At 43.5% G+C, this 144,179-nt stretch overlaps 1 long non-coding RNA gene across 1 annotated transcript; it reads right to left on the minus strand.

Annotated features, from left to right (window-relative positions):
* Nucleotides 1–32,961: 32,961 nt before the first annotated feature.
* Nucleotides 32,962–57,454, minus strand: LOC117507965. The gene is made up of 5 exons (XR_004559912.1): nt 57,442–57,454; nt 57,060–57,068; nt 54,175–54,184; nt 53,965–53,966; nt 32,962–33,099 (listed from the first exon to the last, which is right to left on the minus strand). It is a non-coding gene; the product is annotated as an uncharacterized LOC117507965 (long non-coding RNA).
* Nucleotides 57,455–144,179: the final 86,725 nt, after the last annotated feature.

Genomic DNA, 144,179 nt, shown 5'->3' on the forward strand with positions numbered 1-144,179 from the left:
CCAGCTCTCCACAAGTTCTTTTATACTCACTCGACTGGTAAGCACTGAAAGCCGAGATAGACATGTCCCAACTTGTCCTCTAACACTCCGAAACGGAGGTGTTCCTTTGTCTCGCTTCATCAGCGAATCGGTCGTGATGCGCGAAGCCTCCGCGCGGCTTTCCATGACAAAATCTCTTGTTAAAAGTGAAATCTGCCGGAAAATGGCTGATGTCCAGGTCTTGTGATAACCAGAGAAAGAGCACACAACGGTCTCGTATCCACAGAGCCATCAGCTTAGAAATGATCCAGTGGTTTGTGCCGCATCGTCGCAGCTCGCAGCGCGGCGCACCGACCGTCATTAAAGGGGTCCTTAAACCTGTAGTTAAAGTCCTTATTCTCTGTGAAGCCCGTAAAATTTTCACTGAAAGCCAGATAAATTTTTTGAATGGTTTCTGGGTGCCAGTCTCTAACAGCTTCTGAAAAAGTTCTGATGGAAAAAAGTCCTTTTCATTCCGCCATTTCCAGACAATGAAAATCCGATGAGGGGGCGGGACCACTCCTTCCACAAGGCGTGCTTACAGGTGAATGACGTCACCGACAGGCATGGAAAAACTCACGCATGCGCACAAGGGTTCAAGCATGTCTGACGTAAAAACATATGAATGAAATCCATATAGTTTTTGAAAAAAATAAAAAGGTACGATACTTTATGGACAGACTTCGTATAATGCAAAATGTGCAGCTAATGCGCTTTTCAATATAAAATTCAAATGTCCACAAAATCCATAATCCAAATCAGATCCTGCCTAAACTTTGTCAGGCAATAGTGAGTGCCAGTCTGCACCTCACGTTCAAATATGAAAGTGAATGGGGCATGCTTAAGATATAATGCAAAATATACATTAATATTCCATGTTAAAATTCAATGGCCACAAAATCTGTAATCTTGATCAGATTAGGATCAGATCCTTTGTCAGTCAATAAAAGATAACATACTTCTTAATGCTATCAAATATTAAAGAAATTTGATCTTTTTTGACAGTTATGATTTTTTAAAAACTTGTTCAGTGTTAAAGATAGTGATTTTTCCAAGATTTTTTTCTGACTTTGACCTATGTATTACCTTGAACATTGAATCAGTTATTGCCTATCAGGATATGAATCTTCAGGAAAAATTTCATAACAATATATGAAAAGTGGGGTCCAGGCTGTTCACATCAATCAGACAAACAGGGGCAAAAACATAACCTCCTCCAATTTCATTGGGAGAGGTAATTACACAATCAAAGTACCTGGCTTCCTCGCCACATTTGTTATCACTGTCATTTTTTTGGTCCGATTCCTTGTCTGAATTTTCTCATTTTGACCATTCTGGCTCAAACCTGTGAGGCTGTACACCACCTGGGGTATCCACTCTCAAAATCTCTTCAATTTGGTCCATTTCATCATCATTATCATTCAGAGAAATATCAGACAAAAAACTTTCCAATTTGCTGTTTGAATCCTCTGCTACTGTGAACGAAAACCCATAAAGAACCTTCCTTGCTCTGACATCACACAGTAGCACACAGTCTCACCAGAACTGGATTTCAGGAGCAGTGCCTGACCAAATAAGTCTAACCGAATGACATCTCTTTGTGGTCCCAGCAGGATTCTAACATCAGATTGCTCATACAAATGGGCATGAAGAAACAGACTTGCTGTAGGAGGATAACTAAAAGCCGCAAACACACACAACGCAAAACTAACCCAAGGGACACCTGCCCACTGCGCCACGCGTCCACAGGAACAAAAGCCACATAAGAACAATAACTGACAGCCAGCCAGAATCACAGGAGATGTAACAGACCGCCGTGAATACCGAGAGGTGTGACGGGAACAGAGCGGCAGAACAAAAGATACAAACAGGAGGGAGAAATAAGTGACAAGAGCCCATAAGCTGACATTAAAAGACACATCTGTTCACTGCCCTTCCCACACCAGGAAGAGGTACATGCAGGACAACCTGTAGGGACACCACATGGCTGTTCTGTGTGCAAAAGGTGTGTGGACAATGCTGGGGTGAAATACACGCAAGTACAAAGCGAAGCCCTGAGAGAATAAACAGTAAAAACACAGAAAAACACTGTACCACTCCATGCACCTACAGGCTCATGACAATATCTGCTGGTGGAGCAAATGAAAATTCACTTAAGATTCCTTGAAATAAGCTTTGACAAGTATTTTGAAGACATCTTTTACAAATAAAACATCATCTTAAAAATCTTATAAGTCAAAAAAGCTGGTTTGGTTTCAGATTCAGATAGGGGAGGTGATGGTCTAGTGCAGGGGTGGCCAAGTTCGGTCCTCGAGAGCCACATTCCTGACACTCTTAGTCGTCTCCCTGCTCCAACACACCTGAATCCAATGAAAGGCTCATTAAAAGTCTGCTAACGAGTCTTTCATTGGATTCAGGTGTGTTGGAGCAGGGAGACGACTAAGAGTGTCAGGAATGTGGCTCTCGAGGACTGAACTTGGCCACCCCTGGTCTAGTGGTTAAGGCGTTGGGCTTGAGACCAGAAGATTCTCGGTTCAAATCCCAGCCTGACTGGAAAATCACTAAGGGCACTTGGGCAAGGTCTTTAATCCCCTGTTGCTCCCGGTGTGTAGTGAGCGCCTTGTATGGCAGCACTCTTACATCGGGGTGAATGTGAGGCATTATTGTAAAGCTCTTTGAGGGTCTGATGTAGATGGAAAAGCGCTATATAAATGCAGTCCATTTATATGATTCAAAACAGATGTTTGACATACGAGGTCTGTCAATAAAGTATAGGTCCTTTTTATTTTTTTCAAAAACTATATGGATTTCATTCATATGTTTTTACGTCAGACATGCTTGAACCCTCGTGCGCATGCGTGAGTTTTCCACGCCTGTCGGTGATGTCATTCGCCTGTGAGCACTCCTTGTGGGAGGAGTCGTCCAGCCCCTCGTCGGAATTCCTTTGTCTGAGAAGTTGCTGAGAGACTGGCGCGTTGTTTGATCAAAATTTTTTCTAAACCTGTGAGACACATCGAAGTGGACACGGTTCGAAAAATTAAGCTGGTTTTCAGTGAAAATTTTAACGGCTGATGAGAGATTTTGAGGTGAGACTGTCGCTTTAAGGACTTTTCACGGTGCGAGACGTCGCGCAGCGCTCTCAGGCGGCATCATCAGCCTGTTCAAGCTGAAAACCTCCACATTTCAGGCTCTATTGATCCAGGACGTCGTGAGAGAACAGAGAAGTTTCAGAAGAAGTCGGTTTCAGCATTTTATCCGGATATTCCACTGTTAAAGGAGATTTTTTTAATGAAAGACATGCGGACGGGTCCGCGACGCTCCGCCACTGGAAAAACACCTCCGTTGGAAGCCTTAAGGACAAGTTGGAACATGTCCAGCTGTTAAACAATTTCTCATATACTCACTCCACTGAAAGCCATCAAAAGCCACCTGGATTTTACAAATGGTTATCAACACGGAGGTGTTTTTCCTGTGCCGCCGCACCGCGTGTGTCTCACAGGTTTAGAAAAAATTTTGATCAAACAACGCGCCAGTCTCTCTGCAACTTCTCAGACAAAGGAATTCCGACGAGGAGATGGACGACTCCTCCCACAAGGAGTGCTCACAGGCGAATGACGTCACCGACAGGTGTGGAAAAACTCACACATGCGCACGAGGGTTCAAGCATGTCTGACGTAAAAACATATGAATGAAATCCATATAGTTTTTGAAAAAAATAAAAAGGACCTATACTTTATTGACAGCCCTCGTATATGATTTAAAATTTGGATCTTTAAGATGTATTATCATAATACAAGATCTTATTGAAATTTTGCTTAACTGATTGTCTTATACAACCCCTGGGAATAATTATGGAATCACCGGCCTCGGAGGATGTTCATTCAGTTGTTTAATTTTGTAGAAAAAAAGCAGAACAGACATGACACAAAACTAAAGTCATTTCAAATGGCAACTTTCTGGCTTTAAGAAACACTATAAGAAATCAGGAAAAATAATTGTGGCAGTCAGTAATGGTTACTTTTTTAGACCAAGCAGAGGGAAAAAAATATGGACTCACTCAATTCTGAGGAATAAATTATGGAATCACCCTGTAAATTTTCATCCCCAAAACTAACACCTGCATCAAATCAGATCTGCTCATTAGTCTGCATCTAAAAAGGAGTGATCACACCTTGGAGATCTGTTGCACCAAGTGGACTGACATGAATCATAGCTCCAACACGAGAGATGTCAATTGAAACAAAAGGAGAGGATTATCAAACTCTTAAAAGAGGGTAAATCATCACGCAATGTTGCAAAAGATATTGGTTGTTCACAGTCAGCTGTGTCTAAACTCTGGACCAAATACAAACAACATGGGAAGGTTGTTAAAGGCAAACATACTGGTAGACCAAGGAAGACATCAAAGCATCAAGACAGAAAACTTAAAGCAATATGTCTCAAAAATCAAAAATGCACAACAAAACAAATGAGGAACGAATGGGAGGAAACTGGAGTCAATGTCTATGACCGAACTGTAAGAAACCGCCTAAAGGAAATGGGATTTACATACAGAAAAGCTAAACAAAAGCCATCATTAACACCTAAACAGAAAAAAAAAACAAGGTTACAATGGGCTAAGGAAAAACAATCGTGGACTGTGGATGACTGGATGAAAGTCATATTCAAGTCATGAATCTCGAATCTGCATTGGGCAAGGTGATGATGCTGGAACTTTTGTTTGGTGTTGTTCCAATGAGATTTATAAAGATGACTGCCTGAAGAGAACATGTAAATTTCCACAGTCATTGATGATATGGGGCTGCATGTCAGGTAAAGGCACTGGGGAGATGGTTGTTATTACATCATCAATAAATGCACAAGTTTACATTGATATTTTGAACACTTATCCCATCAATTGAAAGGATGTTTGGGGATGATGACATCATTTTTCAAGATGATAATGCATCTTGCCATAGAGCAAAAACTGTGAAAACATTCCTTGTAAAAAGACACATAGGGTCAATGTCATGGCCTGCAAATAGTCCGGATCTTAATCCAATTGAAAATCTTTGGTGGAAGTTGAAGAAAATGGTCCATGACAAGGCTCCAACCTGCAAAGCTGATCTGGCAACAGCAATCAGAGAAAGTTGGAGCCAGATTGATGAAGAGTACTGTTTGTCACTCATTAAGTCCATGCCTCAGAGACTGCAAGCTGTTATAAGAGCCAGAGGTGGTGCAACAAAATACTAGTGATGTGTTGGAGCGTTCTTTTGTTTTTCATGATTCCATAATTTTTTCCTCAGAATTGAGTGAGTCCATATTTTTTTCCCTCTGCTTGGTCTAAAAAAGTAACCGTTACTGACTGCCACAATTTTTTTTCCTGATTTCTTATAGTGTTTCTTAAAGCCAGAAAGTTGCCATTTGAAATGACTTTAGGTTTGTGTCATGTCTGTGATCTGCTTTTTTCTACAAAATTAAACAACTGAATGAACATCCTCCGAGGCCGGTGATTCCATAATGTTTGCCAGGGGTTGTATAAAATGTAGATTAGATATTTTGACTAGAAATTAGACAAAAATACTTGGTGAAATTTTACATTTTTATAGTGCAAGCTAGTCAACTGTAACAGATGACTTTATAAATGAGATTTTAAACATTAATATAAAAGCTATCAGCTATTTTCTGCATGATGTGGCATAATGCTGTCCTGTGCAGAGAAAGAAACAACCCTCCCTCTGTGTGCTGTTATCTGAGCTTTTCTTTTCCTTGCTTAAGCCCTGTTTACACATAGACGGTTTTGTCGGCGGGTAGTACGTAGACGTTCGTGGTAGTTCCGGCTGTTTTCGCGGTGGAAAGGGGCGGAGCATTTCGCCTGCGTTTTGACCGCCGTACTAGCTGCAAATACGTGGATAAAACGCAGCTAATTCCGCCGAATAAAGCGGCATTTTGATGCCGTAGCATCCGGCACACGTCAGGCAACGGGGGTTAATACCCAGTTCTATCCTTTACAATCGCAGGTTAAGACGCACGTGAGAACGGCGGTGTTCTGCTGCCGCCAATAATGCCCTGTGTACCGCTGGTTTTATCCAGGCAAATCCTGCGTTACTCCAGGAACTTTTGCATATAGGCACCGCCCCCAGAGTATAATAGGCTGAAGCAGCAGGAATACATGCCTCTGTCACTGCAGGGGGAGGGAGATCATACTCAGCCTTTTCTTCTCCTTCCTTTTTCTCTCCTCAACGTGTTGCTCCGTCTCCACCACAGGGCTACCCTCTGCTTCTGAACCAGACCTCTTGGTAAGTCCTTGCCGCTGCCAATCTTCTTTTAGGAGGCATACTGGAGCTTCTCTGCAAAAATATCTGGAACTGACCGCGAGTGAGAGGTCTGCATGCAGCGCGCTAGCATTTTTATACTGACCGCCACCTATCGGCCGTTTGGAACACCGTTAACTGTCCGCTAGCACCACCATTTTGTCTGCCTCTGTAGCCGGTTAAAATGCCTTTGAGGATGCCGATGTGGGCTCTATCGCCGTTTTACATGCCGTTGATTAGGGATACAACGTCGGCCGCCAATTATGGCGGTGTAAACTGCGGCACTACAGGAAGGGGCAGGATGAAACGGCGATTAAAAAGTATGAAACGCCGTTGTTCGCGTTGTCTCCGTCGTCACACGAATTCTCCGGGAGCGCTCCCGGAATTATTTGACATGTTGAATAATTTTTTCGACGATTCCCGGTAAAGCCGGAACTAAGCCATGCCCATAGTGCCGGTGTTAACAACGGCGTTTGATCCTTAAGACGGCCAAAAACTCTTCCGGGACGCTTCCGGGAGCTCTTACCATCTATGTGTAACCGGGACTTTACATTGTTGGCTGTGTGTGTATATCCAGTGCATGTGAGTCCCACCCTGCATCTCCCCATGCTTATAAAGAGACAGTAGTGACCACCCACATAACAAGTAGTGACTTTCCAGAAATTCATCATCACATGAACCCACATTCAAAGGTAAAAAAAAAAAAAATTTTAAATTAAAAAAAAAAAAAAAATGAAAAGAAGGCCTCTGACCAAGAACATAGTTGGTCTAGAATCAACATATGTCTGGCTTTAACCAGATGGAGGTGGGGGAGTGGCCAAAGGAAAGCCAGCATTTGACTGAAATGCCGCTGCTTATATGATCTTTAATGCAGGTTTGATGATTATGAAAGCAATAGCGGCTGTAACATGGTACCAGCAAGGTGTGTCTAATGAAGTGACCACTGAGTGTATAAATCCTGTTTTACCTCAGTTAGACATAGATCTGCAAATTATACTTATTCATGTGCCAGGGGAACTGTACAGAACTCCTAAAAGGTTAGCAGACACTGATTTACACCATATCAATAACATAAGTACAAAATGTATATATGTGGGTGGGGGAACACGTTATTATGAGATAAATCTTGCTTATTCAGAAGGCTAAGATTTTTTGGGGGGCTCAGACAGGATTAGTGGGATTTTGAGGCCAAATTTGAATTTTAGTCCGAAGTACACAGTAATCCAATCACTCTTCAATCTCCACTGAACTAACTGATCTGGGACAGCCAGCCCTTCACATTTTTAAGAATATGCACAATCAGAAAGTTAAAAGTGAGAAGTTCACTTTGGTTTTTTTTTTGGCACTTTCTGACTACTGATGTCAGCCAGTACAGTAGTGTTCAGAATAATAGTAGTGCTATGTGACTAAAAAGATTAATCCAGGTTTTGAGTATATTTCTTATTGTTACATGGGAAACAAGGTACCAGTAGATTCAGTAGATTCTCACAAATCCAACAAGACCAAGCAGTCATGATATGCACACTCTTAAGGCTATGAAATTGGGCTATTAGTAAAAAAAAAAAAAGTAGAAAGGGGGTGGTCACAATAATAGTAGCATCTGCTGTTGATGCTACAAAGTCAAAACTGTTATGTTCAAACTGCTTTTTTAGCAATCTTGTGAATCACTAAACTAGTATTTAGTTGTATAAGCACAGTTATTCATGGTTTCTTCACATCTGCAAGGCATGGCGTCAACCAACTTGTGGCACCTTTCAGCTGTTATTCCACTCCAAGATTCTTTAACAACATTCCACAATTCATTCACATTTTTTGGTTTTGCTTCAGAAACAGCTTTTTTGATGTCACCCCACAAGTTCCCAATTGGATTTAGGTCCGGGGATTGTGCAGGCCACTAAAAAACATTAATTTTGTTGGTTTGGAACCAAGATTTTGCTCGTTTACTAGTGTGCTTGGGGTCATTGTCTTGTTGAAACACCCATTTGAAGGGCATGTCCTCTTCAGCATAAGGCAACTTGATCTCTTCAAGTATTTTGATACCTGGTATGCGATATATACGCCCAACACCATAGTAGGAGAAACATGCCCATATCATGATGCTTGCACCACCATGCTTCACTGTCTTCACTGTGAACTGTGGCTTGAATTCAGAGTTTGGGGGTCATCTCACAAACTGTCTGTGGCCCTTGGACCCAAAAACAACAATTTTACTCTCATCAGTCCACAAAATATTCCTCCATTTCTCTTTAGGCCAGTTGATGTGTTCTTTGGCAAATTGTAACCTCTTCTGCACGTCTTTTATTTAACAGAGGGACTTTGCGGGGGATTCTTGCAAATAAATTAGCTTCACACAGGCGTCTTCTGTCACAGCACATACAGGTAACTCCAGTCTGTCTTTGATCATCCTGGAGCTGATCAATGGGTGAGCCTTTGCCATTCTGGTTATTCTTCTATCCATTTTGATGGTTGTTTTCCATTTTTTTTTTCCATGCGTCTCTGGTTTTTTGTCCATTTTAAAGTATTAGAGATCATTGTAGATGAACAGCCTATAATTTTTTGCACTTGCGTATGTTTTCCCCTCTCCAATCAACTTTTTAATCAAACTACACTGTTCTTCTGAACAATGTCTTGAACGTCCCATTTTCCTCAGGCTTTCAAAGATAAAAGCATGTTCAACAGGTGCTGGCTTCATCCTTACATAGGGATTCACACCTGTTTGAACTCACTGACTGAATGCCACACTACTATTATTGTGAACACCCCCTTTTCTACTTTTTTTTACTAATAGCCCGATTTCATAGCCTTAAGAGTGTGCATATCATGAATGCTTGGTCTTGTTGGATTCATGAGAATCTACTGAATCTACTGGTACCTTGTTTCCCATGTAACAATAAGAAATATACTCAAAACCTGGATTAATCTTTCTAGTCACATAGCACTACTATTATTCTGAACACTACTGTATATGTTCTTCAGTAATTACTTCATTCGCAGATGACTGCGCCCTCGTCGCCCATACGGAGCATACGGAGCAAGCCTTGCAGCACATTGTCAACTGTTTAGCTGAAGCAGCAAGAGCCTTCGGCCTCACCATCAGCCTGAGAAAGACAGAAGTGCTATATCAACCGGTCCCCCATACAGCATATACCCCACCGCAAATCAACATCGAAGGTACCAGCCTGAATGCAGTAGAGCACTTCACGTATCTCGGTAGTGTTATCTCAAACGACGCATCTGTTGCCAAGGACCTAGACAGTCGCCTTGCCAAGGCCAGCAGTTCTTTTGGTCGACTCTCAAAGAAAGTCTGGCAGAATCATGCACTGCGCCTTTCCACAAAAGTGCAGGTCTACAGAGCCATTGTGGTCCCTACCCTCCTGTATGGAGCTGAAACCTGGGTTCTGTATCGCCAGCAGATCAGATTACTGGAACGCTTTCATCAGCGTTGTCTCCGAAACATCTTCGGGATCAAGTGGCAGGACTACGTCTCAAATGAGGACATCCTTACCAGAGCCAAATTGCCCAGCATGGAGTCTATTATACTCAAACAACAGCTTCGTTGGGCAGGCCACATAGCCAGGATGGATGATACACGCATGCCGAAATTAATTCTCTTTAGCGAGCTCAAGGAAGGGAGACGAAACCAAGGGGCCCCCAAAAAGCGCTATAAGGACCAGCTGAAGAAACAGCTGTCCCTTGCAGGCATTCAGCATCAGTCATGGCAGCATCTAGCTACAGATAGACTCAGCTGGCGTTCTAGCATCAAATCCACCAGCCTGAAGTTTGAGGCAGAAAGAAGTGAGGCCTCACGCCAGAAGCGTCAAAGACAGAAAGAGCAGGCAGCAGCACAAGCCCAGCCTACTCAAGTGTTCATTTGCCCCAAGTATAACAGGTCTTGTGCATCCCGCATCAGACTTTTCAGCCACCAGAGGGCTTGTAGAAAATAAACTTAAAAAAAAAAAAAAAGGCCTTCCCACTATCCTCGCAAGCCAGGAAACTGCCAACAACACCAACAATTACTTCATGTTTTAATTTTGGTCTGTGACATTCACAAACATGTTTCCCTCTGTACCCAAAGGGTAAAAAACATCATCCAATGTGGGACAGAAGCATCCTCAGAAAACTGATACCAACAAATGATGTTTTTGCTTCTCCGTCTGTTTGTCACATGATTGAATGCTACAGTGTGTAGGATTTAGGGGTGTTTCTTAACAGACATAGAATGTGGCATTGACAGCAATCTGGTCATTAGTATACACTACAATTAAGTTTAGACTCAGTCCTTCATATGTAGATGGGAGTGGGTGCCTCATGGAGGCCACCATGTTGCAGCACCATGTTAATACAGTAGCCCAAAAGGGACATACTAACTCCAGCTTCTGCAATTACAGCACGGCTGGAACACTGAAGAAAAAAGAAGAGGAATCACTGGTTGCTCCCTGTTACACTGTCTGCTGGTTGTTAGTACAGACTAACATTTTATTTACCTCCTTTTTTTTTTAGCCACGTTAGCCCCATTGAGATTGAGATCTCTTCTGCAAGGGAGACCTGGACAGTTATAAAGTTTACACCTAACCGGCATGTCTTTAAATGTGGGAGGTGTTGTGTGGGCCGCCAGAAGAGGAGGTACTGCTGGCCCACCACCAGTGGGCGCCCTGCCTGAAGTGCGGGCTTCAGGCACGAGAGGGCGCTGCCGCCACGGACACAGCCAGGGGTGACAGCTGTCACTCATTATCTCTTGACAGCTGTCACCCATCTACTCTACAGCATCTCACTCCATAAAGACCAGACGTCATCTCCACCTCGTTGCCGAGATATCGTACTTCTATGGAGGTAACTGTCTCTGCCTGTATTAATTGATTCTAAGAGCTATTGTTTTTGCAGCTGTCAACCAGAGGACCGGCGTGGGTCGCGACTGTTTCGTCCTACGTCCATCAGATAAGTGGTTAAACAGACGCTGCACGAGTGTGTGTTAGAGGTGGAGGTGGCATTCCCACCGTTGTTGTTACGGGGTGTACACACACCCACACTTGACTGTCTTTGTTCTTCGCCAGCAGTACCAGATCCGACAGTCGAGGACGGTGATCACCTGGGAATTTGGGACTTGGCGGCTCCAGTATTCACCAGGTTCGGTGGCGGCGGAAATCGTGTGGTTCTGGCTCTTCTCAGGACAGACGTCTTCTATCCTCGAGCCTGCCCACACGTCACCTTTGTGGATTGACTGTTATCAGATTCTGAGATTGTCTGTGTATTCGTTGTGCACCTTCACAACATTAAATTGTTACTTTTTGGCTCATCTATTGACCGTTCATGTGCGCCCCCTGTTGTGGGTCCGTGTCACTACACTTTCACAACAGGAGGAAACCAGAGCACCCAGAGGAAACCCACAGAAACACATGGAGAACATGCAAACTCCACACAGAAAACAAGTTTGATAACCTTCATTTTTGTAAAATAGGGGATCATACATGTTGCTTATCACAAGAGAAGGCAAGGTAACATGAATACCCATCACCAAAGAAGAAAAAAACATGAAGGGAACAAAATTGTGACTGATGATGACATAATGCAATCTGCACCCGCAACACTAGATGACACTATATCCTGCACACTGTTGCTTTAAGACAAATTTTCAACTTTTCTTTTTAAACATGAAATCAGTTTGCGTTATAGAGTCTGCTGCTGTTCAACAATACACACCATAAGTAAGTCCCTTCGGCTGCTCCCTTGTTTTGTACTCGAGGTCGCCACAGCAAATCCCAGGTGGATCTGCATGTTGAATTGGCACAAATTTTACGCCAGATGCCCTTCCTGATGCAACTCCACATTACATGGAGAAATGTGGTAGGGGTGGGATTTGAACCGGGAACACACCAATAACACCAATTCAATAATACTAGTAATAATAGTAATTCAATAACACCATTGATGGTGTTATTGAATTACTATATTTAGTGTGTGTGTGTGTGTGTGTGTGTGTGTGTGTGTGTGTGTGTATGGGTGGGTGGGTGGGTTGAGGGGGGCGGGCTGAGATGTAGTCATAATGAAGCAATGATCCTCAGCAGAGTGTTTCGACCTTGACCCTCAAATGACCCCATTTCTGTTTTACTGCTCAGAATGCTGCCACCAGCTCCTGCCATCAGTGCAGCACACACGCCACACAGTACATGTTAGTCTTCTACTTTCATTTCACCAGTAAGTACACATATATTTATTTTAGTATATACTGAATTATTTTTTAATATCATCTGCTATCAGTCAGTGTGCAGTTGTGACATTTTTGCATGATGCTGGTGTAAACTGACAGTCATAATATTTGGTGTATTTTACATTAATGTACTGAATTGATTAAAGGAATTGTATCTTTTCATCAAGCTAATGCAGGTTTATTAAAACAGATATTAGAGCTACAGTATGTCACAGACACTGAGATGATGCTTCTTTTAAAATACTCATTTTCAGCCCCCTGTTTTCTCACAAGTGCTGCAAAAATGATGCCACAGTTTATATGAAACACGCATTATTAATCCTGTACTGTACTGATGACAGTACAGCAGTTTGTATTTGTGGTGAATGCGATATCCTACTTTTGTTGTTGGTTTTGTTTCTTGTCTGCCTTTACTACCGACAATTTGCAGCATCTGTCTTGCAGTTAACCTGCAAATACTTTGTCATTTATAACTTTTTTTAACATTTCCAAATCTCTGCGATAATCCTGCACCCGTTGCGACTGCTTTGCGATGTAAATGATTACCTGTGACATGCAATTTCTGGTTAACAAGTTTATCCCAAATTAATAGAGGTTATAAGTAAATGTTTTTGTTGCTTTCATTGAACTAACACCACCCTCTTACTCTGGAGAGAGGCCATTGCTCCACCCTCTCCTTCAATTCATGGGGTCAGACCCACATTGAATTCTGAGCATCAGAGGCCACGTAATGATAATGATGAGGTTGCTTTGCTGACCATGATTGCAAACCCCAAATGGAACCAGTCAGGTATCACTTTTACTCTTGGGTGAGCAGGAGGGAAACATCAGGTGTCAATCCCAGCTGGGGTTCAAAGTATTCCACATAGAAGGCCAAGGCTCCAACCACCAAACACATAGTTCATGTGGATGAGTGGCAAAGAGCCCAAACCTGCTGAGTTTATATGTCTTACAGAAACAGTAGAAGCACAGATATCCACTTTTGTTTCATACATCAAAGAAGCCTAAAACCAGCCATTTCAGGCCTAAATGTTATTCATAACAGGACACTTTCCTCATGAACAGCCACAAGGACTGTGGCGATATTTAAGCTGAATGCAGCCACACTGTAATTACATACACAAGCTAAAGAAAACCTGTTTACCCAGGACTACCCCCTTCGTAATTCCAAATTCAGCACATACATGAGACAAGTTCTTAAGATAAAATTTGCTGCATACAAATCTATATGTAGCACAAATCTAAATCTTCACATTTTTCATGCATTCAGTTTAATTCAGCCTATGTTGCTTTGCATCTTTGCTGGCATATTTCTGAACAACTTATGTCATCAATGGCCACTGAGACAAATTTGAACATTTGTATCGCCTGTAGGCCTGACAGAGAAGTGCTGAAATCATTCTCTTGTTGCATGAACAATGGTTACCTCCAAAGAAACTTGTGCAGCCATCATCGCTTTGCATCAAAATGGCTTTAAGTGCAAGGAAATTGTTGCTAAAAATACTACAACTGAAAGAAACCAGGAGTACTCAGGCTTTAGATTTCCTTCACATTCCCAAATTAATAACACCTGCATATCTGATCTCGGCCTGAAACGATTAATCGAGTAACTTGAAGAATTTGATTACAAAAAATGTTCGAGGCAAATTCTGTGCTTTGAAGCTTCATTTAACATTGTAGTACATATGCCAAGTCTGTGTGTGGCGCTGTAACGTCCCCAGAAAAAAAACACAGAAGAAGACTAGAGCATGCACGCAGGCAGTGTAACAGCTAATCCATTTAGCACAAAGGCTACACCTTTCCAACATGACATACAGAGTAAATTAAAGTCTTCTGGGAAAAAGACGGTGCATGTTGATCATCTGAAATAGCTTACTGTGCATTTAAAGTGAAGTAGTGTGTTTGTCTGTTTTTTAAAAAAACACGTTTCATCCGCTGGCTGATCTATGCGCGGCGGCCGGCTGCTGTCTCTCTCTCTGCCTGGTGTGAGGGGTTCAGCATTCCCAGACGAGACACAGCTCCATCCCCGGACTCACTGACAGTCTCTGGAAGAAGTCCAGTCTTTCGTCTGTGGTTTGCTCAGACTCGCACTGAGTTTTTTACTTTTTAATTTTCACTTTTTTAGATCCAAAACTTGTAAAGATGTGAAAAAATGCAGAATTACCCAGGAAAACAGAAAGGGATACACTAAATTTGACAAGCTGCGTGATGGAGCATTGACGTGCCATTGCTTAGGGAGAGCCCTGGACTGTTGATGTTGTTTAAAAACTCAAAAGTACTTTTTATCAGATTACTCGATTAATTGCCAGAATAATCGACAGAATAATCAATTACTAAAATAATCGATAGCTGCAGCCCTTAACTGATCAGAAGCAGCTGGCCATAGTTTGTCATCAATAGCAACCAGTAAGAAACCTCAAAGCCATTTAAAGCTGTAAATTCTCACCTCTTGGCTGTTTGCACCAGTCTGCTTCCTGGTTAGTTCGTGTTGCACCTCCGCTGCCTCCCGTTGGTCCCAGTCTATTGCTGGCCTCTCCTCTGCATCCTCCTCTTGTTGCCTTTGCTTGGTTCCTGTGTGTATCCTGGTCACTGTCCTGCACCGTGCTGTCCTCTGCCCCACTGCCCCCAGTTGGTCCCTGTCCAGCCAGGGAGTAGGCTCTGCCCCCACCTTCTTCCGACAGCAGGATTTGAGTACAATGTACCTCAACGCCACCAGGAATGGGGACCAGCCCCAAAACAAAGACTATCTTTTATTTGTAAAAATTTAATCTATGGAATAAATATTCAAGTCTCTTATCTCCTGAGTCTTAGTGGTAGAACCACTTAGAGGATCATCAATAACTTCAAGGAGAGAGGCTCAACTGCACTGAAAAAGGCTTTAGGACATCCAAGAGTGCCCAGCAAGCTCCAAGACCATCTCCTTTTGAGGAGTCAGCTATGGTATCATGTTGCCACCAGTGCAGCGCTTGATGAAGGATGGCAGTGCGTGTGTATATTTTTGTTGTTTATAAGATGCGTTCTCATGTAGGAAATAAAATGCATATGTACCAGCTACCTGCAGGCAAAGCCCATCGGAGAGATTTGCAGCAGCAGCAGGTTTTAAGCCCAGGTTACACATAGACGGTTTTGTCGGCGGGTAGTACGTAGACCGAAGTTCGCAGTAGTTCTGTTAGTGCTGTTTTCGCGGTGGAAAGGGGCGGAGCATTTCGCCGGCGTTTTGAGCGCCGTACTAGCCACAAATACGTGGATAAAACGCCGCTAAATCCGCCGAATAAAGCGGAGTTTTGACGCCGTAGCATCCGGCACACGTCAGGCAACAGGGGTTAATACCCAGTTCTATCCTTTACAATCGCAGCTTAAGACGCGCGTGAGAATGGTGATGTTCTGCTGCCGCCGATAATGCCCTGTGTACCGCTGGATTTATCCAGGTAAATCCTGCGTTCCTCCAGGAACTTTTGCATATAGGCACCGCCCCCAGAGTATAATAGGCTGAAGCAGCAGGAATACATGCCTGCACTGCAGGGGGAGGGAGCTCATCTCTCAGCCTTTTCTTTTCTCTCCTTTTCCCCTCCTCAATGTGTTGCTCCGTTTCCACCACAGGGCTACCTATCTGCTTCTGAACCAGACCTCTTGGTAAGTCCTTGCCGCTGCCAGTTTTCTTTTAGGAGGCATACTGGAGCTTCTCTGCAAAAATATCTGGAGCTGGCCGCGAGTGAGAGGCCTGCATGCAGCGCGCTAGTGTTTTTATACTGACCGCCGCCTATCGGCCGTTTGGAACGCCATTAACCAGGAGGTGGCATTTAGAACAGTGTACTGTCCGCTAGCGCTGCCGTTTTGTCTGCCTCTGTCGCCGGTTAAAACGCCTTTGAGGACGGCAATGTGGGCTCTATCGCTGTTTTACATGCCGTTGGTTAGGGATACAACGCCGGCCGCCAATTACGGCGGTGTAAACTGCGGCACTACAGGAAGGGGCGGGATGACACGGCGATTAAAAAGTATCAAACGCCGTTGTTCGCATTGTCTCCGTCGTCAGGCCACTTCTCCGGGAGCGCTCCCGGAATTATTTGCATGTTGAATAATTTTTTCAACGATTCCCGGTGAAGCCGGAACCAAACCACGCCCCCGTGCACCGGCGTTAACTACGGCGTTTGATTCCTAAAATGGCCCGGAGGGGGCAAAATCTCTGCCGGGACGCTTCCAGGAGAGTTTACCGTCTATGTGTAAACGGGGCTTTAGGTGTACAACAGAGAAAAATGTTGGTGTGCAGTGAGTCATGGCAGTGGTTCCTCTCTGTGTATTGGAATGCAGCCTGTGTGCTTTGACTGTTCCCTTCTCCCCAGGGACTCCTTCCTCTCAGGCTGCAGGGGAAATTGACTTGTGAGTAAAAGGGGCATTTTGGGGGAAGAATAGTTATTTATTGAGCTGTTTGAGACGTGACGCCTCACTGACAGCTTCCAGTCACACACGCACAAATGTTTCTCCTCTGAGAGACATTTTATAAAAAGATTTGAAGTATAAAGGTAAGTTCAACTGACAAATGTGGCACAGTCATACTCTCCCCCACCCCCACCTGTATGTGTGTGTGTCACAGTCAAGTGCATTTTCTTTTCTCCTGTTTTCATTGTTTAACTCACAATAGGACCCACTGGAGCTACAATATGATCTAGCCTAGTCAGACGAGCCACTTCTCAGGTCTCTGTAATATGATTTTGCTATGCTTTCATTCACTTAACTTCATTTTGTTGCTGTTGGTGAAACCCTTGGATCCCCCAGAAGCTACCAAATGCATTATTCCCAGCATGATACTTAGATGAGCTTTCATCAATCAAAGGATTGACTTTTTCCCCGCACCAACATAATACAATGGTTCAAGAAAAAAAAAAACAAAATGGAAGTTTTCTCTAAAATGGATTGTATTTTGGATTGTACCTTTACAGCAACCTAGTATAGTCAGTCAGATACTAAAGCCTGTAGAGAAAAAAACCCTCAGACACTTCAAGTTAAGTGTTATTTTGACTTCGCCAAACATACATGTGTACATATGCACATACACACCATCTGCACCTAAAGCACCTTTCAGACCCGGCTTGCATACAGTTGTGTTGTAATGCGTATGGAGTACGCTGGAAAACTGCACAGATTTTGCATTTGCATTGCGAATGGTTCCTGTGTAGGCTGGCGCATGGTTGCATTCCTAGTCTTGCTTACAGTTGCATATGGTTGCATACTGTATCCTTACTGCCACGTATGTAACCCTCACCACTATTATTTTGCCTCTCACAGTCCACTCCTGCCTACTTTTTTTTTTTGGCATTGTGGAAATGCGCTCCGTTCTCAAAACAGTACATGACAGTACATAGCACTCACGTTTCCAGATGTACAGCGGGACACAAGCTGCTGCCTCATCACAGCTGCATATTTGCATGCAGAGAGAGAGAGAGAGAGAGAGAGAGAACCTTGAGCACAGAGGGGAGAAGCTTGGCTCCATGACACTACAGACTACCTGCACATGCAGATGGATTTGAGACATTGGAAAAAGTCAGAATACATTATTTCCAGGAGTTAATGGACTTTATTAACGTGCCACAGTCATGAAAGAACTTAAGAAGGCGAAAGTACCAGCAATCACGTGCACATTCCGTCCATGAGGATTGGACGGTGGACATGTCCTATCGCTGGCAATCAGTCCGTGAGCAGGAATTAATGGGTTTTATTTAACTTGCCACAATCTTGAGAGAACTTGGATGTGAAAGAAAGGTGCAGCGCTGCCGCGACAATGGCACACACGATCCGTCTATGAGGAGTGCACGTGGACATGTCCTCTTGCTGGCGATCTGTCCATGAGGAGTGGACATGGAATGTGGAAGCTTGGCCCGCCTCTTCTTCTTCTGTGGTTTTCAAGCTTCACTGTCAGCAACATCCAGCAGGTTAGATAAAATCTATCAATGTGGTATGTACTGATAAAAAAAACCTAAAAGGATTTTTCGCCCTGGTGTAGGGTTGTGTAGAATTGCGGAGACTTGGTATACAGTAGCACAGTGTTGTGTAGATTTACATACAGTATCTGTCTCCCCATCCATGTTGAAGAACATGGATGTTCACAGACATCTTCAACACCTTACTGGAGACATGCCAGGTGCTAGCATGCTTCAAAGCCTCCACTATCATGCACATCCCCAAACAACAAAGAACCTCAGCACTTAATGACTACAGACCCATCGCACTGACCTCTGTGGTGATGAAGACCTTCAAGCACCTTGTCCTCACACACCTCAAGGCCATCTCTGACCCCCACCTGGATCCCCTCCAGTTCACCGACAGAACCAACAAGTCGGTAGACAACACAGTCAACACGGCACTCCACCTTATCCTCCAGCATCTGGACTTCCCAGGTCCCTACACTAGAATCCTGTTTGTGGACTTCAGGTCTGCTTTCAGTACGATCATCCCGACCTTGCTGCAGGACAAGTTCTCTCAGCTTGGCGTGCCCAACCCCACCTGCAGGTGGATTACTGACTTCCTGTCCAACAGAAGGCAGTACATGAAGTTGGGGGGGGCCATCTCCAACACACGGTCCATTAGTACTGGATCCCCCCAAGGCTGCATTCTTTCCCCACTACTCTTTTCCCTGTATACCAACAGCTGCACCTCTAGCCATCAGTCTGTAAAGCTCCTGAAGTTTGCGGACAATACAAACCTCATCAAGCTCATCTCTGATGGGGATGAGTGTGCCTACAGATGGGAGATCGATCATCTGGTGTCCTGGTGCAAGCAGAACAATCTGGAGCTCAATGCCCTCAAGACACTGAGATGGTTGTTGATTTCAGGAAGAACTTAGTCCCGGCCAACCCTATCACCCTGTGTGACTCCCCAGTCACCATTGTAGAGTCCTTCCGCTACCTGGGTATCACCATCACCCAAGACCTCAAGTGGGAGCTGAATGTCAGCTCTCTCACCAAGAGAGCACAACAGAGGATGTACTTTCTGCAGCAGCTAAGGAAATTCAACCTGCTAAAAATCTATGATGGTGAACTTCTAAACTGCCATCACTGAGTCCATCATCTCCTCCTCCATCACCTTTAGATATGCTGCTGCCACTGCTAAGGACAGGAGCAGACTGCAGTGTTTCATCTACGCAGCAGAGAAGGTGATCAACTGCAAACTGCCATCCCTTCAGGACCTGTACACCTCCAGGCCCCTGAGGTGAGCAAGGAAGATTGTGTTGTTTTTTTTGTTTTGTTTTTGTTTTTGTTACCCTCCCCTCTGGCAGATGGCTGAGGTCCATCAGGATTAAAACCTCAATACACAAAAACAGCATCTTTTTGTCCCCAGCTAGACTCATAAATAATGTCAGAGACCCCCATGTACCCTGTCCCCCACCCCCACAAAGTACAGACTGACCATCCCTGTACTGTTCAACTGCATGCCTGCACAGCCCCATTCCACCATTCCACTATATCTATTTGACAGTAAACTTAGCTTTGTCTAGTTGGCTCCTTTACTTCTTACAGAAGTCTTATGATGATTTCACCCATGACCCTGTAAGAAGTATATGCATACCTGACGAGATAGTTGTAGATGTCCAGTTACTAGATATCAGAGACGGTTTTGCATGCCAACAGCTCTGAAAACATCTACAATAAAATGGGTCCTGAATGCCAGTCCACACAATCTTCGCCATATGCATATCCTTTGCTGACGTCACCACAGAGAAGGATTTTTGCAATTTGCAGGATGTGCAATTTCAGAACATTCAGCAGCTGTAAACAATTGTTTTCTTTCTGCCTTTTTCCACCCAACATGGACGTATACCTCTCTCAGGTTTGATGACCTAAATGTGTAGACCCTCTATAGACGAGGATTTTTTTGTAAAAAGAAAACTTGAAAGTTCAGCTACAATTTGCCAGAAGGCACATTAGAGATGCAAGCCTAGATTTGATCTGTTTTGTTGTTTCTCTGCTCCACTCCACTATGAAGTTATGACTGTATATCAGGAGGAGGTGCTGAGGACTGAGCTACCAGGCAGGAGGAGAAGATGGAGGCCAAAGCGATGATTTATGGATGTGCTGACTGAATAAGGACATGGAGGTTGTTGGTTTAACATAAGAAGATGCAGAGTCCAGGGTGAGATGGAGACAGGTTGATGTACGTATATATCTTCTTGTAATATTGTTGAATTGTATTTTTAGCTGATGTTACTTTATCACTCTGCTTAATGAATAATATAGTGTTTCTAGTGTTTTATAATGCCCTTTTTCCAGTACTCACCACCACACACCTTAATAAAATTGAATTTTCTGACAGTGTGATTCAGGAAAAAATATTCAGATATTTTATTTTCCTTTCATTTAATTTTGCTCTCCAGTTATTTAATCTTGTTTCAGCAGTTGACTCTTTTCTTTTGAACGTGTGCTGTCAGTTTCCCACTTCCTGTCAGTTTCTTTAGTTGCACCCCAGACTGTTGTAATTTCCTTTGTGCTGCCAATGTTTAATTTAAAAAAGGGTTTCAAATCTTCACCTAGCAATGCTCTTAAGGATCTCTCCTGTAGCAATAGTGTTCATTCTCCATGTATTCCTCTTTCCCATCCACAGTTCTGTATTTTGATATAGATCCACTGCTGCATGATGATGTTGTGAATTAAAGTGCTTTTTATAAGAAGCAAAATCTCAAATGGAATTCATGATAGTAAGAGAAAAACATATTTTCTCTTGTCAGGGTGAGTCTCCGAGTGTCTGTAAGACCTATGTCTGCTTTTACAATATGATTTGCCTCCCCAGGTTGGTCTTCAATGGAACATTTGGCCGGCTTTTGTCCAGAATGAGATCCATCACTTGGTTAAAATGAGCTGTCAATGTTATTTTCTCATCTGTGTCTCCAAGAACTTTATTTATACTTAAGAAAGAAGTGTGGTTCTCCATTGTTTGGTGTGTAAATGCTACATAATGTCACCTGTCCTCCTGTTTTCGCTTGTACAATATCATCTGTCTATCTTAAACCTCTTTTAACAACATAAAACATACATTCCTTTGACCAAAAATCATTATACCATTGTGTATGATATCAATCAATTCAATCAATTTTATTTATATAGCGCCAAATCACAACAAACAGTTGCCCCAAGGCGTTTTATATTGTAAGGCAAGGCCATACAATAATTACAGAAAAACCCCAACGGTCAAAACGACCCCCTGTGAGCAAGCACTTGGCGACAGTGGGAAGGAAAAACTCCCTTTTAACAGGAAGAAACCTCCAGCAGAACCAGGCTCAGGGAGGGGCAGTCTTCTGCTGGGACTGGTTGGGGCTGAGGGAGAGAACCAGGAAAAAGACATGCTGTGGAGGGGAGCAGAGATCAATCACTAATGATTGAATGCAGAGTGGTGCATACAGAGCAAAAAGAGAAAGAAACACTCAGTGCATCATGGGAACCCCCCAGCAGTCTATGTCTATAGCAGCATAACTAAGGGATGGTTCAGGGTCACCTGATCCAGCCCTAACTATAAGCTTTAGCAAAAAGGAAAGTTTTAAGCCTAATCTTAAAAGTAGAGAGGGTGTCTGTCTCCCTGATCCGAATTGGGAGCTGGTTCCACAGGAGAGGAGCCTGAAAGCTGAAGGCTCTGCCTCCCATTCTACTCTTACATACCCTAGGAACTACAAGTAAGCCTGCAGTCTGAGAGCGAAGCGCTCTATTGGGATGATATGGTACTATGAGGTCCCTAAGATAAGATGGGACCTGATTATTCAAAACCTTATAAGTAAGAAGAAGAATTTTAAATTCTATTCTAGAATTAACAGGAAGCCAATGAAGAGAGGCCAATATGGGTGAGATATGCTCTCTCCTTCTAGTCCCCGTTAGTACTCTAGCTGCAGCATTTTGAATTAACTGAAGGCTTTTCAGGGAACTTTTATGACAACCTGATAATAATGAATTACAATAGTCCAGCCTAGAGGAAATAAATGCATGAATTAGTTTTTCAGCATCACTCTGAGACAAGACCTTTCTAATTTTAGAGATATTGCGTAAATGCAAAAAAGCAGTCCTACATATTTGTTTAATATGCGCTTTGAATGACATATCCTGATCAAAAATGACTCCAAGATTTCTCACAGTATTACTAGAGGTCAGGGTAATGCCATCCAGAGTAAGGATCTGGTTAGACACCATGTTTCTAAGATTTGTGGGGCCAAGTACAATAACTTCAGTTTTATCTGAGTTTAAAAGCAGGAAATTAGAGGTCATCGATGTCTTTATGTCTGTAAGACAGTCCTGCAGTTTAGGTAATTGGTGTGTGTCCTCTGGCTTCATGGATAGATAAAGCTGGGTATCATCTGCGTAACAATGAAAATTTAAGCAATGCCGTCTAATAATACTGCCTAAGGGAAGCATGTATAAAGTGAATAAAATTGGTCCTAGCACAGATCCTTGTGGAACTCCATAATTAACCTTAGTCTGTGAAGAAGATTCCCCATTTACATGAACAAATTGTAATCTATTAGATAAACATGATTCAAACCACCGCAGCGCAGTGCCTTTAATGCCTATGGCATGCTCTAATCTCTGTAATAAAATTTTATGGTCAACAGTATCAAAAGCAGCACTGAGGTCTAACAGAACAAGCACAGAGATGAGTCCACTGTCTGAGGCCATAAGAAGATCATTTGTAACCTTCACTAATGCTGTTTCTGTTCTATGATGAATTCTAAAACCTGACTGAAACTCTTCAAATAGACCATTCCTCTGCAGATGATCAGTTAGCTGTTTTACAACTACCCTTTCAAGAATTTTTGAGAGAAAAGGAAGGTTGGAGATTGGCCTATAATTAGCTGATAGCTGGGACAAGTGATGGCTTTTTAAGTAATGGTTTAATTACTGCCACCTTAAAATCCTGTGGTACATAGCCAACTAATAAAGATAGATTGATCATATTTAAGATCGAAGCATTAATTAATGGTAGGGCTTCCTTGAGCAGCCTGGTAGGAATGGGGTCTAATAGACATGTTGATGGATATCACGTTAACAAACACCAAAATTAATTTGCTGCAGATATTTCCATATTACACAACCGTTATATAATAATCATTCACTGAACTTAATTGTTATCATCAAAGTACATCACTGTGATATGTTCTGTCCTATTTAACCCCTGACTGAGTTAAATAAATGCTTAAACATGTGCGGTTGTCTGTGATTTATGTTTAAAACAGGTGTTGAATCTCCTCCCGCAGAATTTATGGCTGGAAGAAAGAGACATATTATTTCCTGTTGGCTGATATTCCACGTATTAACATTATAACCTTGTTATAAACCCACAGACCAACAGGCGGTGCCCCAAATTAATTCAAGGTAAAATAAATATTAAAATTTGTTACAGTGCACATTGGAAAATGGCCCAGACAAACCAGTTTTAATTTCACTGCCTCATCTTTGTTTGTGTGAGTTTCCTGAATAAAAAAAGAACATTTGCTGTAAAACAGTTTTTTGTTTTGTTTTGTTTTGTTTTTTGGAATGCCTACAAGATGTAAAATGAAACATAAAAGGTATCTGTGGGCTGATGTATACTCTGCACGCTCTATACACCAAGATATGAATGTACACATAAATATAAGTACACCTGTTATGGTGGTGTGTTACTATGTGGTGTGGTGGTGTGTTACCTGTTACTATGCATGACGTCATCATATGACATCTGTGTGAATTCCTTATGAAGCCATTCATACCAATCAATTACATATATGTTGTTGATCAATATATGCTTCAGATCATCCATCTAGGTTTCTTGATTGTTGAACTATACAAAATGTGTTTTTCAGACCATGATTGCCTTGACCTTTGACCAGAGTACTCTAAAATCTTATCACCTCTAGATATCTCCATCCATCCATTTTCTATACCCACTTTCTCCAGTTAAGGGTCACAAGGGGGTTGGAGCCTAAACCAACAGTCACAGGACATAAGACAGGGTACACCCTCGACAGGACGCCAGTCTGTTGCAGGGCCACATATTGAAAAATACACACATTCACACACACACGGACAATTTAAAGTTTCCAATCCACCTAACCTGCATGTATTTGAATGTGGGAGGAAGCTGGAGCACCCGGAGACAACCCACGCAAACACGGGAAGAACATCCAAACTCCACATAGAAAGGCCACAGGTGGGAATCGATCCATTACCTTCTTGCTGTGAGGCAACAGTGCTAACCACTAAGCCAGTGTGCTGCCTCTCTAGATACCTATTCAAGTAATATTTCCACTAAATCTGATTCATATTCGCACCCAGTTTGAAAGAAATCAATCCAGCTGTCTTTGAGCTATGTTGTCCACACACACGCACGCGTGCACCATGTGCCAGTGAACTTAATATTCACTGCTTTGCCCATGTGCAGGGTAGTGGCATGATGTCCACAGAATTGATGTATTGCTGCCTGCCCTCATCAGCAAAGAATAGAATAGAATAAACACAGCACAACTATGTGGCAGTAACAGCACAGGACTTTGCACAGAAAAAAATTTAAATGATCCCAGCCAGATTGTGTCAACAATAACCCCAAAACAATAGATGCAAAAACCAAATGAAAACAGCCCATAATGAGGATGAAACAATGAGACAGCAGTTAACTTTGAGACATCACATACTGTGCTAAATGGGGCTTCATTCCAACACCAAACAAATGTTTGAAATTACTTTGCTTGACTTGTCCCCTCTCTGGTTTTGAAACAAAAAAGAAATAATTAAAGACAAGAATAGCTACATTTTTCTATAGGGTCTCGACGTAGGTGAGCTCAAAGCTTGTTTCTAATATATCAAGTTATGAATGCTTGCTGATTATTGAGTGAGTACGGGTACTACCATCTATACCCGCTTATTCCACTTAAAGGACATGTCTCACATTTTTTAACGTCCCAGTTAATAAGACAACATAAAAGTACTCATGACTGTAAGTTTCTCTGCACACATGTGCTAATAATTAGTGTTCTCGTGTATTTTATTCCTCTCACTCTGAGCGTTAATAGGTGCATTTCCAGAAAATCGCCAATTTTCGGCATTTTTCAGTGTGTGATGCACTTATAAGCAAAACAGAAACATCTCAATGACTGACAGAGGGAAAAGAACCTGCTCCATCCAAAAATGAAGTTTCTGAGCTGCTGTTTGATCGTGATGGCTCAGATTTACAGAGAGCAGGCGACACGCTTCACCCCGAAACTCTTAACTTTTTCAGAGTGTCAGATTTTGGAGCCTAAAGTGTGGAGACGTGCTTGTATGGATGCTGGTTTACTGAAGCTGTGTACATGGACACAGGACATCTGACACTGTTTTTAACAAACTGCCTGGACACAGAGATGGATTTGATACATTGGAAAATGTTACTACAGTTTGGAACGGAGAACCCAAGAGCTGGGAGCAGAAGCGAGAGTGAAGTGAATCAGAAAACCGGTTTATTGACAAAGGAATGTGTATGGACAATGTGGATGAGACGGTAGCCTTGCAGAGTGGAGACAGGGCCCGCACAGTGGTGGAACCAGGGAACCACATTCCGGACAGTGTTGAAACCAGAGCGAGGAGTGGATGATCAATCCGGGAGCCAGGTGGCTGCCTGCAAGCTGTCAACGTGTAATCTGGAGAGGACACACATGAGAGTGGTTTGCTGAGCACACAAACCCAGTACAGTTCCAGAAGTAATTCAAGTTCACAGTCAGGTTTATGAGTCAGTATCTTAACAGAGTCCCAAATATTGGAACGAGCTGAAAGCTAGAAAAAGTCAGACAAAAATGCTGAACTTGGAAACTCAGACAAGCTGCCGGGAAAATAACAGTGCGCAAACTAATGAGTGTGAGAGCTCAGAAAAATCACTGCGTAGGAACGCACACACAGAGAGGCCAGATACCATAGAAGGTACGCTGAGTTTCTGGAAGTGAAGACCCGGGTTATATGCAGAGACTGATGAGATGAGAAGCAGGTGTGTTGATCAGTTTGAGGCACGCCACCTGTGCAGAGGAGAGAGAGAGAGACAGAAGCAGCAGTAGGAACAGGCAGCCCACAACAGAAAAAGTCAGAATACATTATTTCCAGGAGTTCATGGATGTTATTTTACGTGCCATGATAGAGAGAGAGGCAGAGCTGCAGCTGGTGATTTCACATGCGTGCGTTTCTTTGATTGTGTGAAGTTTACATTGGAAATTAATCCACAACATGACGGTGAATGTGGCATGTTCCCCTTTTGTGTTTTGTGGCTAGATTTTTTTTTCTTTTTTTTTTTTTTACTGTGAGAGAGTGTAAATTTGGAGCTGTGTATGTGTGCTGCGAAGCTCGCTGTGTGTGTGTGTGTGTGTGTGTGTGTGTGTGTGTGTGTGTGTGTGTGTGTGTGTGTGTGTGTGTGTGTGTGTGTGTGTGTGTGTGCGCGCACGTGCATGCGGGCTGTGCAGCTGATGAGACAGTCATTTTCCGCCGGCAGCAGATGTATATTTTAGATTTTATTGATAACAACACTCATAATTAATCGTGCACAAAACTGAACATGGAGCAGAGATGGTTATTGACAAGCTGCGTTTATGACTCATGGCCATGCAGGTGCACAGAAACCTTGGAGCTGCAGATTTTATTGTGATTCCATCAAAAGTAGCAGTTATCACTTAAAAACGAGTCATCATAACACAACATCACACTTATGTCAACTTTGGAATTAATCTGTGCCTCCGTTCTTAATGTTATTAGCTGCATTCCATTTAAGCGCACGCTGTGACGCTTCTAGTAGCGACATCACTTGTCGGAAATACCCGAGTACTCATGAGTACTTTGTTTTCGGCGTCTCCGTAACCGTTTGTTGCAAATGCCATATACTTTGAAACTGGCCACAGAAGTGCACAAAGTAATCCTGGTGGATCATCGGATAGTCACTAACAGCCGAAATCGAAATTGTTATGATTTTGGTGCGGCATGTCCTTTAACAGTCACAGTGGGGGGCTATATCACCAGTATTACAATATATTTTGTAAATAATCATCAAATTCAACACATTTATAACTACACTATACAAATTTGGTTATTTACAACCCATTCAAATCAAAGGATTCATGGCTTACAATGTTTTTGTAAAAAAACAAAAAACATATTCTTTAAAATGACAGCAGAAATGCTTATAAACGTGACTCCCCCCCCACACGCACACACACACACACACACACAACTGTCAACTTAAAACTGATTGGAACCAACACAGAAACTGAGTTACCTCAAGATTATTTCATTATAGCATTTTTGAAGAAAAGCACCACAGCCAGGACAGACACTCTGCTGATCTGATGCTTCGTGACGTGACCTTCAGACTGTGCCCAGCACCATGGAAAGCCCCCGGGGTACCTTCCCTCACTTTCTGTCCTGCCCCTGCCATGCTGCCTCTTCAGGAACTGGTCTGGTCTGGCTCAGAATGTCACTTGCTCTTTGCAGACAACACAAGCGCACGGCTCTGGTGCAGCCAGGCATGATCAAAGCATGGACAAACCCATGCACAACCAAATAGTAACTAGTATGGAGAATGCTCAAGGAGTGAATGTCTGCAACAATTTGAAATATACCATTTTGCTGGTATTTACAGTGAGTTTTATCAAGAGAACATTATTGTTTATTGTGTTAGACAATAGTAAAGATAAGCTTGTGGTGATTTTCATGTATATTCTCCACAACAAGAATGAGGCAGAACCTGCTACATCCTGGATTCCAGTAGGTGTCAGGGTTGACTCATGCACGTGTAGTCAATGATTGTTATCAGCAGCGTGTAACTGTCTGATCTGAACTGGCCCCTTGCCATCATGAAGACACTCACCATGACAGCTTGTGTTATAATTCATGAGGTGGATGCTCATCTCCTCCACACACATGGAGCCACCACATTTACTTCAAACATTATTGTTATTAGATAAAGAGATCAAAGAACAGAGGCCAGCTATATAAATTATTTATTCACATATATGCACTGAAACCTCATTTCAGTTCATGCATATTGGACAAACCCTCCATGACATCACCCAAACTTTGTCTGTACCCCCATGTATACACCCGTAATGGCCCCTTCACACATAACACGAAGTTGGGCAAAAGAGGCAGAAACCAGCCAGCAAAGGCCGAAGAAAACTGAATTGGCAAACCTCAAAAAATTCCAGTCGCTGCTGCGAAGGACAGACAGTTGGACAGCTGTGTACGATCCTGTGGTGACGTTTCCGTGCACGCTCATGTGCACGTGCATGAACACAGTGTGAACACTTGAGAGGTCTGATACCACATCGTGCTCACACAGCAGCAGCAGCAATCACATGTTGGACAAATGCACATAAGTTGACGAAAATGTGTAAGGAGAAAATAATGAGAGACCACAGAACATCATAAGAACAATGAATGTACTGTTTAAATGAAAGACAATCATTCTAATGGTGATGATGCCTGATGACTTGATGGTCTGTGTTGGAAATGACCCAAAAAAAGGATTTTGTTTTGTCTTGTTAAAATCTTTAATTCCTGTCATAAACAACAGACAATTCATGTTCCTTCATGCTCATGAACCATGTGCATGGACGTAAACATGGCTGGCTGATGGTGTCTAGTGTGCACTGAGGTGCTGCTGCACACATTGCAAAGGTGATATGTGTTTTTATTTATTACCATGTGAGGACAGCATGCCGATACATGGGCATCGCAGTGGCGTGTTGAGAGGTGGTGTTCTTCATGGCATGATAAGGTGTTCTCCAGCTATAAGTAGCTAGTAGTAGTAGAGTCAGCTGCTGTGGCTCACTGCCAGCATGCCATAGCTGAGTTGCTATGGACAGGTGGAGCGGAACAGAGGTACAATCGGGGTCAGGCAAAAACACACTCATATTCAGGCAGGGTTCGATGGCACAAGCAAACACTGTTTTCACGGATCAGGCAAAAGGCATGGTTGAGGAGAACAGAGCAAGGTATGGTACATGGCTAGGCAAAAACAGGACTGTCGACAAGAGGCTGGAATGTGTGCAAAGACGACAAACTGGCAGGGAAGTGAGGGACTGTGAGGGCTTAAATGCTGGCAGGCTAATTAGGTGAGCAAGGTGCATGTGTGGAACAATCTAGAAAAGGTGCGTGGCTGGAGGGCAAAGATTATACATAGGGCAAGATAGTGAGGGAAAGAGTGCACAAAGTGGAGTGATGTAAGACACAAAGATGTGTGAACAGGTGCCAAGAGCGTGAGTGAATAAAGACACAAAGCAGACAGAAACAAATTGAGAGACAAAGACACAATGGCAGGTGCAGTGATGTGGAGTGAGAACATAATCAGATGGGCATGAGGGAAAGAGGACAAAGGTCAAATGGAAACAGAGGACTATGAGCAGAGCATGAACAAGAGAACAAAAAGCGAACCATCACATAATAAACATAGAAGATAAATTACATAATGACTGAATAGGAAAATAAACACAAAGATAAAACAAAACTGGAACTGACTTATGAGTGAAGAATACAACCAGATGACAAAACAAACAAAGACTAATAATCCACAGAAAACAAAACCCAATAGTACAGCATAACTGATAACACAAATGAGAGGAACAAAATAAACGAGTGATAAACTAATGATCAAAAACACAAACCGCCTGAACAAACCGGCTGACTAAAACTAGAACGGAACTGAACAATGGCTAAAGTATGAAAAGTAACAAAGAAACAAAGTGGCAACATAAAACATAGCAGAGAATAAACACAAAATGAAAATAAACAAGTAATGAAACAAAGCTGGGGCAGATGGTGAGCAAAAGAAAGGAGGAAAAATGAAATCAAAGCCCTAATCAGGGCCAAATCGTGACAATGTATACTCAACAAAAATATAAACGCAACACTTTTGGTTTTGCTCCCATTTTGTATGAGATGAACTCAAAGATCTAAAACTTTTTCCACATACACAATATCACCATTTCCCTCAAATATTGTTCACAAACCAGTCTAAATCTGTGATAGTGAGCACTTCTCCTTTGCTGAGATAATCCATCCCACCTCACAGGTGTGCCATATCAAGATGCTGATTAGACACCATGATTAGTGCACAGGTGTGCCTTAGACTGCCCACAATAAAAGGCCACTCTGAAAGGTGCAGTTTTGTTTTATTGGGGGGGGGATACCAGTCAGTATCTGGTGTGACCACCATTTGCCTCATGCAGTGCAACACATCTCCGCACACCTCCGTTGGAAGCCTTAAGGACAAGTTGGAACATGTCCAGCTGTTAAACAATTTCTCATATACTCACTCCACTGAAAGCCATCAAAAGCCGCCTGGATTTTACAAATGGTTATCAACACGGAGGTGTTTTTCCTGTGGCGCCGCACCGCGCCGGCTGCGTCCCAACGCGCGGACCCGTCCGCACGTCTTTCATTAAAAAAATCTCCTTTAACAGTGGAATATCCGGATAAAATGCTGAAACCGACTTCTTCTGAAACTTCTCTGTTCTCTCACAACGTCCTGGATCAATAGAGCCTGAAATGTGGAGGTTTTCAGCTTGAAACAGGCTGACGACGACGCCTGGGAGCGCTGCACGACGTCTCGCTCCGTGGGAAGTCCTTAAAGCGACAGTATCACCTCAAAATCTCTCATCAGCCGTTAAAATTTTCACCGAAAACCAGCTTAATTTTTCGAACCGTGTCCACTTCGATGTGTCTCACAGGTTTAGAAAAAATTTTGATCAAACAAAGCGCCAGTCTCTCAGCAACTTCTCAGACAAAGGAATTCCGACGAGGGGCTGGACGACTCCTCCCACAAGGAGTGCTCACAGGCGAATGACGTCACCGACAGGCATGGAAAAACTCACGCATACACACGAGGGTTCAAGCATGTCTGATGTAAAAACATATGAATGAAATCCATATAGTTTTTGAAAAAAATAAAAAGGACCTATACTTTATGGACAGACCTCGTACATAGTTTGAAAAATAAGTATTTGACCCCCTGTCAGTTTTGCAGGTTTTCCCACCTACAAAGAATGTAGAGGTCTGTAATTTTTATCGTAGGTACACTTCAACTTTGAGACAGAATCTAAAAAAAAAAAAAAAATCCAGAAAATCACATTGTATAATTTTTAAATAATTAATTTGCATTTTATTGCATGGAATAAGTATTTGATCCCCTAGAAAAACAGAGGTTAACAATTGGTACAGAAACATTTGTCTGCCATTACAGAGGTCAGACGTTTCCTGTAGTTCTTGACCAAGTTTTCACAGACTGCAAAAGGGATTTTGCTCCACTCCTCCATACAGATCATCTCCAAATCTTTCAAGTTTGGAGTTTCAGCTCCCTCCAAAGATTTTCTATTGAGTTCAGGTCTGGAGACTGGCCAGGCCACTCCAGGACCTTGAAATGCTTCTTACAGAGCCCCTCCTTAGTTGCCCTGGCTGTGTGTTTGGGGTCATTGTCATGCTGGAAGACCCAGCCATGACCCATCTTCAGTGCTCTTACTGAGGGAAGGAGGTTGTTTGCCAAAATCTCACAATACATGACCCCATCCATCCTCCCTTCAATACGGTGCAGTCGTCCTGTCTCCTTTGCAGAAGAGCACCCCCAGAGTATGATGTTTCCACCCCCATGCTTCACGGTTGGGATGGTTTTCTTGGGGTTGTTCTCATCCTCTAAACATAGTAAGTGGAGTTGATTCCAAAAAGCTCTATTCTGGTCTCATCTGACCACATGACCTTCTCCCATGCCTCCTCTAGATCATCCAGATGGTCACTGGTGAACTTCAAACGGGCCTGGATATGTGCTGGCTTGAGCAGGGGGACCTTGCTGCCCTGCAGGATTTTAAACCATGACAGCATCATGTGTTACTAATGTAATCTTTGTGACTGTGGTCCCAGCTCTCTTCAGGTCATTGATCAGGTCCTCCTGTGTAGTTCTGAGCTTTCTCAGAATCATCCTTACCCCACAAACTGAGCTCTTGCATGGAATCCCAGACTGAGGGAGACTGACAGTCATCTTGTGTTTCTTCCACTTTCTAATAAATAATCATAACAGTTGTTGTCTTCTACCAAGCTGCTTGCCTGTTGTCCTGTAGTCGATCCCAGCCTTGTGCAGGTCTACAGTTTTGTCCCTGGTGTCCTTAGACAGCTCTTCGGTCTTGGCTCTGGTGGACAGGTTGGAGTGTGATTGATTGAGTGTGTGAACAGGTGTCTTTTATACAGGTAACAAGTTCAAACAGGTGCAATTAATACAGGTAAAGAGTGCAGAATAAGAGGGCTTCTTAAAGAAAAATTAACAGGTCTGTGTGAGCCAGAATTCTTGCTGGTTGGTAGGTGTTCAAATACTTAGGGCAAATGCAAATTAATTATTTAAAAATCATACAATGTGATTTTCTGGATTTTCTTTTTAGATTCTGTCTCTCACAGTTGAAGTAGTCCTGTGCCCTGAGAATGCAAAGCCCGGGTCAGAACGTAGGGCTTGACTAGGTCAGCTAAGTAGGCAGGTGCTAGTCCTTGAAGAATTTTATAAGTTAACAGCAGAACCTTAAAATCTGATCTCACAGAGACAGGAAGCCAGTGAAAAGATGCCAAAATGGGTGTAAGGTTTTCAAACTTTCTGCTTCGTGTCACAAGTCTGGCAGCAGCATTTTGAAACAATTGGAGACCCCTAATGCTGGACTGTGGTGAGGGAGTGGTGGCCAAGTGGTTAGTTTGTTTCAGTGCAGAAGGTTTCGGGTTCAAATCCCACCCCAGCCACATTTCTCCATGTAATGTGGAGTTGCGTCAGGAAGGGCATCCGGCGTAAAACCTATGCCAATTCAACATGCAGATCCACCTTGGATTTGCTGTGGCGACCCCGAGTGCAAACAAGGGAGCAGCCGAAGGGACTTACTTACAATGCTGGACTGTGGTAAACCAGAAAACAGAACATTGCAGTAGTCCAATCTAGAAGAAATAAATGCATGAATCAGGGTCTCAGCATCATCCATAGACAGGATGGGACGAATCTTTGCTATATTTTGCAGGTGAAAGAAAGCAGTCCTCGTAATATCCCTAATGTGTCGGTCAAAGAACAATGTAGGATCAAAAATCACCCCAGGGTTCCTCACTTTGTCAGTGTGATGTATGACACACAAGGCTAGGCTAAGCATTAGCTGGTCAAATTGATGCCAATGTTTTGCTGGACCAAGAACCATCATTTCAATCTTGTCTGAGTTCAAAAGTAGGAAGTTTCTAGACATCCAGCTTTTCACTGATGCAAGGCAATCTTCCATGGCTTTTCACCTGTGTATGTGATTACCAACAGGTATTGGCATATATAACTGAGTGAAGTCACTTCAGTTAGTATTGTGAACGCAGCTCAAGTTCTAAACTTACCTTATGTCCTTTCTGCAAACTTTTTTCCACGAGTGGGCAGTTTGTCCTCTCCGGTGAGATTCAAACCTATTCTTACAACTTGTTTGTCCTCTTTCAAATGCCTTTTTATTTCATAAATTGGCTGCCTGCCTTGTTCTTCCTTTATTTTGGCACTGGATGGTCTGCAGACAAATGTGGCAGTTCTGGTTCTGTGCTGCATCCTAAGTGGACTTTGCCCTGCCAGAGGAGACGCTGTGGAGCCGGACAGCAGGATTCCGCTGAGCGGAGCAGGATGCTCTATCCGGAGCCAAAGCAGAGCAGAGTGCACAGGATAGTGCCTGTCCATGGGGACAATGCAGGAGACAACCGTGGAGCGTCTCACATACTGCTTGTGTTCTGTGGACCTCAGCAAGCGGGGACGCCTGCAGCCACAGGGAGCACCAATTTGCCAAATTCCAACACAGTGATATAATAACCGCTTTGCGGCGCAAATCATTTGTTTTTTAAGTGCTGCTCCCCCCAGCAATGTGTCATGAAAAAATGCTGCTCTGTGAGTATGAAATAAGGAAAGAGACATAATCTTGTGCAATACTGATGCTGTTTAGTCTGTTAGATAGCTGAGTGTGTGTAAAGCCATTTTCACCCCGGGCTGCATACAGCTGCATTGTGCTGCATCTTGAGTCATACATGTCAACCTATACGGATTGTCCGTATATTATACGGATTTTTCCAAGTTTCAGTGTCATGCGGATGTACAAATAAAGTCTTATGGATATTCAGGGTTTGGTCTGCAGCGCCTCTGTAATCAGCCGTTTCTGCAGCGCGACTCCACTTTGATGCGTGAACCAAATGAAACAATGCTTCGATCCACTAGTTCGCTGGTTCTTTGATTCACTGCTCTTCAGAAACGGCAAGTCCGCTTCTTAAGCCCTCTTAAAGCCATTAAAATATCGTGAGTCACTTTTGTGTGGATTAAAGTCACTAACTGGGACTCATGTCTTGTTGTAGTCAAGAAGCGAGAATTGTCCTCCATTCCGTTGTCTGCTGAGACAGAGTCCGGCCGGAATTAATAACTTCAAAACGAATTGCCGCTTTAAATAAAATTACACCTCCTTAAAACGTTGTAATACAGACACGAAACTACAATCGACTAAAATGTTTTTTTTCTTCCCAAAATGAGACGTGCTGTATTCTTTATGAATTAAACTGAAGCTGATGTGAAGTACAGCAAGCTCAGATGTATGGAAAGACATTTATACCAATAGTGTCTGAAAGGAAATGCTTTTGACAAAAACTACAGATTTTGTTTATTCCTGTTTATGTCCAGAGATCAAGGATCCACTATGTAGAGTTTATTATGTCCAAAGTTTAAGGATCCAGTGACCAATTTCATATTTATTTACTTTATTCAATTTATTTTTCATGATTTTATTATTGTATTTCCATTAGTGACAGACAGTTCTTGTTTCTGTAAAAAATAACTAAATTTGACACACTCAGTTCGATAAAATTCAGCTTGATGTATGAATACTAGATCGCTATTGTTTGAAATTCAACTGTGGAGGAAATACTAATGATCCTGACTTTAATATCATTGCGGCAACTCATAATTTGTGGACAAAAACCCAGTTATGTGACACCGCTATGCGGTTGTGTGTACTGTGATAAAACTGATTATGGTGCGATTTGGAGGTTATAAGGATTTTGTGTTGATTTCATGGATTTTCTCACTTGATTATACAGGTGGACCCTCAAAGGGGTTGACATGTATGTGAGTATGCTGGAACATTGCGCACATTTGCCGTAGTCCTGTGTAAGCTGGTGTGTGATGGCGCATGGTTGTGTTCCTAGCCTGGCTTATAGTAGCATATGGTGGCTTTAGGCCCTGTCAAACCATTTATTAAAAACGCTGGCATAAATTAATGCAGCTGTCACACCTTGATGACCAGAGTATGCCGACAGCCCCGATTTCACTGAGTGGTTCAGGTCGGTACTGCACGGTGTGGTGCGGGTCAGAAACAGAGTGATTTAACATTATTTTATTTTATTTTATTTTTATTTTTTTGTCTTGGTGGATCATTTTCATTGTGTACAGAATGCTGATGAGTCTGGCTGTGGTAAATGCTGCCGTGAAGGAAGTGCTGTGACTCTTTAAACTTTTAAAGCACCGGTTGCTTCCTGATCAGACCTGATCAGGTCTGTGATGATCTGAACATTGAAGCGCTGTGATGATTTAAAGCCCCAGTCAACCGTGATCAGACCTGATCACACCGTCAGCGACAGAGCTTTAGTTTTAAAGAGTCACAACGCTTACTGAAGTTTGATCGGACCTGATCGCAGTCAACTGGTGCTTTAAAAGTTTAAACCATCACAGTGCATCTGCCTGATCTGGTGTGATCATAGCGTGACACTGGCATACTCTGAGAAAACGCACCTGGAGCAGAAAAACCACAGAGGGACTTGCTTTAAAATACTACATTTCCAGCTAAGAAAAGGAATTAAAAGTATTTTCAGACTTCGTTTTCCAAAATCAGACTTTATGCCGATACTTTGTTCATCAGACTGTGATGTTTGTCAGCGTTCTAAAGAGAGCAACAGAGAGAGAGAGAGAGAGAGCAAGCAAGCGAAACAGAGAGCGAGCACTGTGTCTCTGCTCTTTTTTTCCAAGACCTGCTGTTTCTGTTGTTTGGATTTCTGGATTTATGAGTTGAGGTTAGATCACCTGTTCTGAGCACACAGAGGCACTGCTGGCTAAATGGATCATGCAGCCACACACACGCTACACCTGTTCTCCAGCTGATTTACTCTGGATGCACGCACTCAGTTTTTGGGTGTGTACAGTAGCGTCGTGTTACACAGACTTGCATGCAGTGACGCCATGTTGCACAGAGCTACTTAAAAAGCGTGTGCTTTGTGCATCCAGCGCTCAATGCAGAAAAAATTAAACAGGTTTAATTTTTTGTGTCCTCCTTGAGTAGACCTCAGTGTACTGCTGTGTAGGGAGCAAAAACTCGGTGGAGAACTACATAACTCAGCGTAGACAGTACGCCACAATACGCAATTCTACATTGGCCCCGGTGTGAAAGGGGCTTAAGATATCACAGTTTGATCAACTAGTGATTCCCGTGGGAATCTATTTAACTTTATTTTAATAACTAATGTGGATTTGTTTTGTTTATTATTTGGATGACATTTTTCATTATATCGTTTCATGAAGAAGATTGTAACTTCAGTGGCAGAACCAGATATATTTTCTTGGTGGGCCCAGGTGGTGGAATGTTTAGTGAAACGATGGCAGAATTTTTTACAAATATGCATTTCTGTGTAAATTTTAAAAGCTTAATTCAGTCATGTCTGTTCATTCACACATGCATGCACATGTACAATTGACAGCATCCATCCATTCATTTTCTAAACCAGTTAAGGGTAATGGTGGCACTGGCACCTATCCCACGGGTCACAACCATCTAGCTTTTGATTTGAGGTGACATGGAAGAATTTGGACATTGTCCTCCTTCTTCATTATTCCACCCACTTTGTGTAATGCACCAGTACCACTTGCAGAAAAACAGCCCCACAGTGTTCAAAGGTATAAAAACCTCACCTTTACTCCTCCAAACATATTTCTTGTCACTGTGGCCAAATAGCTCAATCCTTGACTCCTTTGACCCAGAGCGGGCTCTTGGCATAGGTCACATAGTGAGTTGCCAATGGCACCACCTGCTGGGGGGGGTACTGTTGCATATTTAAAACAATACAGCTGAGATTAATGCTTGTCTGATTGTCCGGAACAAGTAAAAAATGTGTTTGTGTAGCGGCTGCACTCTGCGTTGTGTTGTTATGATTCTGCCCATTCGCTCCCCTCGGGACGTGAACTCACGAGCTCTGGCATGGGAGTCAGACTCTCTAACCAGAAGGCTAAAACCCAGGGAGGGCTCTGGCCTTGTGACCAGAGAATCCTTTTGAGCTGTTGGGAGTGAGGTTTACTAACTACATCTGCACAGCGACACCTGCTGGCCTCCGTTACATTTGGACAGCACAGATCCTTTATAACCTTGCCCAAATCAGACAAGCAGGGGCCCAGGGTGCCAATAGGCAGGGCAGGCAATTGCTTGGGGCCTCCAGCCCCCCAGGGGGCCCCAGATGGCAGGCAAATTTTGAACCAATTCAGAACCACAACAGCAGGAGACAGGAAAAGGTTTGCCTTCACAGCATGGTTGGTTGTCTCACAGTCTCTGATGGGGCCCATATGGGTGGTCCTTAACCTGGCTTGAGTCAGTGTCTATGTGAGCTGGCTGCAGTGGTGGAAAAATGGGCAGTGCCTGTTCACGGTGTGTTCATGGTTGTTATGTAAAAATCTTATAGTGTGTGTTTATGTATGTAGTGTAGTTACGCAATAAAAACAGAGTGATCCATCATGCTGATTTTTTTTCAAAATAGACATGAATACCTTAGTTTTATCAATTAAACATATATAAGACAATCAGATGGCTTTATCAATTACACAGCTGTATAAGGATCTGATAGTTTTGCCAAATACACAGACATTTTGTGCGTCAGCCATTTTGAAAGGCAGTTAGGTTAAGGTCAGATACATTTTGGATGTGCGTCATCATCATGGAACACTCTGACACCCTCACCTCCCCACCCCACCCGTCACAGAAAGTGCCTGTTCTTAAGCAAACATACATGATTACCCTGCTGCATTGGCGGACAGCAGCGTCAATGCCGTCAAAATGAAAAGAAGTTATCTCCCTCTAAGTGAAACAAGAAAGGAAAAAGGAAGAAGAGAAAAGTCAACAAGACAGTGGTGACAATTATTCAAGACAAGACAGACAATTCCACTCTGGCAAAAGAACAGTTCAAAGACATCATTAAAAGCCCCAAATTACCATGATATTCATGCCCATGGTGTGTGTGTGTGTGTAAATGTCAAACCACAACTGTGCATGTAACTTCAAAATCACATGTATGCTGAGAGAAAGAAAAAGTGTCTGCTTTGTCTAAATTTATACAAAGTCCTTTCAATCAGGTGAGTTATTTGTAATATATTTTTTATTTGTGATGAAATGAAATACTCGTATGTTATTAAAATTGCCATTTAGACATACATGATACTGGCCATGCTCGTGCATCGGTCCACTCGTCTTCATGCAGAACGTTGCATGGAGAGCCCTGAGCCTTCTGATGGGAGAACGGTGTGTGTGTGTGTGTGTGTGTGTGTGTGTGTGTGTGTGTGTGTGTGTGTGTGTGTGTGTGTGTGTGTGTGTGTGTGTGTGTGTGTGTGTGTGTGTGTGTGTGTGTGTATATATGTATGTGTGTGTGTGTGTGTGTGTATAGATAGCGAGAGAGATTGGGTGTTTCGGGTGGTTCTTGGAAAATGTGTGCATGCTGATGAGCCCCTTCCAATGTTATCCTGAACATAAATATCAAATAAATATCAAGAGATTCAAAGATTGACAGATTACCATGAGGAGGAGAATTAATTGGAGTTAAATGTTAATGAAACTACAGAGATGGATATTGATTTCTAGATAAACCCAACCAGAGGTGTGTCCTGTGTGGATTAATGGTGCTGGTGTTGAACGTGCTAATCATTAGAAATACAGTATCATGGTGTGGTTTCTGATGTCGGTCTGAGCCACAATGACCACATAAATCAGTAAATAAATCATTGAGTAAGCGCTAGTTGTGTAAAATTAAGCAGGAAGACCATTCAAATCGAACATTTTGACACAGATTAGGCAAGTTCTTGTGTTAATGGCAATGTGGCATATTTTTGTTTTAATTAAAATTGCCATAAGTCTTCACAGAAATCAATCAGTTTCATATAACTCATGAAACCGCACAAGCATAATGTTTTTCTACAACTCACATAACAAGCCACCTCCCAGACAACTATCTGAACCAATATTATACAGTGGGGTAAAAAAGTATTTAGTCAGTCCCTGATTGTGCAAGTTCTCCTACTTAGAAAGATGAGAGAGGTCTGTAAATTCAACATTGGTACACTTCAACTATGAGAGACAAAATGAGAAAAAAAAAAAATCCAGGGTCACCCACAAACAAGCAAGATTTCTGACTCTCACAGACTTGTAACTTCTTCTTTAAGAAGCTCTTCTGTCCTCCACCTGTTACCTGTATTAATGGCACCTATTGGAACTCATTTTCTGTATAAAAGACACCTGTCCACAGCCTCAATCAGACTCCAAACTCAACCATGGCCAAGACCAAAGAGCTGTCGAAGGACACCAGGAAGAAAATTGTAGATGTGCACCAGGCTGGGAAGAGTAAATCTACAATGGTCAAGCAGGCTGGTGTAAATAAATCAACTGTGAGGGCAATTGTATGAAAATGAAATTCATACAAGACCACTGATAATTTCCCTCGATCTGGGGCTCCACACAAGATCTCATCCCGTGGGGTCAAAATGATCATGAGAATGGCAAACAAAAATCCCAGAACTTCATGGAGCGACCTGATGAATGACCTGCAGAGAGCTGGGACCAAAGTAACAAAGGCTACACACTGCACAGAGAGGGACTCAAATCCTGCAGTGCCAGGCGTGTCCCCCTGCTTAAACCAGTATGTGTCTAGGTCCGTCTGAAGTTTGCCAGAGAGCATATGAATGATCCAGAAGAGGATTGGGAGAATATCATGTGGTCAGATGAAACCAAAATAGAACAATTTGGTAAAAACTCAACTTGTCGTGTTTGGAGGAAGAAGAATGTTGAGTTGCATCCCAAGAACACCATATCAACTATGAAGCATGGGGGTGGAAACATCATGCTTTGGGGCTTTTTTCTGCAAAGGGGACAGGACAACTGACCCATGTTAAGGGAAGAATGAACGGGGCCGTGTGTCGTGTGATTTTAAGCCAAAACCTCCTCCCTTCCTTCAGTGAGAGCACTGAAGATGCAACGTGGCTATGTCTTCCAGCATGACAATGATCCCAAACACACCACTCGGGCAAAGAAGAAGTGGCTGTGTAAAAAGCATTTCAAGGTCCTGGAGTGGCTGAGCCATTCTCCAGACCTCAGCCCCATAGAAAATTTGTTGAGGGAGTTGAAAGCCATGTTGCCCAGCGACAGCCCCAAAACATCACTGCTCTAGAGGAAATCTGCATGGAGGAATGGGCCAAAATACCAGCTACAGTGTGTGAATTTTTGTTATTGACAAAATACTTATTTTCCACCATAATTTATAAATAAATTCTTTAAAAATCCTACAATGTGATTTCCTGGATTTTTTTTTTTTTTTCCCTCATTTTGTCTCTCATAGTTGAAGTGTACCTATGATGAAAATTACAGACCTCTCTCATCTTTCTAAGTAGGAGAACTTGCACAATCAGGGACTGACTAAATACTTTTTGGCCCCACTGTAGTCTTAGCGTTGGTGCATACAAAACCGTTGACTGCCTGCTTTACATCACCATAGGTTGAAAGAGCCTACCGTGATTTTTTTTTGTTTGTTTTTTACATTCTGTTAGGAATCTTTCAGTGGAACAGTTTTACTTACTTACTAAAATATAGCAAGGGGTAAGCGTAATGATCCAAACAAACACTTTGGGTCTTTTTCAGGAAAAATTCATTAATTTTTATCATTTTATGCCCCTTATTGGGGTCCAAGTTGCAGTGTCACTGAGTCACAATCATGTAAGTAATTTAAGACCAAAATCTGCACTGTGGTATCAGTGGTGACTGGGATGGCAGTAGTCAGTACATTTTTTTGGTTTTGGTTGTCACCATGGTATTGATCCTGTTTCTGATAGTGTTGTATTAGTGCATATTGAAACTGATATCTTCCAGATTACAATCTGTAGTTCCTGAAATATGACACAATATCCACAGTATCATGTACAGACAGATGAAACATGGTGCACTTTGATTTTATTTTTTTTTTTTAATTAGGTGGATTGTGTGCTGTCATGGTGTGCTGTACAAACCTTATCTTTTAAGATCTCAGATGTTAAGCAGACAATGTTCTGATTAGTGTTTGGCTGATAAACCACTCAGGAACACCAGGAGCTGCATACGTTTCTCCATGTTGAACTGGAGTTGTGTCAAGAAAGGCATCTGATGTAACACTTGAGCCAAATCCCGTGGTGCTCTACCAGATTTATTGTGGTGATGCCAAAGTTGGGATAACCAATGGGGAGGAGGCACAATTTCTCCAATCACAGCCACATAAGCCTATAACCTCTGGGTTGTCTGGGTGTCTTGGTGGCTTCCCTCACTCTTCTCCTTGTTGCACAGTCACTCAGTTTTTGAATACTATCTACCCCATGCAGATTTACCACAGAGTGCCGTACTGTTTGTATTTCTTCGTAACTGATGTAAATAAAGTCCAAGACATATTCAGTGGCAGTTTTACCATCAGAGAGCCTCGTTCACAACTACCACAAAAGACTCCAAGCTGTCATTGAAGTTAAAGGGGGCAACACACAGTATTACGAGCATGGGTATGTAAACTATTGACCAGGGTCATTTGGGTATTTTCTGTTGTCATTATGATTTTAAAGAGTAAACACAGTTGTTTGACAATAAATGGCTTCACCCAACCACTAACCATGAGTGTAACAAAGTTTTTGTGTTATCATTCATATTCTCTGAAATATGGCCAAAAAACAAAAATTCTGCCAGGGTATGTAAATTTTGAGTACAACTGTATGTGACAAGCTACATCTGTATGAATGAGGTTGTGTCTGGGCAGCACAGTGACTTAGTGGTTAGCACTGTTGCCTCACAGCAAGAGGTCATGGAATCAGTTCCCAACTGCAGCCTTTCTGTGTGGTGTTTGCATGTTCTCCCCGTGTTTGTGTGGGTTCCCTCCGGGTGCTCCGGCTTCCTCCCGCATCCACAGAGATGCAAGTTAGGTGGACTGGAAACTTTAAATTGTCCATAGGTGTGCATGCGGGTGTGAATCTGTTTTTGTCTATATGTGGCCCTGCAACAGACTGGCATCCTGTCTAAGGTGTACCCCGCCTCACGCCCTGTGATTGCTGGGATAGGCTCCAGCTCCTCGTGACCCTTAATTGATGTAAGCGCTTGAAGGTGAGTGAGTGAGTGAGTGAGTGAGTGAGTGAGTGAGTGAGTGAGTGAGTGAGTGAGTGAGTGAGTGAGTGAGTGAGTGAGTGAGGTTCTGTCTCATACACACTCTGGAGCAGAAGGTGGCAGTAATGTGCCATTAAGCTGAATGTATGCCTTTGTAAAGAAAAAGCTAAATGAGGATGTGCTGGGCCTCAGAATTTAATTTAGTAAAATTTACAAATCATGCTCTCAAACTGAAAGAATAGTGCTGAATAAAGAGATGGAAGAAACTTCATATTACTTCGCATTCAATTTGTTTTCTCTTTGTGGGACCACAAGAAATAACAATGATGAGAATGGTTAAGCTCAGATAAGGCTAACTATGCATAGTAAGTCCCTTCAGCTTCTCCCTTTTGTCACTCAGGGTCAACACAGCAGAACCAAGATGAATCTGCATGTTGATTTTGGCACACGTTTTACACTGGATGCAAATCCTGATACAACTCCACATTATATGAAGAATTGGCAGGGGTGCTCTTGAGCCGAGAACCTTCTGCTATGGAAGCAATCAACGTAACCTTTACTTCAGACTTCAGACTTCAGACAACTTTATTGATCCCAAAAAAGGGCAATTATGTTTACACTCCAATTACCTCAGACAAGATACAGCAATTAATCCACAATTATTACTTGTTTACCGTAATAATGGCACACATCAAAATTAAAGACAACACATATACATTTGACATTGTTTATGTGCACTAAACTTGAAGCAGTCTGTCATCCGAATGGAGGCAAAGTGGGTAAAGTCGCACCGCCTTTAGAAAAGTCGCACCGCCTTTAGATCACCACCCTGTTTCAAAATGTGTAATTAATTAAAAATATATAATGTGCACGTTTAGCATCATCTTCACATTTTTATCTGTTCAGTGGTAATAAGAAGCAATTTACTGTTGAGTTATTTGTGCCTCGTACAGTGATATTAATTAGCCTGTTAGCTTCTGCTCACTAACACTGTGTTTGCAATATAAGTAAATAATGTGCTGACTAAATTAATTTTGCTTCTTGTTGCATGAAGCAATAACTGTTGTTGTTGTCCTTTCAGATGCTCCCATTATTGTTAGGGGTCGCCACAGCAGATACAGCCAGATCCACATAGGTATTTGGCACAAGTTTCACACCGGATGCCCTTCCTGACACAACTCCAGTTTCTACTGGAGAAACACACACAGCCGTTGGTGTTCCAAAGAGGTCTCCTATCAAAGCGTGAACCAGATGCTGCAGTGCATAGCTTCTGAGATCTGATGGGATCAGGCTTACACAGAGCAGACCGGATGCTGCATGAAGCAATAACAAGTTTCAAAAATAAATGCAGTTTATAGACTGATCAACTCAATCAATCAACTTTTTTCTTATATAGCGCCAAATCACAACAAACAGTTGCCCCAAGGCGCTCCATATTGCAAGGCAAGGCCATACAATAATTATGAAAAACCCCAACGGTCAAAACGACCCCCTATGAGCAAGCACTTGGCCACAGTGGGAAGGAAAAACTCCCTTTTAACAGGAAGAAACCTCCAGCAGAACCAGGCTCAGGGAGGGGCAGTCTTCTGCTGAGACTGGTTGGGGCTGAGGGAAAGAACCAGGAAAAAGACATGCCGAGAAGGGGGGCAGAGATCGATCACTAATGATTAAATGCAGAGTGATGCATACGGAGCAAAAAGAGAAAGAAACAGTGCATCATGGGAACCCCCCCACAGTCTACGTCTAAAGCAACATAACCAAGGGATGGTTCAGGGTCACCCGATCCAGCCCTAACTATAAGCCTTAGCGAAAAGGAAAGTTTTAAGCCTAATCGTAAAAGTAGAGAGGGTATCTGTCTCCCTGATCTGAATTGGGAGCTGGTTCCAGATGGAGAGGAGCCTGAAAGCTGAAGGCTCTGCCTCCCATTCTACTCTTACAAACCCTAGGAACTACAAGTAAGCCTGATGCAACCTACTGCCTTCTTCTTCAACGCACGACAACGCATTGTCGTGCGTTGCCTGTGCTGCTTCATGGCCTGTTTGGTGCCTTGATTGGGGCACTCCTTCTGCTGAATCACCTCTAAATTATTTACACATTATTCACTTTGTGTGTTTTAGGAATCCGCTAGGTTGCGTAGCTACTAGCTCTTAGCCGATTTAGCATGGCGTCTTCTCTTGTCTCTCCCGTACTTTTCTGCTCTGGTTGTGAAATGTTTAGTTATTCCTCGGCCTCCTTTAGCAGTAACGGTACTTGTAATAAGTGCAGCTTATTCGTAGCTTTGGAGGCCAGGCTGGGCGAATTGGAGACTCGGCTCCGCACCGTGGAAAATTCTACAGCTAGCCAGGCCCCTGTAGTCGGTGCAGACCAAGGTAGCTTAGCCGCCGTTAGTTCCCCCCTGGCAGATCCCGGGCAGTCGGGAAAGCAGGCTGACTGGGTGACTGTGAGGAGGAAGCGTAGCCCTAACAGAAGCCCTGTGTACACCGTCAACCCGTTCACATCTCTAACCGTTTTTCCCCACTCGTCGATACACTCGCCAAGGATCAAACTCTGGTTATTGGCGACTCTGTTTTGAGAAATGTGAAGTTAGCGACACCAGCAACCATTGTCAATTGTCTTCCGGGGGCCAGAGCAGGCGACATCGAAGGACATTTGAAATTGCTGGCTAAGGCTAAGCGTAAATTTGGTAAGATTGTAATTCACGTCGGCAGTAATGACACTCGGTTACGCCAATCGGAGGTCACTAAATTAACATTAAATCGGTGTGTAACTTTGCAAAAACAATGTCGGACTCTGTTGTTTTCTCTGGGCCCCTCCCCAATCAGACCGGGAGTGACATGTTTAGCCGCATGTTCTCCTTGAATTGCTGGCTGTCTGAGTGGTGTCCAAAAAATGAGGTGGGCTTCATTGATAATTGGCAAAGCTTCTGGGGAAAACCTGGTCTTGTTAGGAGAGACGGCATCCATCCCACTTTAGATGGAGCAGCTCTCATTTCTAGAAATCTGGCCAATTTTCTTGGATCCTCCAAACTGTGACTGTCCAGCGTTGGGACCAGGAGGCAGAGCTGTGGTCTTATACACCTCTCTGCAGCTTCTCTCCCCCTGCCATCCCCTCATTACCCCATCCCCGTAGAGACGGTGCCTGCTCCCAGACCACCAATAACCAGCAAAAATCTATTTAAGCATAAAAATTCAAAAAGAAAAAATAATATAGCACCTTCAATTGCACCACAGACTAAAACAGTTAAATGTGGTCTATTAAACATTAGGTCTCTCTCTTCTAAGTCCCTGTTGGTAAGTGATATAATAATTGATCAACGTATTGATTTATTCTGCCTAACAGAAACCTGGTTACAGCAGGATGAATATGTTAGTTTAAATGAGTCAACACCCCCGAGTCACACTAACTGTCAGAATGCTCGTAGCACGGGCCGTGGCGGAGGATTAGCAGCAATCTTCCATTCCAGCTTATTAATTAATCAAAAACCTAGACAGAGCTTTAATTCATTTGAAAGCTTGTCTCTTAGTCTTGTCCATCCAAATTGGAAGTCCCAAAAAACAGTTTTATTTGTTATTATCTATCGTCCACCTGGTCGTTACTGTGAGTTTCTCTGTGAATTTTCAGACCTTTTGTCTGACTTAGTGCTTAGCTCAGATAAGATAATTATAGTGGGCGATTTTAACATCCACACAGATGCTGAGAATGACAGCCTCAACACTGCATTTAATCTATTATTAGACTCTATCGGCTTTGCTCAAAAAGTAAATGAGTCCACCCACCACTTTAATCATATCTTAGATCTTGTTCTGACTTATGGTATGGAAATAGAAGACTTAACAGTATTCCCTGAAAACTCCCTTCTGTCTGATCATTTTTTTAATAACATTTACATTTACCCTGATGGACTACCCAGCAGTGGGGAATAAGTTTCATTACACTAGAAGTCTTTCAGAAAGCGCTGTAACTAGGTTTAAGGATATGATTCCTTCTTTATGTTCTCTAATGTCATATACCAACACAGAGCAGAGTAGCTACCTAAACTCTGTAAGTGAGATAGAGTATCTCGTCAATAGTTTTACATCCTCTTTGAAGACAACTTTGGATGCTGTAGCTCCTCTGAAAAAGAGAGCTTTAAATCAGAAGTGTCTGACTCCGTGGTATAACTCACAAACTCGTAGCTTAAAGCAGATAACCCGTAGGTTGGAGAGGAAATGGCGTCTCACTAATTTAGAAGATCTTCACTTAGCCTGGAAAAAGAGTTTGTTGCTCTATAAAAAAGCCCTCCGTAAAGCTAGGACATCTTTCTACTCATCACTAATTGAAGAAAATAAGAATAACCTCAGGTTTCTTTTCAGCACTGTAGCCAGGCTGACAAAGAGTCAGAGCTCTATTGAGCTGAGTATTCCATTAACTTTAACTAGTAATGACTTCATGACTTTCTTTGCTAACAAAATTTTGACTATTAGAGAAAAAAATTACTCATAACCATCCCAAAGATGTATCGTTATCTTTGGCTGCTTTCAGTGATGCCGGTATTTGGTTAGACTCTTTCTCTCCGATTGTTCTGTCTGAGTTATTTTCATTAGTTACTTCATCCAAACCATCAACATGTTTATTAGACCCCATTCCTGCCAGGCTGCTCAAGGAAGTCCTACCATTATTTAATGCTTCAATCTTAAATATGATCAATCTATCTTTGTTAGTTGGTTATGTACCACAGGCCTTTAAGGTGGCAGTAATTAAACCATTACTTAAAAAGCCATCACTTGACCCAGCTATCTTAGCTAATTATAGGCCAATCTCCAACCTTCCTTTTCTCTCAAAGATTCTTGAGAGGGTAGTTGTAAAACAGCTAACTGATCACCTGCAGAGGAATGGTCTATTTGAAGAGTTTCAGTCAGGTTTTAGAATTCATCATAGTACAGAAACAGCATTAGTGAAGGTTACAAATGATCTTCTTATGGCTTCGGACAGTGGACTTATCTCTGTGCTTGTTCTGTTGGACCTCAGTGCTGCTTTTGATACTGTTGACCATAAAATTTTATTACAGAGATTAGAGCATGTCATAGGTATTAAAGGCACTGCGCTGCGGTGGTTTGAATCATATTTGTCTAATAGATTACAGTTTGTTCATGTAAATGGGGAATCTTCTTCACAGACTAAAGTTAATTATGGAGTTCCACAAGGTTCTGTGCTAGGACCAATTTTATTCAGTTTATACATGCTTCCCTTAGGCAGTATTATTAGACAGTATTGCTTAAATTTTCATTGTTACGCAGATGATACCCAGCTTTATCTATCCATGAAGCCAGAGGATACACACCAATTAGCTAAACTGCAGGATTGTCTTACAGACATAAAGACATGGATGACCTCTAATTTCCTGCTTTTAAACTCAGATAAAACTGAAGTTATTGTACTTGGCCCCACAAATCTTAGAAGCATGGTGTCTAACCAGATTGTTACTCTGGATGGCATTTCCCTGATCTCTAGCAATACTGTGAGAAATCTTGGAGTCATTTTTGATCAGGATATGTCATTCAAAGCGCATATTAAACAAATATGTAGGACTGCCTTTTTGCATTTACGCAATATCTCTAAAATCAGAAAGGTCTTGTCTCAGAGTGATGCTGAAAAACTAATTCATGCATTTATTTCCTCTAGGCTGGACTATTGTAATTCATTATTATCAGGTTGTCCTAAAAGTTCCCTGAAAAGCCTTCAGTTAATTCAAAATGCTGCAGCTAGAGTACTAACGGGGACTAGAAGGAGAGAGCATATCTCACCCATATTGGCCTCTCTTCATTGGCTTCCTGTTAATTCTAGAATAGAATTTAAAATTCTTCTTCTTACTTATAAGGTTTTGAATAATCAGGTCCCATCTTATCTTAGGGACCTCGTAGTATCATATTACCCCATTAGAGCGCTTCGCTCTCAGACTGCGGGCTTACTTGTAGTTCCTAGGGTTTGTAAGAGTAGAATGGGAGGCAGAGCCTTCAGCTTTCAGGCTCCTCTCCTGTGGAACCAGCTCCCAATTCAGATCAGGGAGACAGATACCCTCTCTACTTTTAAGATTAGGCTTAAAACTTTCCTTTTCGCTAAGGCTTATAGTTAGGGCTGGATCGGGTGACCCTGGACCATCCCTTGGTTATGCTGCTTTAGACGTAGATTGTGGGGGGGTTCCCATGATGCACTGTTTCTTTCTCTTTTTGCTCCGTATGCATCACTCTGCATTTAATCATTAGTGATCGATCTCTGCCCCCCTTCACGGCATGTCTTTTTCCTGGTTTTTTCCCTCAGCCCCAACCAGTCTCAGCAGAAGACTGCCCCTCCCTGAGCCTGGTTCTGCTGGAGGTTTCTTCCTGTTAAAAGGGAGTTTTTCCTTCCCACTGTGGCCAAGTGCTTGCTCATAGGGGGTCGTTTTGACCGTTGGGATTTTTCATAATTATTGTATGGTCTTGCCTTACAATATGGAGCGCCTTGGGGCAACTGTTTGTTGTGATTTGGCGCTATATAAGAAAAAACGTTGAAGTTGAAGTTCATGGCACATTTTTTTTTCAGAGATGCAAATAATACTCTGGTACAACCATTAGCCAGGAAGTATGGTAGATTAAGTAAATATATTTTATTTCTGAGAGTGTATTGAAGATACTCAGACAGATGTTTCTCTCCATTTGTGGAGATGTATTTGTTGCTCTAAAACTGGCATGTCCGACCAGTTGATCCATCGCGGGCTGAGTTCCAGTCGATTGCATGAGGGAAAAAAAAATCTGTAATTGAACTCGAGAGGACTTAGTGCTGCTATAACAGCCTGGTGGCAGCAATGCACCAATAAGGATGCTGGCTGCTGTTAAATTCCAGAGTAGAAATAGAGCTCTTCTTCTGTGGTGGAGAAAAATTTACTGCAGTGGCAAATCCATCTGTTTTATCTGCTATGTAAATGTGGCTTTACTGAAGAAAGGGAATTTGGAGCAGTATTTCAAGACAATTAACAAGAAATATGATGCTAACTTCTAATGCTAACTGCTAACCCGGTTAAATCTCATTTGCTCGCCCGAAAAGTCCAGCAACTGACAAGTTTGCTAGCAGTACAACGGTCCATAAATATGGAAGAATGATAAATGTGGCTAACACAACTGCGTGTTTTGTTTGGGCCAGGAGACTGAGGATGCATTTATTCTGTGCGCAGCTGGAGGAGACACACTAGAGGATGACATTTTTCGGGAATTCCTGTGGGTCATGTGATTACTGCGGGATTCCCGCGGGATGGGAGTCAAAATTTTATCAATCCCGTGATTGGGATGGGACAGGAATAAAAATGAACGGGAGCGGGCAGGAGCGGGAATGCCAAAAATAGGTGATGATTTTCATCTATTTAAAACAACCAAAACGCGTTCACACTGGGCGCGATCAGACGATACAAATTTGCAGGGGTCGTGTGGCGACGGATGCGCCTCCTTCGCCTGGTGTGTCGCTCTGCTTTTGCTGCGAAAATTCTCCCCGGTGTGTCATCAAATAGGAGGAGCTTCCATTCCGCTCGCCGGCTACAGTTGTCAGCAGTGTTGCCAGATGTACGATAATTATCTTATTTGTACGATAGTTTTGCTGTCTGTACGATGTACGATCAATAATGGGAAAAAATCCAAAATGTACGGTAATTTCAGTTGGTTGCCCAAACACGCATCTCTCTCTGACACCCAAGAATCATTTCGCAGGCGTTGCACTCAGGCGGCATCAAAGACACACCACACAGGGCCGCTGCTAGCTTTGGCCGGCCAAAGCTAGTCATTTGAAAGCCCACCCAATTCTCGGCACTGCCCCTCCCTCCCTGGACCCGAGACAACTGACCTTTTTTTTTTTTTTTTAACAAAACTTTATTTCAACAAATGCAATAACAAACAAACAAAACACAAGGGCAAAAAGATATACAAGAAAAATTTAAAAAGTTCAAGTTCCTTATGGAGGTGTCAACATTTTTTCTGTGTTCAATAAAATAGTTCGTTTTCACTTCACACTTTTTTTACATTTGTAACTTTTTTTTTATGATTGAGAAGTTTTTTAAAGATTAACGATAAACACACAAAGTACAAAGGTATGCCAGGGGTCAACGAATAAAGAAAAACGTAGACTGCACATGTTGGGAAGGTGTCGTAGCACGGACCCACAACAGGGGGCGCAAATGAACGGACAATGAGTAAGCCAAAAGGTAACAATTTAATGTTGTGACAACACACAACTAAACACACAAAATTTGTAAAGTCAATTAACACCAGGTGACGTGTGGGCAGGCTCGAAGATAGAAGACCCCCGACGAGAGAGAAGCCGCGTCCCACACGGCCTCCACCACCAACGGTCTGAAGAACACCGGAGCCGCCAAGTCCCGTATCCCCAGGTGGCCTCTGTCTTCGGCTGTCGACCCTGGTACTGCTGGCAGAAAGCAGAGACAAGATGAATGAGTGTAAGTCCGCACACTCAGTGGTCCACGATCTGTACACAGTTAGGAGGGAGAACCTCCACCTCCAAATCACACACTCGTGCAGCTCCTGATTAACCACTTATCTGTTTGGAGTGTGAGGCGCAGTCGTCGCAGTCACACCAAACGCCAAAATCCCAGATAAGGGAACAACCACAGGACAACGGCTGCAAATGAGATTAGATTGTTACACAACGTGTCAGTCAGCAGAGAAATTACCTCTTGGTAGTCGATTTCTCGGCGGGGAGGTGGAGTTACAGTCCGGCTTATGTAGTGGTGTAGATGAGTGACAGCTGGTGCGATGAGTGACAGCTGTCACTTCTTCTGGGTCTGGCGCCCTCTCGTGCTTGGAGCCCGCACTCCAAGCAGGGCGCCCTCTGGTGGTGGTGTGCCAGCAGTACCTCCTCTTCAGCGGCCCACATAACAGGACCCCCCCCTTAACGGGCGCCTCCTGGCGCCCGACCAGGCTTGTCCGGGTGTCTTGCGTAGAACTCGGCCAGGAGGGCCGGGTCCAGGATGAAGCTCCTCTTCACCCAGGAGCGTTCTTCAGGTCCATACCCCTCCCAGTCCACCAGGTATTGGAACCCCCGGCCCTTACGACGGACGTCCAGGAGCCTGCGGACCGTCCAAGCAGGCTCCCCGTCGATTAGCCGGGCAGGAGGCGGCGTAGGTCCAGGTGCACAGAGGGGCGAGGTGCGGTATGGCTTGATGCGGGACACGTGGAATACAGGGTGGATCCGCAGTGAAGCCGGGAGTCGGAGCTTCACTGCGGCCGGGTTGATGATCTTGAGGATTTGAAATGGTCCAATGTATCTGTCCTTTAACTTAGGGGAGTCCACACAGAGGGGGATGTCCTTTGTTGAAAGCCACACCTCCTGCCCGGGCTGGTATGTGGGGGCCGGGGAACGTCGGCGGTCCGCATGGGTCTTAGCCCTCGTCCGGGCCTTCAATAGGGCAGAGCGGGCGGTCCGCCACACCCGGCGGCACCTCCTGAGGTGGGCCTGGACCGAGGGCACACCGACCTCTCCCTCCACCAGCGGGAACAATGGGGGCTGGTACCCCAAACATGCCTCAAAAGGGGAGAGGCCGGTAGCAGACGAAACTGGGCTGTTGTGGGCATACTCGATCCAGGCCAGATGGTGACTCCAGGCCGCCGGATGCGCGGAGGTGACACACCGAAGGGCCTGCTCCAACTCCTGGTTGGCCCGCTCTGCCTGGCCGTTGGTCTGGGGGGTGGTACCCGGACGAGAGACTCACGGTGGCCCCCAGCTCCTTGCAGAAACTCTTCCACACCTATGAAGAGAACTGGGGACCACGATCTGATACAACGTCCGATGGTATCCCAAGCAGCCGCATGACGTGGTGGACCAGGAGGTCTGCCGTCTCCTGGGCCGTCGGGAGCTTCGGGAGGGCCACGAAGTGGGCCGCCTTGGAGAACCAGTCCACTATCGTGAGAATCACGGTGTTGCCCTGGGACGGCGGGAGGCCCGTGATGAAATCCAGGCCGATGTGAGACCAGGGGCGATGAGGCACTGGCAGGGGTTGGAGGAGGCCCGTCATCCTCCGATGGTCTGCCTTGCCCCTGGCGCAGATGGTACAGGCCTGGACGTAGTCCCGGACGTCGGTTTCCAGGGACGCCCACCAGAAGCGCTGCTGGACTACTGCCACGGTCCTACACACTCCGGGATGACAGGACAGCTTGGACCCGTGACAGAAGTCCAATACGGCAGCTCTAGCCTCTGGTGGGACGTACAGTCTGTTCTTGGGGCCAGTCCCCGGGTCCGGGCTCCTTGTCAGGGCCTCCCGGACGGTCTTCTCCACGTCCCAGGTGAGGGTGGCCACGACAGTGGACTCGGGGATGATGGTCTCGGTGGGGTTCGACAGCCCCGCTTTGGCTTCTTCTTTGTGCACCCGGGACAATGCATCTGATTTTTGGTTCTTGGTCCCGGGGCGATACGTGATCTGGAAGTCAAAGCGCCCGAAGAACAGAGACCAGCGGGCTTGCCTGGGGTTCAGCCGCTTGGCGGTCCGGATGTACTCCAGGTTCCGATGGTCCGTGAAAACCGTGAAGGGCAACGATGCCCCCTCCAGCAGGTGTCTCCACTCTTCAAGAGCCTCCTTCACCGCAAGAAGTTCCCGATTGCCGATGTCATAGTTCCGTTCAGCTGGGGTCAACCTGCGGGAATAAAAGGCACAAGGATGGAGAACCTTATCAGCCTCCACGCTCTGGGACAGCACGGCTCCTATCCCTGAGTCAGAGGCGTCCACTTCTACTATGTACTGGCGATCAGGATCAGGCTGCACCAGAACTGGTGCAGTCGAGAACCGGCGTTTCAACTCCTGGAACGCGGCTTCGCACCGATCCGACCAGGCGAAGGGGACCTTGGTGGAGGTCAGGGCAGTCAGGGGGCTAACTACCTGACTGTATCCTTTAATGAACCTCCTGTAAAAATTTGCAAAGCCGAGGAACTGCTGTAGTTTCCTGCGGCTTGTTGGTTGGGGCCAATCTCTCACCGCCGCAACCTTAGCTGGATCAGGGGCGACGGAGTTGGAGGAGATGATGAACCCCAGGAAGGACAAAGAAGTGCGGTGGAACTCACACTTCTCGCCCTTCACAAACAGCCGGTTCTCCAACAACCGCTGTAGGACCTGACGTACATGCTGGACATGGGTCTCAGGGTCCGGGGAAAAGATGAGTATATCGTCCAGATATACGAAGACGAACCGATGCAGGAAGTCCCGCAAGACGTCATTTACCAAAGCTTGGAACGTCGCGGGGGCGTTAGTGAGACCGAACAGCATGACCAGGTACTCAAAATGACCTAACGGGGTGTTGAATGCCGTCTTCCATTCGTCTCCCTTCCGGATCCGAACCAGGTGGTACGCGTTTCTAAGATCCAATTTCGTAAAGATTTGGGCTCCATGCAGGGGCGTGAACACTGAATCCAACAGAGGTAACGGTATCGGTTGCGAACCGTGATTTCGTTCAGCCCTCTGTAATCAATGCATGGACGGAGTCCGCCGTCTTTTTTACCCACAAAAAAGAAACCAGCACCCATCGGGGAGGTGGAGTTCCGGATCAGCCCGGCAGCTAAGGAGTCCCGGATGTAGGTCTCCATTGATTCGCGTTCCGGACGTGAGAGGTTGTACAACCTACTGGACGGGTACTCAGCGCCCGGGACCAAATCGATGGCGCAATCATACGGTCGGTGCGGAGGAAGAGTGAGCGCCAGATCTTTGCTGAAAAAACGTCAGCAAGATCATGGTACTCCTTTGGCACCGCCGATAGATTGGGGGGAACTTTGACCTCCTCATTAGCCGTAGTGCCGGGAGGAACCGAGGATCCTAAACACTCCCGGTGGCAGGTTTCGCTCCACTGCATGACAACCCCGGACGGCCAATCTATCCGGGGATTGTGCTTCACCATCCATGGAAAGCCCAAAATCACTCGGGAGGTAGATGGTGTTACATGGAACACTATCTCCTCCCTGTGATTCCCAGACACAACCAAAGTCACTGGTTGTGTCTGATGTGTGATTAATGGAAGCAGGGTGCCATCTAGTGCTCGCACCTGCAATGGTGCCGGCAGAGCCACCAGAGGGAGCCCTACTTCCTTTACCCATCTGCTGTCCAGCAGATTCCCTTCAGACCCCGTGTCTACCAGTGCTGGGGCGTGAAGGGTTAAATCCCCACAAAGGATTGTTACTGGGATTCGTGCAGATTTGCGGGGTTTTCCCGCGTGTGTGTTATGGCCCACCCTTAGCCCAGTTTCTAAGGACGGGCGTTGTAGTTTGACCGTTTAGGGCAGTCCTTCTGCATGTGCTCGCAAGAGCTGCAGACAAAACACTCCCCGCGGGCCAGCCTCCTTTGTCTGACATTTGTTTTTACTTTGGCCCTGCTCGTGTCCATAGCCTCCTCAGCAGGGGGAGCTGTAGCCACACGGAGCTCTCTGGCAGTGTAGCGTGGGGACGACGTCACCTTGTCGGAACCGGAAGGGGGAGGGACGGCTCGTGCCCGGTCACGCCCCCCGGCCTGCTCCCGACGATGCTCGTTTAAACGGTTGTCTAAGCATATAACTAAATTGACAAGCCCGTCAAAATCCCGCGGTTCCTCCTTAGCCAGTAGGTGCTCCTTAAGGACCAGGGACAGTCCGTTTACAAAGGCGGCGCGGAGCGCAACGTTATTCCAGCCGGACCTTGCTGCCGCGATGCGGAAGTCGACTGCATACTCGGCTCCGCTACGGCGCCCCTGTCTCATCGACAGCAGCACGTTCGAAGCGGTCTCGCCTCTATTGGGATGATCAAACACTTGTTTGAACTCCCGTACAAACCCAGTATAAGACGTTAGGAGCCGTGAATTCTGCTCCCAAAGCGCCGTGGCCCAGGCGCGTGCCTCTCCTCGAAGCAGATTAATAACATAAGCCACCCGGCTAGCGTCTGATGCGTACATGACAGGGCGCTGTGAAAAGACGAGCGAACACTGCATGAGGAAGTCCGCACACGTCTCGACACAGCCCCCGTACGGTTCCGGAGGGTTTATGTATGCTTCAGGGGACGGTGGGGGGGTTCGTTGAACGACCAGTGGAACGTCTGATACAGGCCCAGGACCAGCCAGAGGAGTGGCTGCAGCAGCGCCCTGATCGTGCGCTTCCACCCTGGCGGTGAGAGCCTCCACCCTCCGATTAAGGAGGACATTCTGCTCGGTCACTAAATCTAACCGAGCCGTGAAGGCGGTTAAGATCTGCTGCAGCTCACTCAACACGCCTCCCGCTGACGCCTGCGCTCCTGGCTCTTCCATTGGCCGTTCAAGCTCGGGTTGACGCCCCTCGGAATCCATGACGATGGCCGAGAAATCCTGTTGGGAAGGTGTCGTAGCACGGACCCACAACAGGGGGCGCAAATGAACGGACAATGAGTAAGCCAAAAGGTAACAATTTAATGTTGTGACAACACACAACTAAACACACAAAATTTGTAAAGTCAATTAACACCAGGTGACGTGTGGGCAGGCTCGAAGATAGAAGACCCCCGACGAGAGAGAAGCCGCGTCCCACACGGCCTCCACCACCAACGGTCTGAAGAACACCGGAGCACGTTGTATGCGTTTTGTGTATGATAATTTCTCCAAAAATACCATAATTTTGAGGTTTTGGTACGATAGTTGCATATTTCCTATCTGGCAACAGTGGTTGTCAGTCAAGTTAACATGACGGACCTTGATCACACGGAGCGAGTTGCTGTGGAAAGCTCCCAATACAGAGAGTATCATTATTTGCTGCAGGAGCTGCGTCTGGATGACGGCTGCTCTGCCTCTGCAGGACCCAGTTTGACGACCTCCTGTCCCGCGCGCACATGTAAACAATAAAAAAAAAAAAGAAACTCTGCTGCCTGCTGTGGAACTGCAGCTTGCTCTTGTCCCAAAAACTCTGTCATAATTGTGTTTAGAAAGCAGTCACCATTTGTTTTATTACACATCTGTGTAGTTAATAAGTAAAATAATCTCCATGGACGATTCCCTAGTACGCGCGCATAAAATAAACTCCAATCCCGCTGCTGTGGTGCTGCTGCTCACTCCAAAAACTCTGTCATAATTGTGAAATTAAGGACAAAAGAGACATAAGTCCTGCTCACTTGCTGCTACCAGATACAGAACATGTTCACATCTTCAGTCAAACTCCAGACATCTCCACGTCACTACATATTCAGTCTCTGATTGATCATTACGGCGCAACAAGACGAAAAAGTTCAGATTTTTCAACTTGGGGAGGAGGGCAACGCGAGGTGATGCAACGCAATATCGCGCCACAAACGCGCCAATCGCTCAAAATCGCTTAGAGCAGAGACCATGCGTTTACCACAGATTTGTGGTTAGAAGAGAGAACCAACACGAATTACATAATGGTCACCGTGCACTACATCCACAATTGGGAGATGTCAAACCGCATCCTAGCCACAACGACATATGGGAGTGGGATGGGAGTGGGACTGATTTTGAGTGGGAGTGGGATGGGATTTATTTTTTTTACTCCAGTCCAGGACTGGGACAGGATGGGATTTTTTTTCTGGGAACGGGATGGGACGGGATATTTTTCTTTTCACCATGCACATTTACTTCTATAATGCCTTAGTATTGTTAAAACTTTATCTTTTTGCCAGAAAATTGTGTTATTATACTGGTGCACAATAAATTGTGGCTACACTATGGTGTTTGATATGGCTCGATAGATCTTGATACACTGTCAAATTTACAAGTAGATCTCGGTTCAAAAATGTTGGGCACCCCTGATCGAAAATGTTAAAAGTTAGGCACCATGTCGTTGCTTTTGATTTAGCCATATAAAGACATGCAAAGAATATCAGCTTTGTGCCACATATGGTTTGAAAATAATGTGAAATTCATAACAATCCACATATTTAGAAGCCTTGACTGATATCTGATACTGACATCTGGTACTTTGGCTGGCCTGAAAAGATCTTATAAAAATAACAAAATTGCATATTATAGTGCAGTCACTTGCCCAGTTCCGGATCATTGCCAGTTCCGGATCACTGCTGTAGTTTTTGTGCCGCCGTTTCTCATAATCAGCACAAATAAGCTAATACTTTGTACCAATGGAAACACTGATGTTTTGTCTACAAACGACCACAAGCTCGACCGGATCCAGCCATCCTTGTGATCAGCAGAGGAATCAAAACATCCCGGTGTCTGCGGTGTGCGCGCTTTTTCTGACACACTCATTCCTGCAAGTTTTAAAGTAACGATCTCTAAAACGCAGCAAAGGTGAGTTAGCCGTTCGGTGTTTTTGGTTCTAGAGTGGGAAAATACTTACTTACTTGGGTAGAAAATGTCAGTGTGTTATGTCTTGCTGTTTAATTGCTGCACGCATTTATCTCCGACGCGAGAATTTGCCAGTTGCGGATCACTGAAGCAGCAGCTTCGTGTCTGTAGTTGTGAGTCTTGTGGACTTTGGGGGTCATCTCAACATCACGAATGGACATGAATGTGGGGGCTTTTACTTTTTAATTCGGGAGAAATCACACCTCCACACTTCATTTTTTGCTCGTAAAAACGTATAACGGCGCTTTCGAAACAAAGTAAATTCTCATTTAATAAGTATTATTTCTATCATTTTGTGTTCAAAACACATTCTCGGGCACAGTGTGTATCATTCTGCCTTAGAAGGGCTCCAGCCAGATGCCAGGAATAAACCCAAAGTGACGCAGAGTGTCGTGATCCGGAACTGGCAAAAGTGATCCGTTTCTGGCAAATGTTTGCGCCACACATAATGTGGCTTCACACTTTAAGTAGAAGCGACTTTTTCAGCTAAATAACATCCAAATACCCAATACAACAATACACAATTAAAGGACATTCAGTTGCATTATGGCTCCATATAGCGGGACTTTAAAAAAGGTGACCCGGAACTGGGCAACCGTCTGTATGATACATTAGGTAAATTGTTTTTGTTTCTGTTTTTTTGTTTAATCTGTGCGTCATACTGTTAATTGTTCTGCTATGTTCAGATGTTTGGTGTATTGATTAATCTACAAAACCTTTTTGCTCGTCTTCTTGTCCTTTTCTTTTTTGTAGTTGCTGTTATGAGTGCATATATATGTGTATATGGCAACTCGTGATAGGGGTGGGCATTTATAAGCCTTTGCTTCAGCCCACACCCTTTTGGCCGCACACAACTGGGAAATTGTTGTTTTTTTTAATTGTTTGAGGTTTTGTTTGCTTTTGTTTTTCTTTGTTTGGTCTTGTGAGAGATTTTTTGTGTGTGTGTGCCAAATAAAAATAAAAAATAAAATATATATTCACTGGCAAAGGAATGTCACAAGCTACAAATGAAATCAAAAGCCAAAACTCAAATTTAGAATAGTTCTTGCTGTTTAGTCTTCCTCTTGCTGTCTGCCTTTGCATTGCTCAGTTTTTGCTACACAAAAGAATGTTGCACAACTTGTAAGGCTTAATCTTTCTGCACCACAAGATGCATTTGTGATAGTGCTACGTTTGTACAACAAAAATGCAATTTATCATTATTTCTTTTTGGTTATTAATGCTTGTGTTTCCCTGTGACACATCTGGGCTCCTTTTTTCTAAAACCACAAGATGAGTTAGACTTTACAATGGAAAGGGTTGAAATAAACAAAAACCATCTTTGCATCTTAAACTTTCTGAGGCTGTAACTTTCTAAATCTTTTCTCCAAAGCGGTTTGATTGTTCCACAGATGTGCAGCGATTCTTCAGCTGCACTCAGAATGAGGCCAATGAGAGCAAATTCTTTGGGTGTGTGCCTCACTGGGTGAGATAGTTGGATAGCTGGATAACGCTATGAATAGTCATCTCACATCTGACCTCACCCGACCCGTTGAGCGCGTTGTTCACAGACACACCCACAAGCACACAGAGTTGAACTGAGTACATGGTTGTAAAAATGTGGCCCAGTCCTTCAGGACAGAGTCCATGGATGTGTCAGACACCGCCGGCGGCCTCAGGGACAACGTCAGTGCACCTTCTTGTCTTCATCTTCAAACGTAGCTGTGTGTAGGCGAGACTGAAGAAGGCAGGCGCAACTTGGGTCTGATCCTTGGGTCTTGTCTCAGAGTGATGCTGAAAAACTAATTCATGCATTTATTTCCTCTAGGCTGGACTATTGTAATTCATTATTATCAGGTTGTCCTAAAAGTTCCCTAAAAAGCCTTCAGTTAATTCAAAATGCTGCAGCTAGAGTACTGACGGGGACTAGAAGGAGAGAGCATATCTCACCCATATTGGCCTCTCTTCATTGGCTTCCTGTTAATTCTAGAATAGAATTTAAAATTCTTCTTCTTACTTATAAGGTTTTGAATAATCAGGTCCCATCTTATCTTAGGGACCTCGTAGTACCATATTACCCCATTAGAGCGCTTCGCTCTCAGACTGCAGGCTTACTTGTAGTTCCTAGGGTTTGTAAGAGTAGAATGGGAGGCAGAGCCTTCAGCTTTCAGGCTCCTCTCCTGTGGAACCAGCTCCCAATTCAGATCAGGGAGACAGACACCCTCTCTACTTTTAAGATTAGGCTTAAAACTTTCCTTTTTGCTAAAGCTTATAGTTAGGGCTGGATCAGGTGACCCTGAACCATCCCTTAGTTATGCTGCTATAGACGTAGACTGCTGGGGGGTTCCCATGATGCACTGTTTCTTTCTCTTTTTGCTCTGTATGCACCACTCTGCATTTAATCATTAGTGATCGATCTCTGCTCCCCTCCACAGCATGTCTTTTTCCTGGTTCTCTCCCTCAGCCCCAACCAGTCCCAGCAGAAGACTGCCCCTCCCTGAGCCTGGTTCTGCTGGAGGTTTCTTCCTGTTAAAAGGGAGTTTTTCCTTCCCACTGTAGCCAAGTGCTTGCTCACAGGGGGTCGTTTTGACCGTTGGGGTTTTACATAATTATTGTATGGCCTTGCCTTACAATATAAAGTGCCTTGGGGCAACTGTTTGTTGTGATTTGGCGTTATATAAAAAAATTGATTGATTGATTGATTGATCCTGTGAGCATGCTCACAGGAAATTTATATATGTATAGAAAGTTTTTCCCTATGGTAGTATTGTTACAAAAGAATCCAACAGAGCAAGAAAAATGAGCAGTCAGACAGTAAAGTTGTTAGCAAATCTCCACTTTTACCAAAAGCATAAAAGCTGCTTTTGCTGATTTTGAAATGTATTTATTTATTTATTTATTTATTTATTTGGGCCCCATGTAGATAAACGCATGCTGATATAGCATGCATACTGTTAAAAAATTATGCATCATGCAAAATATAATGAAATATAATTAAAGTTACAGTGTGTAGAAGTTAGTGTCATCTACTGGTGAGGTTGCAGATTGTCATGCTGTCATCAATCAAAATTTTGTTGGCCTTCACAGTTTTGCTTCTTTCACGATGGGGATTCATACCGGCGGCAAGGTGGAGGATTAATGGTTAGCACTGGTGTGTCACAGCAAGAAGGTCGTGGGATCACTTCCCACCTTTTCTGTGTGGAGTTTGCATGTTCTCCCTGTGTCTGCGTGGGTTTCCTCCGGGCACTCCGGTTTCCTCCCACAATAAAAAAAAACATGCTTATTTAGGGTCTGCTCCTTTGTCTGCCGCTAACCAAGGCAGTGTCTCTACATCTGGAGTTGGTCCCCGGGAGCCAGACTGTGGCTGCTCACTGTTCCTCGTGGTTGAATTGTGTCTAACTGTAATTAGGATGGGTTAAATGCAAAGGACAGATTTCATTGTATGTTTGGTATCTATGACAATAACTGCTCTATTCTTAGCCTTCTCTTATGATGAGCAATATGTGATCCTCCAGTTCACAAAAATAAGGGCTCGTAAGCCTGCACTAACAACCACCAGGCAGTCTACAAGGGAAAAAACACTAATTCTGTCTGTCTGTACTGCAAAATGTGAAAAGAGGGGTAAGTGCTGTATGTTCCTTTTGGATTCCTGTAACAACCTGGTGCTGCAACACATCAGCCTCCATGAGGAGGGCCGCTCCCATAGAGATATGATGGACTCATTCTCGATTCGTTGTTGCACTTTTGTGAATAAATGTCTCCAAATCCTACACACTGCAACCTTAATTATAGCAGCAAATTATTTGAAGGATAAAAGTTTCTGCAGGGTCGAATGGAACACTTTAGTCACTTGTACTTTAATCCATAAATCATCTTGTGTGTTATACATGTGTATCCGCATCTGGAGTTATATGGGAATAAAAGGCAGAGTTACCGAACAGAAAAGACAGAAAAGTCACTTGATGTTGCACCCCACCCTGGAACAGTTTGGTTTATGTAACGCTCCTGTCCTGTGCACCGCCAAAATTTCCTGTATATTCATTTTGTAAATTGTTTTGTCAATTGTGTCAGTAGCATGGCCCAAGCAGAGGGTCACCCCTTTGAGTCTGGTCTGCTTGAGGTTTCACTTTCAATTTAATTTAATTTCAATTTATTAATTTTATATAGCGTCAGTCACCTCAACAGTAGTCAACAGTCACCTCAAGGCGCTTCACCCAACTAAAATAAATAAAATAAAATAAATGAAAAGACTTAAAAAAAAACACAGTAAAAGAGTAAAAAAAAAAAAAAAAAAAAAAAGTAAAAAACATAGTAACATAATAAAGGTTTCTTCCTGAAATCATCAGAGGGAGTTTTTCCTTACCATTGTCGCTTGTTTTTTCATTTATCTTTGATGTCTTTTTAGTAGAATGCAATGGGCCCCAAACCTGGGGTCTAAAGTTGCATCCTAGGTTCTATAGTTATCTTAACCAGATCTGGCATTGTATCCGAGGGCTCTCTTCAAGATGGTGATCGTTCCCTTAATCGCAGACAACTGCACCTCATGTGCACTTGGGTGACCGGGGATTGCCTCAAGGTATTTCTTCAGGTTCTTTTTCATCAGGCCTGTTGCTCCTACCACAACTGGAATGATATCAATGTCTTTCAATGACCATGTTGTTCTTAGGTCATTTTTCAGGTCTTGGTATTTTGAGATCTTTCCCCTTTCAGCTCGATTCAGGCCGTAATCATTGGGGACTGTCACATCAATGATTTTGGCTGTTTTCTCTTGCTTGTTCCAGATGACAATATCAGGTTTGATTGCACCTCCTTCTATGTGTCTTCCTGCTGGGATCTCTTTGTCGTAGAAGATCGTTATTTTTCCATTGGATGATACTGGTGTTGGCTCGTGCTCCCAGACATGTTCTTTGACTTCCAACTCCAGTTCCTTGCAGATCTTCCAGTGGAGATATTGACAGATCTTGTTATGTCTGGATGTATAATGCCCATCTGCCATGAGGATCTGGCATGCTGATGTTAGATGGTTTACACTCTCAACAGCTGTATGACAGAATCGGCATTTATCATTTTGTGAGATCCCTGCCATTTTTTTGAAGCCATTAGTTAGAAGTCCCTGATCTTGTGCTCCAATCATAATTCTTTCTCCATCAAAACCAAGTTTTCCATTTTTTAGCCACTGCATTGATCCAACTTTGTCGATGTATTCCTTTTCGAGTTCTTCTTGGAAACGTCCGGCTCTTTTGTGTTGTTTCCATCTTTCCACTCAATGTTTTCCTTCATTTTTGCAGTATTGTTCTCTGGTCTGTCTTGCAAGTTTTGTTGCAGGCATGAGACTGTTGCTTTTTCTCTCTTGTAGAAGTTCTCCGCCAAAGTTTTTTGCCAGTTTAGTGATTGAGGTCCGTTCACTTATGGCCTCGTGGTGTTGTGTGACCGTTTTTATGATTTCTTCTTCAGAGCTCTTTAAGTACTGTCCAATACTTATTATCGATGCTCTGTAGGCCTGGTTGATTACAGTAAGACCCATACCGCCTTCTCTGCGAGGTAGGTATATTCTGTCCATGCACTGATTTCTGTATGTGATTTTGTGGAGGGTGAGCATTTTTCTGGTTTTTGTGTCCAATTTGTTAAGTTCGCATTGTGGCCAGTTCACTATGCCAAACCCATAGGTCACCACTGGTATTGCAAACTGGTTTATGGCTGTGATTTTATTTTTTGGTGTCAGCTGTGTTTTGCAGATCTTTTTTAAGCGGTTTAGGTATTCTTTTGTTGTTTTTGTTCTCATTTTCTTGTGTTCAGTTGAATTACTTTGTTCAATTCCCAAGTATTTGTATGTGGAGTCTGCAGCCAGGTCTTCAATGTAGCTCCCTTCATCTAATTGTATGTTTTCGGTTTTTGTCTTTTTTCCTTTTGTCATTGTGCATTTTGAGCATTTATCCAGTCCAAATTCCATGCCAATGTCTTTTGAGAACTTATGGGCAGTTTCCACGAGTTGAGTGAGTCCGTTTTTTGTGTTGGCATAGATTTTCAAATCATCCATGAACAACAGATGGTTCACAAGTTTTTGGTTTTCCTTTCCTTTGTCTTTACTTAAGTCATATCCAATGTCTTGCTGCTTCAGGATCTTGCTGAGCGGGTCCATGATTAAGCAGAATAAGAGAGGTGAAAGGCTGTCTCCTTGAAGTATCCCTCTCTGAACTCGTACGTCTGGGATTGTTATTTGTCCCTCTGTGTGATTGAGGGTGATGGTGGTGTTCCACTTGTTCATTTGTGCTTTCAGGAAGGTTCTTATTTTCTCATTGATGTTGTAGAGTTCTAAGCACCTCAAGATCCAGGAGTGTGGTACACTGTCAAATGCCTTTTTGTAATCAATCCAAGCCATGCTGAGGTTCCTCTGCCTTGTTTTGCAGTCCTCCAGGATAGCTTTGTCTGTCAGTAACTGGTCTTTAGCTCCTAATCTTCTTTTGGAACATCCTTTCTGTTCATTTTCCAGGTAGCCACCATTGTCAAGATGTTCATAAATGGCATCAGCTATGATTCCTGTCAGCCATTTGTATGTTGTTGTTAGGCAGCAGATGGGTCTGTACTTGTTGGGAAGCTGTGTTTCCTTGGTTTTTGGAATTAGGCTTGTGTTCCCTGTCGTTAGCCAGTCTGGTGTGTCCTCTTCTCCGTTCAGTATTTTTGTGAAAGCCACAGCATAATGTTGGTGTAATGCTGTCAGTCTTTTCAGCCAAAAATTTGGGATTTTGTCGATGCCAGGTGCCTTGAAGTTACTGTATTCACTCATTTTCTTTCTGATCTCTTCTTCATTGATTACAATTGCTGGCATTTGTTGTTTGTCTTTGTTTTTCTGTTGTATTTTTTCAATCCACTCAGCCTCTTGGTGTTGTTTTGGGTCTTCAAAGAGTGGTCTCCAAAATTTTTCAATTTCCTTTCTCTCAGGTGGTTGTTGTACTTCTATTGTGTCATTTGCCAGCTTTCTGTACACTAGTCTGGGGTTTGTTGCAAATAGTTTATCTGTTTTGCTTGTATTTTCTTGTCTTTATTCCTAATTTGTGCTGCGAAAGCTTTTACTAAGGCTTGATGTTCAGCCAGCCTTCCACCTAGCAGTTTGTCTTCAACATTGTATTTTCTTTTAATGCGATTTATTTTTTTTAGAAGATTCTTTTTGTGGTTCTTGTTTCCCAAAAATGTGGCCATTTGGGAGATCTCTGCTCTTAGGCAGCTGATTTTTTGTTGTAATTTCTTTTTCCATCGTGGCATGGTATTCTTTTTCTTATTTGTGGTACTGTTTCTCTCCAAATCTTGTGGGGCTAATTTACTTTGTATGTACCATGCCGCTCCATAATTTACAGAGTTTAACTCTGTCAATGTGGCTCCTCTTGGGACCAGTTTGGTCAGTCCTATGTTAACTTTTTGAAGGATATTTTGAATTTTTATTCTCTTTTAGTTTAGTCAGCTTTGGGCGCTCTTTCATGTCCATTTTTCTTGTTTCTTCAATCTTATTTGCCAATTCCTCTTCTAGTTCCTGCTGTTCTGGGTCTGTGTGCACCTGTGAATTATTTTGTAGATGAGCTGGTGAGTTGTTCGTTTTTTCGGTGGGCAATGAGTTGCTCGTTTTTTCAGGGGGCAGTGAGTTGTTCATTTTTTCGGGAGGCAGTAAATGGTTCGGTTTTTCGTGAGGCAGTGAGTGGTTCGGTTTTTCGGGAGGCAGTGAGTTGTTCGTTTTTTCGGGAGGCATTGAGTTGTTTGTTTTTTCGGGAGGCATTGAGTTGTTCGTTTTTTTGGGAGGCATTGAGTTGTTCGTTTTTTCGGGAGGCATTGAGTTGTTTGTTTTTTTGGGAGGCATTGAGTTGTTTGTTTTTTCGGGAGGCATTGACTTTACTTGTGTGAAGCACCTTGAGGCAACTTTGTTGTGATTTGGCGCTATATAAACGAAAATAAATTAAACTTGATTTGTTTTCAGATTCAACAGCAAAAATTAAACACAAGACTCGTGATTTAAAAATGTGCAGGTGGAAGAGATAACCCCATGTCCCTTCACCAAGACATACAGCAATAACTGCAAAATAAATCATTACTGCATTATGTGTCAACACCAAACTGTGTAAATCACATGGAACATTTGGAAATCTTTGTTTTGCAACAGTTGGTGATGTCATAAGAGCCACTTTACACTCTAAAAAGTGAACCGCTGTCTCAACAAGAAAAAGTGATGTAACAATTTGCATAGATTTATTTAACTTATTTCAACTTAACTTGAGAAGACTTGTGGCATTAACTCAGTTGAAAGTTGAAATAACTCAGTTGAAGTAACGTTAAATAAATCTATGCAAACTGTTACATCAATTTTTCTTGTTGAGACAGCAGTTCATTTTTAGAGTGTAGCACAGCTTGGGGTGTCTTCCTTTTGATACATATTTCAGAACATAACAATATTGTTTTGAAACAGTGTGTTGCAAAATATTTTTGAAACATTCTGCAGCAGTGTTTTGAGTTAGCTGTCACTAATTCACAGTAACAAAGCATCATCCCCAGCCACACACTATCTATTCTTTAATTCCTGTTTTACTTTCCCATTCTGTTGAATATTTCACCCCATATTTCCCCACTTAGTGGTTATCATGTTCCTCCAAGCACTTGCGAGTTTGCTTGCTGGGTGGAACACAATGACACATCTATAGGATATTACGTATGGTAAATAAAGTTGCTCTTTCAATCAGTCTGAGGCATCAAAGTCCACCAAATGCAATAGAGTTTGTCCTCATTGTCGTATTCTTTTAATTTAGTGAGTTAAAAGATTCATTCATTTTTTATACTTGTTACACCATTCAATTGGTTGGAGTCTATCCCAGCAGTCATAGAGTGTGAGACAAGGTACACCCTGGACAGTGCACCAGTCTATCGCGGGGCCACATATCGACAGACATATTCAACACACGCACATGTACGGACATTTTAAAGTTCCCAGGAGCCACATGTACAATGATGCGTGGATTTCCTTCTGAAACATGGCATACGCCAAAACCCAGAAACTGGATGTATCCAGACGTATCAAAGTCTGCGTACTCATGTATCTAAGCATGTTCCATTTGTACATCCCAATCAACATGGAACTGAATGGACATGCACTCCACCCTGGCCATGCTCCTATTTAAATACATAAATCCATGTAAATAGGCCCAATCACATCAGACAACATGAACACAGAAAAGAATTTACAAGGTCTGTCCATAAAGTATAGGTCCTTTTTATTTTTTTCAAAAACTATATGGATTTCATTCATATGTTTGTACGTCAGACATGCTTGAACCCTCGTGCGCATGTGTGAGTTTTTCCACGCCTGTCGGTGACGTCATCCGCCTGTGAGCACACCTTGGGAAGGACTGGTCCCGCCCCCTCATCGGAATTCCTTTGTCTGAGAAGTTGTTGAGAGACTGGCGCTTTGTTTGACCAAACTTTTTCAAAACCTGTGAGGCACATCGAAGTGGACACGGTTTGAAAAATTCAGCTGGTTTTTGGTGAAAATTTTAACGGCTGATGAGAGATTTTGAAGTGATTCTGTCGCTTTAAGGACTTCCCACGGAGCGGGACGTCGCGCAGCACTCCCAGGCGCCATCGTCAGCCTGATTAATGGTGAAAACCTCCACATTTAAGCTTCTGTTGACCCGGGACGTCGTGAAAGAAACTTCTTCTGAAACAAAGAAGTTTCAGAAGAAGTCACTTTCAGCATTTTATCTGGATATTCCACTGTTAAAGGAGATTTTTTTAATGAAAGACGTGCGGGCGGATTCGCACGTCGGCTTGCACCCGCCGCGATGCGCCGCCACAGGAAAAACACCTCCGTGTTGATAACCATTTGTAAAATCCAGGCGGCTTTTGATGGCTTTCAGTGGAGTGAGTATCTGAGAAATTGTTTAACAGTTGGGCATGTTCCAACTTGTCCTTAAGGCTTCCAACGGAGGTGTTTTTCCTGTTGCGCTGTGCTGCACCGGCTGCAAGCCGACGTGCGAATCCGCCCGCACGTCTTTCATTAAAAAAATCTCCTTTAACAGTGGAATATCCGGATAAAATGCTGAAACTGACTTCTTCTGAAACTTCTCTGTTCTCTCACAACGTCCCGGGTCAACAGAGGCTTAAATGTGGAGGTTTTCAGCTTGAAACAGGCTGACGATGGCGCCTGGGAGCACTGCGCGATGTCCCGCTCCGTGGGAAGTCCTTAAAGCGACAGAATCACTTCAAAATCTCTCATCAGCCATTAAAATTTTCACCGAAAACCAGCTGAATTTTTCGAACCATGTCCACTTCGATGTGCCTCACAGGTTTTGAAAAAATTTGATCAAACAAAGCGCCAGTCTCTCAGCAACTTCTCAGACAAAGGAATTCCAACGAGGGGGCTGGACCACACCTCCCACAAGGCGTGCTCACAGGTGAATGACGTCACCGACAGGCGTGGAAAAATTCACGCATGCGCACGAGGGTTCAAGCATGTCTGACGTACAAACATATGAATGAAATCCATATAGTTTTGAAAAAAATAAAAAGGACCTATACTTTATGGACAGACCTCGTATACCGAGTGTGTGCTACAGATGACTGGAAACTACATGGCCACACGCAGGGATAGTTTATTTGGTACCCTGTTACATGGAATATTCGTGAAACTGGAAAAATGTTAGTGGGAGTGTGTGTGTGTGTGTGTGTGTGTGTGTGTGTGTGTGTGTGTGTGTGTGTGTGTGTGTGTGTGTGTGTGTGTGTGTGTGTGTGTGTGTGTGTGTGTGTGTGTGTGTGTGTGTAAGGCCGTAAATGCTGTCGGCTCAGAACAGTGCACACACACTGAAGTTAAAAACGTGAGGTGCGTCAGGGCTGACTGTGTGTGATATTCACAAGTTTGCACATGCGTTTATTGACAAAATATTGAACACAGGCAGACAATCGGTTAAGAAACGTTGCTGCTCCAGTCTCACGATCAAGAAAAAGAAAACACATTGATAATAGCAAACAACGTATTTGAATGCGCACAATCCCAAATGTGCCCACACTGGTTTTCATTCAGAACAATTACACAAATACATGATTTAACCACCAAGCAGGCACCCATTGCGCACCATTCCAGCCTCCAGCCTGATGTGCATTTGTGCATCACATATGATATGAACATCGATGGAATGAAATTGTTTCCTATTAGTAAAAACAAATTCATCATGTGATGTCGCCTTTATGTATGTAGTCAATAGCTCTGACTGCATTAGGGAAACCGGCTTTTGCTGCAAATTGCACTTTAATGTTGGAATGTGTTGTACCTGGATGACATTTAGATGACTGCGTTCCACACAGCTGGCATGACTCGGCTCAAGGTTGACTGACACACTCCTGACTGATCGACGAGCTCCCGCTGGAATACCCCTGTTTCCAGGAAGCCCAGTGTGGTCAAAGCCTGTGTCGACTCAGACAGCCCCTGGCTGCACTCTGGGCCTGGCCGCAGTTCAAATCAAATCAATTTTATTTATATAGCACCAAATCACAACAAACAGTTGCCCCAAGGCGCTCCATATTGCAAGGCCAGGCCATACAATAATTACGGAAAAACCCCAACGGTCAAAACGACCCCCTGTAAGCAAGCACTTGGTGACAGTGGGAAGGAAAAACTCCCTTTTAACAGGAAGAAACCTCCAGCAGAACCAGGCTCAGGGAGGGGCCGTCTTCTGCTGGGACTGGTTGGGGCTGAGGGAGAGAACCAGGAAAAAGACATGCTGTGGAAGACAGCAGAGATCAGAGATTAAATGCAGAGTGGTGCATAAAGAGCAAAAAGAGGTGAATAAAAAGAAACACTCAGTGCATCATGGGAACCCCCCAGCAGTCTAAGTCTATAGCAGCATAACTAAGGGATGGTTCAGGGTCACCTGATCCAGCCCTAACTATAAGCTTTAGCAAAAAGGAAAGTTTTAAGCCTAATCTTAAAAGTAGAGAGGGTGTCTGTCTCCCTGATCTGAATTGGGAGCTGGTTCCACAGGAGAGGAGCCTGAAAGCTGAAGGCTCTGCCTCCCATTCTACTCTTACAAACCCTAGGAACTACAAGTAAGCCTGCAGTCTGAGAGCGAAGTGCTCTATTGGGGTGATATGGTACTATGAGGTCCCTAAGATAAGATGGGACCTGATTATTCAAAACCTTATAAGTAAGAAGAAGAATTTTAAATTCTATTCTAGAATTAACAGGAAGCCAGTGAAGAGAGGCCAATATGGGTGAGATATGCTCTCTCCTTCTAGTCCCTGTCAGTACTCTAGCTGCAGCATTTTGAATTAACTGAAGGCTTTTCAGGGAACTTTTAGGACAACCTGATAATAATGAATTACAATAGTCCAGCCTAGAGGAAATAAATGCATGAATTAGTTTTTCAGCATCACTCTGAGACAAGACCTTTCTAATTTTAGAGATATTGCGCAAATGCAAAAAAGCAGTCCTACATATTTGTTTAATATGCGCTTTGAATGACATATCCTGATCAAAAATGACTCCAAGATTTCTCACAGTATTACTAGAGGTCAGGGTAATGCCATCCAGAGTAAGGATCTGGTTAGACACCATGTTTCTAAGATTTGTGGGCCAAGTACAATAACTTCAGTTTTATCTGAGTTTAAAAGCAGGAAATTAGAGGTCATCCATGTCTTTATGTCTGTAAGACAATCCTGCAGTTTAGCTAATTGGTGTGTGTCCTCTGGCTTCATGCATAGATAAAGCTGGGTATCATCTGCGTAACAATGAAAATTTAAGCAATGCTGTCTAATAATACTGCCTAAGGGAAACATGTATAAAGTGAATAAAATTGGTCCTAGCACAGAACCTTGTGGAACTCCATAATTAACCTTAGTCTGTGAAGAAGATTCCCCATTTACATGAACAAATTGTAATCTATTAGATAAATATGATTCAAACCACCGCAGCGCAGTGCCTTTAATACCTATGGCAGTTCTGCACGCAACTCCAGTAACACTGCCTTGGTATTGCAAATCAGCTTAAGAGCCAATTATCGTCATTTCCAGGTAAATCCTTGTGTTCCCTGAATACTCGCTCACGTCAGATTGAACCATTTGCAAGGTCCTCTATCAATGCTAATGCAACCATTGTTTGTGCCATTTTACGCATCACTTTGCACGTGCTTTTATATCCATCCATATAATTGAAAAAGCATGGGTGTGTTAATTGCTCATCAGTGTGTCTCTGGTGTGCACATCACTCTGATGACTTCTTGTTTTCACACTATTAACTGTTCCCAGCATCACATCTATGTGTTGGCAGTGGAACATTAGCTATAGAAACGAATGCTTTTAACATGAGGCGCCTGGTGGCCTTCCATGGAGGAGGCTGTTCGAGAGTTCATTGCTGCTTGCTGTGTTCAGTGTAAGATCTCAACCTAACATCTTTCTGGGCTACTTCAACCTCTTCTCATAGCCAAATGTCCTGAGTCACATATTGCATTGAATTTTGTCACTGGTCTTCCCCCATCCAAATAGTGTTATGCTCACCATCACAGACAGGTTCTCAAAGGCCGCCCATTTCACTGATCTTCCTAAACTCCCCTCTTCTAGGGAAATAGCTGATCTGCTGGTGATTCATGTGTTCTACCTACTTGGCATTCAATCTTACATAATCTCCCACAGAGGACCACGGTTCTGGAAGACTTCCTGTTCAGTCCAGGAAATCAAGGTCAGTCTTTCGTCTGGTTACCATCCCCAGACCACTGGCCAGACAAAATGGGCTTACAAAAGAGTTGGAAACTGCTCTGTGCTGTGTAACATCCGCCAAACCATGTTTTTTGGAATGTCCAGCTGCCCTGAATGGAATATGCCCACAATTCACTCAGCAATGTTTCTTCTGGTATGTCACACTGTAATCGCTTTCTTTGTTCCTCCAGTTTCCTGATCCCGACTCATCCCCTGCTAGCTCAAGTACTTTCTCCCTGCCCTGACCCAGTATCCACCTCTCTGCATCTTGTAACCCTGAACCAACTCCCTTGGCTAGCACCCTCTGGGACTTCTGTATGATCCACATTTCTAAAACCTCTGCTGCTTCATTTGTGTCTGTACTGGGGTTAATCTGTTCCTTTCACCTAACACCTTACCTTCACCATCAACAACTTTGTCATTCCACCACAACGACATTATTTATGGAACGGATTTTTGAAGTTGTCGGTTCTGCTAGAGGCATAGAAATAAAATACTCTGAGTATGGACTCCTCACATAACTGACAGAAAAGTACCTCCATCACTGAATGGGAAGTTTGAGTGCTTGTCAACGTAATGAGCACATGAGTCTATTTGAAGAGTTTCAGTCAGGTTTTAGAATTCATCATAGTACAGAAACAGCATTAGTGAAGGTTACAAATGATCTTCTTATGGCCTCGGACAGTGGACTCATCTCTGTGCTTGTTCTGTTAGACCTCAGTGCTGCTTTTGATACTGTTGACCATAAAATTTTATTACAGAGATTAGAGCATGCCATAGGTATTAAAGGCACTGCGCTGCGGTGGTTTGAATCATATTTGTCTAATAGATTACAATTTGTTCATGTAAATGGGGAATCTTCTTCACAGACTAAGGTTAATTATGGAGTTCCACAAGGTTCTGTGCTAGGACCAATTTTATTCACTTTATACATGTTTCCCTTAGGCAGTATTATTATGGACGTGGACGTGTCGCTGGGACCACAGCCTGTGGTTAAAATCCTCTCACCCAGCTGCTGTGTGCTGGAATCAATCACGCAAAAATAAATCCCACGTGATAATCCAACCATCGCAGTGTCTAGAGTTAGGCTGTGCTGCTGAAGTGAGAAAAAACACAAAAAAAGAAATTAAAGTTCACTGGAAAGGCTCTGTCTGATGCATGGGACATGGCCCACTGCCAGCAGACTTTCAGCAAAGCTGCACGTGCGCCCTGCAGGTGCTTAGTGGCTCATGCAGCTTTATGCATACACACACAAACATACAGACATACACACAGCTGAGTGATAATTTCAGCCCCACGCGCACACACACGCGTGCTGCACACTTGTGCGCACTTGGGTATGAGGAACACAGCACTCCCTCCCACTCCAGTCCCATGTTTGCCATCCAGATGTTTGGACATCGGGCAGTCTTCAGCACCTTTTATGTTATGTCTGTCTGATAGCAGTCTGTGTCATCTACCTGTTGTCTACAGGTGTTTTGGATGGCATCATGCAGGTGTGGACGAGGTAATCTGGATGCGTTCTGACACTGGTGACCACACCTCTTTCCTCCTGACTGCGACAGATTATGACAATATTTGCCGTGTCGGGCTGGTTCCTGCACATTCTTGCTATGTGTGATGGGGGCTTAACTTCTTGATCCGTCTTTGTCAATCTTGAGCAAACTTGGTATACCTAGTAGTTACGTCCATCATCGGCACCAGATTTGAAATCATGGTTAAATTTTCAAACTGTTAAAAATTCCATCCCAATTTGCAAAATAGTCATTAGTACGTGGTACCTTCCGGATGTTTTTAGTCTTAACAGCTTCAATCAAACATCTTTAAACAGGGTATTCCTCGTGAGTATGGCTTGCAACTTGTTTGAGCGTGTTCCATCCTCCATCAGGGGGTAAAAATCTGAAGCCAAAGCAACATTTGTTGCAGTTTGTCTGGCAGAGGGCACGGCTCTTTATTTTCGTTTCTTGGTATGTTGCCAGGTCTGCATGTTATAAGACAGCCTGTTAGGAGAGAAGTCAGATTAAGCGGTTTCATTCTGGTTTTGCACTTTGTTGGATGGTGATCATGGTAGAACGGTGTCCTGTGGAAAAAGAATGTCAAGATTATTATTTGAATCTTTTACATTTGGCCAAAATATTGAATATGGTGAATCTAGAAAGTATTCACAACGCTTCACGTTTTACACATTTTACTATGTTACAGTCATATTCCAAAATAGCAGTCGGCCTCTCGGTAGGAGGGGTCTGGTTAGGTTAAAAACTCCAGCTTTTGTTGGCTTCTGGTTTATTCTTCTCTACAAGAGTCAAGACAGAAGTCAGACTACCAGAGCAAGAATTTTAGCTGAGGAAGCTTCTGTGATTTGAAGCGAAACGTCCTCACGTCAAGCAACCCAGTCCAGTCGAAGATTCAAGCTTCTGTACTATGGAAACCACCTGGACAACTGAGAGCCTGCACAGAAACATTCCAAAATAGAGTAAATACATTTTTCCCTCAAAATTCTACTCACAACACCCCATAATGACAATATGAAAAAAGTTTTTTTTATTTAATTTTTGCAAATGTATTAAAAATAAAAACTAAGAATTCACATGTACACAAGTATTCACACCCTTTGCTCAATCCTTTGTTGATGTACCTTTGGCAGTAATTAGAACCTCAAGTCGTCTTGAAAATGATGCCACAAGCTTGGTGCACCTATCTTTGGGCAGTATTTCCCATTCCTCTTTGCAACACATTTCAAGCTCCATCAGGTTGGATGGTGAGCGTCGATGTACAGCCATTTTCAGATCTCTCCAGAGATGTTCAATGAGATTCAGGTCTGAGGTCTGGCTGGGCCACTCAAGGACATTCACAGAGGTGTCCTGAAGCCACTCCTTTGGTATCTTGGCTGTGTGCTTAGGGTCATTGTTCTACTGAAAGATGAACTGTCGCCCCAGTCGAGGTCGAGTGTGCTCTGGAACAGGTTTTCATCCAGGATGTCTCTGTACATTGCTGCATTCATCTTTCCCTCAATCCTGGCTAGTCTCCCAGTTCCTGCCACTGACAAAACATCCCCACAGCATGATGCTGCTACCACCATGCTTCACTGTAGGGATGGTGCCTGGTGTACTCCAAACATGACGCCTGGCAGTCACGCCAAAAAGTTCAGTCTTTGTCTCATCAGACCAGAGAATTTTGCTTCTCATGGTCTGAGAGCCCTTCAGGTGCCTTTTGGCGAACTCCAGGCAGACTGCCATGTGCCTTTTACTAGGAGTGGCTTCTGTCTGGCCACCCTACCAGACAGGCATGATTGGTGGATTGCTGCAGAGATGACTGTCTTTCTAGATGGGTTTCCTCTCTTCACGGAGGAATCCTGAGCTCTGACAGAGTGACCATCGGATACTTGGTCACCTCCCTGACTAAGGCCCTTCTCCCCCGATCGCTCAGTTTAGATGGGTGGTCAGCCCCAGGAAGAGTCCTGATGGATCCGAACCGCTTCCATTTATGAATGATGGCGGCCACTGTGCTCAATGGGATCTTCACAGCAGCAGAAATGTTTCTGTACCCTTCCCCAGATTTGTGCCTCAAGACAAACCTGTCTTGGAGGTCCACAGACAATTCCTTTGACTTTATGCTTGGTTTGTGCTCCGACATGCACTGTCAGCTGTGGGACCTTATACGTAGACAGGTGTGTGTCTTTCCACATCATGTCCAATCAACTGAATTTACCCCCAAGTGGACTCCAGTTAAACTGTAGAAACATCTCAAAGATGATCAGTGGAAACAGGATGCACCTGAGCTCAATTTTGTCAAAGGCTGTGAACATTTATGTACATGTGATTACTTAGTTTTTATTTTTCAGAAATTTGCAGAAATTATGGAGTATTGTCTGTGCAATGTTGAGGAAAAAAATTATTAAAGCCATTTTTAAATAAGGCTGTAACATAAAATGTGGGAAAAAAAATTAAGCACTGTGAATCTGTTCTCTCATCTCTCGTAATGTATTTTGAATACGTTCTGGGTGCACTATATACAAGAAAGATGCACAGAGTTTTTAAATTTGCATGTATGAATGGACTTTAAGCATGACGTTGTGATTCACTGAATGCTGTTAAGCTTATACAGTATTGTGCAGGTTAGTGACTCCAGTTCTAAGCTGTTCAATAACATTATGTCTAAATTGTTCCTTCAGGGGGAGAAAATATACTTTTTTATCAAATGCATTTGCTATAAGTACAATTATTTCATGAGTTTTGCTCAGATAAATTAATAACTGGGTTTCCTTCGGGGAGGTGATGGTCTAGTGGTTGAGTCCAGAAGATCATGGCTTCAAATCCCCGCCTGACTGGAAAATCACTAAGGGCCCTTGGGCAAGGCCTTTAATTCCCTATTGCTCCCGGTGTGTAGTGAGCACCTTGTATGGCAGCACCCTGACATCGGGGTGAATGTGAGGCATAATTGTAAAGCGCTTTGAGCGTCTGATGCAGATGGAAAAGCGCTATATAAATGCAGTCCATTTACCATTTACCATTTTACATTATTTGGAAGCATTTCTTACCCCATTCAGCAATGAGGGATGGTTCATATAGTGGCACATTTGCAATACATACACAGTATGAGGATTCCACCCTCTAGTTCTTCTATCTGGTTCTATGTTGTGCACCCAGCCGTGTAACAACTCTATGGCATCTCTCACACCAATATTGTTGTGCAAAAACAACACAGAAGCTAACTTTGAGAATCCATAAAGCCCTGTGTATGAGTGTTTGTTTCTGAAAATGACATTTCTCACCTCCTGAACAGGTCAAACATTCATTAAAACCAACAGACGTTTACGTGTCTGTAGTCTGAAAGGTCTCCGTGTGATTGATTCGTTCCAAACTGAAGTGCAATCGGGGTTCTTACATCCGCCTAAATGAACTGATTCGACTGGACAGCCGTGGTGTATAGAGCACCTTAGAGACAGGTGTGCTCATCTTACGACACACTCTCCCTCTCTCATCATTTGGGAAACCAATACATCACTTCAAGCAAACGTCTTATTAGCTGAGCGCTAACAGAGAGCCTGTGTCTGCGGGGGCTGAATACTGCCGAGACATCCTGTGGGAGAGGATCCTAGCATGACTTCGCTCTTCTTTATAACACATACACACACTGTCTGCTGGATAGCAAATACACTCACCTGCAAAAACAGAAAGTCTGACTTGTCCAGATGGGAGTTTTGCAGTGTGTGTGTGTGTGACATCTGCAGCTTGCTATCAGATCAGTATCAGTAACAGATTCTCAGTTTGGCTCTTTAGTCCACATCATCGTATACATCTACACCACAGGAATGGATCACACTTTTCTCATTAATCACAATCTCTTCAAGCTGAGGAATTTTATCTATTGTTAGTTTTTCACAAAGGGAGTAGGTATTGTTTTCTACAGTTCCAAACTGGTGGACATCTGTTCTTAATCAAACAATGGACAACGCAATCGTTCTTCAACAAAATGATCTTAACATCTGTTAAACTTTATCTCTCATAATGTATTTTTAAATGTAGGTTTGTGGAAATCCGGTAGGACAATGAAAATCAAAATCTCTTTACAGCTAGAGATTAGCTTTTGTTTTTCCAGCAGAGATGTGTGATGAGTGACTGATCATTCTGTTTCATTCATTTCAGATAGTCACAATAAAGCTCACTTCCTGGGTGGGTCACCAGCCATATGAAAGTTCACAGAAGGTCGTAGACCTTTCACAGTCATGTGGCCTGAGGTCAGCACGGTGGCTTAGTGGTTAGCACAGTTGCCTCACAGCGAGAAGGTCATGGGTTCAATTCCCGCCTGTGGCCTTTCTGTGTGGAGTTTGCATGTTCTCCCCGTGTTTGCGTGGGTTTCCTCCGGGTGCTCCGGTTTCCTCCCACATCCAAAGACATGCAGGTTAGGTGGACTGGAATTTTTAAAAAGTCCTTAGATGTGCGAGTGGGTGTGAATGTGTTTGTCTGTTTGTGGCCCTGCGACAGACTGGCGTCCTGTCCTGGGTGTACCCCGCCTCGCGCTCTGTGACTGCTGGGATAGGCTCCAGCCCCCTGCGACCCTTGATTGGACTAAGCGGTTGAAGATGAGTGAGTGAGTGAGTGAGTGAGTGAGTGAGTGAGTGAGTGAGTGGCCTGAGGTTCAAGTTGAGCATCAAACTTTCCCTCAGGGACACAGCTCTCTGTGTCCTTCACTAATTGGCGTAGTTTTTCATGTTGTTTTATTTAATTGTATTGGACAATGGACAAATAACTCGCACTCAAAAAGAAAGAAAGCTTCACTCACCTGCCATCGCTTTGGCCACAATACCATGAAAAATTATTGTGTACCTACAACCACCACTGCCTTTAGGTTCCAAGTCCAACTTCCACTTATTTTTGTCTTATTTTGTCTGTGTGCTTTTGAGATCATCATACATCACATAATTTGACAAAGAGTGTCTTTGGCGAGGTACTCTTTGGAATCTTCAAAGCCTGCTTTGAAGCAAAAGTTTTCACAAATTGAATTCAAAACAAGAAGCCAACTGTGAACTGACAGTTACGATACCTAGTTAGTAATTGGTAGTTAGACGTCAAGGTGGGATATCACATAATTTGAAGCAAAGATTATAGCCAAAGCATTCTGCAATATTTAAAGCTTTGAACTGAAACTTTGAATCTCAGCTCGTCTCGCAGGCTGAATTCAAAACAAGAAGCCAGTGGTTTGCAGCTGAAAAACCTCTTCAAATTTAACAGTTTCATCAAAGGGTGAGTTTTAAAACATTTCAATGGTTCAGATATATTAGACATACTCCTGTCTAAATTTTATATTGAACTCTTCTGTGTTAGGTGCCTTGTGACAGCTTTTGTTGTGATTTGGTGCTTTATAAGCTGATTAAAATTGAAATTGAATTGACAGAGAGATAGCACGTTTACTATATTTGACTATAAATATACACTCAGTTGCCAGTTTATTCGGAAAACCTTATGAAAATAATGTAGCCCTGCAGAAAATCCCCCATCATGAAGATGTGAAGGCACATCCTCTTAAAAATCAATAACAGTAGCTGCCACCAGAGTTGAGAGTAAGTCACCATCAAGTCATGAATCAGCAAGTCCCAAGTCAAGTCTCAAGTCATAATGACCACCAACTGTTTGCATGCTGACTTGAGACTTGTTTTGGGACATGCTGATTCATGACTTGACAGTGACTTACTCCCACCTCTGGCCGCCACTGTGCTGAGCTACCACTGAGAGAGACCAAAAGACAGTCAGGAGCTTAAAGAGAGAGAGCTACTGTGCAAGGACAGTAAAAATAAACTACCTAATATTATAATACGATTTACAAGCAGAAAATACAAAAATGAATTATTAAGACAGGAAAAGAATCTGAAAGGAACAAATGTCTATATAAATGAGCATCTAACAAAAAAAAATGCAGATGTTGCCAGAGAAGCAAGACTATTAAAAAAAACAGAAACACATTGTTGCTACATGGGTCTGGAACTGTGGGGTTTGGATTAGAGTGAAAGAAGGAACAAACGGTATACAAATCAGAGACATGGAGGACCTTACAAAGTACAGACCTGAATAGACAAATAAATATGACGTCAGTTGGTAGTATGACCAACAAAAAATCAGATCTAACATGGAAACAGACGATAAAATATATGACATAGACACCAATATTGATGAAAGTATATTTGATTTGACTACAATTGGTTGTGAGTATTATATGGAAAAACAGTTAAATAGTGAAAAAATTACTGAAGATACCCTGTCACTCATACATATAAATATCCGAAGCTTGTATTGTAAAATGTCAAAAATAAAAGATTATTTAAACCAGTTTAAAAATAGATTCAGCATTGTTGCAATCACAGAATCTTGGCTTAAAGATAACCTCATGGCTGATGTTCAAATGGAGGGATATGAGTTATATTTTGTAAATAGAAGAGATAAAAAAAAGGCGGAGGTATTGCTTTGAACATAAAAACAGATCTGACATGTAAAATTGTAGAAGAAATGCCAGTTATAGATGATGTCATAGAAATTGTAACAGTGGAAATTGTACATGAAACATCTAAAAATATTCTAATCAGTTGTGTATACAGAGCACCAGACTCTTGTGTTGTGAAATTTACAGATAAAATAATAGAATTATTCCATCAAATCAAAAACAAATGCTCTTTATGTGTGGAGACTTTAATGTTAATGTGGAAAGCTCCAGTTGCCAAAAAGTAAGTGATTTTGTGAATACAATGAATAGCTTGGGCTTATTCCCTTTGATAACAAAACCAACCAGAATTACATCGCAAAGTGCAACTGTAATTGACAATATATTCACAAATAGAACAGATGAAATTATTAAGAATGGGACATTGATGACAGATCTTAGTGAGCATTACCAGTTTTTTTTTTTCAATATTTAAATATAAAAATAGGTACAAAAAAAAACTGTTATAACTTTAAAGAGATAAGTCATTAAAAACCTTAGAGGCATTAATTATGACCTTAAAAATCAAAATTGGGAAGAAGTTTATATCGGTGACGTAAATGTAGACATATCCTTTCATTTATGAAATACTGATGAAATCATATAATAAAAATTGTAAATTAATAAAAACTAGTAAGAAAGAGTAAATAAACCATGGCTGACTAAGGGAATAAAACACTTGTGTAAAGAAAAACTATTTATATAGGTGCTTTTAAAATGCAAACAAGGAACAGAACACAGATACAAAAAATATAAAAACAAACTACGGACAAATAATTAGGAAACAAAAAAAAGATATTTATAGTGAACAACTGAATAAGAGTAAAGATACTATGAGGGCCACATGGGGGATTTATAAAAAGTGTGATGGAAGTGATGGAGTGAAATCAACTTTTCCGAATTACCTTGTCAAGGAAAATAAAGAGATATATGACATAAAAGAAGTTGTAAATTAGTTTAATGATTATTTTACAAAGGTGGGATCAAGTCTGGTGGGACATAAACTAATAGTAGAAGATAAATAAATACAATTGTAAATACGGCCAATAGTATTTTCCTTGACAAGTGGAAAAAGATGGAAATAAGGAATATGTAAAAAACTATGTAAGCAAAAGATCAACTGACTATGAAGATTAGACATGATGACTGTAAAAAGTATAATAGAAAACTATTACTGAACCTATTCACTTACATTTATAATCTGTCTCTTGTCAACAGGACTTTTCCCAAACGAAATGAAAATTGCCAAGGTAGTCCCATTATATAAAATATGGAGACAGACATACGTTTCAAATTACAGGCCAGTGTCATTGCTTCCACAGTTTTCCAAAATTATGGAAAAAAATTTTGTGACAAGGTTGGATAAATTCATTGACGAAACATCATATTTTAAATAATGCTCAGTATGGCCTTCAGACCAAAACATTCCACAGCTATGGCAATTATGGAATTAACAGAGACAATATCAACAGTAATAGATAATAAGATTATTTTGTAAGTGTTTTATTGACCTGAAAAAGCTTTTGATGTTACTCGATCATTCAAGATTGCTTCACAAGTTACAACAATATGGAATAAGAGGGATTGCACATCAGTGGGTAAAAAGTACTTAGAAAATAGAAAACAGTTTGTTAGATAAATAATACTAAATCAGAAATTGTGTAATATTATTGGTGAGTACCACAAGGGTCGGTACTTGGACCCAAACTGTTTATTTTGTATATCAATGATTTTGTGAATGTACACTCACAAAAATATAAACGCAACACTTTTGGTTTTGCTCCCATTTTGTATGAGATGAACTCAAAGATCTAAAACTTTTTCCACATACACAATATCACCATTTCCCTCAAATATTGTTCACAAACCAGTCTAAATCTGTGATAGTGAGCACTTCTCCTTTGCTGAGATAATCCATCCACCTCACAGGTGTGCCTATCAGGATGCTGATTAGACCCATGATTAGTGCACAGGTGTGCCTTAGACTGCCCACAATAAAGGCCACTCTGAAGGTGCAGTTTTGTTTTATTTTGGGGGGGGGGGGGGGGATACCAGTCAGTATCTGGTGTGACCACCATTTGCCTCATGCAGTGTAACACATCTCCTTCGCATCATCCGTGAAGAGAACACCTCTCCAACGTGCCAAACGCCAGCGAATGTGAGCATTTGCCCACTCAAGTCGGTTACGACGATGAACTGGAGTCAGGTCGAGACCCCGATGAGGACGAACGAGCATGCAGATGAGCTTCCCTGAGGACGGTTTCTGACAGTTTGTGCAAAAATTCTTTGGTTATGCAAACCGATTGTTCCAGCAGCTGTCCGAGTGGCTGGTCTCAGACGATCTTGGAGGTGAACATGCTGGATGTGGAGGTCCTGGGCTGGTGGGTTACACGTGGTCTGCGGTTGTGAGGCTGGTTGGATGTACTGCCAAATTCTCTGAAACAACTTTGGAGACGGCTTATGGTAGAGACATGAACATTCAATACACGAGCACAGCTCTGGTTGACATTCCTGCTGTCAGCATGCCAATTGCACGCTCCCTCAAATCTTGCGACATCTGTGGAATTGTGCTGTGTGATAAAACTGCACCTTTCAGAGTGGCCTTTTATTGTGGGCAGTCTAAGGCACACCTGTGCACTAATCATGGTGTTAATCAGCATCTTGGTATGGCACACCTGTGAGGTGGGATGGATTATCTCAGCAAAGGAGAAGTGCTCACTATCACAGATTTAGACTGTTTGTGAACAATATTTGAGAGAAATGGTGATATTGTGTATGTGGAAAAAGTTTTAGATCTTTGAGTTCATCTCATACAAAATGGGAGCAAAACCAAAGTGTTGCGTTTATATTTTGTTGAATGTATCTAATGTACTTGGTAGCATTTTATTTGCTGACGATACATTATTTTACTCTGGATCCGATATACAGGAAGTAGCACAAGTGATAAATACAGAGTTGGAAAAAGTTAAATACTGGTTTGATATAAACAGATGTCACTTAATCTTAATAAAACAAATTTCATATTGTTAATGACAGAGTAAAAAAATGATGTGTCATTAAATATAGATGGAACGGACATTCAAAGGGTAAAAGAAACTAAATTTTTAGGAGTTATGATTGATGAAGATTTTACATGGAAGTCACACATAAATTACATAAAAGGAAAGATAGCGAAAGCCATTGCTGTTTGCATAAAGTTAAATATTCATTAAATAGTTATGGATTATTAACATTGTACAATTCATTGATTGTTCCATATTTGACTTATTGTGTAGAAATCTGGGGATCACATGTACAACTTATACACAACCTTTATTTATTTTGCAGAAAAGAGCTTTAAAAGTGATTAGCAACAGTCGTTTTAGAGATCCATTTAGGTCCATTGTTCATTAAGTATAGGGTACTTAAATTTCATGATTTAGTTGATTGAAATTATTACAATGTACCAAGCGAATACAATACTTTACCAATAAACATTCAAATATGTTTGAAAAAAGAGTAAGTAGTTATATTTGAAGGGAATGGAAGTCTTTAAAAAAACAAGATTCAGAACCAAGAATAAAGGAACGGAGTATTGCAGTGAATGGTGTAAATTATGGAATACCTCAATAAAGAATCAAAGAAGCAAGGATGCTTAAATTATTTAAAAAAACGTATTAAACTTGATGTATTTCGTAAGTATGAAACTACAAAATAACTTCAGTGGGCCTGTGATAAAGCCAAAAATGTAATTGTTAATAAGGTTTACAATGTTTGAAGTTTAAAATGTAATCTGTTAGGGATGTAATCTTTTAAATAATGGTTAAAATTATGAGATAAGTCGGGTGGGCATGTGACAAAGTCATAGAAATGTAATCTGTTAATATTATGTTGATTAATGATGCTTGATACTGGCAAGATTGTATTGTAAAAAAGGGACACAATATATAAGACTTGTTCTTCCAGTCTGCTCCTTTTCATTCAATGATTTGTAATGTTTTGTTATTTTCTGCTTTTCTGGGGGGGTTTTTTTCTCTTAAATGAATGAAATAAATATTAAATAAAATAAATAAATAAAAAACAACAATTAATTGTTTCATTCAGTCATTCATTCATGGCTGATTCACTTTTTTTCTGTTAAGGGTCACGGGGGCCTGGATCCTTTCCCAGTGGCCACTGGGTGAAAGGCTGGGTACATGGTGGACAAGCTGCCACTCTATCGCAGATTGGCACAAAACACCAATTAGAAGGCACTCAGAGAGTGAACAACTATGCCAAGGAAATATAGTGCTTAAAACTTCTTTTGAATCCTGGATTTAAAATATGTTCTAGCTCAAATTTGAAAATCCCTAATTTTCTATGAAATTATGCATCTGCTCATCCTCTCACACCTTGAGTTGCGATTGTGACGGAGACCAGCAATAGTCGATGTGCATATGACAGTCAGAAAATCTTACTCCCCAATGCCAAAAGATGCTCTGACAACAGACGCCAAGGCCCATGGATTTTAGCCTCCTGGTCATAGCGCCACCTCCCATGCCAGAGATCATGAGTTTGCCTCCTGAGAGTGAAGCGACAGAGTAGAAAGTACATACACAACGCAGAGGTTAAACTATGTTCCTAACATTCTTCTGGATCTGCGTTACAGAATATATTCTGGATCTCCTCTAAGTTTGACATTATTTATCTGCAACTCCAAAGTTCATAAAATCTGTTTATTCCGTTTTAAGTTGTCCTGCTAACACCGATCTGCTCTGTGTCAGCCTGATCCCGTCAGATCTCAGAAGCTAAGCAGTGCAGGACCTGGTTAGTACTTGGATGGGAGACCTCTCTGGGACACCAGCGGCTGTGTGTGTTTCTCCAGGTAACACTGGAGTTGCGTCAGGAAAGGCATCCGGCGTGAAACGTGTGCCAAATGTCAGTGCGGATCTGGTTGTATCTGCTGTGGCGACCCCGAACACAAAACGGGAGCAGCCAAATGGACAATACAAGTTGTCCTGCTAACAGACAAATGCTGGTGAAAACATTACCCTCCATGGCAGAGGTAATTTCCAGTGAATAAAACTAATAATTATTGATATCATAATCCATCTCCTAACTTTTTTCTGCTGCTCCTGTTAGGGGTCGCCACATCGGATCACCCATGTCCATCCAACCACTTGCATGTCCTTCCCCATTCTGTCCATAAACACTGTCTTCTCTCTTGCCTGGTGGCTCCATCTTCCCTCCATTATATCCCATATCTCTCCTCTGCACATATCCAACCATTTCAACCACAACTCTCTCACTGTCAGTGTCTACTTGCACTGTCCCTCTAATATGCTTGTTCCTATCCTGTCCATTCTTGTGACTGAAAGGAAAACGGAGCACATTTTGCATCTCAGTGCATGATCCAGCACGTAGGCGCCTTGCTGCTGAGGACCCCAGCGGCTGGGGAATGCCAAGGGGATTACTCATGTTTCACCTGGCTGCATCAGACTGAAGGTTCCTTTCGAGAGGTGGGGGACGGATCAGTTGTCTGCTTGGGTGGGTGACATCCAGGACCTGTGGTGGTTCAGTGGTGTGGTGGATATAATGAAGCATGGCAACCAGTGCATGCTCCCAGACATGACTTTAAATCGAACCCAAATGCAGGACACAAGCCTACAGGTGAAAGGATGTTTATTTTCAGCTCAGGAATGTCTAGAGACTAACAGGGAGCAAGATGAACAGCAGTCCCCAATCCAATGGCTTCCAGAGCTGGTTCTGTTTAGCTTGCAAATCAAGCAAACACTGAGAATAAAGTCATAATGGTTGACTTTATGTGTCAAGAAAGACCACTGAGAGCATGATGTTCAGGAAGACTGACAGACTGAAAGATGAGGTGATGGGCAGGCTATTAAACAGAGAGCCCTGCTGATCTGACCAGATGATGGAAGTGGCAGCAAGAAAGGATATCTGAGCAGCCAAAAGAGTGTAGCGTTGTAGGGAAATGATGAGGCAGCCATGATCAGGAAAGCCCATCACACTCCAGATGTTTCCACAGCTTCCAAAAAAACCACGAGGAACCCAGCCAGAAGCTGTACAACTCATTAGAAATCTGTAGATACAGTAAAGGGAGGCAGTAAGCACTAATAACAGAAGTATTGGATACCATAAATGCAGTGCAGATGCAATTACAACCTTGACCATGCATTACTGATGTAGTACAAATGTGGTGCAGATGGAGAAAATGCTTGTGCTCTCGCTGGGTTCTTCTTGTGTTGGCAATGGGTTGTTACTGAGTCTTTTCTATGTTAATGCAGTACTCAAAAATATGCCAGATTAACAACAATGCAGTGGGTATTGTATGTGCATGATAATGCAGGTGCAAAAGACTAAGTCAAATTTTTCAGGATGCAGTGCACTCCTTGTGGTCTTCTTCACCTGAGGGAGACTGGGCCTGAACACTGCAGGTGGATTTACCAACAGACAGATAGACAAGGCAGATGATGTACGAAACAAGATAATAGACAATCAGATTAACTTGAAGCAGATACAATATAACGGTGGAAGCAGGGAAACAGTGGACTGGAAAATGTGGAAAATCCCACGTTCAAAATACTGCAGGGATGATGACTCAATGTGAGACAGTGAATAAATTAACATAATAAGCCAGATGTGCAGACAGAACAGAAAACCAAGACAGAGAATGAGCACCAACCCACAACAGAGACACCAGATGACAACAAACACACTGAAGGAATAACACCGTTGTCTCGGCCCTACGGGCCGAGCAGCAGTGCAGAGTACCCGACCTTCCTGGAGTCCCTGGGAGGGGTACTAGATAGCGCTCCGACTGGGGACTCCTTGTTCTCCTGGAGTATTCAACGCCCACGTAGGCGGCGACAGTGAGACCTGAGGGGGTGATCGGAAGCACGGCCGCCCAGATCTGAACCCGAGTGGGTTCAGTTGTTGGACTTCTGTGCTAGTCACAGTTTGTCCATCACGAACATCATGTTCGAGCACAGGGTTTCCATAAGTGCACGTGGCACCAGGAACACCTGAGCCGGAGGTTGATGATCGAACTTGTAATCGTATCATCTGACCTTCGGACACGTGTCTCGGACACTCGAGCTGAAGAGAGGGGCAGAGCTGTCGACTGATCACCACCAGGTGGTGAGTTGGATCCGCTGGGAGGGTAGGAAGCCGTTCAGACCTGGCAGGCCCAAACGTATCGTGAGGGTCTGCTGGGAACGACTGGCGGAACCCTCTGTCAGCGAGATCTTCAACTCCCACCTCCGGGAGACCTTCTCCCACATCTTGGGGGAGGTTGGAGACATGGAGTCCGAGTGGACCATGTTGTCCACCTCCATTGTCGAGGATCTCCGCAATCCCATCGTCACATCTTCCAAAGAGGAAGCAGAGACTGGGGACTCAGAGGCGGACTCATCCATTACCCAGGCCGAAGTCACCGAGGTGGTTAGAAAGCTCCTCGGTGACAAGGCTCCTGGGGTGGATGAAATCCGTCCTGAGTACCTTAAGTCTCTGGATGTTGTGGGGCTGTCTTGGCTGACACGCCTCTGCAACATCGCGTGGCGATCGGGGACAGTGCCTCTGGATTGGCAGACCGGGGTGGTGGTCCCTCTGTTTAACAAGGGGGACCGGAGGGTGTGTTCCAAATATAGGGGATCACACTCCTCAGTCTCCACGGTAAGGTCTATTCCAGAGTACTGGAGAGGAGAATTTGACCGATGGTCAAACCTCGGATTCAGGAGGAGCAGTGTGGTTTTCATCCTGGTTGCGGCACACTGGACCAGCTCTACACGCTCCATTGGGTGCTCGAGGGTTCATGGGAGTTTGCCCAACCAGTCTACATGTGTTTTGTGGATCTGGAGAAGGCGTTCGACCGTGTCCTTCAGGACACCCTGTGGGGAGTGCTCCAGGAGTACGGGGTCCGGGGTCCTTTGTTAAGGGCTATCCGGTCCCTGTACGACTGCAGCAGAAGCTTGGTTCGCATGGCCGGTAGTAAGTCAAACCTGTTTCCAGTGCACGTTGGCCTCCGCCAGGGCTGCCCTTTGTCACCGGTTCTGTTCATTATTTTTATGGACAGAATTTCTAGGCACAGCCAGGGTGTAGAGGGGGTCTGGTTTAGGAACCACAGAATCTCGTCTCTGCTGTTTGCGGACGATGTGGTTCTGTTGGCTTCGTCAAATCAGGACCTTCAGCGTGCACTGGGGCGGTTTGCAGCCGAGTGTGAAGCGTCCGGGATGAAAATCAGCACCTCCAAATCAGAGGCCATGGTTCTCGACCGGAAAAAGGTGCTTTGCCCTCTTCAGATCGGTGGAGTGTCCTTGCCTCAAGTGGAGGAGTTTAAGTATCTCGGGTTCTTATTCAGTGAGGGTCGGATGGAGCGTGAGATCAATAGACGGATCGGTGCAGCATCTGCAGTGATGCGGTCACTGTATTGGACCGTCGTGGTGAAGAGAGAGCTGAGTAGGGGGGCAAAGCTCTCAATTTACCGATCGATCTACGTTCCAATCCTCACCTATGGTCATGAGATTTGGCTCATGACCAAAAGAACGAGATCGCGAGTACAAGCGGCCAAGATGAGTTTCCTCCGCAGGGTGGCTGGGCGCTCCCTTAGAGATAGGGTGAGGAGCTCGGTTACTCGGAGGAGCTCGGAGTAGAGCCGCTGCTCCTCCACGTCAAAAGGAGTCAGTTGAGGTGGCTCGGGCATCTTTTCTGGATGCCCCCTGGACGCCTCGCTGGAGAGGTGTTCCGGGCACGTCCCACTGGGAGAGACCCCGGGGAAGATCCAGGACACGCTGGAGGGACTACATCTCTCGGCTGGCTTGGGAACGCCTTGGGGTTCCCCCGGAGGAGCTGGGGGAGGTGTGTGTGGATCGGGAGGTCTGGGCGGCTTTGCTTGAGCTGCTGCCTCTGCGACCCGACTCCGGATAAAGCAGAAGAAAATGGATGGATGGATGGATGGATGATAACCCCACCCCCAAACAAAAAATTCTAATAATTAAACTTAACACCTAGTAAATAAAAACTATGACTGAACTCGAAACAAGACTGCCTGAAATTTTGGCTTCAGGTTTGGAGAATGTTCAATCAGTGGATAGACTTGCAGATGGCTTGAATTCAGTGCTCAAGGCGACACTTGATAAGGTTGCACCTCCTCTTTTAAGACCACGCCTTCCCAAGGCAAAGTCACCTTGTTTCAGTGGTTACTAGCCTGACCGTAGGCAGAAGGCTAGAGGTTTGGAATGGAAATGGCATAGTTTCAAATTAGCGGTGTTCCACCCTGTGTGGCATGAGGCTCTCTTAGATTACAAGCATGCACTACTGGCTGCAAAGCGTGCCTATTATTCTGATTTGATCAGTAAAAACAAGCATAACTCAAAGTTTTTGTTTGACACAGTAGCGTTTCTCATTCATGGATGGCCACCTGTTATTCAGTCTTCCTTTTCAGCACAGGACTTCGTGGACTATTTTGAGACGCAAATTGAAGATATTAGGTTGAGCATATCTCAGCATGCCTTAGTCCAACCATCGCATCCTGCTATGGAGGTCGATGCTACCACTGAGGTGTTACCTAGATTTACAGGTTTTGATAGTACCTCTCTAGGTGCACTGATGAAGCTTGTGACGTCTACAAAAAGCACAACCTGCTTATCCCATACCAACAAAACTGTTTAAGGATCTATGGCCCATTCTTGGGCCGACTGTGCTGGAAATGATAAATCTCTCACTAATTTCCAGATCTGTTCCTAAATGTTTCAAGTCTGCAGTGATAAAACCATTACTTAAGAAATCCAATCTTGACCCGAGTGAGTTGAAAAATTACAGGCTGATATCAAATCTATCTTTTTTTTTTTTTCTAAAATCTTGGAAAAAGTGGTAGCTCGTGGACCACCTTACTGAGAATGATCTTTTTGAGCCACTGCAAATCACTCCACAGAGACAGCTCTTATTAAAGTAGTAAATGATGTTCTGCGAGCGATGGACTTGGATACCACTACAGTCTTGGTGTTGTTGGATCTCAGTGCTGCATTTGACATTGTTGATCATCATATCTTACTTGATAGGCTGGAAAATCATTTTGGGATTACTGGAACTGCCGTTGCGTGGTTGACTTCATATCTGTCCGGTCGTTTGCACTGTGTTTTGTGCAATGGCACTACCTCTGATCTCAGGGGCATGAAGTTTGGGGTTCCGCAGGGATCCGTTTTAGGCCCCCTGCTTTCTTCCCTTTATGTAGCATCCCTTGGGGCAACCTGGTCTCACGGCAAGTCGTCATTCAGCAGCACGAAATATACATTAATCTATTGGTTCGTGATATTGTGACAAAAAGCGACTCATTTTCGTCACAGCAGCAAAAATTCATTCTAATTCATTCCGTGATTTGTGTGTTATACATCATATGGACAAATGAGGAACCTCTGGGTTACGTTTGATCCTATGTTGTCCTTTGACCTCCACGTTAGAGACATTATGAAGAGTGCTTTCCTCCATCTGCGAAATTCAAGGATTCAAAGGATTCAAAAGAATTTTATTGTCATATGCACATAGGAACATGTTCCCTGCACAATGAAATGTGTTTACTGCCTTTTACCCATCCTAAATGCCAGTTAGGAGCAGAGGTCGCCTTTATGGCACCCGGGGACCAGCTCCAGATGTACATCCCTGCTTTAGGTCACAAGCAGGGCTGAGCAAACCTTGACCGGCCTCATGACAAACAGACAACACACACATAACACACACAACACATAAGCCGGCCGGCCCGGTACATGAACACATATAAAAGCACACACAAGGGAAAAATTGGGAAGAAAAACCTCCAGTGCTGCTGCGTTGAACCACGCAGCAGCCCTGAAAAAAAAAAAAAACCCATCGCACAGATAAACAATGACAATCACACAAAAACAGACGACAGCCGAGACTTGAATGTGAAGGTGAGACTTGAATGTGAGACTTGAAATATAGTGAAGGTTCATCCCATCCTGTCTATGGCTGATGCTGAGACTGATTCTGCTTTTATCTCCTCCAGATTGGACTATTGCCATGCTCTGTTTTCTGGTTTACCACAGTCCAGCATTAGGGTCTTCAACTGGTTCAAAATGCTGCTGCCAGACTTCTGACACGAAGCAGAAGATTTGACCACATTACACCCATTTTGGCATCCCTTCATTGGCTTCCAGTCTCTTTAAGATCGGACTTTAAGGTGTTGTTATTGGCCTACAAAATTGTTCACGGACTGGCACCTCCTTACCTGGCCGACCTGGTTGAGTCCTATGTACCAGCTCGGGCCCTGAGTTCACAGGGTGCAGGTCTACTGTGTGTCCCTCGGGTGAAAAAAGTTGGCAGGTTACAGAGCATTTTCTCACCATGCCCCAGCTCTGTGGAGACTTTTAAGTCTAGAATAAAGACACATTTTTTTTCCCTTGTTTTATCTTTTTGAACATATTTATTTCAAAATATGCAAATTACAATGTACATGAATAGAAACACAGAACAACTGGCTTCTCAGCAGTCGGTCTAAAAAAATTACAGTATAGAATATAAATTGTTAATGTAAATAAATTATTATAAATATAACTACAATTTACAACATGTATCCCAAAAGGGGATCTCTATACAGAAAAAAAAAACCCCAAAGAAAAACAATCCGAGTAGTATATTGGCATTGGTATAAATTTATGATTTGTTGTTTGTTATTATTTGTTCAACCACCCAAAATGTCCCACTACAGGAGCCCATATATCATAAAATTTATCTAAAGTAAGACGAAGCTGTGCTGTGATTTTCTCCATTAAATAAACTCTTTTCAGGTTTTCTTGCCATTGAACTATAGTAGGAGGTGGAGCTTTTAACCAGGACTTCGTAATTGTTTTCCTGCTACAAGTAGGAGTATCTGAGTATCTGCTTGGTCTCATATTTCTCCAGTCCATGTCCCAAAAATATTGACAGGAAGCAGTATGTGGGGTCCGTGTGGATAGTTTTGCCTGTTATGGTTCCGATCTCCGATAAAATGCCTTTCCAATATACATTTAAGACAGGGCAATCCCAAAGAATATGTGTATGGTCTCCGATGTGATAACAGTTCCTCCAACATAAATTTGAGTTGGTGTCATCAAATTTAAATATTACTGAGGGGGTTCTAAAAAAACGCATCATGACTTTCCAATTAAATTCTTTCCAAACTGGACTATTTGTTATTTTATGTACATTTTCACATGCCCGGGTCCAGTCTTTATCTTCAATAATTATATTTGCTTCTAGTTCCCATTTTCCCTTTACATCAAACGAGTTATCTGACAAATCAGATGATTCTGATATTGTTTGTCCCTAATCGACCTGGAATGAATCCAGTTTGGTCTGTTCCTATCAGAAAATTTATATGAGTTTGAATTCTTTTAGCCAGTATTGAAGATAATATTTTAATCACTACATAATAAGCTTATTGGTCTATACAATGAGCAATTAGTAGGGTCTTTCCCTTCTTTGTGAATCACCGATATGTTGCTTGGGACCAGGACTTGGGTGGATCATTTTTTGTTAATGCATAATTGAACACTCGCTGCAGTATTGGAATAAGTTCACCCCTAAAACATTTGTAAAATTCCCCAGGATATCCATCGACGCCCGGGGATTTATTCGCTTTTACATTTTTTATCACATCTTCAATTTTTTTCTGGAGATTGGTTGGTTAATGCATTGGATTGGGAATTTGTAAGTCTTGGTAGGTTAATTTTTTCAAAAAACTTTTTTATCAAGCCTTCTTTATCAGGAATATTAGAAAACAAAAAGCATTTATAATACATTGAAAGGCGTCTGCTATCTTTAGGATGGGATACTACCTTTTTGAGGCAGAATTTATGATCTTTGCTACCGTACGATTGGCTTGGGCTTTCCGTAGTTGGAATGCCAACAATCTACTAGCTCTGTTTCCCGATTCATAATACCTTTGATTAGCAAATCGTAATGAGCCTTCAGCTTTATATGTTAACAGGTCATTAAGTAACTGTCTCCGTTGTTTTAAAGAATTTAAAGTGCCCTCATCGTTAGTTCTTTATGTTCTTTTCTAGATCTAGAATATTTCTCTCCAGTCTTGCCTGTTCTTTTCCTCTTTCCTTTTTATTTTAGATGAAAGTGCAATGAGTTTGCCTCTCAATACGGCCTTCCTGAGTCCCAAAGAGTGGATGTCGATACGTCGCCATTGTCATTATTTTCCTATATTCTTTCAATTCCTATTTTATGTATTGTCGCACTTTGGTGTCATTCAGGAGGGACACATTCAGTCTCCATTGTTTCGGGCCAATGTTGTCATCTAACTTTAATTGAAGAATTATTGGGGCATGGTCTGAAATAGTTATTGAGTCTATGTGACATTTAATGACTTTATATGCATGTTTCTTTGGCACGCAAAACATGTCTATCCTGGAATAACTCTTATGGACTGGAAAAAAAAGTGTAGTCACGTTTGTTGGGGTGTGTATGGCGCCATATATCCAAGCCCATCTGATCCATTATATATCCACCAAGCCCATCTGATCCATTATATTTTGTAGTACTTTGATTTTCTTGTCATTTGTGTTGTGTGGGCCGCCAGAAGAGAGGAGGTACTGCTGGCCCACCACCAGAGGGCGCCCTGTCTGGAGTGCGGGCTCCAGGCACCAGAGGGCGCAGCCGCCTCACAGGAGTAGCCAGGGTGACAGCTGTCACGCATCACCTGCAACAGCTGTTACCAATCACCTGATCAGCAGGGGTACATCAGCAGGACGACGTCTCCACCTCTTTGCCGAGATATCGTTCTACCTGGAAGGTAACGTTCTCAGCTGACCGTGAGATCTTTTCAGTAACCTTTTGTGACTTTTGTGCATTATATAGCAGACTCTTTCCAACGAGAGGTGGAGGTAGTTTTCCTGCCGTGTGGATTGCTGGGTGTAAACGCGCCCACATTTAATTGTTTTTTTTGTTCCTCGCCAGCAGTACCAGGTCCGACACGCGGAGGCAGTGGCCACCTGGGAGTTCTTGCAAATAGTTTTATCTGTTTTGCTTGTATTTTCTTGTCTTTATTCCTAATTTGTGCTGCGAAAGCTTTTACTAAGGCTTGATGTTCAGCCAGCCTTCCACCTAGCAGTTTGTCTTCAACATTGTATTTTCTTTTAATGCGATTTATTTTTTTTAGAAGATTCTTTTGTGGTTCTTGTTTCCCAAAAATGTGGCCATTTGGGAGATCTCTGCTCTTAGGCAGCTGATTTTTTTGTAATTTCTTTTTCCATCGTGGCATGGTATTCTTTTTCTTATTTGTGGTACTGTTTCTCTCCAAATCTTGTGGGGCTAATTTACTTTGTATGTACCATGCCGCTCCATAATTTACAGAGTTTAACTCTGTCAATGTGGCTCCTCTTGGGACCAGTTTGGTCAGTCCTATGTTAACTTTTTGAAGGATATTTTGAATTTTTATTCTCTTTTAGTTTAGTCAGCTTTGGGCGCTCTTTCATGTCCATTTTTCTTGTTTCTTCAATCTTATTTGCCAATTCCTCTTCTAGTTCCTGCTGTTCTGGGTCTGTGTGCACCTGTGAATTATTTTGTAGATGAGCTGGTGAGTTGTTCGTTTTTTCGGTGGGCAATGAGTTGCTCGTTTTTCAGGGGGCAGTGAGTTGTTCATTTTTTCGGGAGGCAGTAAATGGTTCGGTTTTTCGTGAGGCAGTGAGTGGTTCGGTTTTTCGGGAGGCAGTGAGTTGTTCGTTTTTTCGGGAGGCATTGAGTTGTTTGTTTTTTGGGGAGGCATTGAGTTGTTCGTTTTTTGGGAGGCATTGAGTTGTTTGTTTTTTTTGGGAGGCATTGAGTTGTTTGTTTTTTTGGGAGGCATTGAGTTGTTTGTTTTTTCGGGAGGCATTGACTTTACTTGTGTGAAGCACCTTGAGGCAACTTTGTTGTGATTTGGCGCTATATAAACGAAAATAAATTAAACTTGATTTGTTTTCAGATTCAACAGCAAAAATTAAACACAAGACTCGTGATTTAAAAATGTGCAGGTGGAAGAGATAACCCCATGTCCCTTCACCAAGACATACAGCAATAACTGCAAAATAAATCATTACTGCATTATGTGTCAACACCAAACTGTGTAAATCACATGGAACATTTGGAAATCTTTGTTTTGCAACAGTTGGTGATGTCATAAGAGCCACTTTACACTCTAAAAATGAACTGCTGTCTCAACAAGAAAAAGTGATGTAACAATTTGCATAGATTTATTTAACTTATTTCAACTTAACTTGAGAAGACTTGTGGCATTAACTCAGTTGAAAGTTGAAATAACTCAGTTGAAGTAACGTTAAATAAATCTATGCAAACTGTTACATCAATTTTTCTTGTTGAGACAGCAGTTCATTTTTAGAGTGTAGCACAGCTTGGGGTGTCTTCCTTTTGATACATATTTCAGAACATAACAATATTGTTTTGAAACAGTGTGTTGCAAAATATTTTTGAAACATTCTGCAGCAGTGTTTTGAGTTAGCTGTCACTAATTCACAGTAACAAAGCATCATCCCCAGCCACACACTATCTATTCTTTAATTCCTGTTTTACTTTCCCATTCTGTTGAATATTTCACCCCATATTTCCCCACTTAGTGGTTATCATGTTCCTCCAAGCACTTGCGAGTTTGCTTGCTGGGTGGAACACAATGACACATCTATAGGATATTACGTATGGTAAATAAAGTTGCTCTTTCAATCAGTCTGAGGCATCAAAGTCCACCAAATGCAATAGAGTTTGTCCTCATTGTCGTATTCTTTTAATTTAGTGAGTTAAAAGATTCATTCATTTTTATACTTGTTACACCATTCAATTGGTTGGAGTCTATCCCAGCAGTCATAGTGTGAGACAAGGTACACCCTGGACAGTGCACCAGTCTATCGCGGGGCCACATATCGACAGACATATTCAACACCACCATGTACGGACATTTTAAAGTTCCCAGGAGCCACATGTACAATGATGCGTGGATTTCCTTCTGAAACATGGCATACGCCAAAACCCAGAAACTGGATGTATCCAGACGTATCAAAGTCTGCGTACTCATGTATCTAAGCATGTTCCATTTGTACATCCCAATCAACATGGAACTGAATGGACATGCACTCCACCCTGGCCATGCTCCTATTTAAATACATAAATCCATGTAAATAGGCCCAATCACATCAGACAACATGAACACAGAAAAGAATTTACAAGGTCTGTCCATAAAGTATAGGTCCTTTTTATTTTTTTCAAAAACTATATGGATTTCATTCATATGTTTGTACGTCAGACATGCTTGAACCTCGTGCGCATGTGTGAGTTTTTCCACGCCTGTCGGTGACGTCATCCGCCTGTGAGCACACCTTGGGAAGGACTGGTCCCGCCCCCTCATCGGAATTCCTTTGTCTGAGAAGTTGTTGAGAGACTGGCGCTTTGTTTGACCAAACTTTTTCAAAACCTGTGAGGCACATCGAAGTGGACACGGTTTGAAAAATTCAGCTGGTTTTTGGTGAAAATTTTAACGGCTGATGAGAGATTTTGAAGTGATTCTGTCGCTTTAAGGACTTCCCACGGAGCGGGACGTCGCGCAGCACTCCCAGGCGCCATCGTCAGCCTGATTAATGGTGAAAACCTCCACATTTAAGCTTCTGTTGACCCGGGACGTCGTGAAAGAAACTTCTTCTGAAACAAAGAAGTTTCAGAAGAAGTCACTTTCAGCATTTTATCTGGATATTCCACTGTTAAAGGAGATTTTTTAATGAAAGACGTGCGGGCGGATTCGCACGTCGGCTTGCACCCGCCGCGATGCGCCGCCACAGGAAAAACACCTCCGTGTTGATAACCATTTGTAAAATCCAGGCGGCTTTTGATGGCTTTCAGTGGAGTGAGTATCTGAGAAATTGTTTAACAGTTGGGCATGTTCCAACTTGTCCTTAAGGCTTCCAACGGAGGTGTTTTTCCTGTTGCGCTGTGCTGCACCGGCTGCAAGCCGACGTGCGAATCCGCCCGCACGTCTTTCATTAAAAAAATCTCCTTTAACAGTGGAATATCCGGATAAAATGCTGAAACTGACTTCTTCTGAAACTTCTCTGTTCTCTCACAACGTCCCGGGTCAACAGAGGCTTAAATGTGGAGGTTTTCAGCTTGAAACAGGCTGACGATGGCGCCTGGGAGCACTGCGCGATGTCCCGCTCCGTGGGAAGTCCTTAAAGCGACAGAATCACTTCAAAATCTCTCATCAGCCATTAAAATTTTCACCGAAAACCAGCTGAATTTTTCGAACCATGTCCACTTCGATGTGCCTCACAGGTTTTGAAAAAATTTTGATCAAACAAAGCGCCAGTCTCTCAGCAACTTCTCAGACAAAGGAATTCCAACGAGGGGGCTGGACCACACCTCCCACAAGGCGTGCTCACAGGTGAATGACGTCACCGACAGGCGTGGAAAAATTCACGCATGCGCACGAGGGTTCAAGCATGTCTGACGTACAAACATATGAATGAAATCCATATAGTTTTGAAAAAAATAAAAAGGACCTATACTTTATGGACAGACCTCGTATACCGAGTGTGTGCTACAGATGACTGGAAACTACATGGCCACACGCAGGGATAGTTTATTTGGTACCCTGTTACATGGAATATTCGTGAAACTGGAAAAATGTTAGTGGGAGTGTGTGTGTGTGTGTGTGTGTGTGTGTGTGTGTGTGTGTGTGTGTGTGTGTGTGTGTGTGTGTGTGTGTGTGTGTGTGTGTGTGTGTGTGTGTGTGTAAGGCCGTAAATGCTGTCGGCTCAGAACAGTGCACACACACTGAAGTTAAAAACGTGAGGTGCGTCAGGGCTGACTGTGTGTGATATTCACAAGTTTGCACATGCGTTTATTGACAAAATATTGAACACAGGCAGACAATCGGTTAAGAAACGTTGCTGCTCCAGTCTCACGATCAAGAAAAAGAAAACACATTGATAATAGCAAACAACGTATTTGAATGCGCACAATCCCAAATGTGCCCACACTGGTTTTCATTCAGAACAATTACACAAATACATGATTTAACCACCAAGCAGGCACCCATTGCGCACCATTCCAGCCTCCAGCCTGATGTGCATTTGTGCATCACATATGATATGAACATCGATGGAATGAAATTGTTTCCTATTAGTAAAAACAAATTCATCATGTGATGTCGCCTTATGTATGTAGTCAATAGCTCTGACTGCATTAGGGAAACCGGCTTTTGCTGCAAATTGCACTTTAATGTTGGAATGTGTTGTACCTGGATGACATTTAGATGACTGCGTTCCACACAGCTGGCATGACTCGGCTCAAGGTTGACTGACACACTCCTGACTGATCGACGAGCTCCCGCTGGAATACCCCTGTTTCCAGGAAGCCCAGTGTGGTCAAAGCCTGTGTCGACTCAGACAGCCCCTGGCTGCACTCTGGGCCTGGCCGCAGTTCAAATCAAATCAATTTTATTTATAGCACCAAAGCACAACAAACAGTTGCCCCAAGGCGCTCCATATTGCAAGGCCAGGCCATACAATAATTACGGAAAAACCCCAACGGTCAAAACGACCCCCTGTAAGCAAGCACTTGGTGACAGTGGGAAGGAAAAACTCCCTTTTAACAGGAAGAAACCTCCAGCAGAACCAGGCTCAGGGAGGGGCCGTCTTCTGCTGGGACTGGTTGGGGCTGAGGGAGAGAACCAGGAAAAAGACATGCTGTGGAAGACAGCAGAGATCAGAGATTAAATGCAGAGTGGTGCATAAAGAGCAAAAAGAGGTGAATAAAAAGAAACACTCAGTGCATCATGGGAACCCCCCAGTCTAAGTCTATACCATATAACTAAGGGATGGTTCAGGGTCACCTGATCCAGCCCTAACTATAAGCTTTAGCAAAAAGGAAAGTTTTAAGCCTAATCTTAAAAGTAGAGAGGGTGTCTGTCTCCCTGATCTGAATTGGGAGCTGGTTCCACAGGAGAGGAGCCTGAAAGCTGAAGGCTCTGCCTCCCATTCTACTCTTACAAACCCTAGGAACTACAAGTAAGCCTGCAGTCTGAGAGCGAAGTGCTCTATTGGGGTGATATGGTACTATGAGGTCCCTAAGATAAGATGGGACCTGATTATTCAAAACCTTATAAGTAAGAAGAAGAATTTAAATTCTATTCTAGAATTAACAGGAAGCCAGTGAAGAGAGGCCATTATGGGTGAGATATGCTCTCTCCTTCTAGTCCCTGTCAGTACTCTAGCTGCAGCATTTTGAATTAACTGAAGGCTTTTCAGGGAACTTTTAGGACAACCTGATAATAATGAATTACAATAGTCCAGCCTAGAGGAAATAAATGCATGAATTAGTTTTTCAGCATCACTCTGAGACAAGACCTTTCTAATTTTAGAGATATTGCGCAAATGCAAAAAAGCAGTCCTACATATTTGTTTAATATGCGCTTTGAATGACATATCCTGATCAAAAATGACTCCAAGATTTCTCACAGTATTACTAGAGGTCAGGGTAATGCCATCCAGAGTAAGGATCTGGTTAGACACCATGTTTCTAAGATTTGTGGGGCCAAGTACAATAACTTCAGTTTTATCTGAGTTTAAAAGCAGGAAATTAGAGGTCATCCATGTCTTTATGTCTGTAAGACAATCCTGCAGTTTAGCTAATTGGTGTGTGTCCTCTGGCTTCATGCATAGATAAAGCTGGGTATCATCTGCGTAACAATGAAAATTTAAGCAATGCTGTCTAATAATACTGCCTAAGGGAAACATGTATAAAGTGAATAAAATTGGTCCTAGCACAGAACCTTGTGGAACTCCATAATTAACCTTAGTCTGTGAAGAAGATTCCCCATTTACATGAACAAATTGTAATCTATTAGATAAATATGATTCAAACCACCGCAGCGCAGTGCCTTTAATACCTATGGCAGTTCTGCACGCAACTCCAGTAACACTGCCTTGGTATTGCAAATCAGCTTAAGAGCCAATTATCGTCATTTCCAGGTAAATCCTTGTGTTCCCTGAATACTCGCTCACGTCAGATTGAACCATTTGCAAGGTCCTCTATCAATGCTAATGCAACCATTGTTTGTGCCATTTTACGCATCACTTTGCACGTGCTTTTATATCCATCCATATAATTGAAAAAGCATGGGTGTGTTAATTGCTCATCATGTGTCTCTGGTGTGCACATCACTCTGATGACTTCTTGTTTTCACACTATTAACTGTTCCCAGCATCACATCTATGTGTTGGCAGTGGAACATTAGCTATAGAAACGAATGCTTTTAACATGAGGCGCCTGGTGGCCTTCCATGGAGGAGGCTGTTCGAGAGTTCATTGCTGCTTGCTGTGTTCAGTGTAAGATCTCAACCTAACATCTTTCTGGGCTACTTCAACCTCTTCTCATAGCCAAATGTCCTGAGTCACATATTGCATTGAATTTTGTCACTGGTCTTCCCCCATCCAAATAGTGTTATGCTCACCATCACAGACAGGTTCTCAAAGGCCGCCCATTTCACTGATCTTCCTAAACTCCCTCTTCTAGGGAAATAGCTGATCTGCTGGTGATTCATGTGTTCTACCTACTTGGCATTCAATCTTACATAATCTCCCACAGAGGACCACGGTTCTGGAAGACTTCCTGTTCAGTCCAGGAAATCAAGGTCAGTCTTTCGTCTGGTTACCATCCCCAGACCACTGGCCAGACAAAATGGGCTTACAAAAGAGTTGGAAACTGCTCTGTGCTGTGTAACATCCGCCAAACCATGTTTTTTGGAATGTCCAGCTGCCCTGAATGGAATATGCCCACAATTCACTCAGCAATGTTTCTTCTGGTATGTCACACTGTAATCGCTTTCTTTGTTCCTCCAGTTTCCTGATCCCGACTCATCCCCTGCTAGCTCAAGTACTTTCTCCCTGCCCTGACCCAGTATCCACCTCTCTGCATCTTGTAACCCTGAACCAACTCCCTTGGCTAGCACCCTCTGGGACTTCTGTATGATCCACATTTCTAAAACCTCTGCTGCTTCATTTGTGTCTGTACTGGGGTTAATCTGTTCCTTTCACCTAACACCTTACCTTCACCATCAACAACTTTGTCATTCCACACAACGACATTATTTATGGAACGGATTTTTGAAGTTGTCGGTTCTGCTAGAGGCATAGAAATAAAATACTCTGAGTATGGACTCCTCACATAACTGACAGAAAAGTACCTCCATCACTGAATGGGAAGTTTGAGTGCTTGTCAACGTAATGAGCACATGAGTCTATTTGAAGAGTTTCAGTCAGGTTTTAGAATTCATCATAGTACAGAAACAGCATTAGTGAAGGTTACAAATGATCTTCTTATGGCCTCGGACAGTGGACTCATCTCTGTGCTTGTTCTGTTAGACCTCAGTGCTGCTTTTGATACTGTTGACCATAAAATTTTATTACAGAGATTAGAGCATGCCATAGGTATTAAAGGCACTGCGCTGCGGTGGTTTGAATCATATTTGTCTAATAGATTACAATTTGTTCATGTAAATGGGGAATCTTCTTCACAGACTAAGGTTAATTATGGAGTTCCACAAGGTTCTGTGCTAGGACCAATTTTATTCACTTTATACATGTTTCCCTTAGGCAGTATTATTATGGACGTGGACGTGTCGCTGGGACCACAGCCTGTGGTTAAAATCCTCTCACCCAGCTGCTGTGTGCTGGAATCAATCACGCAAAAATAAATCCCACGTGATAATCCAACCATCGCAGTGTCTAGAGTTAGGCTGTGCTGCTGAAGTGAGAAAAAACACAAAAAAAGAAATTAAAGTTCACTGGAAAGGCTCTGTCTGATGCATGGGACATGGCCCACTGCCAGCAGACTTTCAGCAAAGCTGCACGTGCGCCCTGCAGGTGCTTAGTGGCTCATGCAGCTTTATGCATACACACACAAACATACAGACATACACACAGCTGAGTGATAATTTCAGCCCCACGCGCACACACACGCGTGCTGCACACTTGTGCGCACTTGGGTATGAGGAACACAGCACTCCCTCCCACTCCAGTCCCATGTTTGCCATCCAGATGTTTGGACATCGGGCAGTCTTCAGCACCTTTATGTTATGTCTGTCTGATAGCAGTCTGTGTCATCTACCTGTTGTCTACAGGTGTTTTGGATGGCATCATGCAGGTGTGGACGAGGTAATCTGGATGCGTTCTGACACTGGTGACCACACCTCTTTTCCTCCTGACTGCGACAGATTATGACAATATTTGCCGTGTCGGGCTGGTTCCTGCACATTCTTGCTATGTGTGATGGGGGCTTAACTTCTTGATCCGTCTTTGTCAATCTTGAGCAAACTTGGTATACCTAGTAGTTACGTCCATCATCGGCACCAGATTTGAAATCATGGTTAAATTTTCAAACTGTTAAAAATTCCATCCCAATTTGCAAAATAGTCATTAGTACGTGGTACCTTCCGGATGTTTTTAGTCTTAACAGCTTCAATCAAACATCTTTAAACAGGGTATTCCTCGTGAGTATGGCTTGCAACTTGTTTGAGCGTGTTCCATCCTCCATCAGGGGGTAAAAATCTGAAGCCAAAGCAACATTTGTTGCAGTTTGTCTGGCAGAGGGCACGGCTCTTTATTTTCGTTTCTTGGTATGTTGCCAGGTCTGCATGTTATAAGACAGCCTGTTAGGAGAGAAGTCAGATTAAGCGGTTTCATTCTGGTTTTGCACTTTGTTGGATGGTGATCATGGTAGAACGGTGTCCTGTGGAAAAAGAATGTCAAGATTATTATTTGAATCTTTTACATTTGGCCAAAATATTGAATATGGTGAATCTAGAAAGTATTCACAACGCTTCACGTTTTACACATTTTACTATGTACAGTCATATTCCAAATAGCAGTCGGCCTCTCGGTAGGAGGGGTCTGGTTAGGTTAAAAACTCCAGCTTTTGTTGGCTTCTGGTTATTCTTCTCTACAAGAGTCAAGACAGAAGTCCAGACTACCAGAGCAAGAATTTTAGCTGAGGAAGCTTCTGTGATTTGAAGCGAACGTCCTCACGTCAAGCAACCCAGTCCAGTCGAAGATTCAAGCTTCTGTACTATGGAAACCACCTGGACAACTGAGAGCCTGCACAGAACATTCCAAAATAGAGTAAATACATTTTTCCCTCAAAATTCTACTCACAACACCCCATAATGACAATATGAAAAAAGTTTTTTTATTTAATTTTGCAAATGTATTAAAAATAAAAACTAAGAATTCACATGTACACAAGTATTCACACCCTTTGCTCAATCCTTTGTTGATGTACCTTTGGCAGTAATTAGAACCTCAAGTCGTCTTGAAAATGATGCCACAAGCTTGGTGCACCTATCTTTGGGCAGTATTTCCCATTCCTCTTTGCAACACATTTCAAGCTCCATCAGGTTGGATGGTGAGCGTCGATGTACAGCCATTTTCAGATCTCTCCAGAGATGTTCAATGAGATTCAGGTCTGAGGTCTGGCTGGGCCACTCAAGGACATTCACAGAGGTGTCCTGAAGCCACTCCTTTGGTATCTTGGCTGTGTGCTTAGGGTCATTGTTCTACTGAAAGATGAACTGTCGCCCCAGTCGAGGTCGAGTGTGCTCTGGAACAGGTTTTCATCCAGGATGTCTCTGTACATTGCTGCATTCATCTTTCCCTCAATCCTGGCTAGTCTCCCAGTTCCTGCCACTGACAAAACATCCCCACAGCATGATGCTGCTACCACCATGCTTCACTGTAGGGATGGTGCCTGGTGTACTCCAAACATGACGCCTGGCAGTCACGCCAAAAAGTTCAGTCTTTGTCTCATCAGACCAGAGAATTTTGCTTCTCATGGTCTGAGAGCCCTTCAGGTGCCTTTTGGCGAACTCCAGGCAGACTGCCATGTGCCTTTTACTAAGGAGTGGCTTCTGTCTGGCCACCCTACCAGACAGGCATGATTGGTGGATTGCTGCAGAGATGACTGTCTTTCTAGATGGGTTTCCTCTCTTCACGGAGGAATCCTGGAGCTCTGACAGAGTGACCATCGGATACTTGGTCACCTCCCTGACTAAGGCCCTTCTCCCCCGATCGCTCAGTTTAGATGGGTGGTCAGCCCCAGGAAGAGTCCTGATGGATCCGAACCGCTTCCATTTATGAATGATGGCGGCCACTGTGCTCAATGGGATCTTCACAGCAGCAGAAATGTTTCTGTACCCTTCCCCAGATTTGTGCCTCAAGACAAACCTGTCTTGGAGGTCCACAGACAATTCCTTTGACTTTATGCTTGGTTTGTGCTCCGACATGCACTGTCAGCTGTGGGACCTTATACGTAGACAGGTGTGTGTCTTTCCACATCATGTCCAATCAACTGAATTTACCCCCAAGTGGACTCCAGTTAAACTGTAGAAACATCTCAAAGATGATCAGTGGAAACAGGATGCACCTGAGCTCAATTTTGTCAAAGGCTGTGAACATTTATGTACATGTGATTACTTAGTTTTTATTTTCAGAAATTTGCAGAAATTATGGAGTATTGTCTGTGCAATGTTGAGGAAAAAAATTATTAAAGCCATTTTTAAATAAGGCTGTAACATAAAATGTGGGAAAAAAAATTAAGCACTGTGAATCTGTTCTCTCATCTCTCGTAATGTATTTTGAATACGTTCTGGGTGCACTATATACAAGAAAGATGCACAGAGTTTTTAAATTTTGCATGTATGAATGGACTTTAAGCATGACGTTGTGATTCACTGAATGCTGTTAAGCTTATACAGTATTGTGCAGGTTAGTGACTCCAGTTCTAAGCTGTTCAATAACATTATGTCTAAATTGTTCCTTCAGGGGGAGAAAATATACTTTTTTATCAAATGCATTTGCTATAAGTACAATTATTTTCATGAGTTTTGCTCAGATAAATTAATAACTGGGTTCCTTCGGGGAGGTGATGGTCTAGTGGTTGAGTCCAGAAGATCATGGCTTCAAATCCCCGCCTGACTGGAAAATCACTAAGGGCCCTTGGGCAAGGCCTTTAATTCCCTATTGCTCCCGGTGTGTAGTGAGCACCTTGTATGGCAGCACCCTGACATCGGGGTGAATGTGAGGCATAATTGTAAAGCGCTTTGAGCGTCTGATGCAGATGGAAAAGCGCTATATAAATGCAGTCCATTTACCATTTACCATTTTACATTATTTGGAAGCATTTCTTACCCCATTCAGCAATGAGGGATGGTTCATATAGTGGCACATTTGCAATACATACACAGTATGAGGATTCCACCCTCTAGTTCTTCTATCTGGTTCTATGTTGTGCACCCAGCCGTGTAACAACTCTATGGCATCTCTCACACCAATATTGTTGTGCAAAAACAACACAGAAGCTAACTTTGAGAATCCATAAAGCCCTGTGTATGAGTGTTTGTTTTCTGAAAATGACATTTCTCACCTCCTGAACAGGTCAAACATTCATTAAAACCAACAGACGTTTACGTGTCTGTAGTCTGAAAGGTCTCCGTGTGATTGATTCGTTCCAAACTGAAGTGCAATCGGGGTTCTTACATCCGCCTAAATGAACTGATTCGACTGGACAGCCGTGGTGTATAGAGCACCCTTAGAGACAGGTGTGCTCATCTTTACGACACACTCTCCCTCTCTCATCATTTGGGAAACCAATACATCACTTCAAGCAAACGTCTTATTAGCTGAGCGCTAACAGAGAGCCTGTGTCTGCGGGGGCTGAATACTGCCGAGACATCCTGTGGGAGAGGATCCTAGCATGACTTCGCTCTTCTTTATAACACATACACACACTGTCTGCTGGATAGCAAATACACTCACCTGCAAAAACAGAAAGTCTGACTTGTCCAGATGGGAGTTTTGCAGTGTGTGTGTGTGTGACATCTGCAGCTTGCTATCAGATCAGTATCAGTAACAGATTCTCAGTTTGGCTCTTTAGTCCACATCATCGTATTACATCTACACCACAGGAATGGATCACACTTTTCTCATTAATCACAATCTCTTCAAGCTGAGGAATTTTATCTATTGTTAGTTTTTCACAAAGGGAGTAGGTATTGTTTTCTACAGTTCCAAACTGGTGGACATCTGTTCTTAATCAAACAATGGACAACGCAATCGTTCTTCAACAAAATGATCTTAACATCTGTTAAACTTTATCTCTCATAATGTATTTTTTAAATGTAGGTTTGTGGAAATCCGGTAGGACAATGAAAAATCAAAATCTCTTTACAGCTAGAGATTAGCTTTTTGTTTTTCCAGCAGAGATGTGTGATGAGTGACTGATCATTCTGTTTTCATTTCATTTCAGATAGTCACAATAAAGCTCACTTCCTGGGTGGGTCACCAGCCATATGAAAGTTCACAGAAGGTCGTAGACCTTTCACAGTCATGTGGCCTGAGGTCAGCACGGTGGCTTAGTGGTTAGCACAGTTGCCTCACAGCGAGAAGGTCATGGGTTCAATTCCCGCCTGTGGCCTTTCTGTGTGGAGTTTGCATGTTCTCCCCGTGTTTGCGTGGGTTTCCTCCGGGTGCTCCGGTTTCCTCCCACATCCAAAGACATGCAGGTTAGGTGGACTGGAATTTTTAAAAAGTCCTTAGATGTGCGAGTGGGTGTGAATGTGTTTGTCTGTTTGTGGCCCTGCGACAGACTGGCGTCCTGTCCTGGGTGTACCCCGCCTCGCGCTCTGTGACTGCTGGGATAGGCTCCAGCCCCCTGCGACCCTTGATTGGACTAAGCGGTTGAAGATGAGTGAGTGAGTGAGTGAGTGAGTGAGTTGAGTGAGTGAGTGAGTGGAGTGAGTGGGCCTGAGGTTCAAGTTGAGCATCAAACTTTCCCTCAGGGACACAGCTCTCTGTGTCCTTCACTAATTGGCGTAGTTTTTCATGTTGTTTTATTTAATTGTATTGGACAATGGACAAATAACTCGCACTCAAAAAGAAAGAAAGCTTCACTCACCTGCCATCGCTTTGGCCACAATACCATGAAAAATTATTGTGTACCTACAACCACCACTGCCTTTAGGTTCCAAGTCCAACTTCCACTTATTTTTGTCTTATTTTGTCTGTGTGCTTTTGAGATCATCATACATCACATAATTTGACAAAGAGTGTCTTTGGCGAGGTACTCTTTGGAATCTTCAAAGCCTGCTTTGAAGCAAAAGTTTTCACAAATTGAATTCAAAACAAGAAGCCAACTGTGAACTGACAGTTACGATACCTAGTTAGTAATTGGTAGTTAGACGTCAAGGTGGGATATCACATAATTTGAAGCAAAGATTATAGCCAAAGCATTCTGCAATATTTAAAGCTTTGAACTGAAACTTTGAATCTCAGCTCGTCTCGCAGGCTGAATTCAAAACAAGAAGCCAGTGGTTTGCAGCTGAAAAACCTCTTCAAAATTTAACAGTTTCATCAAAGGGTGAGTTTTAAAACATTTCAATGGTTCAGATATATTAGACATACTCCTGTCTAAATTTTATATTGAACTCTTCTGTGTTAGGTGCCTTGTGACAGCTTTTGTTGTGATTTGGTGCTTTATAAGCTGATTAAAATTGAAATTGAATTGACAGAGAGATAGCACGTTTACTATATTTGACTATAAATATACACTCAGTTGCCAGTTTATTCGGAAAACCTTATGAAAATAATGTAGCCCTGCAGAAAAATCCCCCATCATGAAGATGTGAAGGCACATCCTCTTAAAAATCAATAACAGTAGCTGCCACCAGAGTTGAGAGTAAGTCACCATCAAGTCATGAATCAGCAAGTCCCAAGTCAAGTCTCAAGTCATAATGACCACCAACTGTTTGCATGCTGACTTGAGACTTGTTTTGGGACATGCTGATTCATGACTTGACAGTGACTTACTCCCACCTCTGGCCGCCACTGTGCTGAGCTACCACTGAGAGAGACCAAAAGACAGTCAGGAGCTTAAAGAGAGAGAGCTACTGTGCAAGGACAGTAAAAATAAACTACCTAATATTATAATACGATTTACAAGCAGAAAATACAAAAATGAATTATTAAGACAGGAAAAGAATCTGAAAGGAACAAATGTCTATATAATGAGCATCTAACAAAAAAAAATGCAGATGTTGCCAGAGAAGCAAGACTATTAAAAAAAACAGAAACACATTGTTGCTACATGGGTCTGGAACTGTGGGGTTTGGATTAGAGTGAAAGAAGGAACAAACGGTATACAAATCAGAGACATGGAGGACCTTACAAAGTACAGACCTGAATAGACAAATAAATATGACGTCAGTTGGTAGTATGACCAACAAAAAATCAGATCTAACATGGAAACAGACGATAAAATATATGACATAGACACCAATATTGATGAAAGTATATTTGATTTGACTACAATTGGTTGTGAGTATTATATGGAAAAACAGTTAAATAGTGAAAAAATTACTGAAGATACCCTGTCACTCATACATATAAATATCCGAAGCTTGTATTGTAAAATGTCAAAAATAAAAGATTATTTAAACCAGTTTAAAAATAGATTCAGCATTGTTGCAATCACAGAATCTTGGCTTAAAGATAACCTCATGGCTGATGTTCAAATGGAGGGATATGAGTTATATTTTGTAAATAGAAGAGATAAAAAAAAGGCGGAGGTATTGCTTTGAACATAAAAACAGATCTGACATGTAAAATTGTAGAAGAAATGCCAGTTATAGATGATGTCATAGAAATTGTAACAGTGGAAATTGTACATGAAACATCTAAAAATATTCTAATCAGTTGTGTATACAGAGCACCAGACTCTTGTGTTGTGAAATTTACAGATAAAATAATAGAATTATTCCATCAAATCAAAAACAAAATGCTCTTTATGTGTGGAGACTTTAATGTTAATGTGGAAAGCTCCAGTTGCCAAAAAGTAAGTGATTTTGTGAATTCAATGAATAGCTTGGGCTTATTCCCTTTGATAACAAAACCAACCAGAATTACATCGCAAAGTGCAACTGTAATTGACAATATATTCACAAATAGAACAGATGAAATTATTAAGAATGGGACATTGATGACAGATCTTAGTGATCATTTACCAGTTTTTTTTTTTCAATATTTAAATATAAAAATAGGTACAAAAAAAAACTGTTATAAACTTTAAAAGAGATAAGTCATTAAAAACCTTAGAGGCATTAAATTATGACCTTAAAAATCAAAATTGGGAAGAAGTTTATATCGGTGACGTAAATGTAGCATATCATTCATTTATGAAAATACTGATGAAATCATATAATAAAAATTGTAAATTAATAAAAACTAGTAAGAAAAGAGTAAATAAACCATGGCTGACTAAGGGAATAAAAAACACTTGTGTAAAGAAAAACTATTTATATAGGTGCTTTTTAAAAATGCAAACAAAGGAAACAGAACACAGATACAAAAAATATAAAAATAAACTACTGACAATAATTAGGAAACAAAAAAAAGATTATTATAGTGAACAACTGAATAAGAGTAAAGATAATATGAGGGCAACATGGGGAATTTATAAAAAGTGTGATGGAAAGTGATGGAGTGAAATCAACTTTTCCGAATTACCTTGTCAAGGAAAATAAAGAGATATATGACATAAAAGAAGTTGTAAATGAGTTTAATGATTATTTTACAAAGGTGGGATCAAGTCTGGTGGGAAATAAACTAATAGTAGAAGATAAATTAAATACAATTGTAAATACGGCCAATAGTATTTTCCTTGACAATGTGGAAAAAGATGAAATAAGGAATACTGTAAAAAACTATGTAAGCAAAAGATCAACTGACTATGAAGATTTAGACATGATGACTGTAAAAAGTATAATAGAAACTATTACTGAACCATTCACTTACATTTATAATCTGTCTCTGTCAACAGGAATTTTCCCAAACGAAATGAAAATTGCCAAGGTAGTCCCATTATATAAATATGGAGACAGACATAACGTTTCAAATTACAGGCCAGTGTCATTGCTTCCACAGTTTTCCAAAATTATGGAAAAAAATTTTGTGACAAGGTTGGATAAATTCATTGAGAAACATCATATTTTAAATAATGCTCAGTATGGCTTCAGAACAAAACATTCCACAGCTATGGCAATTATGGAATTAACAGAGAAAATATCAACAGTAATAGATAATAAGGATTATTTTGTAAGTGTTTTTATTGACCTGAAAAAAGCTTTTGATGTTATCGATCATTCAAGATTGCTTCACAAGTTACAACAATATGGAATAAGAGGGATTGCACATCAGTGGGTAAAAAGCTACTTAGAAAATAGAAAACAGTTTGTTCAGATAAATAATACTAAATCAGAATTGTGTAATATTATTTGTGGAGTACCACAAGGGTCGGTACTTGGACCCAAACTGTTTATTTTGTATATCAATGATTTTGTGAATGTACACTCAACAAAAATATAAACGCAACACTTTTGGTTTTGCTCCCATTTTGTATGAGATGAACTCAAAGATCTAAAACTTTTTCCACATACACAATATCACCATTTCCCTCAAATATTGTTCACAAACCAGTCTAAATCTGTGATAGTGAGCACTTCTCCTTTGCTGAGATAATCCATCCCACCTCACAGGTGTGCCATATCAGGATGCTGATTAGACACCATGATTAGTGCACAGGTGTGCCTTAGACTGCCCACAATAAAAGGCCACTCTGAAAGGTGCAGTTTTGTTTTATTTTGGGGGGGGGGGGGGGATACCAGTCAGTATCTGGTGTGACCACCATTTGCCTCATGCAGTGTAACACATCTCCTTCGCATCATCCGTGAAGAGAACACCTCTCCAACGTGCCAAACGCCAGCGAATGTGAGCATTTGCCCACTCAAGTCGGTTACGACGATGAACTGGAGTCAGGTCGAGACCCCGATGAGGACGACGAGCATGCAGATGAGCTTCCCTGAGACGGTTTCTGACAGTTTGTGCAAAAATTCTTTGGTTATGCAAACCGATTGTTCCAGCAGCTGTCCGAGTGGCTGGTCTCAGACGATCTTGGAGGTGAACATGCTGGATGTGGAGGTCCTGGGCTGGTGTGGTTACACGTGGTCTGCGGTTGTGAGGCTGGTTGGATGTACTGCCAAATTCTCTGAAACAACTTTGGAGACGGCTTATGGTAGAGACATGAACATTCAATACACGAGCAACAGCTCTGGTTGACATTCCTGCTGTCAGCATGCCAATTGCACGCTCCCTCAAATCTTGCGACATCTGTGGAATTGTGCTGTGTGATAAAACTGCACCTTTCAGAGTGGCCTTTTATTGTGGGCAGTCTAAGGCACACCTGTGCACTAATCATGGTGTCTAATCAGCATCTTGGTATGGCACACCTGTGAGGTGGGATGGATTATCTCAGCAAAGGAGAAGTGCTCACTATCACAGATTTAGACTGGTTTGTGAACAATATTTGAGAGAAATGGTGATATTGTGTATGTGGAAAAAGTTTTAGATCTTTGAGTTCATCTCATACAAAATGGGAGCAAAACCAAAAGTGTTGCGTTTATATTTTGTTGAATGTATCTAATGTACTTGGTAGCATTTTATTTGCTGACGATACATTATTTTACTCTGGATCCGATATACAGGAAGTAGCACAAGTGATAAATACAGAGTTGGAAAAAGTTAAATACTGGTTTGATATAAACAGATTGTCACTTAATCTTAATAAAACAAATTTCATATTGTTTAATGACAGAGTAAAAAAATGATGTGTCATTAAATATAGATGGAACGGACATTCAAAGGGTAAAAGAAACTAAATTTTTAGGAGTTATGATTGATGAAGATTTTACATGGAAGTCACACATAAATTACATAAAAGGAAAGATAGCGAAAGCCATTGCTGTTTTGCATAAAGTTAAATATTCATTAAATAGTTATGGATTATTAACATTGTACAATTCATTGATTGTTCCATATTTGACTTATTGTGTAGAAATCTGGGGATCAACATGTACAACTTATACACAACCTTTATTTATTTTGCAGAAAAGAGCTTTAAAAGTGATTAGCAACAGTCGTTTTAGAGATCCATTTAGTCCATTGTTCATTAAGTATAGGGTACTTAAATTTCATGATTTAGTTGATTTGAAATTATTACAATGTACCAAGCGAATACAATACTTTACCAATAAACATTCAAAATATGTTTGAAAAAAGAGTAAGTAGTTATAATTTGAAGGGCATGGAAGTCTTTAAAAAAACAAGATTCAGAACCAAGATAAAGGAACGGAGTATTGCAGTGAATGGTGTAAAATTATGGAATAACCTCAATAAAGAAATCAAAGAATCAAGGATGCTTAAATTATTTAAAAAACGTATTAAACTTGATGTATTTCGTAAGTATGAAACTACAAAATAACTCAGTGGGCTGTGATAAAGCCAAAAATGTAATTTGTTAATAATGTTTACAATGTTTGAAGTTTAAAATGTAATCTGTTAGGGATGTAATCTTTTAAATAATGGTTAAAATTATGAGATAAGTCGGTGGCATGTGACAAAGTCATAGAAATGTAATCTGTTAAATTATGTTGATTAATGATGCTTGATACTGCAAGATTGTATTGTAAAAAAGGGACACAATATATAAGACTTGTTCTTCCAGTCTGCTCCTTTTCATTCAATGATTTGTAATGTTTTGTTATTTCTGCTTTTCTGGGGGGGTTTTTTTTCTCTTAAATGAATGAAATAAATATTAAATAAAATAAATAAATAAAAAACAACAATTAATTGTTTCATTCAGTCATTCATTCATGGCTGAATTCACTTTTTTCTGTTAAGGGTCACGGGGGCCTGGATCCTTTCCCAGTGGCCACTGGGTGAAAGGCTGGGTACATGGTGGACAAGCTGCCACTCTATCGCAGATTGGCACAAAACACCAATTAGAAGGCACTCAGAGAGTGAACAACTATGCCAAGGAAATATAGTGCTTAAAACTTCTTTTGAATCCTGGATTTAAAATATGTTCTAGCTCAAATTTGAAAATCCCTAATTTTCTATGAAATTATGCATCTGCTCATCCTCTCACACCTTGAGTTGCGATTGTGACGGAGACCAGCAATAGTCGCTGTGCATATGACAGTCAGAAAATCTTACTCCCCAATGCCAAAAGATGCTCTGACAACAGACGCCAAGGCCCATGGATTTTAGCCTCCTGGTCATAGCGCCACCTCCCATGCCAGAGATCATGAGTTTGCCTCCTGAGAGTGAAGCGACAGAGTAGAAAGTACATACACAACGCAGAGGTTAAACTATGTTCCTAACATTCTTCTGGATCTGCGTTACAGAATATATTCTGGATCTCCTCTAAAGTTGACATTATTTATCTGCAACTCCAAATTTCATTAAAATCTGTTTATTACGTTTTAAGTTGTCCTGCTAACACCGATCTGCTCTGTGTCAGCCTGATCCCGTCAGATCTCAGAAGCTAAGCAGTGCAGGACCTGGTTAGTACTTGGATGGGAGACCTCTCTGGGACACCAGCGGCTGTGTGTGTTTCTCCAGGTAACACTGGAGTTGCGTCAGGAAAGGCATCCGGCGTGAAACTTGTGCCAAATGTCAGTGCGGATCTGGTTGTATCTGCTGTGGCGACCCCGAACACAAAACGGGAGCAGCCAAATGGACAATAACAAGTTGTCCTGCTAACAGACAAATGCTGGTGAAAACATTACCTCCATGGCAGAGGTAATTTACAGTGAATAAAACTAATAATTATTGATATCATAATCCATCTCCTAACTTTTTTCTGCTGCTCCTGTTAGGGGTCGCCACATCGGATCACCCATGTCCATCCAACCACTTGCATGTCCTTCCCCATTCTGTCCATAAACACTGTCTTCTTCTCTTGCCTGGTGGCTCCATCTTCCCTCCATTATATCCCATATCTCTCCTCTGCACATATCCAAACCATTTCAACCACAACTCTCTCACTGTCAGTTGTCTACTTGCACTGTCCCTCTAATATGCTTGTTCCTAATCCTGTCCATTCTTGTGACTGGAAAGGAAAACGGAGCACATTTTGCATCTCAGTGCATGATCCAGCACGTAGGCGCCTTGCTGCTGAGGACCCCAGCGGCTGGGGAATGCCAAGGGATACTCATGTTTCACCTGGCTGCATCAGACTGAAGGTTCCTTTCGAGAGGTGGGGACGGATCAGTTGTCTGCTTGGGTGGGTGACATCCAGGACCTGTGGTGGTTCAGTGGTGTGGTGGATATAATGAAGCATGGCACCAGTGCATGCTCCCAGACATGACTTTAAATCGAACCCAAATGCAGGACACAAGCCTACAGGTGAAAGGATGTTTATTTTCAGCTCAGGAATGTCTAGAGACTAACAGGGAGCAAGATGAACAGCAGTCCCCAATCCAATGGCTTCCAGAGCTGGTTCTGTTTAGCTTGCAAATCAAGCAAACACTGAGAATAAAGTCATAATGGTTGACTTTATGTGTCAAGAAAGACCAACTGAGAGCATGATGTTCAGGAAGACTGACAGACTGAAAGATGAGGTGATGGGCAGGCTATTAAACAGAGAGCCTGCTGATCTGACCAGATGATGGAAGTGGCAGCAAGAAAGGATATCTGAGCAGCCAAAGAGTGTAGCGTTGTAGGGAAATGATGAGCAGCCATGATCAGGAAAAGCCCATCACACTCAAAGATGTTTCCACAGCTTCCAAAAAAACCACGAGGACCCAGCCAGAAGCTGTACAACTCATTAGAAATCTGTAGATACAGTAAAGGGAGGCAGTAAGCACTAATAACAGAAGTATTTGGGATACCATAAATGCAGTGCAGATGCAATTACAACCTTGACCATGCATTACTGATGTAGTACAAATGTGGTGCAGATGGAGAAAATGCATTGTGCTCTCGCTGGGTTCTTCTTGTGTTGGCAATGGGTTGTTACTGAGTCTTTTCTATGTTAATGCAGTACTCAAAAATATATGCCAGATTAACAACAATGCAGTGGGTATTGTATGTGCATGATAATGCAGGTGCAAAAGACTAAGTCAAATTTTTCAGGATGCAGTGCACTCCTTGTGGTCTTCTTCACCTGAGGGAGACTGGGCCTGAACACTGCAGGTGGATTTACCAACAGACAGATAGACAAGGCAGATGATGTACGAAACAAGATAATAGACAATCAGATTAACTTGAAGCAGATACAATATAACGGTGGAAGCATGGAAACAGTGGACTGGAAAATGTGGAAAATCCCACGTTCAAAATACTGCAGGGATGATGACTCAATGTGAGACAGTGAATAAATTAACATAATAACGCAGATGTGCAGACAGAACAGAAAACCAAGACAGAGAATGAGCACCAACCCACAACAGAGACACCAGATGACAACAAACACACTGAAGGAATAACACCGTTGTCTCGGCCTACGGGCCGAGCAGCAGTGCAGAGTACCCGACCTTCCTGGAGTCCCTGGGAGGGGTACTAGATAGCGCTCCGACTGGGGACTCCATTGTTCTCCTGGAGTATTTCAACGCCCACGTAGGCGGCGACAGTGAGACCTGGAGGGGGGTGATCGGGAAGCACGGCCGCCCAGATCTGAACCCGAGTGGTGTTCAGTTGTTGGACTTCTGTGCTAGTCACAGTTTGTCCATCACGAACATCATGTTCGAGCACAAGGGTTTCCATAAGTGCACGTGGCACCAGGACACCCTGAGCCGGAGGTTGATGATCGACTTTGTAATCGTATCATCTGACCTTCGGCCACGTGTCTCGGACACTCGAGTGAAGAGAGGGGCAGAGCTGTCGACTGATCACCACCAGGTGGTGAGTTGGATCCGCTGGGAGGGTAGGAAGCCGTTCAGACCTGGCAGGCCCAAACGTATCGTGAGGGTCTGCTGGGAACGACTGGCGGAACCCTCTGTCAGCGAGATCTTCAACTCCCACCTCCGGGAGACCTTCTCCCACATCTTGGGGGAGGTTGGAGACATGGAGTCCGAGTGGACCATGTTGTCCACCTCCATTGTCGAGGATCTCCGCAATCCCATCGTCACATCTTCCAAAGAGGAAGCAGAGACTGGGGACTCAGAGGCGGACTCATCCATTACCCAGGCCGAAGTCACCGAGGTGGTTAGAAAGCTCCTCGGTGACAAGGCTCCTGGGGTGGATGAAATCCGTCCTGAGTACCTTAAGTCTCTGGATGTTGTGGGGCTGTCTTGGCTGACACGCCTCTGCAACATCGCGTGGCGATCGGGGACAGTGCCTCTGGATTGGCAGACCGGGGTGGTGGTCCCTCTGTTTAAGAAGGGGGACCGGAGGGTGTGTTCCAAATATAGGGGGATCACACTCCTCAGTCTCCACGGTAAGGTCTATTCCAGAGTACTGGAGAGGAGAATTTGACCGATGGTCAAACCTCGGATTCAGGAGGAGCAGTGTGGTTTTCATCCTGGTTGCGGCACACTGGACCAGCTCTACACGCTCCATTGGGTGCTCGAGGGTTCATGGGAGTTTGCCCAACCAGTCTACATGTGTTTTGTGGATCTGGAGAAGGCGTTCGACCGTGTCCTTCAGGACACCCTGTGGGGAGTGCTCCAGGAGTACGGGGTCCGGGGTCCTTTGTTAAGGGCTATCCGGTCCCTGTACGACTGCAGCAGAAGCTTGGTTCGCATGGCCGGTAGTAAGTCAAACCTGTTTCCAGTGCACGTTGGCCTCCGCCAGGGCTGCCCTTTGTCACCGGTTCTGTTCATTATTTTTATGGACAGAATTTCTAGGCACAGCCAGGGTGTAGAGGGGGTCTGGTTTAGGAACCACAGAATCTCGTCTCTGCTGTTTGCGGACGATGTGGTTCTGTTGGCTTCGTCAAATCAGGACCTTCAGCGTGCACTGGGGCGGTTTGCAGCCGAGTGTGAAGCGTCCGGGATGAAAATCAGCACCTCCAAATCAGAGGCCATGGTTCTCGACCGGAAAAAGGTGCTTTGCCCTCTTCAGATCGGTGGAGTGTCCTTGCCTCAAGTGGAGGAGTTTAAGTATCTCGGGTTCTTATTCAGTGAGGGTCGGATGGAGCGTGAGATCAATAGACGGATCGGTGCAGCATCTGCAGTGATGCGGTCACTGTATTGGACCGTCGTGGTGAAGAGAGAGCTGAGTAGGGGGGCAAAGCTCTCAATTTACCGATCGATCTACGTTCCAATCCTCACCTATGGTCATGAGATTTGGCTCATGACCAAAAGAACGAGATCGCGAGTACAAGCGGCCAAGATGAGTTTCCTCCGCAGGGTGGCTGGGCGCTCCCTTAGAGATAGGGTGAGGAGCTCGGTTACTCGGGAGGAGCTCGGAGTAGAGCCGCTGCTCCTCCACGTCAAAAGGAGTCAGTTGAGGTGGCTCGGGCATCTTTTCTGGATGCCCCCTGGACGCCTCGCTGGAGAGGTGTTCCGGGCACGTCCCACTGGGAGGAGACCCCGGGGAAGATCCAGGACACGCTGGAGGGACTACATCTCTCGGCTGGCTTGGGAACGCCTTGGGGTTCCCCCGGAGGAGCTGGGGGAGGTGTGTGTGGATCGGGAGGTCTGGGCGGCTTTGCTTGAGCTGCTGCCTCTGCGACCCGACTCCGGATAAAGCAGAAGAAAATGGATGGATGGATGGATGGATGATAACCCCACCCCCAAACAAAAAATTCTAATAATTAAACTTAACACCTAGTAAATAAAAACTATGACTGAACTCGAAACAAGACTGCCTGAAATTTTGGCTTCAGGTTTGGAGAATGTTCAATCAGTGGATAGACTTGCAGATGGCTTGAATTCAGTGCTCAAGGCGACACTTGATAAGGTTGCACCTCCTCTTTTAAGACCACGCCTTCCCAAGGCAAAGTCACCTTGTTTCAGTGGTTACTAGCCTGACCGTAGGCAGAAGGCTAGAGGTTTGGAATGGAAATGGCATAGTTTCAAATTAGCGGTGTTCCACCCTGTGTGGCATGAGGCTCTCTTAGATTACAAGCATGCACTACTGGCTGCAAAGCGTGCCTATTATTCTGATTTGATCAGTAAAAACAAGCATAACTCAAAGTTTTTGTTTGACACAGTAGCGTTTCTCATTCATGGATGGCCACCTGTTATTCAGTCTTCCTTTTCAGCACAGGACTTCGTGGACTATTTTGAGACGCAAATTGAAGATATTAGGTTGAGCATATCTCAGCATGCCTTAGTCCAACCATCGCATCCTGCTATGGAGGTCGATGCTACCACTGAGGTGTTACCTAGATTTACAGGTTTTGATAGTACCTCTCTAGGTGCACTGATGAAGCTTGTGACGTCTACAAAAAGCACAACCTGCTTATCCCATACCAACAAAACTGTTTAAGGATCTATGGCCCATTCTTGGGCCGACTGTGCTGGAAATGATAAATCTCTCACTAATTTCCAGATCTGTTCCTAAATGTTTCAAGTCTGCAGTGATAAAACCATTACTTAAGAAATCCAATCTTGACCCGAGTGAGTTGAAAAATTACAGGCTGATATCAAATCTATCATTTTTTTTTTTCTAAAATCTTGGAAAAAGTGGTAGCTCGTGGACCACCTTACTGAGAATGATCTTTTTGAGCCACTGCAAATCACTCCACAGAGACAGCTCTTATTAAAGTAGTAAATGATGTTCTGCGAGCGATGGACTTGGATACCACTACAGTCTTGGTGTTGTTGGATCTCAGTGCTGCATTTGACATTGTTGATCATCATATCTTACTTGATAGGCTGGAAAATCATTTTGGGATTACTGGAACTGCCGTTGCGTGGTTGACTTCATATCTGTCCGGTCGTTTGCACTGTGTTTTGTGCAATGGCACTACCTCTGATCTCAGGGGCATGAAGTTTGGGGTTCCGCAGGGATCCGTTTTAGGCCCCCTGCTTTCTTCCCTTTATGTAGCATCCCTTGGGGCAACCTGGTCTCACGGCAAGTCGTCATTCAGCAGCACGAAATATACATTAATCTATTGGTTCGTGATATTGTGACAAAAAGCGACTCATTTTCGTCACAGCAGCAAAAATTCATTCTAATTCATTCCGTGATTTGTGTGTTATACATCATATGGACAAAATGAGGAACCTCTGGGTTACGTTTGATCCTATGTTGTCCTTTGACCTCCACGTTAGAGACATTATGAAGAGTGCTTTCCTCCATCTGCGAAATTCAAGGATTCAAAGGATTCAAAAGAATTTTATTGTCATATGCACATAGGAACATGTTCCCTGCACAATGAAATGTGTTTACTGCCTTTTACCCATCCTAATGCCAGTTAGGAGCAGAGGTCGCCTTTATGGCACCCGGGGACCAGCTCCAGATGTACATCCCTGCTTTAGGTCACAAGCAGGGCTGAGCAAACCTTGACCGGCCTCATGACAAACAGACAACACACACATAACACACACAACACATAAGCCGGCCCGGTACATGAACACATATAAAAGCACACACAAGGGAAAAATTGGGAAGAAAAACCTCCAGTGCTGCTGCGTTGAACCACGCAGCAGCCCTGAAAAAAAAAAAAAAAACCCATCGCACAGATAAACAATGACAATCACACAAAAACAGACGACAGCCGAGACTTGAATGTGAAGGTGAGACTTGAATGTGAGACTTGAAATATAGTGAAGGTTCATCCCATCCTGTCTATGGCTGATGCTGAGACTGATTCATGCTTTTATCTCCTCCAGATTGGACTATTGCCATGCTCTGTTTTCTGGTTTACCACAGTCCAGCATTAGGGGTCTTCAACTGGTTCAAAATGCTGCTGCCAGACTTCTGACACGAAGCAGAAGATTTGACCACATTACACCCATTTTGGCATCCCTTCATTGGCTTCCAGTCTCTTTAAGATCGGACTTTAAGGTGTTGTTATTGGCCTACAAAATTGTTCACGGACTGGCACCTCCTTACCTGGCCTGACCTGGTTGAGTCCTATGTACCAGCTCGGGCCCTGAGTTCACAGGGTGCAGGTCTACTGTGTGTCCCTCGGGTGAAAAAAGTTGGCAGGTTACAGAGCATTTTCTCACCATGCCCCAGCTCTGTGGAGACTTTTAAGTCTAGAATAAAGACACATTTTTTTTCCCTTGTTTTATCTTTTTGAACATATTTTATTTCAAAATATGCAAATTACAATGTACATGAATAGAAACACAGAACAACTGGCTTCTCAGCAGTCGGTCTAAAAAAATTACAGTATAGAATATAAATTGTTAATGTAAATAAATTATTATAAATATAACTACAATTTACAACATGTATCCCAAAAGGGGATCTCTATACAGAAAAAAAAAACCCCAAAGAAAAACAATCCGAGTAGTATATTGGCATTGGTATAAATTTATGATTTGTTGTTTGTTATTATTTGTTCAACCACCCAAAATGTCCCACTACAGGAGCCCATATATCATAAAATTTATCTAAAGTAAGACGAAGCTGTGCTGTGATTTTCTCCATTAAATAAACTCTTTTCAGGTTTTCTTGCCATTGAACTATAGTAGGAGGTGGAGCTTTTAACCAGGACTTCGTAATTGTTTTCCTTGCTACAAGTAGGAGTATCTGAGTATCTGCTTGGTCTCATATTTCTCCAGTCCATGTCCCAAAAATATTGACAGGAAGCAGTATGTGGGGTCCGTGTGGATAGTTTTGCCTGTTATGGTTCCGATCTCCGATAAAATGCCTTTCCAATATACATTTAAGACAGGGCAATCCCAAAGAATATGTGTATGGTCTCCGATGTGATAACAGTTCCTCCAACATAAATTTGAGTTGGTGTCATCAAATTTAAATATTACTGAGGGGGTTCTAAAAAAACGCATCATGACTTTCCAATTAAATTCTTTCCAAACTGGACTATTTGTTATTTTATGTACATTTTCACATGCCCGGGTCCAGTCTTTATCTTCAATAATTATATTTGCTTCTAGTTCCCATTTTCCCTTTACATCAAACGAGTTATCTGACAAATCAGATGATTCTGATATTGTTTGTCCCTAATCGACCTGGAATGAATCCAGTTTGGTCTGTTCCTATCAGAAAATTTATATGAGTTTGAATTCTTTTAGCCAGTATTGAAGATAATATTTTTAAATCACTACATAATAAGCTTATTGGTCTATACAATGAGCAATTAGTAGGGTCTTTCCCTTCTTTGTGAATCACCGATATTGTTGCTTGGGACCAGGACTTGGGTGGATCATTTTTTGTTAATGCATAATTGAACACTCGCTGCAGTATTGGAATAAGTTCACCCCTAAAACATTTGTAAAATTCCCCAGGATATCCATCGACGCCCGGGGATTTATTCGCTTTTACATTTTTTATCACATCTTCAATTTCTTTTCTGGAGATTGGTTTGGTTAATGCATTGGATTGGGAATTTGTAAGTCTTGGTAGGTTAATTTTTTCAAAAAACTTTTTTATCAAGCCTTCTTTATCAGGAATATTAGAAGAACAATAAAGCATTTTATAATACATTGAAAAGGCGTCTGCTATCTCTTTAGGATGGGATACTACCTTTTTGGAGGCAGAATTTATGATCTTTGCTACCGTACGATTGGCTTGGGCTTTCCGTAGTTGGAATGCCAACAATCTACTAGCTCTGTTTCCCGATTCATAATACCTTTGATTAGCAAATCGTAATGAGCCTTCAGCTTTATATGTTAACAGGTCATTAAGTAACTGTCTCCGTTGTTTTAAAGAATTTAAAGTGCCCTCATCGTTAGTTCTTTTATGTTCTTTTTCTAGATCTAGAATATTTCTCTCCAGTCTTGCCTGTTCTTTTCCTCTTTCCTTTTTTATTTTAGATGAAAGTGCAATGAGTTTGCCTCTCAATACGGCCTTCCCTGAGTCCCAAAGAGTGGATGTCGATACGTCGCCATTGTCATTATTTTCCATATATTCTTTCAATTCCTATTTTATGTATTGTCGCACTTTGGTGTCATTCAGGAGGGACACATTCAGTCTCCATTGTTTCGGGCCAATGTTGTCATCTAACTTTAATTGAAGAATTATTGGGGCATGGTCTGAAATAGTTATTGAGTCTATGTGACATTTAATGACTTTATATGCATGTTTCTTTGGCACGCAAAACATGTCTATCCTGGAATAACTCTTATGGACTGGAAAAAAAAAGTGTAGTCACGTTTGTTGGGGTGTGTATGGCGCCATATATCCACCAAGCCCATCTGATCCATTATATATCCACCAAGCCCATCTGATCCATTATATTTTGTAGTACTTTTGATTTTCTTGTCATTTGTGTTGTGTGGGCCGCCAGAAGAGGAGGTACTGCTGGCCCACCACCAGAGGGCGCCCTGTCTGGAGTGCGGGCTCCAGGCACCAGAGGGCGCAGCCGCCTCACAGGAGTAGCCAGGGTGACAGCTGTCACGCATCACCTGCAACAGCTGTTACCAATCACCTGATCAGCAGGGGTACATCAGCAGGACGACGTCTCCACCTCTTTGCCGAGATATCGTTCTACCTGGAAGGTAACGTTCTCAGCTGACCGTGAGATCTTTTCAGTAACCTTTTGTGACTTTTGTGCATTATATAGCAGACTCTTTCCAACGAGAGGTGGAGGTAGTTTTCCTGCCGTGTGGATTGCTGGGTGTAAACGCGCCCACATTTAATTGTTTTTTTTTGTTCCTCGCCAGCAGTACCAGGTCCGACACGCGGAGGCAGTGGCCACCTGGGAGTTCGGGACTTGGCGGCTCCACTATTCCCGGGGTCTGGTGGCGGAGGAAATCGTGTGGTTCCGGTTCTGCTTTGGACAGACATCTTCTATCTTCGAGCCTGCCCACAAGACACCTTCTGTGATTTGACTTGTTGTCTATTGTTGTAATCTGTTGTGTTTGTTGTGCCCATTCACAACAGTAAAGTGTTGTTATTTGACTTCCTCCATTGTCCGTTCATTTGCGCCCCCTGTTGTGGGTCTGTGTACCTACACTTTCCCAACAGGATATCTCGGCCAACGTCATGGACCCCGAGGGGCGTCGACCGGCCATTGAACGGCCAATGGAAGAGCAGGGCGCACAGGCGTCTGCAGGAGGAATGATCGGTGAGTTGCAGCGAATCCTCACCGCTTTTACGGCTCGGCTGGATCTAATGACCGAGCAGAACGTCCTCCTTTCACTGACCACCGGAACCTGGAGTATATCAGGACCGCCAAGCGGCTGAACCCCAGGCAAGCCCGCTGGTCACTGTTCTTCGGCCGTTTTGACTTCCGGATCACCTACCGTCCCGGGACCAAAAACCAGAGATCGGATGCCTTGTCCCGGGTACATGAAGATGAAGTCAAAGCGGAGTTGTCAGATCCACCATGGCCACCCTCACCTGGGACGTAGAGAGAACCGTCCGGGAGGCCCTGGCACGAAGCCCGGACGCCGGAACTGGGCTGAAGAACAAACTATACATCCCACCAGAAGCTAGGGCTGCAGTCCTGGACTTCTGTCACGGCTCCAAGCTCTCCTGTCATCCAGGGGTGCGAAGAACCGTGGCAGTTGTCCGGCAGTGCTTCTGGTGGGCGTCCCTAGAGGCCGACGTCCGGGATTATATCCAGGCCTGCACCACCTGCGCCAGGGGCAAGGCTGACCATCGCAGGGCATCAGGACTACTCCAGCCGCTGCCTGTGCTTCATCGCCCCTGGTCCCACATCGGCCTGGATTTTGTCACGGGCCTCCCGCCGTCCCAGGGTAACACCACCATCCTCACGATAGTGGACCGATTCTCCAAGGCGGCCCACTTCGTGGCCCTCCCGAAGCTCCCAACAGCCCAGGAGACAGCGGACCTCCTGGTCCACCACGTCGTCCGGCTGCATGGGATTCCAACAGACATCGTCTCCGATCGCGGTCCCCAGTTCTCCTCGCAAGTCTGGAGGAGCTTCTGCCGGGAACTGGGGGCCACGGTGAGTCTCTCGTCCGGGTACCACCCTCAGACCAACGGGCAAGCAGAACGGGTAAACCAGGAGGTGGAACAGGCCTTGCGCTGCGTGACTGCCGCACACCCGGCGGCCTGGAGTACCCATTTGGCCTGGATCGAGTATGCCCATAACAGCCAGGTGTCTTCAGCCACCGGCCTCTCCCCTTTTGAGGTGTGTCTGGGGTATCAGCCCCCGTTGTTTCCGGTGGTTGAGGGAGAGGTCGGTGTGCCCTCGGTCCAGGCCCACCTACGGAAGTGCCGTTGGGTGTGGCGTGCCGCCCGTTCTGCTTTGCTAAAGGCCCGGACGAGGGCAAAAGCCCATGCAGACCGTCGGGGGACCCCGGCCCCTGCGTATCGGCCAGGGCAGGAGGTGTGGTTATCCACAAAGGACATTCCCCTCAAAGTGGACTCCCCCAAGCTACAGGACCGTTATATCGGCCCATTCAAGATCCTTAAGGTCATCAGTCCAGCCGCAGTGAGGCTTCAGCTTCCGGCCTCACTGCGGATCCATCCTGTGTTTCATGTATCCCGTGTCAAACCGCATCACACCTCACCCCTCTGTACTCCGGGTCCGGCACCGCCTCCTGCCCGGATCATCGATGGCGAGCCGGCTTGGACTGTACGCCGGCTCTTGGATGTCCGTAGGATGGACCGGGGCTTCCAGTATTTGGTGGACTGGGAGGGGTGCGGTCTCGAAGAACGCTCCTGGGTGAAGAGGAGCTTCATCCTGGACCCGGCCCTCCTGGCCGATTTCTACCGCCGCCACCCGGACAAGCCTGGTCGGGCGCCAGGAGGCGCCCGTTGAGGGGGGGTCCTGTTGTGTGGGCCGCCAGAAGAGGAGGTACTGCTGGCCCACCACCAGAGGGCGCCCTGTCTGGAGTGCGGGCTCCAGGCACCAGAGGGCGCAGCCGCCTCACAGGAGTAGCCAGGGTGACAGCTGTCACGCATCACCTGCAACAGCTGTTACCAATCACCTGATCAGCAGGGGTACATCAGCAGGACGACGTCTCCACCTCTTTGCCGAGATATCATTCTACCTGGAAGGTAACGTTCTCAGCTGACCGTGAGATCTTTTCAGTAACCTTTTGTGACTTTTGTGCATTATATAGCAGACTCTTTCCAACGAGAGGTGGAGGTAGTTTTCCTGCCGTGTGGATTGCTGGGTGTAAACGCGCCCACATTTAATTGTTTTTTTTTGTTCCTCGCCAGCAGTACCAGGTCCGACACGCGGAGGCAGTGGCCACCTGGGAGTTTGGGACTTGGCGGCTCCAGTATTCCCGGGGTCTGGTGGCGGAGGAAATCGTGTGGTTCCGGTTCTGCTTTGGACAGACGTCTTCTATCTTCGAGCCTGCCCACACGACACCTTCTGTGATTTGACTTGTTGTCTATTGTTGTAATCTGTTGTGTTTGTTGTGCCCATTCACAACAGTAAAGTGTTGTTATTTGACTTCCTCCATTGTCCGTTCATTTGCGCCCCCTGTTGTGGGTCCGTGTACCTACACTTTCCCAACAATTTGTCCTTGTTCAAAAGGCTGTCGGTCTAATTTCTGGTTCAAAATACAGTTGTAATCTCCGCCCACAATCAAAGACCCTTCTGCAAAGGAAGATAAAACTTCTGATATTTCTCTAAAAAAAGAGGGGTCATCAGTGTTTGGTGCATATATGTTTAGAATTGATATTTTGACATTTCCTATCGTGCCCACCAGCAGAATGTAACGCCCCATCTTATCGCTATGAGTCTTTTTGACAATGAAATCTAGAGCCCTATGTAACAAAATGGCTACTCCTCTTTTTTTTTACCTTCCTTATATGCTGAACTGAATATTTGTCCCACCCATTCTCTTCTTAGCTTTAAATGTTCTCTTTCATCAAGGTGGGTCTCTTGGAGCAATGCAATTGAGCAGTTTAGTTTTTTATTTGGGACAAAAATTTTTTCCTCTTTATGGGATGATTAATACCATTTATATTGTAACTAATAACATTGAGTTTGTTCATTTGTAAAATCAAAAAATAATAAACATGACATTAAACAAATTTGTTGCTTGAGAGCCAAAGAACGGAATAACAACTGGTTGTGTTGGAACAAGTATTTTTCAGAACGTGGAACATCAAAACAGACCTCCAAAACTCCAGAGGCACATCTCCAAAAAAAAACCTAATGAAAATAAGTACAAAATGAACATGCCACTCCCGTTGTCCTTTGGGCAGAGAGTAACAACTCTCTGGATGATTTGCACTCAGTGCAGCAGTGACGATCTCCCAGGAAATCCCGTGATTATGTTTAGATCGCCATAAAGGCCAAGCTCCCATTGTTGTAAATTGCTTACCCCCAACCCCCGCAGACCTGATTCAAATTTTATTTATTTATTGGACCGAAACCACCTTTCTTAATTATCATTACTACCTGTCTTTTTTTTGTCTTTTTTTTTCAGTCATTATTATACTTTTTTGTGTGTCTTTTATCTATTTTATGAAATTAGTTTTATTTTTCCACATTCATGTTATACTTCTTTTAAGCTCTAACAATTCGACCAAGTAATGATTATACATATGTCTTCTTCAGTCACTCACAAGTTATTATATTTCCCTACATTCAGTCCCATTGAATAAAACTTCTTATCTCCAATGTTTTCAGTTGGTATTGGTTCCTCCTCCCACCGGATTGTGTTGTCCAGGCGTTTTGGGCCAGTTCCATTTCCAGAGCTTCTCTGTCGTCTATCTCCACTTTCACACCTAACTCTTCCAATGTACAGCGTGCCTCCAGCACCGAGGGGAAAACTTTAGTGCCTGATGCAAGAAAGATTCTCAGCTGAGCAGGATACGGCGACTGCGCTTTGATGTTGCACTCTCTAAGCTTCTTTAGCAAGTAGCAAGTAGCTTCGGAGCAAGTAGCTTAGCATCCACTCATGTTTTGTGTGCCCGTCTTCCACATCACTCACTCTTTTCTCCGCTTCCGTCACTCTTCCCTCGAGACTTTCCATTTTTGCCATAGCCTCGGTTAGCGTTAGCTGCTTTTGGCCTACCTTCGCTTCATCATTTTTACTTCCTTTCGGGTCTTTTCTTTGCGCTTTCTGGTTGGACATGTTCACTACTGTTTCTTTATCACGTAGTCGAGTGTTCATCTGTCAGTTACATGTCAGGTTTCGGGTATATTTGACAAGATCTGTCGGAGCCAAGGGAAAGCGTCCCGCTCTAGGCCATGACATAGGCGGAAGTCTGTCCCTTGTTTTATCACTAGTATTTTATGTCTTCTTTTATTCTTTTTACTTATGTTTTATTTTTTTATTGTCTTTTAGTCTTTTAATTCATTTTGTTCTGCCTTTTTAAATGATGTTTGTGAAGCGCCTTGAGGCAACCTCCTTGCGATTCGGCGGTATATAAATTAATACATTTAAATTTGAATTTTGAATTTGGTTAAAAACTCCAGTGCCACATCTCCATGCCTCAAGTCATATGGATCAACCGTATTTCCATTCTTCATAGCTGTCCTCATGTCATCCTGAATAATCTGTCACACTTCCTGGTTCACTCACTCTATATCATCCAACTTTCTCCCCCTCTCATTGGGCCTCAATTATCAAACGAACGTACAGCAGAAAACGTGCGTTTGACCATTTTTATGCACACTTCGGTATTTATCAATTTGGACGTGAGCGGAAGCTAAGACGAATCTCATGACAGAGCTCACGTCTGGTCTGAGCTCGTGTACGCAAATCTGAGTCTGTGGATCTGCGACGCAGCGCTACAAAATCTGAGTCTGAAAATAATTATGAAACAAACCTCAGCTGTCATCCAAGCATAAGCAGCCACATATTCAGAACAGATCAAAATGGATTCTTAAAATGGATTAAACCAAATTAATCAAAAAAAGAACCACGCAGTTTTTTTTTCCCTCCATCTCTCTGTCAGGGTCAGGCTGCGGTCTCGTTGGCCTCCCCCAGTCTGCCTAATGCTGCGCTTAAGTGCCGCAACACGTTTTTTGGTGGCCAGTTTTAAATCGGACCACTTTTTCTTGACCTAAATGCAAAGAATTCTTAATCAATTAGCAGGCATAAGCTTTTAACTGTGGGTGCATAAAAGACTGATTCAAAATCATTAGGCATAGGTTAAGTCAAATAATTCCTTAAACCTCAGCCAGAGGTTGTTCATCTGCGGCAACGCTGTTGACCGCCTCCGTTACACTCTTCCACACGGCATTTTTATGAGCGCCTTTGACTCCACTTTTCAGACTGCCAAAAAGTACAAGTTTGTTTTTCTCCACCTCCGATGTTAGGATGCCGATTTCCATCTCCAAAAAGTTTTTCTTCTTCCCACTGCTTCTTCTCTCCACGTTGAGCTCAGTGGGTGAGGCTTCCGAACCATGAATATGGGATTGGTCAGATACGAATGTTTCATAAATCACACGTGTCTTGTCGTAAGACCAATTATGCGCTCAGATCTGCGCCTGTTTTTACGCAATGTTGATAAATGAGGCCCAGTGTCTTTGTTCTTCATCTCCTCATCTGCATCCTTTACCTGCTGCACATACTTTGCAGCTCAGTCACTCTGACTGGCCAATCCTTATGATTCCTTTTATCCTTTACTATTCAGTGTCATGCACAGCTCGCCGTAAGTATTTTCCATAGCATTCACTATTTCTCTCTTCACGTATACCACATCTCGTTGTAGTTCTGTTTGCTTTCTTCATCTCTGTGACTATCTCAATTTTTTTTCCACCAGCCTTGTCCTGATACTTTCCTGCACTTCCTCATTTCACACAGAGACCCCTTGTCTTTCTAAGGGCCTGGTCACACGACACACTGCGATAGCTGAATGAAGCGAAAAAAGTCAGAAAGTCTCAAATCGACGAGAAAAAGTGGATGAATGAGCCGGCACTTCTCCTATGAAAAGCCTGCGAGGCCAGAGCACATAAAAGAACGAAACAAAACTGAAACTAACAAAAGAAAAATGAAGCAAACACTGACCTTGATGCTTTAAACAAAATCAAAACGAAACATTCATGGTGACATGACTTGGCAGCGGGTATCAGACCAAGCACCAGCCTGTGATCATGTCCGCAACCAGTCTGGGATCTGCACAGCACCTGCAGCTGCAGTCTGGTTGTCTTGACAACATGTTTGTCTTCACGACAACATGTGCGCGCACACGTTCCAGCCAGAGACGGCTGCAACATGCGTAAATAGTTAAAATAGTTGATAAAACGTTCTTGCTGCTATTGTTTCTGTTTGAAAAAGTTGCTGTTCGTCCCACACATGGACGAGTCACGTTCAGCTCGTCGGATCTTTAGTTACTGATCCATTCAGATATCATCAATATTCGTGCAAGACGTCTTGGGAGGTTGGATGAAGTTGGATCACAATCAAACAGAATGCTGATGGTGCGGGAACTACACAAACAATGAGGAACCGTCAACACAGAAAGCAAAATGGAATACAAACAAATTGAGGTTGCCGTCAGGATTCGTTCACATTTTTCAACAGGTTGAACATTCTGACGAAGCGCCAGCTACAAGAATGAAGTTGGACAACAGTTAAACGATGTCTCCAAAAGTCAACCTACAGTGAGGAAAATAAGTATTTGAACACCCTGCGGTTTTGCAAGTTCTCCCACTTAGAAATCATGGAGGGGTCTGAAATTTTCATCTTAGGTGCACGTCCACTGTGAGAGACATAATCTAAAAAAAAAAAAAAAATACGGAAATCACAACGTATGATTTTTTTAAAATAATTTATTTGTATGTTACTGCTGCAAATAAGCATTTGAACACCTACCAACCAGCAAGAATTGAACTTGTTTGAACTTGTTACCTGTATAAAGGACACCTGTTCACACACTCAATCAATCACACTCCAACCTGTCCACCATAGCCAAGACCAAAGAGCTGTCTAAGGACACCAGGGACAAAACTGTAGACCTGCACAAGGCTGGGATGGACTACAGGACAACAGGCAAGCAGCTTGGTAGAAGACAACAACTGTCATGATTATTTATTAGAAAGTGTAAAAAAACAATTACTGATATAAAAGAAGCAATAGGAAGTTTGAACAGCGGCAGAGCACCGGGGCCAGATGGACTACCGGTAGAATTCTATAAGATGTTCAAAGATAAAGTAGCCCAGCCACTCTTAGACATGTTTAAAGAATCATACAAAATTGGGACCCTCCCAGACACCCTAAGATTAGCAACTATCATCCTCATTTTAAAACCTAACAAACCACAAACAGATTGTGCATCATATAGGGGAATAAGTCTCATGGGATGCGATTTGAAAATATTGTGCAAAGTGCTCTCCAAAAGACTAGAAAGGTGTGTACCCAAATTGATATTGGATGATCAACAAGGATTCGTTCAACAGAGACAAGGCTATCATAATATCAGACGTGTGTTAAATGTATTATATGAGAAACATAATGCTCGTGATACAGCAATATTGTCAGTAGATGCACGTCAAGCGTTTGATAGGATAGAATGGCACTATCTGTTGAAACTACTCCCAAGATATGGAATGGGGGAAAACTTCATCAAATGGATTAAATTGTTATATACAAACCCCACTGCCCAAGTTTTAACTAACAATAACCTTTCCAGACCATTTCATTTACAACGTTCCACTAGACAAGGATGCCCCCTGTCACCAATTCTTTTCATACTAGCTATGGAACCCCTGGCTATAGCGGTGAGAGCCCAGGTAGGACTCTCGGGAGTCAACATTGGTGGTAGAAATCATTTGATATCCTTATTTGCGGATGACATAATATTCTTTTTAACAGACTTAAAGAACACTATTCCTAACCTGATGAACCTGCTTGAGAAATTTGGCGAATTTTCCGGATATAAAATCAATAATAGTAAATCAGTACTACTGTTTCTTAATGATGAGGACAGGAAATCCCCTCCAATAAAAACCAAATTCACTATCACTACAGATGGGTTCAAGTATCTGGGAGTCCAAATCACCCCAGATATAGATAAAATTGTCACTATAAATTACGATCCCTTGGTAGATGAGGTCACAGAAACACTTGGTCGCTGGTCAAGTTTACCTATTTCTATGATAGGACGCATTAATATAATAAAGATGTCAATTTTACCAAAATTTTTATATTATTTTCAAACACTTCCTTTGCCACTACCTCGATCATTTTTTGATAAATTGAACAAAATATTCAGTGAATTCATATGGAACAAGAGGAAAGCAAGACTTCGGTTCAAGCTACTTTATTTACCTTATGAAAGAGGGGGCCTTCAATTTCCAAACCTTCAGTGGTATTATATGGCAGCACAATTAACATCAGCATTGCACTATTTCAGTACAGGCACTCCTCCAGCTTGGGTATCCATCGAGCAACAATCAATCCCAAATTTACCAATAAACAACTATCTATATTCATCTGATATAAAACTACTTAAAAAACAAACAAAAAATCCATTTCTAAAAAACACAATAACTGTATGGTACAATGCCCATAAACTTGTCAAAAACCCTATAACAATATCTCGTTTCTCACCTATATGGAACAATAACCAGTTCATACCAGGTAGGATGGATGGAGGATTCAAATTATGGAAAGACAAAGGCATTCAGACAATCAAGGACCTATATGTAGATGGAAAACTGCTTACATTCAATGAATTGTGTGAAAAATTTCAAATCCCCAAAAAGCATTTTTTTAAATATTTACAAATAAGAAATTTTATATCATCAAAATATAGAGAAAGTACGAATATCCCCTGTCTATCAACAATTGAAGAAATTGCTATAAAACACCAGAAAGGGAAAGGTCTATTATCAAAATTTTACAACCTGCTCATGGTCCATTCTAAAGATTCAACACTAGATAAATTGAATGCTTGGAGGAATGACTTGCATGAAGATATAAGTGAAACTGAATGGAACGAAGCATGTTTAAGAGCACAGAAACAAACAATAAATACAAGACTTAAACTACTTCAATACAAATGGCTAACAAGGACATATATAACTCCTGAAATACTTCACCATATCTCTAATAATATTCCCGACACTTGTAATAAATGTGGTAACTTTAAAGGAACTCTTGTACACTGTCTTTGGGAATGCGCGACAATTCAACTTTTTTGGAAAAATGTAATTCAATGCTTAATGGAAATATTTAATATAAACATTCCACTTTGTGCAAAATTATGTATATTGGGAATATATCCTGATGGCCTATTGAAAAAAAAAACAAGTGAAACTATTGGATTTTGGACTTTTACAAGCTAGAAGAGTTATTGCTCTGAATTGGAAGAATATTGAAGCCCCTTCCCCAAGACAGTGGATTAAGGAACTTTCAGAATGTATAGGTCTTGAAAGACTGACATATATAGTCAAGGGTAAACGAAAAGATTTTGTTAAATTGTGGGAACCATATTTGAATATTATATCTATGAAATAGGAAATACAGAAGTCATCTCTACATTATTATTATTATGCATTTTCCTTTTTGTTACTGCTGAATAGTGATATTTGAGTGGATTGTGATAAATTGCGCAATGTAAGGTTTATATGTGCACAAGTATGGATGTGTATGTGTGTGTGTGAAATGTATTGTTCTTCTTGTATATTGACATGTTCATATTGTCAATTATTCATATTGTTATATCTTTGCAAGAAAATTTAATAAAAATACTGTGAAAAAAAAAAAAAAAGAAAGTGTAAAAAATACAAGATGACTGTCAATCTCCCTCGGTCTGGGATTCCATGCAAGATCTCACTTTGTGGGGTAAGGATGATTCTGAGAAAGCTCAGAACTACACAGGAGGACCTGGTCAATTACCTGAAGAGAGCTGGAACCACAGTCACAAAGATGACATTAGTAACACATGATGCTGTCATGGTTTAAAATCCTGCAGGGCAGCAATGTCCCCCTGCTCAAGCCAGCACATGTCCAGGCCCGTTTGAAGTTCACCAGTGACCATCTGGATGATCCAGAGGAGGCATGGGAGAAGATCATGTGGTCAGATGAGACCAGAATAGAGCTTTTTGGAATCAACTCCACTTACCATGTTTGGAGGATGAGAACAACCCCAAGAAAACCATCCCAACCGTGAAGCATGGGGGTGGAAACATCATACTGTGGGGGTGCTCTTCTGCAAAGGGGACAGGATAACTGCACCATATTGAAGGGAGGATGGATGGGGTCATGTATTGCAAGATTTTGGCAAACAACCTCCTTCCCTCAGTAAGAGCATTGAAGATGGGTCATGGCTGGGTCTTCCAGCATGACAATGACCCCAAACACACAGCCAGGGCAACTAAGGAGGGGCTCCGTAAGAAGCATTTCAAGGTCCTGGAGTGGCCTGGCCAGTCTCCAGACCTGAACTCAATAGAAAATCTTTGGAGGGAGCTGAAACTCCAAACCTGAAAGATCTAGAGAAGATCTGTATGGAGGAGTGGACCAAAATCCCTGCTGCAGTGTGTGCAAACCTGGTGAAAAATGACAGGAAACGTTTGACCTCTGTAATTGCAAACAAAGGCTACTGTACCAAATATTAACATTGATTTTCACAGGTGTTCAAATACTTATTTGCAGCAGTCTTCATCTTTGCCTTTCGGCTGTTCCCATTAGGGGTCGCCACAGCAGATCAATTGTTTCCATCTCACCCTGTCCTCTGTATCTTCCTCTGTCACACCAACCACCTGCATGTCCTCCCTCAGCACATCCATAAACCTCCTCTTTGGCCTCCCTCTTCTCCTCCTGCCTGGTGGCTCCATCCTCAGCATCATTCTCCCTGTATGCCCTGGGTCCCTCCTCTGCACATGTCTAAACCATCTCAACCTCGCCTCTCTGACTTTGTCTCCAAACCGCCCCACATGAGCTGTCCCTCTGTATGTTCATTCCTAATCTTGTCCATTCTTGTCACTCCCAAAGAGAATCTCAACATCTTCAGCTCTGCCACCTCCAGCTCTGCCTCCTGTCTTTTTGTTAGTGCCACTGTCTCTAAACCGTACAACATAGCTGGTCTCACTACTGTCTTGTAAACGTTCCCCTTCGCTCTTGCTGATATTCTTTGGTCACAAATCACTCCTGCCACCTTTCTCCACCCACTCCACCCTGCCTGCACTCTCTTCTTAACCTCTCTACCACACTCTCCATTACTTTGAACAGTTGACCCCAAATATTTAAACTCATCTACTTTCACCACTTCTACTCCTTGTAACTGCACTATTCCACTGGGCTCCCTCCCATTCACACACATGTACTCAGTCTTGCTTCTACTGACTTTCAATCAATCAATCAATTTTTTTTTATATAGCGCCAAATCACAACAAACAATTGCCCCAAGGCGTTTTATATTGTAAGGCAAGACCATACAATAATTATGTAAAACCCCAACGGTCAAACGACCCCCTGTGAGCAAGCACTTGGCTACAGTGGGAAGGAAAAACTCCCTTTTAACAGGAAGAAACCTCCAGCAGAACCAGGCTCAGGGAGGGGCAGTCTTCTGCTGGGACTGGTTGGGGCTGAGGGAGAGAACCAGGAAAAAGACATGCTGTGGAGGGGAGCAGAGATCGATCACTAATGATTAAATGCAGAGTGGTGCATACAGAGCAAGAAGAGAAAGAAACAGTGCATCATGGGAACCCCCCAGCAGTCTACGTCTATAGCAGCATAACTAAGGGATGGTTCAGGGTCACCTGATCCAGCCCTAACTATAAGCTTTAGCAAAAAGGAAAGTTTTAAGCCTAATCTTAAAAGTAGAGAGGGTGTCTGTCTCCCTGATCTGAATTGGGAGCTGGTTCCACAGGAGAGGAGCCTGAAAGCTGAAGGCTCTGCCTCCCATTCTACTCTTACAAACTCTAGGAACTACAAGTAAGCCTGCAGTCTGAGAGCGAAGCGCTCTACTGGGGTGATATGGTACTACGAAGTCCCTAAGATAAGATGGGACCTGATTATTTAAAACCTTATAAGTAAGAAGAAGAATTTTAAATTCTATTCTAGAATTAACAGGAAGCCAATGAAGAGAGGCCAATATGGGTGACTTTCATTCCCCTTCTCTCCAAAGCATATCTCCACCTCTCCAGACTAGACTCAACTTGCTCTCTACTCTCACTACAGATCACAATGTCATCTGCAAACATAGTCCATGGGAACTCCTGTCTGATCTCATCCGTCAACCTGTCCATCACCACTGCAAACAAGAAAGGACTCGGAGCTGATCCTTGGTGTAATCCCACTTCCACCTTGAATGAGTCTGTCATTCCGACTGCGCATCTCACCGCTGTCACACTATTCTTGTATATGTCCTGCACTACCCTAACATACTTCTCTGCCACTCCAGACTTCCTCATACAATACCACAGCTCTTCTCTTGGCACCCTGTCATAAGCTTTTTCTAAGTTCACAAACACACAATGTAACTCTTTCTGGCCTTCTCTGTACTTCACCAACAGTATTCTCAGAGCAAACATTGCATCTGTAGTGCTCTTTCTTGGCATGAAACCATATTGCTGCTCACAGATCTTCACCTGTTTTCTAAGCCTAGCTTCTACTACTCTTTCCCATAACTTTATGCTGTGGCTGATCAATTTTAATGCCTCTGTAGTTGCTGCAGCTCTGCATATCACCCTTGTTCTTGAAAACAAGAACCAGCACACTTCATCTCCACTCCTCAGGCATCCTCTCACTTTCCAAGATTTTATTAAACAATCTGGTTAGAGACTCTACTGCCATCTCTCCTAGACATTTCCATGCCTCCATTGGAATGTCATCTGGACAAACTGCCTTTCCACTCTTCATCCTCTTCATAGCATCCCTCACTTCTTCCTTACTAATCTCTTGTACTTCCTGATTTACTCTCACCACATCATCCAGCCTTTTCTCTCACTCATTTTCTTTATTCATCAGCTATTCAAAATATTCCCTCCACCTTCTCAGCACACACTCCTCACTTGTCAGCACATTACCATGTGCATCTTTTACCACCCTAACCCGCTGCACATCCTTTCCAGCTCTGTCCCTTTGTCTAGCCAATCGGAACAAGTCCTTTTCTCCTTCCTTACTATTCAACTTCTTGTACAGCTCACAATATGCCTTTTCCTTCGCTTTTGCCACTTCTCTTTTCGCCAAATGTCACATCTCCTTGTACTCCTGTCTACTTTCTTCATCTCTCCGACTACCCCAAAACTTTTTCGCCAACCTCTTTCTCCTTATGCTGTCCTGGACCTCTTCATTCCTCTTCAAGTCTCCTTGCCTTCCTTCCACTGTCCAGATGTCATACCCAGTACTGTCCTAGCTGTCTCCCTCACCACATCTGCAGTACTTTTCCAGTTGTCCAAAATTGCTTCCCCTCCAACCAGTGCTTCTCTCATCTGCTGGCGAAATTTCACACAACAGTCTTCCTCCTTCAGCTTCCACCATCTGATCCTTTGTTGAGCTCTCACTCTCTTCTTCTTCTTTACCTCTAAAGTAATCCTACAAACAACTATCCTATGCTGTCTAATGACACTTTCTCCTGCCACCACCTTACAGTCTCTGATTTGTTTTAGCTTGCATCTCCTATAAAGAATGTAGTCCACCTGTGTGCACCTTCCTCCGCTCTTATATGTTACCCTGTGCTCCTCCCTTTTCTTATTCACCACAGCCATTTCCATCCTTTTTGCAAAATCAACTACCATCTGTCCTTCCCCATTCCTATCCTTGATACCATATCTACCCATTACTTCCTCATCACCTCTGTTCCCTTCACCAACATGCCCATTGACGTCCGCTCCTATCACCACTCTTTCATGCTTGGGCACACTCTCCACCACCTCATCGAATACACTCCAGAAATCTTCTTTCTCCTTCATCTCACAACCTACCTATGGGGCATATGCACTGATGATATTCATCATCACCCCTTCAATTTCCAACTTCACACTCATCACCCTGTCAGACACTCGCTTAACCTCCAACACACTTTTAACATACTCTTCCTTTAAAATGACCCCAACACCATTTCTCTTCCTGTCCTCACCATGGTACAACAATTTGTACCCACCGCCGATGCTCCTGCTCTTACTTCCCTTCCACTTGGTCTCTTGTACACACAATATGTCTACCTTTCTCCTCTCCATCATATCAGCCAGCTCTCTCCCTTTACCAGTCATACTACCAACATTCAAAGTCCCCACTCTCATTTCCACCATTCTAGTTTTCTTGTTCTCCCACTGTTTGTGGAAATGTTCTCCTCCTCTTCTTCGTCGTCTTCGCTGCAGTAACATACAAATAAATTATTAAAAAAATCATACATTGTGATTTCTGGATTTTTTTTTTTTTTTTTTTTTAGATTATGTCTCTCACAGTGGACATGCACCTAAGATGAAAATTTCAGACCCCTCCATGATTTCTAAGTGGGAGAACTTGCAAAACTGCAGGGTGTTCAAATACTTATTTTCCTCAATGTAAGTCCATATTTCTTGTTTCGTTTTGGCTTTGGTGTCCTTCGTTAGTGCCGTGTGACTGGGGCTTAACACTCACTCACTCATCTTCAATCACTTATCCGGTACCGGGTGGTAGGGGCACTACAGACTCCAGACTTCCCTTTCTTTCTACAACCCCAATTCCATTGAAGTTGGGACGTTGTGTAAAATGTAAATAAAAACAGAATACAATGATGTGAAAATCCTCTTCAACCTATATTTAATTGAATACACCTCAAAGACAAGATATTTTGCAGATGGACTATTTTTTGACGCAGTTGTTCACAAAGTGGTGATCCTCACCGCTTGTGAATGGCTGAGTCCATTTCACACAACGTCCCAACTTCATTGGAATTGAGGTTGTAATAATCGTTTAAAAAAAAACAAAAAAACAAGAGAGTTAGATCAAGGGGCATTCCCCAACGTAGTGCATCAACACATCCATCATACTACCGTATGGCCCTTGATCAACTACTGGTCTATACTTATCTCCCAAAAATAGCTGTCTGTGTTATCAGGTGATACATATCCAACACTTTTACTATTGCTGGGGCCGTCAGCACTGAGGCACCCGCACATTGGATTATGCTTATCAAAGTGCACCACATGGCCAAAGTGTCATCACTGAAGTTCCCTCACAATGCAACAAGTACACCTCAGCTGAGTTTTCCTAAGTAATCACTTATGTGACCAAAGTCCTTCCACTGGTACAGAAGGACTGTGTGGAGAGATATGGTCTCACAGACATCCAACCATTGCCTTAAGTCATTTGTTAGAGTCAAAGTTGTCCCAGTTGAATACATATAGTCACGTATAGCAAGACATAAGGCACCAGGACTCACAAGACTTCGACTTCATAGTCCTGCAAAGATATTGGCATTGCCAAACATCTCAGATCGGTGACCTAATAACGCTATAAACTCTTCCCAGAAATCTCCTAACCTCATAAATTAAGGTCATGGAGACACAAATTTCATTTCATTGGCTTCCTGTTAATTATAGAATAGAATTTAAAATTATTCTTCTTGTTGTGTGGGCCACCTGAAGAGGAGGTACTGCTGGCCCACCACCACCAGATGGCACCCTGCCTGGAGTGCGGGCTTCAGGCACGAGAGGGCGCTGCCACCACGGACACAGCCGGGGGTGACAGCTGTCACTCATCATCTCATGACAGCTGTCACCCATCAACACTTCATCATGCTACTCCATAAAACCCGGACGTCATCTCCACCTCGTTGCCGAGATATCGTCGACCTGTGAAGGTAACAATCTCAGCCGTATAAATAACTGTGTCTAGTAAACTCATTTTTTGCAGCTGTTTTTTCCTGTGGAGTGCACTATCTGGAGATTGGCGTGACCGGCGACAGCTTCGCTTTACACCCCACCAGATAAGTGCTGTGGGACAGGAGCTGCACGAGTGTGGATGAGAGGTGGAGGTGGAATCTCCACCATTGCTGTTACTGGGTGTGCACACACCCACATCTTGTTGTTTCTGCTTCTTGCCAGCAGTACCAGATCCGACATTCGGAGACGGTGGCCACCTGGGGACTCGGGACTTGGTGGCTCCAGTATTCTCCGGGTTTGGTGGCGGAGGAAATCGTGTGGTTCCGGTTCTTCTCAGGACAGACGTCTTCTATCCTCGAGCCTGCCCACACGTCACCCTTGTGATTGACTGTTTGCAAAATTTCACATTCCTCTGTATTGTGGTTGTGCTCATTCACAACAGTAAAGTGTTCATATTCGACTCTTTCATTGTCCGTTCATTTACGCCCCCAGTTGTGGGTCCGTGTCACTGCACTTTCCCAACAGGATATCTCGGCCAACGTCATGGATCCCGAGGGGCGTCACCCATCTGTTGAACAGCCAATGGAAGAGCAGGGTGCACGGGTGTCTGCAGGAGGCGTGATCGGTGAGTTGCAGCAAATCCTCACCGCCTTTACTGCTCGGCTGGATCTGATGACCGAGCAAAACGTCATCCTTAATCGCAGGATGGAGGCTCTCACCACACAGGTGGAAGCGCGCGCTCAGGGCGCTGCTGCGGCTCCTCCTCCTGCCGACCCGGTGCAGGATATAAACGTTCCACTGGTCATCAACGAACCCCCCCACCATCCCCTGAAGCATACATAAGTCCCCCAGAGCCGTACGGGGGTTGTGTGGAGACGTGCGCGGACTTTCTTATGCAGTGTTCGCTCGTCTTTGCACAACGTCCCGTAATGTACGCGTCTGACGCCAGCAAGGTGGTTTATGTAATTAACTTGCTTCGTGGTGAGGCACGCGCTTGGGCTACAGCACTTTGGGAGCAAAATTCACGGCTCCTTACCACTTATACTGGGTTTGTGAGGGAGTTCAGAACAGTGTTTGATCACCCTAACAGAGGAGAGACTGCTTCAACAGTGCTGCTGTCACTGAGACAGGGGCGCCGGAGCGCAGCCGAATATGCAGTCGACTTCCGCATCGCGGCTGCGTGGTCCGGTTGGAATAACGCTGCGCTCCGCGCCGCCTTCATAAACGGACTGTCGTCGGTCCTGAAGGAGCACCTGGTAGCGAAGGAAGAACCGCGGGATTTAGATGGGTTTATCGATCTAGTTATACGGTTAGACAATCAGTTGGAGGAACACCGTCGGGAGCGAGACGAAGGACGTGGCCGGGCACGCGCCGTACCTCTCCCTCCCGGGTCCGAAAGGGTTCCGCCCTCCCCACGCTCCACAGCTGCAGCGCTCAGTGGGGCAACAGCTCCCCCTGCTGACGTTGCTAGGGAAATGCACAGGGCCAAAATGAGAACAGATGACAGAATGAGGAGGCTGGTCCGTGGGGAGTGTTTTCTCTGCAGCTCAAAAGAGCACATACAGAAAAACTGCCCCAAACGGCCAAAACGACAACACCGGCCCTTAGAGACTGGGCTAAGGGGGGGGTCATAACATTCACATGGGACACACACATATTGCCACACGACTCCCAGTTACAATCCTGAGCGGGGATTTAACCCTTCAAGCCCCAGCACTGGTGGACACGGGGTCAGAAGGGAATCTGCTGGACAGCAGATGGGCAAGGGAAGTAGGGCTCCCTCTGGTGGCGCTTCCTTCACCATTGCAGGTGCGGGCACTAGATGGCACCCTTCTCCCTTTAATCACGCACAAGACACAACCTGTAACTCTGGTGGTGTCTGGAAATCATCGGGAGGAGATCGAGTTTTTTGTGACTCCTTCTACCTCCCGTGTGATTTTGGGTTTCCCGTGGATGTTGAAACACAATCCCCGGATTGACTGGCCGTCTGGGGTAGTGGTTCAGTGGAGCGAAACCTGCCATCGGATGTGTTTAGGTTCCTTGGTTCCTCCCGGTTCACAGGCTAAAGAGGAGGTTAAAGTCCCTCCCAATCTGATGGCGGTGCCAGTTGAATACCACGATCTTGCTGACGTCTTCAGCAAGGATCTGGCACTCACCCTTCCCCCGCACCGTCCATACGAATGTGCCATTGATTTGATTCCGGGCGCGGAGTTCCCGTCCAGCAGGCTGTTACAATCTCTCACGTCCTGAACGCGAATCAATGAAGACCTACATCCGAGACTCATTAGCTGCCGGGCTGATCCGGAATTCCACCTCCCCGATGGGTGCAGGTTTCTTTTTTGTGGGCAAGAAAGATGGCGGACTCCGTCCGTGCATTGATTACAGGGGGCTGAATGAAATTCCGTGTTCACCCCCCTGCATGGAGCCAAAATCTTTACAAAGTTGGATCTTAGGAATGCGTATCACCTGGTTCAGGTCCGGAAGGGAGACGAGTGGAAGACGGCATTTAACACCCCAATAGGTCATTTTGAGTACCTGGTCATGCCTCACTAACGCCCCCACGACGTTCCAAGCTTTGGTTAATGACGTCTTGCGGGACTTCCTGCACCGATTCGTCTTCGTATATCTGGACGATATACTCATTTTTTCTCCAGACCCTGAGACTCATGTCCAGCATGTACGTCAGGTCCTGCAGCGGTTGTTGGAGAACCGGCTGTTTGTGAAGGGCGAGAAGTGCGAGTTCCACCGCGCTTCTTTGTCCTTCCTGGGGTTTATCATCTCCTCCAACTCCGTCGCCCCTGATCCGGCCAAGGTTGCGGCGGTGAGAGATTGTCCCCAACCAACAAGCCGTAGGAAGCTGCAACAGTTCCTCAGCTTTGCAAATTTCTACAGGAGGTTCATTAAGGGCTACAGTCAGGTAGCCAGCCCCCTGACAGCCCTGACCTCTCCAAAAGTCCCCTTCACCTGGTCGGATCGGTGCGAAGCCGCATTCAAGGAGTTGAAACGATGGTTCTCTACTGCACCAGTTCTGGTGCAGCCCGACCCTAGCCGCCAGTTTGTGGTTGAAGTGGACGCCTCTGACTCAGGGATAGGAGCCGTGCTATCCCAGAGCGGAGAGACCGATAAGGTTCTTCACCCGTGTGTCTACTTTTCTCGCAGGTTGACCCCGGCTGAACGGAACTATGACGTTGGCAACCGAGAACTCCTTGCGGTGAAAGAGGCTCTTGAGGAGTGGAGACACCTGTTGGAGGGAGCGTCTGTGCCGTTCAGGGTTTTCACTGACCATCAGAACCTGGAGTATATCAGGACCGCCAAGCGGCTGAACCCCAGGCAAGCCCGCTGGTCACTGTTCTTCGGACGTTTTGACTTCCGGATCACCTATCGCCCCAGGACCAAGAACCAGAGATCGGATGCCTTGTCCCGGGTACACGAAGACGAAGTCAAAACTGTGCTGTCGGATCCACCGGAGCCCATCATTCCGGAGTCCACTATCGTGGCCACCCTCACCTGGGACATGGAGAAGACCGTCCGGGAGGCCCTGACACGGAGCCCGGACCCGGGGACAGGTCCAAAGGACAGATTGTATGTCCCACCAGAGGCCAGGGCTGCTGTCCTAGACTTCTGTCACGGTTCCAAGCTCTCCTGTCATCCAGGGGTGCGAAGGACCGTGGCAGTTGTCCGGCAGCGCTTCTGGTGGGCGTCTATGGAGGCCGACATCTGGGAGTACATCCAGGCCTGCACCACCTGTGCCAGGGGCAAGGCAGACCACAGGAGGTCCCAAGGACTGCTCCAACCGCTTCCTGTGCCACATCGACCCTGGTCCCACATCGGCCTGGATTTCGTCACGGGCCTCCCACCGTCCCAGGGCAACACCACCATCCTCACGATAGTGGACCGATTCTCCAAGGCGGCCCACTTCATGGCCCTCCTGAAGCTCCTGAAGGAGACAGCGGACCTCCTGGTCCACCACGTCGTCCGTCTGCATGGGATACCAGCTGACGTAGTCTCGGATCGTGGTCCCCAGTTTTCCTCTCAGGTCTGGAGGAGTTTCTGCAGAGAACTGGGGGCCACCGTGAGCCTCTCGTCCGGGTACCACCCACAGACGAACGGACAGGCAGAACGGGCCAACCAAGAGTTGGAACAGACCCTCCACTGTGTGACATCCGCGCACCCGATGGCCTGGAGTGACCACCTGGCCTGGATCGAGTATGCACATAACAGCCAGGTGTCTTCTGCCACCGGCCTCTCCCCGTTTGAGTTGTGTCTGGGGTACCAGCCCCCTTTGTTTCCCGTGGTGGAGGGAGAGGTCGGTGTGCCCCTGGTCCAGGCCCACCTTCGGCGGTGCCGTCGGGTGTGGCGCACCGCCCGTTCTGCCTTGTTGAAGGCCCGGACGAGGGCTAAGGCCCATACAGACTGCCGGCGGTCCCCGGCCCCTGCATACCAGGCCGGGCAGGAGGTGTGGTTGTCGATGAAGGACATTCCCCTCCAAGTGGCCTCCCCTAAGCTGATGGACAGGTTCATCGGACCATTCAAAATCCTCAAGATCCTCAGCCCTGCCGCAGTGAAGCTCCAACTCCCAGCTTCACTGCGGATCCACCCGGTTTTTCATGTTTCGAGAATCAAGCCTCACCACACCTCACCCCTCTGTGCTCCCGGTCCGGCACCGCCTCCTGCCCGGATCATTGACGGGGAGCCGGCCTGGACAGTACGCCGGCTCCTGGATGTCCGTCGAATGGGCTGGGGGTTCCAGTATTTGGTGGACTGGGAGGGGTATGGGCCTGAAGAACGCTCCTGGGTGAAGAGGAGCTTCATCCTGGATCCGGCCCTCCTGGCCGATTTCTACCGCCGACACCCCGATAAACCTGGTCGGGCGCCAGGAGGGGGGGGGGGGTCCTGTTGTGTGGGCCACCTGAAGAGGAGGTACTGCTGGCCCACCACCACCAGATGGCGCCCTGCCTGGAGTGCGGGCTTCAGGCACGAGAGGGCGCTGCCACCACGGACACAGACGGGGGTGACAGCTGTCACTCATCATCTCATGACAGCTGTCACCCATCAACACTTCATCATGCTACTCCATAAAACCCGGACGTCATCTCCACCTCGTTGCTGAGATATCATCGACCTGTGAAGGTAACAATCTCAGCCGTATAAATAACTGTGTCTAGTAAACTCATTTTTTGCAGCTGTTTTTTCCTGTGGAGTACACTATCTGGAGATTGGCGTGACCGGCGACAGCTTCACTTTACACCCCACCAGATAAGTGCTGTGTGACAGGAGCTGCACGAGTGTGGATGAGAGGTGGAGGTGGAATCTCCACCATTGCTGTTACTGGGTGTGCACACACCCACATCTTGTTGTTTCTGCTTCTTGCCAGCAGTACCAGATCCAACATTCGGAGATGGTGGCCACCTGGGGACTCGGGACTTGGCGGCTCCAGTATTCTCCGGGTTCGGTGGCGGAGGAAATCGTGTGGTTCCGGTTCTTCTCAAGACAGACGTCTTCTATCCTCGAGCCTGCCCACACGTCACCCTTGTGATTGACTGTTTGCAAAATTTCACATTCCTCTGTATTGTGGTTGTGCTCATTCACAACAGTAAAGTGTTCATATTCGACTCTTTCATTGTCCGTTCATTTACGCCCCCTGTTGTGGGTCCGTGTCACTACACTTTCCCAACACTTCTTACTTAT

This window comes from Thalassophryne amazonica, chromosome 3 (genome assembly GCF_902500255.1).
Source record: "Thalassophryne amazonica chromosome 3, fThaAma1.1, whole genome shotgun sequence".
NCBI lineage: Eukaryota > Metazoa > Chordata > Actinopteri > Batrachoidiformes > Batrachoididae > Thalassophryne > Thalassophryne amazonica.